Raw genomic sequence first — 144,179 nt, 5'->3', positions numbered from 1 at the left:
AAGTGACCTGAGATACCTGGAGGCTTCTACCCCATTTTTAGGGCCCCTCAAAGCTTAACTTGATCAGGATGCTCTGTCTTTCCAAATATTATGGAAACTAAAGGAGACATCCCTTCAGTACCCCTGCCACGCTACCAGCAACGGCTGTCCCACTTTTGCAAAGGCCTACAGGTATGTTTTCTCTCTCAGGCCATGGTGCTGTAACTCTCCTAATAAGGTCCACCTGAAGGGCAATTCATCTCTGCTTCCTTTCTACAAACTCCTTGCTCTTTCTCTTCTACTTTAATTTTTTTTAATTTTTATTTTATCTATTTCTAAGTGTTCTGCATGTCTGTATATGAGCCATATGCATGCAGTGCACACAGAGAGGCCAGAAGAGGGCATCACATCACCTAGAGCTGGAGTTTCAGCAAAGAGCCACCTACAGGTGTTAGGGACTGAACCTGGGTCCTCTGCAAGAGCAGCAAATGCTCTTAACTGTGGAGCCATCTCTATCCCCAGCCCCTGCTCTTTTGAGTAGTTACATGTTAGAAATAACCTAGGGAAGCTGGATATCAACTTCCATCGTGGCTGTAACACCAGCTAGCTATTCTGATTTGGATCATCTAGTATTCTATCAGGTCCTCAGGACTTTATAATGATAATTATTATTATAGCTGCCTAGTTTGAGAAAAATTTAGGTTTAACCATCACAGACTTAGAGCATTTACAATAGCCAACAATGTTCAACTGGGCTGTGGAGATTTAATCATCTGGTAAATGAACAAACAGACACCTTGGATGTGGCTGAACAGATCAGTTACTTTAACTATATTTGACTTTTGCATTGTCCCTCAATTTGACCTTCATCTTTCTTTAGCTTTTAATTTCTTACCAAAAGTTGTCAATTCTCCAAAATTAGAGTACATATTTATAATTGGCAAGTTCTCCAGTATCATTTAACTTTAAACCTATATTTTAAGTGCTGACCAGCTGCTTATTTTCTTCTTGCTCCTGCTCTCTCTCCAGGAGCTAGTGAGGAGCTCAGCACCTGTTAGATTATCAAAAATATTGAATTTAGAGGGTATCTAAAAAAAAACTTTTACTTTGTCCTTGACTCTATGTTTTCTATGACTTTATTTGCAGTCTTAAAATATAAAAGTGTAATGTGGAAAGTGATTTTTTTTCATTGTTTTGTTATATTATTTTTTTCAGGGTCTCTCCACATCATGAAGCTCATGCTGACCTAGGACTGGTGACCTGCCAGCTTTCAGTATACTAAGATTATCACACCCAATTATACGATCTTTTCATGATCTTTTCATAGTTTTCTTCAAGTCCTAATACATGGCCCTGTCTCAAATAGCTATTTCTAAACTTTTTAAGAATTTCAATTTAATTACAGAAAAATCAAATATTCTATCTGTGCATAATCCTTTTTTTCCCCTTTCTGTATCTCCAGTCTTTAGCTCTCTTGGAAGGCTATCAAAGGTTAATTCACTCCCACATCACACTGTTAACACTGCCAAAGAAGGAATAAACACCAGGACCAAAAAAGAAAAAAAAGTTGTAATTGGTTCTGGATGAGGCTCTGTTGGTAGGGTTTGCTTGGAGTCAGGGACTCCCATCCCTAGTACTAAATATGCTGGAGTGATGATATAGTGCCAGTATCAACTTTCTAAGTAGACTGTAGCAACAACAGCTTCCCTTCTCATCTCCCTACCCCTGCTTCCCCACATTCCTTTCACCTTGAGGTCAAGGCCATTTTCCTGACATGTTCTGCTGTGCCTGTTTTCCCAGTACTGGAAAAGTATGTCAAAATAATCCACTCAAAAAGATTTCGAATCACCACCTTTAGTTAAGGCAATTAAGAGGATAGTGAGACCTTGGCCAAGAGAAAAATCCTACATGGGAAAGACTCTTCATGTGGTAGCAAAGGAGTGCAGGGATTTGAAACGCAAAAAGTTCCAATCACCCCTTGGCCAGGTCAAGAGATTTTTTTTTTTTCTCAATGTAAACTTGGAGTTTGTGAAGTATCACTGGATGCCAAACCTCAAACCTTACATATCAGGAGCCTTTCTGTGAGAAAAAGAGGACCTTTTTGGTGTTGTAAAGCACTTTATGGAGAATAATGAGAGGGCTTTCTGTTTGTAGGCAAATGTGGCTCCCAAGAGGAGGAGGTGGGTGTGGAGGAGTATGGTACAGACAGCCTGGCTTTTTCTAGGTCATTTCAGTCTGCCCTTGGCAAATCCACTGTCTAGTAGGGACCGATAGCAGCACGTGCCCCTTCATGCTGACTGCCTCAAATCAGATGACAGTCACACACACTCTGAGTTTTCCTTTTACCCTTTGTTGTATGAGACATCTCCCAGAATAACAAGACACTTACATATCTACCACCCCTATATGGAGTCATGAGTGGTCAGTATTGAGATTATATCAAAGTCCAACTTGGTTTTACTTACAGGAAAATGGGTGAGGAACTATGTAAGGGAACATGGATGACCCAAAGGCAGCTGTATCACTGAAATCTCATCGCACCCTGGGTGATGCCTCCCCAAAGCTGCACCCCTGGAGCTCTCTGCATGGCTGGCATGCAGGTTACAAGTTGGAAGAACCTCTTCTTGGCAGTTCCACTGGTCACAGACCCCCGCCCCCCAGCCAACAAGTTGTTTAGTCTGCTAAAATGCTCAAGAAAGGCCCCTTGTGAATCTTACTAGTTTCACCACTCCAAGGCCTGTGAAGTTTGTTTACTTCTTCTCACAAGCCTCCAGCCCAGTACCTCCAGCCCCCTTCCTGGAGGGAAAGTATGAGCTGCCAAAATCTTCTGGACAGCACCCAAGATGAGCTTGTGGAACTTTACTGCAGTTCCCAAACCTCCATAGGCGGTTGTAGAGCTTCCCCCTATGTACTCAGAGCCTGAGGGTAACCCAACCAATGGAAGCTGAAGCCTGTGAACTATTGGTTACAGTCCGGGGATCACTCTCATTTTAACATCAGTTACAGCATGGAGCTTTGGTATTAAACTTCCAATGGAAATTTAATGGCCGGAGATAAGAGTCTTTAAGGAGTTGTGTCTCTTTGATCAACCTTAGTTTATAACAGCAGAACCATGAAGGAGTGATTTCTGTGGACATATATATATATATATATATATATATATATATATATATTTAAGAAAAAAATCACACAATTTACCTATACTCTACCTCTGAGCTGAATCATTTTGTGAAAATGACAGCAGTGGCATATGCAAAAATACTTTTTTATTGCTCTAATTCATGCACTGAGCCTTTTCATCTCAATCCTAAAGTATTTAGGTGTAGCTTGGCTTGCTAGCATGGATAAATTCATTGACTCATAACGGAGCATAGAAAAGTTAAATGATCTGAAAGACATTTTACTGGAGACTTTCATTTTTCAGTAAAGGTTCAGAAAACAATACCAGATTCTCCAGACAGAAATATATTAAAGCCATTCTGGAGATTCCAATAACTGGTGTTCACTACAGATTATTTAGATGTTTAGAGCCAAGAAGAAAGGTTTTCCATCAAAATCTGATGAATTATGTTTTCTAGAGCATTTTTTCCAATACAATCCCTATATCCTAAGCCAAAATATAAAAGCTTTCAAAAAATAATCTATCATAAAGAGGATAACAAATTGTCCTGACAGATCTTCATGTTCCTAATCCCCATATAGACAGCTTCCAGTCCTTCAAAGTGTGGCTCAACACAGCGATAGGTAAGGGCTGTTTGTTCCTCTGCACTGCTTACCTACTAAATGTTATTTTGTACTCCACACCCACATCCATATGTTGTCAGCTCCCATTTGTCAAAGTCACAAATGGCACTAGGAAGCTCTACTACTTCCCCTAACAAACGAAATGTGGTGTCTCTATAAAGCTGTTGTGAGCTTCTGGTCATGTAACTATGTTCTGGTTGCTTGTCATGCAGGAAGCATGAGACTGAACAATGGGCCTTGTTAGACCATGATGGTCCAGGATTAAAGAAGTATGGTAGAGGTAGTTTCCACCTCAGAACCTCAGAAACCTCAGGTGAGGACGGCAGGAGCTTTCTCCCTCTCCTTTCCCAACCAGGAACCAAAATATCAGCTGCCCCCTATCAGTCCCAGCAAGAATTTACTACCCTGATAGTTATCAGGCCTCACTCCTTGTTCGATCTTATAATTTTTCCCCCTTAGAAGCCCTAGCCCATGATTATGCAGATGAGGTATCTTCTAACACACCTGTCCTGGCCAATTGCACATGGCCACACAAACCTTGACCTACAGACCCTACCAACCTCCCCAGGGTCATAAATACCCCCCCCATGAAGTTAACCAGTTCCCTGAAGCTGTTTCCATGTATGTTTGTCTCTCTGTGTTCCTTACCTAAGCACTCACTGCTACTGCTGACCAAGGCCCCGCATTGCACCCACCTGCCCCTGCTGTTTCTCTCCCTCCAGCCAAGCTATCCAGACAAGGAGAATCACAGAGCAGGGGGACTTCTGGTGGCAAGTAAATTGCGATGAACAATAGTGAGGTTTTCAGGATGTGCTGCTACACCAAGAACATTTTATTCATTTCTTCATTCACCCTTCCATCCATGTCTTTGTGTATTTATGACTATTATAGTGGTTGAAATCTATTGAGTTCATGCTATGTACCACATCTGTGCTCATCATTTTCTACATAGGCAGCATCTAGTCTCAATATGAAATACAAGGGAAAACAAAGCTCTGAACCCCCTTACAGGGGAAGATGACTGTTCTCACTACTCCTTACCCAAGAGGCATCAATGTTCTGCATTTCCTGCATCAGAGGTGAATGCTCACCACAGTATCTACATGGGAGGGACCTTGCCTTAGAGTTTCATTGCTGTGAAGAGACACCATGACCAAGGAAACTCTTATAAAGAAAAACATTTGATTGAGGCTGGTCAGAGGTTTAGTCCATTATTATCATGTTGGGAAGCATGGCAGCATCCAGGCAGACATGATGCAAGAGAAGGAGCTGAGAATTCTACATCTTGATTTGAAGCCAACAGAGGGAGACAGTGTGACACTGATCTTAGCTTGAATAAATGAGACCTCAAAGTCTCTGCCCCCACAATGACATACTACCTCCAATAAAGCCACATTTCTTAATAAATACTATTCCCTATGGCCAAGCATTCAAACACATGAAGCTATGGGGGCCATTTCTATTCAAACCACCACAAGCATGCATTCAGGTTTCTCTAGGAAGAATAGCTCTGTGCTCAATGTCCCTAAACAGAAGGGCTCTGTAATCAGCATTCCATATACAGGGAGGAGCCTATTTGACATCTAATAATATATATATATATATGCACATGCAGGCATGTGCATGTGTTTGTATCCATGTTTCTTATGCATGTCAGTACCTGGAGCTAGAGCTACAGGCTTGTGAGCTACCCCAACACTGGTAGTTGCTACAAACGGCATTTTAGTCCTCTGCAAGAACAACAAGTGCTCTTAAAGGCAAAGCCATCTTTCAAGCCTGTACCTATTTTTATTGTATCCACATTGCAAAATAAACAAGTTCACATAATCTCCATGCCTCCATGTTCCCTTTGTCTTCATTCCCACCTCATCTTTTGGACAAGAACATCAAATCCTGGAAAGTGGAGATGGCTCAGAGGGTAAGATGAAGTGTTATGTAAGCAAGAAGACTTAAGTCTAAATGCCTAGCACCTACATAAATAGATGAGAGCTTTTAAAACCAGGAGTTGGAAACAGCAGGATCCCTGGGACTTGCTGATTGCCAGCCTAGGTCCAGCTTCAGGGAAAGACTCTATACTAAAGAAATAAGGTAGAGAATAATAGGCGAAGACACAGAACATCATGCTTTTATTTCCTTGCACAAGTGGTCATGTACACTTGCACTCACCTGTGCATATAGACCATATACACTATTTACATGCACACAAAAAAAGAATATTGAGTCATAAAATTAGTGGGGATAAGCAATTTCTAACTTTCTCTATAAATAAAGTCACACAATTAGAATATAAAAATACAGCATGCCCAATTACATTTGAATTTCAGATATGATTTATTTTAGTATAAGTATGCCTCATATACTATTTAGGATATATTTACACAAAAGTTATTCAGTGTTAACATCAAGTTCAACAGTAAATGGGCATCTTGTATTTTATCTGTCACTCCTATTTATAAACCCAGTAGGTCTCTAAAACTGGGTCTTGTTAGTGTTTTGTCTATGCAAGTTGTACAATATCCAATGGGTTCAAAACTATTTGCATGTTAATATTAGTTTTGATCTCATACAGACTGTATAATTTCACATCCCCATTTGATATCACCCACAATTCCTCACAGTTCTCCAAATACCTAGGTGGTTCCTAGGTATTTGACACCTTTGCTTACAGGCATCTCTACAGAGTCACCTGTCTGCTGTACTATCTGTAGATTTGGCTTCTAATCCAGATGGATCTTATTGTTGACCTTTGAGACCCTGAGGTCTCTCCACCTTGACTGCTGGTCAGCATTGCTTGCGAAACAAATGAGCAAACAAACAAACAAAAACACTTTTAAGGCTATTATCTTTCATTCTTCGATTTTGTGAGACACTATTTTCATCATTTCCCCAAAAGAGCTTCTATGACATACACAAACTCTAGGCAATGAAGAGATTAAAGTGAAGAAACTGAGGACCCAAGGAGAAGGAACAACACTAATTTAATATTAGAACAATAGCACAGAGTAAAGTGGGAGCTAGAAGGAACAGGCTTGGGCACATGCATAAATCAGGTGACTCAGGTGAGCATCAATGAGTGACAGATGAAAACACACATTATTTAATACCTCCAGTTGAATTTTGTCTGGACAAAATGCCATGCAGAACTCCAGGATTATTTTTGGCAAGTGCAGAACAAATGGATAAGTGGGGAACAATGTTTAAGATCTTGCTCTCTGCAAGTCATGGATGAGGAGGACTTTAAAAGGCTGGTATCACCTTCTTGTACCTTAGGCATCGTGACTTCCTCACCCCATCCCCAGCTCTGTGACTTCCTTCTGGCTTCATTTGTATGATGGATGGCTCACATTCTTTGTGATTCCTTAGCTTGTGAAATGAGTACACATGGAAACTCATTTAATATGATTTCTGGAAGGCTCTTCAGGTTGTTTAAAACACAGTACCATGTTTATCCATCACAGTAACACATGTGGACTTGAAGTTCCAAATGTGAGCACAATTCCATTGTTCACCTTTTCTCTCTGGCAAAATGTAAAGGTATCAATTATAGTATTCACAAACCACAGGAGACTTGGTCTCCAGCTGTTTGCCAGCTCTTCCACCTTCCCTATGATCTTCGTGGATAATTTCATCCTTTAGAATTAGGTTTTTTATATATGAACAAATATCCGTGGAAAAGAATTAAATAAACCAATGGTCTATTTTTGGCAAGAGGCAGCCAGATGTTGGTTCTCTAGCATTATCTCTTGGCAATAGCTCTTTATTGCATTTCGAGTTAATTAAAATGAATTCCATATATAAATAAAATAGCACTCAGAGAGCATTCTAAAAAAACATCTTTAACTGTGTGGCACAGTGCTAGACTTATAGTCAGGAATCTTTGTTTCTGATCTGAAACTAGTCATAATATAATATAATATAATATAATATAATATAATATAATATAATATAATATAATAATATAATATCGTAGGAAGTCATATAATAGCTGTGAGCTATGAGATCAAAAATTTGGTGTGTGGGAAGCATTTTTTCACAAACATTTCATCAGTAGTTAAGGCTACCAGTAAGAAATTTAGGTCTCATATAGCAACGCTAATGAATTGACTTAATGTCACACCTGTGACAGGAATGATGATATTTGAAATAGATCATTTATAACTAGAAACACAAGACATTACTTTCAATGTGGCTGTGAATGGAATAAATGTTTGGAAAAGTTTCTTTTTAAATAGATTTTATTTGTTATTGTGTGTGTGTCCAGGCGTGCACATGGACACTGCGGCCAGAAGAGGGCATCAGATCCCTATGGCTGGAAGTATGAGTGGTAGTGAGCCCTGTAGTGTGGGTGCTGAGACCTGAACTCAAGTCATCTGCACATGCTCTTAATCACTGAGTCTTCTCTCTATCCCCTAGCAGAGTAGTTTGCTTTTTAGAAATGCAGTCTATTAGATTCATGTAGTCTGTATTACACTGAGTTCCTAGTCATTGCAGTAGGAGGAGAGAAACTGGAGGGTGATGAATGAATTTATCTTTAAAACAACAATAAAAATGTTATTTATTGAGTACACTGGAATACAGCTGCAAGATGGACAATACTAGTACATCAATGCAGGGAAGGGAAATGGGCTAGGGAAGTTAGAGTAAGCTTCTATACCAAGTTTCCTGTGTGTAATTCAAAGTCCAATGCCTACCATACTGGTCTGGAGACACTGTGCATATTTCCAGTTGTGCAACTCTGCTGTGAAAATTAGGGGTTTTCAAACTAGGAACATGCAAGTAAGTTCAGCCATTGAGTCATAGAGTGCAGGGCTGCATCTTTGTGTTGCCAGATCACATCATTCATTGGCTAGTACTTGGAAATGCTGGACCACTCTTGTAAAGATTCCAGTGTGTTTTCCTTCACACAATCTATGCAGTTAAGCACTGCCCTTCCTAGTCTACTGAAGTGCTTTGGTTGATGGTGGCCTCCTCTCCAGGAGGCTTTACCTGGGGTCAGTTTTCCTTGTCTGCTTTCCTCATGAAAAGCAAGATCCTGAAACCAAGGATGTCATATTTAGAGAACCAGACATGTGCATAAGTTGTGTACCTAAGAAAGATGTATTCATGTAGCAAGTCACTGCTGTGAGTTTGCCTCTACCTTTGCCAAAATGATGACCTGAAATTCCGCTGCTGTCAAGAAGAATTTACTGATACTTTAAATTTCTTGTGTCAGTAATTTGTCACAGCAACAATCAAAGGAACTAACACAAAGATTGGCTGCAGAGAAGTGGAACTGTTCCTATGTTAGACCTGACCAAGTGGTCTTCAAGTCTTTGGAACTGTTTTGTCAGGTCAATGGAGAGCCGATGTGACCTGAAGAAACAATCAGTTGTTAAAAACAGAGCTTAATAGGAATTATGGTGAGTGGTCAGAAGACCCAACCACTGTTAGAAATATGGACTGTTAGGACTGTGCTCATGAGGGTTCTACAGCATGAAAGAATCTCTCAGAAGTTATACTACACATAATTTATGGCATGTTCTGGTGAAGAATTTGGCTACAATCTGCTGAAGAGCTGAAAAGTTGAGTGAGGCAGAATTGAAAAATAACTGGTCAACTAACCCAGTGGGGGAAGTTTCAAGGCATTATTGGATTCAATCCATGGCATGGTTGTTACTAGCCACTTTTAGCTTGGGTATTGTGAGAACTACGATAGAAAAAGTAGAACAGAAATATTTGAAAAACATGCAGTCTGGTAAGAAAGAAAGCTAAACACAAGGAACATGGACAAAGTGAATCCAGATACAGAGGCTTTAGCTGTAAAATTCCTAGTACTGTTAAAGGGAGGCTGACTTCTATACTAGGTACTGAAAAATGTACCTGTATTTTAAAACTCTCCACCCTCAGTGTTTATTAAAGCAGGCTGGAAGGGACATCTAGCTACCATTCCCAGATACTTCTAAAAAAGATTTGGGACCACTCTTTCCTGTTGTGTTATTTTGCAGAGTAGAGATAATATGTTTAGCTTATAAAAATGAAAAATTGCTTTCAGAATCATCTGAAATATCTACATTTGACAGAAAGTCAAGAAAATACTTAACTAATTATTGAGTCAGTGTTGGAGGTTGGTCTGATTCATGTTACTGGCCGTTAATATCTTGTTCCACCTATCTTTGTTTCCTAAACATGCCTAAGACATATCAGATTGGATGATTAAACAGCCTGTACCTGGGCAGGGAAGAATGGTGTAGGTGTGACCAAGGTTCCTATGTTTCAAAGGACAGAGAGGATCAAATGAAACACACAGACAGAAGAGGAAGGAGGATACCATGATGGGTTAGTATGTTTCTTCATGTGAGCCGAGAGGAAGGACTCCAATAATGGCAGGGAAAGGTCCAGATGAAGAAAATAAGCAACTACCATGGGATTATAGGTGGAAGGTAGTCCAGATGGGAAGGATTAAGTTGGACTGCACTGCATGGGGGCTGGAAGATGGATGGTGAGGATATTGAGATGTGAAAGTGAAATATCTACCCTGCCCAAAGTAAATAAGGCAATTTTAAGTCTAACAGGTGTCTGTGTCTTATTATTTGTGATAGTGGGTTAAATAATACCACTGTGATAATCATAGGGCTATAATAAATATTACAAAGCCCAACAGCCACTTTTTAAATATGCTACCAGTCATCAGTGCTGTATTTCTCACAAAATAATAAAAGCCCAATATTGTTTGACCAGTTGTCACACAGAGAAATAATAAAAATACCCAAATTCTTTATGTTTAAAGCATTTGTATTTTATAAAAAGAGTTAAAAGTTCAGAATATGAAATCTTATTAAAGCACATCAAATTGCATCATTATAACTAATCTTGAATAAACAATTTTAATAATTTCAGGACTATCAGTACTTTATAATTTATAAACTGGATCCTACCTCATATAAAATAAAGAAATATGCCAGTGTGTGATTTACAGCAGATCTAAACAAGGCTTCCAGTAAGTCTGCATCCTGCAGTGTGGCACTGTGGCACTGTGGCATCTACCCTTCACTCCATTTCCTGACAAGCCTCCCTTTGGCAGTGTTAACATTATCACCTGCAGGATGCCTGGGTTGGGCTAGTACTTTGCTATAAATGAATGCCTTGACCTCTCTCTCATAACATCAGACATTCCTCAATGCTCTTGACTGACATACAGCTCTCCTAGTAACTGAAGCATAACTACATCCTTTCACTGAACATCTTAACTTTGTGAACACAAACCCCATGTGAGGGGCTTTTTAGACTAAGATGTCTTGGTTGTTTCCAGTAAATGGACCCCTTCATGGTAGTCTGCAAAATGAAGTTATCCCTTTTCTTTGCCTCTAGTTATAAGTTTAAGAGGCTCTCATCAGCACTAAAAAAATTGTGAAGATCATATGTTAGAGTGGGAGAGATTTTTGTCTGTAATATAATAGTGATTATTCTCTCTTTTACTGGTATTCTCAAATGGAATATCTGTGTGTTTAAATATTGACGATCTTTACAGAATTAACATATGAAAGCTGCTCAAAGTCACATAATACAGTAAGTCTATATTATTCTAAAGTACTCTGGATAATAAAAAAAGTAGAAGAAGAAGACTATTTAGCTGTTCAGCTCTGTGACATTTTAAAGCTAATAAAATTGTGGTAGGTGGACCTGACAAAATTGCAGGTTCAAGATGGAAAATATTAGCACAGCATTAAAACCATCAATTGATCTTTCCCTTGTTTTTCTGGTGTGTGTATATATGGTGTCTATATATGTACACGTGTATATGTGTTCTGTGTATAATATCTATGTGTGTATTTATGTGCTTACCTGTGTGTGTTTGGTGAGCGTGCATGTGTGTTGTGCCTGTATATGTAATATGTGTGTGCTGTGTCTGTATATGTATGTATGTGGTGTCTGTGTGATATATGTATATGTGATGAGTGAGTGTTTTCTGTGTGTGATGGGCATCCATCATCATCCTTCCTGGGGATCCTCTATCCACTGAGCCTTTTTAATCTTTCTCCATGTCATGCCACCCATCCTTTAGTCTCCCATCTTCATGTCGCTACTGACAGAGTGGCTTCATGGTTCCCTTCTGAGAACGACTATTCAGAGATGAACATCACACATGGCCAAGAATCCCATAAGATTCTGTAAATGAATGTTTTCCTGAGGAGACTCAGACTCCCGTGTTGGGAAGCACACTGACAGAGCTACTTCAGCCAATCAGCTGAGCCTCAGTTGTCAAGAGTAGTAGGTAGATGAGACTGTGGCTATGGCCTACAGAAGATGCCAGGAGTCATTAGGAAAGAAAGCACATGGGTAAAGCATCCCTGTTTTGTTTTGTTTGTTTTGTTATTGTTGTTGAAGGGACAAAAGTGAATGACCTACAATACAGAGCTTTAGAGATTCAGCAGTGGTCTGAAGGATGAATAGGATGAAGCATTGCTCACTAAAGGCACCTTGGGGCTTGAAGGACACCTAGAAAAGTATCTTCAAAAATTAGACACCGTTGCTCTTTTTCTGGGGGTTCATGTGTCTGTGTGGGTCTGTCTGCATATTTACTTGTATTCAGGAACACATACATAGCCTGCACACACAAATGTGTAAGAAAGCTAAATGATAACCCCAGCTGTCACCTAGAAGTTATTAGCCATCTTGTTTTTAAGACAAGTTTTCTTACTAGCCTAAAACTTGGAAATTTAACTAGGCTGGACAGTGATCCTCAGAAACAGCCTATCTGTGCTTCCTCAGAATTGGAATCACAGGCACAGACCACCATGCCTGATGTTTTGTCCATGGGTTGTAGGGATCACATTTGTGCTTTCACAGCAGGTACTTTATGACTATCTCCTCAGCTCTGCTTTGATTCTTTCTCTTTTCAGTCTTTCAAATATTCACATTACTTTCAATGTCTTGTCTTCTGTTTCTCAAGTCCATTTTGAGGCTCATGACATACCCCTGTGTCATAGATTCTACTACTTATCAATGGATTAATCTATCTTGCTTTTCGCTGCCATGATAAAGTACTGCAACCAAAAGCAACTCTGGGAGAAAAAGACTTATTTAACTTACAGTTTTCAATCACTGTGGGAAGGCAGAGAAGTTCATAACACAAAGCTGGAGGCAGGAACTGAAATGGGGACCATAGAGAAACACTGCTTATTGGCTTGTTCAGCTACACTTCTAACATAGTTCAAGAACATCTGCCCAGGGGAAGAACCACCCACAGAAGGCATTTTCCTAAAAAGATGAGCAACGAAGACACTGATGAAACCTGATAAAAGGTAGGTCAGATGGAAAGGGAGATGGACCTCCCCTATCAGTGGACTTGAAGAGGGGCATGGGAGAAGATGAGGGAGGGTGGGTGGGATTGGGAAGGAATGAGGGAGGGGACTATAAAGGATGCAAAGCGAATAAAATGTAATTAGTGTAAAAAATAAAAATTTAATTAAAAAAAAAGAAAATGCTTCAAAGACAATCCCAAAGTGCAGTATGAGCCAGACAATTCTTCAGTTAAGGTTCTATCTTTTGGAGTGAGTCTAGGCTTGTGTCCTGTTGAGAGCTGAAGCTCACTAAAACAGGGTTGAATCAGACTTCCAGTATTTTTCTGATTTCCACATTTGCCCATGGAAATTGGGTAGAAGAAATGAATTAAGAAATAGATACACTGGGAGAGAATGAGAGAGGGGAATACAAAGTGAATAAACTGTAATGAATAAAAAATAAATTAATTAAAAGAAAAGAATAGGAATAGATACACAGATGTGGAATCTGGGAAAATCCATCGTATAGCCAGAGACCAGATAAAGGTCAGGCAGGGCCAAGATGGTAATAGAAAGGTACAGTCCTGGGTCTCTGAAGCCAAAATCCATGTGGCAAGACCCCATGTCTTCAGCAAACCAATATGCTGAGACAGCACAGGTGGCTGTGGGGGTCCAGCCAGGACAGGGTGGTTCCTGCATTAACTTTTTCAAGGGAGACGTGAACAAATATTTATTAATCCCAGAAATGACACCAATGACAGACTAAGTAAATGGTTCCACCCAAGTCTACCTTAGTCAACCAGTGACTTTATTGAGGCTACTTATACTGTAAATGAGAGGTTCATTAATGGTGTATGAGTGTCACTAAGAGAGCTGAATCTCCAAAAGGCTACCCTGGAATGGGTGACAGCTCATGAAAGCTGCATGCCTGGAGCTCTCTGCATACATCAAAGCAGTTTGGATGGAGAGCCTCCTCTCCCACCATCCCTAATTGTTTATAAATCTTTGCATATAGACTTGCAAATGTTCTAAGTTTCCAGAGCTTCCTGAGATGGTTCTCTACCTCCTGATCCTTGCAAGATTCGCTCACTTCCTGAGTCTTAATCAGCTTCTCTCCAGGATGCAATGTTTCAAGTCACAGGAAGTAGGTACAGAACAGGATCTGGAGCTGAGAGATTCCAGGAAGGTTACTGCAGGTCATGTGTATGGAAGACTAGACCTATGTGGAAAGGACTCAGGCTTAGGGGATGCCTGGGGGATGTTATTCTCTTGCATGATATGAACCAGTCACTGTAAACGTCAGAGTATAACTTGCAAAGTGTGGCATATACACAGTGTACACTTGACAATCCAGTCTTTCCTAACAGTTAGTTGGGTGTAGTATGAAATAAGTATTTTCTTTCCAATCACCATTGGTTATCATTAAAAGAAGGACAGGTGAACAGCAGGAAACACAGTCAACATACAAAAGACTCAGCCTGGAGCTGGCTGGCAGTGAGTTGAGAAGATGGATTAACACACATGATAAAGGTTCTTCTCCCTTGAGAAGGTACAAGGACCTATATGCACCAGGACTCCAGAGACCCCTGTGCAGCCAAAGGCAGTATCAGTGACACAGCAAGCCCCCAGCAGCAGCAATTAGACCCGCTTCACAGGGAGCACTGCTTGGGTTCTGCAGCTGTTGTGGCAATAGTGACCCTCTACTTCAGGCACCAGCTGGTCTGAGGAGACAAGGCAGCAATTAGAATAATGAGGACAAATCATCACAGAGAATTAGTAAATCACCAGCTGCCCTCCTAACACTGAGGGGATTAACGGAGAATGCGACTCTCAGCATTGTCATGGACCACAAATAGTCCTAAATTTCTCTGTCACTGCCTGTGTCCAGGGGACACTCCAGTAGAACAAAAACAAGTTCCCCAGCTCCACATGTGTCTGATCTAGTCAATCTGGACACTTGTTTAGCTGATTGTTTATTAAGATAAGAGCCTGGAGGGCAGTGTGACAGCAGGTGGCCATTACAGATGTAATCGCTGAAGCTGCACAACACATTCTCTTCCCAGAAGGAAGCAGGAACTGGCTTAGTGGGTAAGAGCCAGCAGCACTGTTTTCAGCAAGCTCCGATGTTGGTAGACTCCTCTAGACAACTGTACTTATGGAAATCATGGGAGGCTTCTGACTCAGGAGCTTTACAAGTGTGAGGAGCTGATTCTGAATCTAGAACACATAAAGTGTTGGGCTCTGCTATTCTTGTACATGACACCATAATGGCATCAGGGAGACGACAGAAAGATTTCCAGGGCTTGTTGGCTGCTTTTGCTGATGTTAATTGTGATACATGTTTGTATCTCATTCACCAGGAGTCAGTGGTTACAAAGGCCTGAGAGATGAAGCATGATTACATGCCCCAGATAATCATGCATGATAATCATGCCCTGGAGGTCATTCTTTCTGTTCAATACAGCCTTCAGGCTTAGGAGACTTGCATGTTACAGGACAGTGTTTCAGTTTGTTGCCCAAGTACAACTGTGTTGTACAAAGGGCAAAAAGATGTTTTGAGAGATCGCTAGAGGATGGCCCAGAGGATAAAAGTGTACTTGTTTACACAAGTCCAAGGACCCAAGTTTGGAACCCAGCATTCAGAGAAATGGTTAAGCATGGCTGTGCTTATACCAGCAGCCCCAGAGAGCTTTGGCAGTTGAGATAGGTAGATAGCTAGTGCTTTCTGGATGCCAGCCTCATTTCATGCTCAGTGACAGACCCTGTCCAAAATGAATAAAGCTGAGAATGACAGAGCAGTGAAGCTGATGTTTTCCTCAGGCACATACATGTACAGACATGCACAGCCCCATAAGGCCTCCATTCATACATTACACATATGTGCCACATATAAGTACATGGATACATACATGTACACACACACGTTATTTTGAGAGAAAATCACAGAACCCACTCATGTATTTTTGTATTTTATTATAGGATAGTACTTTAAAAATATGTTAGTAGTGGTTAATATTCTCTTATTGTGCCTAGTCTTATCTAGTTTGTAAATGAAAGTTTGTTATATAAGTATACATATAGGAACATATGTATAAATAAACACTCATTGTAATACACAGTTTATTACTTTCTGTGCTTTAAAAATATATGTCCTAATGATAAGAGGAAACAACTATCAACTAGGTATTGATTGTTATCTCTAGATTGTATGTTTTGTTCAGACCCTCTGTCACTATGACAGGCCCCTGAAAGATCAACTGAAAAAGTGGAAAGATCTGCTTGTTTCAAGGTTCCCATCATGTGCACATGGTTCCAATTTCTTGTTCTGTGGTGAGCCAGACCATTTAAGGCAGCAAAGGTGTGTGAGATGGAGCAGAGTTGAGTATCTCAGGAGAGCCAGGAGAAACAGGAAGGGGTCAGAGAGCTAATGTGTGGATGTGTGAAGTTTCACCAGGAGACAAATCCTGTTATTCTAGACTTCTGCATCCTAGAGAATTGAGATACTCTTAATTATAAGTATTTAATCTGGAAAATTAATTCTGAAGTGCTATAGGTTATTCACTAAAGGAGATTGCTCAGACGTAGGCTTGATCCCCCCCCCCCACCAAAAAAAAAAACACCTCTTTATTAGCCACGTAGTGACTACACTGAGTATTCAAGATCTCAGTGTACTCCCAGCCTTTCTCAGGGTGAGCTGTTAAGCACAAAACCATGTCCTGGGTTGACATACTTCAGTTAACAGGAACAGTTAGGCAGAAGCAGAACAACAGAAGCCAAAAGGCAAGGTCAGTATATTTAGAGACTTTCCCAGAATTGTGGACTTTGATGGATTAGACCTTTGTTTTAGTTTTGGCAGGTAGTGAGTTTTACAGCCTGAATTGTACTTTCACCAAGGAATTAGTTGTGCTAAAGTCTCAGAGCATACTAAAGTCTTGGGTGTTTTTACAGAAGGAAAAAATAAGAACCTTACATTTTTAGGTATTTAGCCATTATCAGTAGTATTGTAGAGTGGCATCTATAAACATTAACAAAATTGAGGATCGTTATGAAACAGGGAACCATCAAAAATCATGTCAAGGTAACCATGGATCTGTGTTTTCCAGTGATAATAAGGAGTAGACATCTGAGAGGTTGTGATAAAATATGTGGTGATCTCTTAAAAAAGGTTACAGTAATAATTTTCCTATAACAAAGAATGACTGCTCTGTGATCATCCATCACAGCTGTATAAAAGACAAGGAATACAAAATGAATAAATAGTAATTAATAGTAAAAAAATAAAAAAAATAACTTCAAATGCATCAGTAATTATATAACATACTGTTTTATTTTAAAACCTAGTGGTTTTGAGACTGGATCATGATACCTATGTGCTCTTCTTATTTTTTTTAAGCAGGAAGAACCAGAATTATCCAAGTTTTCTTATTTAAATTCCATAACAAAGTAATAAGGAAGAGAAATTTATGCTCACTTTGAAGAAATAAAGAAAAATTGAGTATTGCAGATAATAAGGCATATTCGGAGTTCTAGTCTCTGTCCATTCCACTGCTACATTCTGGGCCCCAGGATCTAGTTGCCATCTGAACCAGTGCATTCACATGCACACATATCTTTGTTGGGTAAACTTTACCTCCCAATGAACTCCAATTCATTAATAAAGAACGTTGGACAAGTTGTAACTTGGCAGGAGAGAGGTAGGCAGAGCTTTGGTTCCCAGGCTTGGGGCCTCAGATAGGGACCATGAAGCCAAGAGAGGAGGAGAAGAAAGGAAGAAGATGGAGAAAGTGGACATGGCCTGATGGAGCAGATCCAGTACAGATACTGGATGAATATTGGCAAGTGACTTGGTGAGTGTGGCTAGGACGTAGCCAGACTAGCTTAGAATATTAGTATAAATTATACCTGTTTTTATGTGCTTAAAGCTTGTTTACATAAGTCAATAGGTCTCAACTCAATTATTTGGAATCTAGCTGGGTCATAGGAAAACCCTCTAGAATTTTTTAATTTATTTTTTATCTTATTGGTGTTTGACTGCTTGTACATACATGTGGCCACACCTGGTGGCAGCCCATATACAAGATATAGAAAGAGGAATCTTTTGCTCTCTGTAAGCTTTTCTTCACTCTTCCTGACAAAATTGTCTATCCTGTTGCTGCAGATGAATTAGAATGTAGACTGAAGACCAATAGCTCCTCAGGAATCCTCCTAGACCCCAGGAGCAGATTGGTGCTGTGGAAGCATCTAGCCTTGTTCATTGAACCACAGTTAGATTTTCACCCTGTCTGTAGTGAGACAGACTACATAGACCACAGCTGTAAGTCTAACTAATCCACTTTTGGAAGGTGTGTGTGTGTGTGTGTGTGTGTGTGTGTGTGTATGTGTGTGTGCTTTCAATCTATCAGTTCTGTTTCTTTAAAGGACCCTGATTAATACACATCATCACCATCACCGATGTCTCCATTACCAGTGGTGGGAGGAGGGGCTATTTCTGTCCAGATGGTTTCATTCTATGCTTTTTCTCAGAAAGCCCGTTCTCTTAGTGTTTTCATTAGGGAAGGAAAAGACTATTGGAGCCATGATGGGGAGCACCCACTGCTCCTGTAGCTTTCAACACCACCTCTGATTTTTCTGCTCTTTTAGTATAGTGCCATAAGTTGTTTGTTAATGAAATCATTGCCTGGGTGTCTATTGTAAGCACTACTGAATGAATCCTGGCTATCACATTCAGCCTCTGAAGACAGACACAGAGCCCAGCCTAGGGACAGCAATGTAGCACAGGTGGGATGGGGCTTCACACACAGAGCTTCTACTGTGGTTGTTTGCTACAGCCCTCCGCAGGACAAAAGAAGAAATCATGAATAATTCAGGGACAATCTGACCAAATAGTAAGGCAGTCACAAACAGTAGTGCCCCATGAGCAATGAGGGGTGTGCAGTGTGTTATTCTGTGCAACATGGGTAACTTCGGTGCCCAAAACCAGAAAGAGTATGAACACCCTCTAGAACTACTAAAATTAAAAATACAGTCCACAGCATTTGTGCTTACTCCCTGCTGACTCTTACCTTGCTCAGATGTAGGAATATTTTTGCTTCCTGTTTCTGCCCTAGCTAGAAGTCAGATGCATGTTTGGCATCTGGATTTTTTTATGAGGTGAACACACAGTGATGATCCAAAAAGAGGACAATATTTGGCAGCTGCTACACCCAGGCTTTCCCAGTCAGAAGGACAGAGCTTGTTTCATAGTCAGGCTGAGATCCTTAAATTAGCTGCAAGCACCTCATCCGTCTGGGGTTAGAATGTTCCTATTTACATTCAACATTCTGTTGAAGGCCAGGGACTGTGAGGATCTGGTGGACAATTTGGGAGGCTATGATTAATGGAAGGCAGTTAGGCAACTGGGAGATTGCCTTGAAAGGAAATATTGAAACATTGGACTTTCTATCCTTTGCTATTCGCTTGGTGTCATTATAAGCCAACAGGTCTCCTGGGAGTTCACCATTGAACCATAATGTACTGTGTTCCTGCCACAAGACCATGATTTTAAACGTAGGATATATAGAGCTGCGAGAGCTTAATTTTTTTAATTTTTTATTTAACTTTTATTAATTACACTTTATTCATTTTGTATCTCCCCATAAGTCCCTCCCTCCTCCCCTCCCGGTCTCACCCTCTCCCCCTTTCTGCATGCATGCCCATCCCCAAGTCCACTGATAGGGGAGGTCCTCCTCTCCTTCTTTCTGACCTTAGTCTATCAGTTCTCATCAGAAGTGGCTGCATTGTCAGGGTTCTAGATTATCTCCATGAATAGTCTTTGCTTGGAGTATGAGTCTCTGGGAAATTCCCTGTGTTCAAATTTTCTTGTTCTGTTGCTCTCCTTGTGGAGTTCCTGTCATCTCCAGCTCTTACTATTTCCCACTTCTTACATAAAATTCCATTCACTCTGCCTGTCAGTTGGCCATCAGGTTCAGCATCTGCTTTGACAGTCTGTACAGCAGAGGCTTTCAGAGGCCCTCTGTGGCAGGTTCTGAGGTTGTTTCCTATTTTCTTCTTCTGGCTTTCAGAGGCCCTCTACCACTCTGTACGTCAATCTGGCGCTTTCTCAGACAACTACGAATAGTGCTTCCTCAAGATCCAGCCATACCATTCCTAGGCATATACCCAAAAGCGGCTCAAGTACACAAAAAGGACATTTGTTCAATCATGTTTGTAGCAGCTTTATTTGTAATAGCCAGAAGCTGGAAACAGCCCAGATGCCCCTCAACTGAAGAATGGATGCAGAAACTGTGGTACATCTATACAATGGAATATTACTCAGCAATGAAAAATAAGGAAATCATGAAATTTGCATGTAAATGGTGGGATCTGGACAGGATCATCCTGAGTGAGTTGTCCCAGAAGCAAAAAGACACACATGGTATATACTCACTCATATAGACATACAACATAGGACAAACCCACTAAAACCTGTGCATCTAAAGAAGCTAAGCAAGAGAGAGGACCCTAACTAAAATGTCCAATCCCCATCCGGAAAGGCAAAGAGGATGGACATCAGAAGAAGAAGAAAACAGGAAACAACCTAGGAACCTGCCACAGAGGGCCTCTGAAAGCCAGAAAAAGAAAACAGGAAACAACCTAGGAACCTGCCACAGAGGGCCTCTGAAAGCCAGAAGAAGAAAACAGGAAACAGCCTAGGAGAGCTTAGTTTTGATCCTCAGCCTACACATAAAAGCTGGGTACAGCAGCATGCAGATACAACATTAGTGATGCTGGTACTGGGTGGCAGGGCCAGAGAGAAAGAGCCAGATCTCTGGTGCACATTGGCAAGAAAGCTTTGCCAAATAATTGACTTCAAGGTTCAGAGACCCTTTCTCAAAACAGGAGAGAGCAATAGAAAATCACATGATATTGGGATCTGGCCTCCACATAATGGTCTGGTCTGCAGCACAGTCTGTAATAGCCATACATTTGGCTTCAGCTGGATGAGTTTTGCAGGATAATTGATCATACTGTAAACCTCAAGATTATGTTGTTTACTGGAAAAACCTGTTTCTAGCTGTGGTGTGACTGAGCCCTAGCGCATGCTTTTCCAAGAGATTTCTTCTTGAGTGTTGTAAACAGGAGTAAATAAAGTACACCATAGGCCAAGAGGCAGAACAAACAACCACTTGACAGGGAGCGAACATAGGGGGGGAAATGTAGAGAGTAACAGAAAGTCAGGAGGATGGATAGAAAGTAGAGAACAGGAAATAGAATAAAGGAATGCTTAGTTTGAGGTTTGGAAAAAAAGAGCTGTATTTCCCTTTTGGACTTTGATTGCTTAGAAAGGTTAGCTTTCTCTGCCTCTCTGAGCTACCAGGCTTTTACCCCAGCATTTTCACCCAAGACTTTACTGGTAAACTGAACATTTGAGATTTTTTTTAAAGTAACTGATGAATTTATTAAGTATATAGCAAGCAACAGTAAATGATAAACTGCAAGTGGCAGATAAAATAATGAGGCAGATAAGTAGCAAAACTTCATTAAATCAAAAGCTCATAACAATCAGCAAAGAGGTCTGGAGTAGCCTGATTGAGAAAGCTAACAAAGGTATCACCATCAATCATTACTTACAACATTCAACAGAAACTGGCTGGGGAAGCCTAGTTGATGGAGACAGCTAGAGTTCCTTGCTGGTTTTCCTCCATGATTGAGCTTCCGGTTCCTGAACTTCCAGCTTCCCTTTCTCACTTTTGTATCATAGGAGTGACAAAAGTAACTTTGTTTAGGAATGGTTTGCCTTCTAGTTGTCCTAAAGAACATGGAGATTTTACCACCCTTAGCTGTGTGCTGTTTTCCTTTATTTCATTACAAAAACTAGGAGTCAGCCTGACACAGGACATGGGGGTTCAGAGGACAATTACATAAACACTCTTGGGTTTGAAGTTGAAGGGGGAAGGCAGCAATCCAGCTTCTAAGGAAGCAGCTCAATGAACTCAGAATAGCAATTCAAATGTTTTCAATATAAAGCATATAACACACATGTGCACGCAGGTGCATGAGCATGCACACTTGCACACACACAAACATATATTAATTATACCATGATGGAAACAAATTCGCAGAAAGAAAGATTGAAAACCTCCCCAACTAAGGCAATTCTGTAAAGACAAAGCAAGGGTTTATGTCATGACTGACATAAAAAGTCAGTCATGAAATGGGCCACAAAGGTCCACAGCCCTCTAACCATCAGCAAAGCCATTCTGAATTGTTTTCCCACCTATGGCCACTCTCTGTCTTGGAAATTTTCTTTTCTAACAACTATCTGCCTCTGCCACTATTCACATGTATGCATCTATTATATTATCTGGAACATAAGAACCTAAAAATCCCTATGGATACCTGTTGGGTATTGAGACCCAGCTGCAACAGTGTCACAGTAAAAAGAAGCAGCTTCAAACAACTAGGAACTGAGCTCTCTTTTTTTTTTTCTTTACTTTTATTTTATTTTTCTAAGAGAGGAAATATTTAATGTAGCAACAGTTCAGGAGATGTAGGCTGATAGAGAGAGGATGGTGAAAGGACTAGCTCCTATCTGTGATGATGGAAACCTATTTTCTCACATATCAAGAAGCAGAGAAAGGGGAATTCTGATGCTCAGTTAACTTTACACTTTTAAAGGTTTGTCATCTGAGGCATTTGCTACAGTCATGAAAAAGTGATTTACAACAGGGCAAGTGACAGATAGTGAACACCCCATAGTCTGCAGTTTACAGGGGCACCAGGATCATAGGCTTTCTAGATCAAATTAATTCTCTCATTTGACACTTACTTTACATCTGTGTTAAATGCAATTTTTGGCCAAGGCAGTATTCTTAAGTATAAAATCTGTCACCCATTAAAATTTACAGGAAAGTTTCAACTGTAGGAGAAAAGGAATCTACTACAGCAGATGATGAGCAGGCTCTGGACACAGGGATAAATAAGTACACATGCTCTGAAGTCTGTGCAGTCATGCCAGAAATGAGGAATAGTTCAAAGAAATGAAGATAATTCCTTCTTCCTATATTTTACATGAACTTTCCATTTGACAATCAATGGTTTACCACACACATAATTAAAAATAAAAAAAATATTTTAAATAGATTTGTTTATTTTATTTGGAGTGCGACACATACATGGATTAATGGAATCTGAGGTTCTATAGTCATCTGCAGAATAGCAGCCTCACCTTCATCCTAAGAGCCTTGATTGCATCCAAAGAGCATTTATTAGTGTGAACAGTTAGATTATTAACACAATTGTTCAAAAGAGTTCAAAAGAGTTGAATGCTATTTGAAATTCTCTCCCTTGCCTTGGGATGATGTTGGCTCTTCTCTCTTAGGGGCACTGTGCAAGGTAGGGAGGCCACACTGATCTTAATTGGTGCTAAATCCTACATAAGTTCTGTTATTTACACGCTCTGTGATCTCCAGCAGAAGACTAAGCCCCATCTTTAAAAAAGCACCAGATATAGCTCTAAAGGAATTATTATTTGTGAGGAATCCAGAATGGCACAGAATACAAAAAAAAAATCTTTATTTTCCTCTACCTATTAATACATGAGATTAAAAAGTAAGATGTACAAATTAATTTCAGCAAGGCTTTCTAAACATGCATTTATATATGCAGTATTGCAGACTGAATGTAAGTGCACTTGACAGGACAGCTGTACTTATGACCTCACAGCAGCTGTGGTTGGTTCTACAAGACCTGTAGCCAGTCAACATGCTAGCAGAGTGCTCCTCAGAACCCAACTAAGGAGCTGTGGATAGGTGATGGTTTCTGGGTTAGGAAGAATTACTTTTCTGGAAAGCTGTGAGCCCTGGAAAATTGACTGCACTCCAGCAGATAACCCTACATTCATCATATACAGTCAGAAAAAAAACAGATTTAGTGGGTTTTTAAAGAGAAAAAAAAAAGACAGGAAGTTGAAGAACTATGGGAGTGAGGGGACAGATCTGGGAGGAGGTAGAGGTAACTATGATGGAAAGACATTATGTGGAATTCTCAAATAATTAATGCAAAATTATGTGGGCGCAGGAGCACACAGGCACACACACACACACACACATGATTACTTGTGTGTGACTGCATGAGTTTATGTGTACCATCTGAAGTAGGTATCCAGAGAGACCAGAAGAGGATTTTGAGTCTCTGAATCTTGAGACAAAGTAGTTGTGAGCTGCCAGATACAGATTCTGATAATTGAACCTAGGTCCACTGCAAGGTCAGCAAGTGCTTATAACCACTGAGCCATCTCTCCAGCTCCAACAAAAAGTCATTTTCTGTGACCACATTGAAGATTTATCTGAGAAGGAAGTGTGATTGCTTTAAAACCTAAATGCTGAAAAACATGACTATGGTAGATATCACTGTTTGGAAGATATGAAACAAGTAGAAAATATTTATTTACTCACTTATCACAACACTAAGAATCTATGGTCTACTAGATGGTAAGTAGGCACTCCAGCACCAAGCCCCATCCAAAGGCCAAGCAAAGCTATTTTGTTTCTTTGGTTCCATCTCATATTTTATCTCCCTTTTCAGGTTAATAGAAAAATTGTTTCCTATTTATTTCATAATCTACTTCACAAATATTAATAGTAGTAGTCTCAACAGATGATCAATAATTATTGGGGTGTTCCAAACTCTTTAAAACGTACTCCAAATATGCACAAGTGAAAGATTTTCACTTATTGTTTAATTCCAAGATGGCAGCACAAAGGACAAGATCATACTTAAAACCTATGCATAGTATTTTATTTTTTTTATAAAAGTTAGTACACTGAGCAGATGAAGATCTTTGGAGTAGACACAGGCCATGTAAATTTGGTCAGCTTTCAATAATTAGGCCTTAGTTACATTTCTATTGCTGTGATAAAGACCCTAGCCAAGGGGAGGGATAAGATGGTGGTACCAGGAGAACAATACATCTGAGAAGCAGGATAGCATTTTCCATACAGGACCAAAAAACTGAACTCCGGGCCCTAAAACAACAGCGATCCTGTTTCCCAGATGAGAGGGAACCCCCATGGAGTAGAAATCAGTCTGGTCCACTCTCAGGTCACCCAGCCAGAACCCGGAAGAGATCCCAGGTCATGCAGGCACTAGGTTGCCAGACCAGAGCCATACACTTGTGTATTCTGATCACCTTCCCAGGCTGAACAGTGGGCACAAAAACACCAGAGATTGGGAGTCCTAGTCATGAGAAAAACCCACAGGGAAGGAAGGCAACAGGACTGGCCACATGTCACCCAGTCTTTACCTGGAAAAGGCCTCACAGACCAGCTAGTACGAGCCTCCATCACTGAACTATGCTCAAACCAAAAGCACAGAGAGTTGTTGCACACCCAGCCCTCCAGCACAGACAGAGCTGTGCACCCCAGGGCAACAGAGATTGGGAGTCCCTGTCCGGAGAAAACCCCACAGGGAAGGAAGGAAACAGGGACCCAAATTAGGTCATCTAGTATATCCCTGGAAAAGGTCCCGCAGATCAGCTGGCAGTCACTCACTGCCAGCCCAGAGACCTGCTCTGTACCAACTATTCCTCACAGACAGAACTGTGTGCCCCAGGACACCAGAGACTTGGAGTCACTGTCAGGAAAATTCCTCACAGGGAACTAAGCAAAGGGGACAGACTTAGGCCACCCAGTATATCCCTGGAAAAGGTCCCGCAGACTGGCCCAACCCAGGGACCTACTGAGCACCAGATAGCTTGCTGTTACCAGGAGAGCAGTACTCACCCGCCACAGATTACCTCTTGGGTACTGGGGCACAGAGCCCCAACCTCAGACCTACAAAAACCTGGGATTCCCTAGATCAACCCCCAGATATTGCTCCAAGGAGCAACCAGTTATCCCTAACAAAATTGACCAAACCACAGGACAAACAGGTTACAGCAGCAGATCACTAAATTTACAGCAAGAAATCCAGAAGCAGGCCTGCTGTCTCCAGGACATCTCCGGGTGAGAGGAGAGCCCTCTCAATTAACAAGGATCACAGTTACCACTCAGGTCTTTATGCCTGAGGTGAGCTGTAGCAACTCCTGAAAAACACCGGCCATCCAGTGACTATACCAAAAAAATGGGGAGGCTTCCTTCAGGAAATACCATCTTCCTGCCAAGGGGATTCTCTCCTCTACAGGATTCCACAAACCACCAGAAACTAACTCCAAATAACCCCAAATACCTAAGATAGCCCAATGGGTAGAGGCCAGGGTAAAAGCTTAACCAACAAAAGACAAAGCAATATGGCATCTCCAGAACCCAGTTATCCAGGGGCAAGTAGTCCTGGACACCCCAGCATAATTGAAATTCAAGAAGATGACCTAACATCTATGCTCACGAAGAGGATAAGAGAGGAAATAAAATGAGTAAAGACCTAGAGGAAGATAAACTCAAACAGATTATGGCCATCCATAAAGAAATAGAAGATGAAGAAAAACAGATTATGGCCATCCATTAAGAAATACAGGAAGTTGCACCCAAACAGTTTGTGGCCTTTAGAGAGGAAATGCTTATATCACTAAAATAAATAAAAGAAACTGAGGATTGTTCAAACAAACAGCTGAAGGAATTGAAGGAAAACCAGGAAAATACAGTCAGACAGGTGAAGGAAACCAACAAAATAGCTCAAGACCTGACGATAGAATTGGAAAAATTAAAGAAAACACAAATGGAGGAAATTGTGGAGAGAAAGAACTTAGGGAAGAAAACGGGAACTACAGAGGTAAGCATAACCAATAGACTACAAGAGATGGAAGAAAGAATCTCAGGTGTGGAAGATACAATGGAAGAAATCGATGTATCTGTCAAAGAAAATGTTAAATCTAAAAATATTCCTGACACAGACCATCCAAGATTCAAGACAACATAAAAAGAGAAAACCTAAGAATAATAGGAACAGAGGAAAAAGAAGATTCCCTGTTCCAAGGCCCAAAAAATGTTTTCAACAAAATCATTGAAGAAAATTTCCTCAACTTAAAGGAGAGGCCAATAAGAATACAAGAGGCCTATAGAACACCCAATAAATTAGACAAGAAAAGAAAATCCTTCTTCCACATAATAATCAAAACAGTAAGTATACAGAACAAATAAAAAATACTAAAAGCTGCAAGGGAAAAAGGTCAAGTAACATATAATGGCAAATCCATTAGAATCACACCTGACTTTTCCACAGAGAATATGAAAACCAGAAGGGCCTAGATGGCTATCATGCAGACCCTAAGAGAACACAGATGTCAGCACAGGTTACTATACCCAGTAAAACTCTCAGTCCTCATAGATGGAGAAAACAAGATGTTCAACGACAAAAACAAATTTCAACAATACCTACACACAAATCCAGAATTACAGAAGACACTAGAAGGGAAAAGACACCCCAAGACAACTAGCTACTCTCAAGAAAACTTTTTAATCCTTTGAATCATATCCACAAATGCCCCCCAAAAGGCATTTTTTTATCCAACTATACCTATCACACATATACCGAGAGTCATGATATCTTGTTTTCTAATCTAGATATTGAATGAAATACATACAACACCTAAACTCTGCCCTTGAGGTGTTTGCAGTCTACAAGAACAAATAAAAAAGGGGCACATGTAGAAGAAATTTGAAGTGTAAAACTACCATGAAGGATTTTAAAACTATAGATGTTCAGAGGAGAAATAAGTTTCCTACTTTGGGCAATGTAAAAATAAACACTTAAATTATGAATTGATTTATAGATATCCTGAGGTAAAAGGAAACAATATTCAAGGAAGAGATTATATCTACTATAATCAAAGATATGAAGACTAGAAAATACATGAGATAAACAACATAGCATACAGTGAATTAGCTTGTCAATTGCTGGTAAAAACATTTTTTTAAAATCACGTGTAGTATTTAATGTTCTACATGAACATTCAAAAGCCTTTTATGCAGAAATAATTTCATTTTATCCTGAACAACCTAGGCATGGGTGTCAGTATTTCTGCTTCCTTGGGAATATAATCTAAAAGCCAGAAATTTATCTGTTATCTAACTGATTTTCTTCCCTAATATGTGCTCCATAGGTTTCTCCTAAATACAGTCTCAATCCAGCAAGATGAAGATTTGGGCAGAAAATTGGTGCCATAGTGAAATCAAGATCCAGAAATGTGATGTTTTCCTGTATATGTGATGGGGGGGGGGGGCTTGGATGTGCTTTATTGGACATTGTCCAACTTTCAAGTTTGACTGCTGTGACCAGAGTGAGGCTTTTAGCTTTAGGGTTATTAGTCTGTGTGTGTGTGCTTAGTGTATGCACTTGTGTGTGCAGGTTTATATGCATGATTAGGCTGGAGGGCGACATTTGTTTGTGTTCCTCAGTTGCTCTGCACATTACGAATCACGCATTGCTGGCCTGTAAATTTATAAATTAAAATCTGAGATTAGAGAATACATTAGCATAAAACTTGTTTAGATTTAAGGACCACAAATGGTGCTTGAGATTAGTCATCTTTTGTAAAAGATAGGTACCAATTCTCACAATAGGGTCTGCTTTAAAGATCCATTAAACAGTAAAATACTCCAAAATTTCTAGGGACTGAAAGCAGGAACACATGCATGTGACTTGTACTCATAGAATAATATTCAATGATAGATAAATGGATATAAGCATAGATATGTAGTAGGTGGATAGATAGATAGATAGATGATAGATTGATGATATAGGTAGATGTCAGAAAAGTAGATAGATGATTAGATAGATAGATAAATAGGTGATAGATTGATCGATAATGTATGATAAATGATAGGTATAAGTAGGTAAATTATAGATATATAAGTAGATAGATAGGTAGGTAGATAGATGATAGATAGATAGATAGATAGATAGATAGATAGATAGATGGTAATGGCTTTAGAGAAAGGAAGACAATAATGTTAGGTAAATTCTTTTAGACATTAATTCTCAATGAGCCACAGAAGTTGGCCACTAAACCCTAGTTTTTCCTGAGAAGGTATGAAATTAGAAGGTATTGTCGATACCATACCATGGAGGAAAACTAAGTTGAATAAGTAGCTTTAGCTGGAAACAAAAACAAGGGATTGTGGAACAGTAGGCAGCATGGAACAGAAGCACAGTGCAGAAGGCTGAAAAACAGAAAATCAGTGGTGTTTATACTGCATTACATGATATGAATGGAAATCATGTGGCTGTTAGGTTGTATTGGCCTAAAGAAAAGAGACAGTTGAACAACTACAGGCTGGCTCTCACAGAATCCAGAACTATGTAATAGAACTGTGTAACAGTATTAGAGAGACTTGAACTGTCTTAGATGCTGGCATTGGCAGCTCTCCCCTTGAAGCAATTTTCTCATCTATGCACGGTCATAGCACCCACCTTACAGCTTTCATTGGAAAGGTAGCCCACATAAGGAAATACAGGGATTACAAATTGGGTCGAACTTTCAGTTATTAGTATGTCATGCTATTTTTGTAGCAAAAGGTGAATTATACTAGCTTATTATTGGATAACATAATTCTCATTTTTTAAAAGGATAAATTGAAACCCAAATGAATTTGGAGCCATGAAGCAAATAACAATTACAGTTTAATGGCTTCCTAATGAATGTCAGACTCTATGTTCCTCTGTTCTTTGTTTAAGCTTCAAAATGACCCTGGAGGGGAGCATTATCTTATCAGCTTTACTTTACACTTAAAAAAACAAAAACTTAAAAGAATAATGTAATTTTTCTAAACAAATTGATCCACGTAGAACAAAGACGGGACTTTAAATTTACTGCATTTATTTAATGTGTTCATGTGAATGCATGCCTGTGGGTTTGAGTGTTGCATGGGTGTTACCATGAAGGTCAGAGAAAAAGTTGTAGGAAGCGATTCTCTTCTGCCATGTGGGGACTTGGGAAACGAAACTCATCAGGCTTGGTGGCAAGCACATATATATATATATATGTATTAATATATATATATTAAGCTGACTTTTTGCTTGAAGATGGAATGTCCATCCTATTGTTTGCATTGGTAGCCATTAACTTCAGTGCATTCATACTGTAGTTAAGTTCCTTATGCATAAAGGGGACTTTATACTCATGTATAAAGGGTCTGAGATGTGGATCTAGGGATGAAGATCAGAGAAGACCCACTGTCTCCATTGAGCATGTTTGCCAGAGTCCTGAAAATTTTGCTAGCAAAACTTGGTATCAGAACAAGTCTAGTAAGACTTGGGTCCTGAATTAAAAAAAAAGGGAGGGGGGCACTTAAAAGCCATGAAAGAAAAAGGTTGAAGCTAAGAATTTGACAGAAAGATACATGAACATCTTTAGAACCCCAGAGGTCAGAATCAGGAGAGAAAAATTCTATGTCAAACACAAAGAACAGATTTAGGTGATAAATATAGAAGAAATATTGTCAAGAATTATAATAATAAAATAACATTGCTAAAAATACAATGATAGCTATTGGAATACTAAGCAATAGAGGAAGAATGGGAAATGAAGAAAATGGGAAAAAAATGAAAGGACAAAGAAATAGAAATGAAAAAAAAAGTACATGAGGAATTCATTAAAAGATTTCATTAAGATGAGAAAAATTCATTGAGCTTAAAAATACTATTAATAAAAACAACTATCAAAAATGAAACATGATTCTGGGGAGATAGCTTATTGGATAAAGAGGTTACAAAACATGAATTGAACCTTAGTTTAGTACTCAGAAAATCTTAGAATGGTGGGACACATGCACTTTAACTCCAGTGCTAGGGAGAAGAAATTAGATTCCGTGGCCAGCCTAGTACAGTTGAATTCCAGGTGAGTGAAAGATCTTGTCTGAAAAAGGAACATGGGTAAATGTCTTAGCCAGAAAGGTACTTGCCTCTTTAACTTGATGCCTAGGATGCACAATGCGGAAAGAGAGGATTTCAGCTAGTTGCCCTCTGACCTTTACACATACCCAGTCGCACGTATACCTCTTGATATACACAATAAATCAAGACAATAAAAATACATAAATAAATGTCAAACAAAGGTTAATGAAAAGAATTTGGGAGGTATCCTGAGTAACAGTATTAGAGTACACACACACACACACACGGAAACACAAAGTAATGATAGGATAAAAGATGGAAAATAAAAAAATTTACCATGAAACTGTGCTACACCACTCTCTAACCTTGCTGTGCAAGAAATCCTTGGTTTTTAATAGTCGTTCCAACCAACCCATCTTAGGATAAAGTTGTCATAAGTCAAAACGTCATTTCACACGCATTAGCGAAAGAGTGCCCTACATATTTTTGTATCATGTTTTTCTTGCCAATTTTATTAATGCCTGAGAGCTGTTGCTGGACCACTGTGGGTTCGGCACCATAAGGCAGACAGCTGGCCTGGGAAAGGTTCTGAGGAACCATAGAAGTCTGGTTCCTACTTAGTGATTCTTCTTTTTTCACCATGTTCAAGGTGAAGATCATAACAAGAACTGTCATAAGCTAGGAACTGTCTTAATACAAGTGTCAAAGAGAAAGAATGAGACAGAGGAAAGGCTTGAAGATAACAAAGAATTTTCAGATGTACAAAATGTGAGAGTGGGCAGATACCACCTTTGACCTCCCCACAGCAACACTGAGAAGTAAGCACAGTTGTCAGAACCTGAAAAAATGACAGAAAGGTTACAGCAACTGGAATTTGTAAAATAGAAGACACTCAAAATGGTAGGAAGGAGTATATAAAAATAATAAAAATAATTCAGCAAGGGATTTTGGGATGGGTGTATGAGAGGAGTTAGAAGGGGAAGGGGCAGAAGATATGGAGATGCAGAGCTTATATATGTAGTTTCAAAATTATTAAATTAAAAATATTCCATATTGATGCAAATGGCCTGTATTATCACTAGAGATCATTGAGATGTCTATGTCCATACTGCCAATGAAGAATATGTCTTTGTCTGAGACTCTACTGCAGCTATGATCTGTGTTTATGTATGTGGCCATGCTACCACCAAAGTCCATGCAGATGTATGTGGTGTGTTTTTGAGCCTGAAGCTATGTTAATGTCCATTGGCCGTACTGCCACTGGGAGCCATATTGATAAGAGTAGTCTGTGCTGCCACCTGAGTCCATGGTGATATCTGTGTTCCAGGCTGCCGCCAACAGCCATGTTTGAGTATGTAATTCCAATGACTATTATTTGAGCAAATTCAAAGCAGACATTTTAAGTCTTTCAATAAGAGACATACTCAGACTCCCATGCTCTGAAGGCAGTCCCAACATATTAAAAAAGTTAAGACACTGAGCAGGCTGACCAAATTAGTTTCAAAGTATCTGAGACATACCTAGTAATATAGTGTGATTTGTTCCTGGTGAAAAGAAAATTCTACTCCTGTCTCTCAGATTATTTTGCTGCTGCTTTAACTAATGACGTAGGAGAGGTAAGACACAAAGAAATAAAAAATATCTCTCAATTCAGGATCCACATACATCCTACCTGGAATTAAATGAAGATGTGTTTGGCTTGCTTTCTATCATCTAGAAATTGAAAAGGCATATTGTATGGGTTTTAATTTTTAAATTAAACTATAGAGTAATGACTTTCATAACGCTATTTTCATACATCATCAATAGTATCATTACATTTCATTCTCTTTCATTTATTTCTCCTTGACTTCCTCCATACTCACTGCTCATTCCTGGCTAGCTCACTTTCTTCACCTAGCATTAGCCCATTCTGCTTTGTTATCACATGTATTTTATTATCCTCTTTTATGTGTGTGCTTTCCCGTTAGACCTCTTTTTCCTATTTTTGATCTTCTAGTTCTAAGACATAAACAAACACACAAACTGAGAAAGAAAGAGATAGATAACAGACAAACAGTGATACACACACACATGCACACACACACAGAGAGAGAGAGAGATAGAATGAATTGAAACATCTTACCCATCAATCTGTTTTTTAATCCATTTTTTTTTTTCTGGTGACAAAGGTTGTACAGGTTTTCATAAGGAGAATCACAATTGTTCTGTGGACTAGTTCATGGAAACAACCAGAAACCAGGGCTTTGCACTGCTGCCAGCTAGAGAAGTCGAAAAATTTGTTCTGTGACAAAGTGAGCAGAGGAGACAACACTGTGACTTTCATGCTTGGGACACAGATTGAAATCTCTTATCAAGCTTTTGTTTTGTGACAAACTATCTCTCCTTGTGTCACAACTCTCAATAGAAATAAAACAATGTTCTCTTTGAGAATGACTCAGGATTTCAGAAACGCATCATGGGAGCAATGTAGCATCATTAATTAGCAGAAGACAACACACATTTCAGACTCATTGCACAAGCCCTAGAATGTGGGCTTATGGTACATTTTGCTTGACCTGTGGTTATAGCAGTGACTCAACAAAGGAAACATCATGCATTGATAAACATGGTTTTCAATTAGTGAGCTCCTCAAGCAAATATAAAGAGGGTGAGCTGCTATTTGGTGGTTGTCATGGCTTACTTTACTGGTACTGTGATGAAAAGCCCCAGCAGAAGCTACTACAGAAAGAAAAGGCTCACTTCAGTTAGCAGTTCAAAGGTAAAGCCTTTCGTGGAAAGGAAGTCAAGGAAGCTAAGGAAGCTGCTCACACACTATCTACAGTTAAGTATAGAGAGATGACTGCATGCTAATGCTCAGTTCACTTTCCTTATGGTAGTACAGTCTGGGTTTGGTACAGGAATAGCCTTTCCCTGGAAAGATGGCTCTTCATGCTGATTTAGCCTGCTCAGGATACGTACAGACATTTTGTAGGCTACCCTTAGTCTAGATAATTTCTATAGATGACTGAAGACTTATCTGCTGGGCGATTCCTCATGCTATCAAACTGATAATTAACATTAAGCATTCAGTGATGCAATGGAAAATAATGTGTCAGACATACATAATTAAGGGAAGATATACACTAAAATCTTTGAATGATACAGATTGCTACAGCCTTCAAACTACAATTTAGTGTGTAATGAATCTTATGTCTACACATAGATATGACCTTGGCAAAGCTATATCTGAAAATGCCTATTTACAGTAGGAGGTCACAATGGTTCAACTACTTAAATATAGTGAGACAAGGTAACCTTGAGGTTATTATTACTGGAAATTATTGCCAGAGCCACAGCATTCGTGACGTGGTTGCACCAAGTAGAATTTTTCTATCTAGGCAGTGGTCAGGATGGAAGTTAGCTCAAATAAGTAGGATTTTTCATTTCCACACAACCAATAGGCATTTGTGGAATGGATGTCATGAGTGAGTGAGTAGTAGCAGGGTGACACTGGAATGAGTTGCTGTATACTATGGAAGAATGTCATACACTTATGTATAACTTGAGTTACGAACATGCATACTGCAGAGAGATATGATCCCCAGTGGCATCTATGAGCATCAACAGAGGTACAGTGGGAATCTATTTCCTTGGCAAAAAGAAACAACCAGACAGAAAAAAAAAACAAAAAACAAAACCTATAAACTATTGGGCTATATATGCTACTTATTCACCCACAGCACAATGGCACCTTTCAATACAGACAAATGAGTGAACCCATATTGCTATAGTATGGCTAAGAGTTGAGATTGTATTTGTGGTTATAAAATTATAATTTAGGAGTCTATTTTCTGAATGAAAATGTTTTATTTCTTCATTCATTTAGTACAATGATTTGAGTGTTCGTGGGCAGATTTTTCAGTAAATGTGAAATGTTACCTTCCTGTGCCTCTCAAAGTGAAGATGTTTGTCTTAGTTTCTTTTCCTGATGATTTGACATAATATTCTGGCAAAAACAACTTAAAGGAGAAAGGGATTATTTTGGATAATAGATCCAGAGGAATGGAGTCCACCATCGTATGGAAGGCACAGCAGCAGGAAAAGGAGGTTGCCTGATTACGCTGCACCCTCAGTCAGAAGGCACAGTCAGAAAATGACACTGAAAACTTTCCTTACTACCATAAGGAAAGTGAACTGAGCATTAGCATGCAGTCATCTCTCTATACTTAACTGTAGATAGTGTGTGAGCAGCTGCCTTAGCTTCCTTGACTTCCTTTCCATGAAAGTAAACAGAGAGTAGGACTGGGCTATAAATCCTCAAGGGCCACCCCACATGTCTTACTTTCTTTAGCAAGACTCCCCTTCCTGAAGAGCCTCTAAGCACTGTATATAGCACCAGCAGCAGGGGATCAAGTGCTCAAATACCTGAACATAACGGGTGGGAATTTCACATTCAAACCACATCGAAACCAGAGATGAAGTTGCAGCTGAAATAGGATTCAAACTTTCTTTGAAAAATCACAGATCTAGCTGATGAGCTGCAAACATATGTTTCTCATACAAAACATGCAAGTAAAAACGCTTGATACAATCTAGAGCTGACTAGGAATGTTAATTATTAATATTTAAACATAATTTTCACATTACCCAGATTTATTTTATTATTATAAAAACTTATCTAATAAGTTCTAAAATACAATTTTTTATGTTCATAACACAATAGTTGCAGCACTTTTGTTTGCATAATCTTAAGCACTATTTTAGTGACATATTAAAGAGCAGGCTGTTCAGTTCACCCAGAAACAGATATACTGCTTATTAAAGTGATAAAATTATAATGACTAGGGCTGGAAGATGGCTCAACAAATAAAGGACTATGAGGAAAAGTCTGACAACCTGAATCTGATTGCCTAGATCAACATGATGGAAGGAGAAAACTGACTCCCTAAAATTATTTAATTATTTTCTGACCTCCACATATTCTATGGTATGCACACACATAAACACACACACACACACACACGCAGAGAGAGAGAGAGAGAGAGAGAGAGAGAGAGAGAGAGAGAAGTGTAAATTAAAAGATACAATAACCAAATAAAAACTTGTTCTTGTCCTTGAAGATAGTTAAATTGTGTACAAAAAAGCTACAAAAATTAATAAGTGAATTTCTCAAAGTAACTGCACACATGGAATCTTTAAAAGAATAAAATTTATGTGTCCTTACTTGCATGAAGTAATAAAAACAGTAGAAAATATTTAACACACCCAATAAATTGTAAAACTTTAAGACTATTTGGTAAAATATGTGGAAAATATAGTCAGATAAATAAACTAAAATAATAACTGGAGGAAAATGAGGAACTAAGTAAATGAAGAAATAACACACAGTTGTCATGAACTGTATCTCATAATATTAAAATACAGGTTCTCCTAACTTTCATTTACACATTTGAAAAATACACGTTAAAATAATAGAGGCTTTTACTGTTGGAATTAACAAGCAATTATAAAATTTATATAGAAAGTCTAAGGAACTCTGCACACACCATTTCACATTGTATAATATTCTACTTAAATGGCCCTGTAGACAAGGGAAAAACAGAATTTGTGGCAGAAATTGACACTGAAAACTAATGTATTTGAGGATGAAAACATTCGAGGTTCTTCTTTAGGTGGTATTAATGGATATTTCTGATACAACTTCATTAATACAAATACTTAAAATAATTTTTCTAATTTATGATTTAAGTATCACTTTAAAATATTTTGTATTCTTCATTAATTACACTTTATCCCCCCTGTGATTCCTTCCCTCCTCCTGTCACAATCCCTCCCTTCTTCCACCCTCTGCATGCATGCCCCTATCCAAGTCCACTGATAGGGGAGGTCTTCTTTTCCTTCCTTCTGATCCTAGTCAATTACGTCTCTTCAGGAGTGGCTAGATTGTCTTCTTCTGTGGCCTGGTAATGCTGCTTCCCCCCAGGGGGAGGTAATTAAAGAGCAGGCCAATCAGTTCATGTCAGAGACAGTCCCTGTTCCTATTACAATGGAACCCACTTGGATACTGAACTGCCATGGGCTACATCTGTGCAAGGAGCTTAGGTTATCTCCATGCATGGTCCTTGGTTGGAGTATCAGTCTCAGGAAAGAACCCTGTGCTCAGATTTTTTTTTGTTCTGTTGCTCTCCTTGTGGAGTTTCCATCCTCTCCAGATCTTACTGTTTCCCACTTCTTTCCTAAGAGTCCCTGCACTCTGCCCAAAGGTTACCCATAAGTCTCAGCATCTGCATTAATAGTCTGCAGGGCAGAGGCTTTCAGAGGTCCTCTGTGTCAAGCTACTGACTTGTTCCCTATTTTCTCCTTCTTCTGATGTCCATCCTCTTTGCCTTTCTGGATAGGAATTGAGCATTTTAGCAAGAGTCCTCCTTCTTGATTAGTTTCTTTAGGTGTACAGATTCTAGTAGGTTTTCCCTATATTTTATGTCTATATGAGTGAGTATATACAGTGTGCATCTTTCTGCTTCTGGGATAGCTCACTCAGGATGATCTTTTTCAGATGCCACCATTTACCTGCAAATTGTTTTTTATTGCTGAGTAATATTCCATGGTGTAGATATACCACAATTTGTGCATCCATTCCTCCACTGAGGGGCATCTGGGATGTTTCCAGCTCCTGGCTATTACAAATAAGGATGCCACAAAGACACAACAAAGAAAGAGAATTTCAGGCCAATCTCCTTCATGAACATTGATGCAAAAATACTCAACAAAATATTTGCAAAACAAATCCAAGAACACATCAAAGATATCATCCCCTACAACCAAGTAGGCTTCATCCCAGGCATGCAGGGGTGATTCAATCTATGGAAATCCATCAATGTGATCCACCACATGAACAAACTGAAGGATTAAAACCACATGGTCTTCTCCTTAGATGCTGAAAAAGCATTTGACAAAATCCAACATCCATTCATGTTTAAAGTCTTGGAGAGATCAGGGATACATGGCACATACCTGAACATAGTAAAGGCAATATATAGCAAGCCTATAACCAATATCAAACTCAATGGAGAGAAAGTTAAATCATTCCCACTGAAATCAGGGACAAGGCAAGGCTGCCCACTCTCTCCATATCTCTTCAACATTGTTCTTGAAGTCCTTGCTAGAGCAATAAGACAATTGAAGGAGATCAAGGGGATGCAAATTGGAAAGGAAGAAGTCAAAGTATCATTGTTTGCAGATGATATGATAGTATACCTGAGTGACCCCAAAATATTTTTTAAAGTTGAAGAAAAGATGTTAGTAGGTCAAATTTCTTGCCATCACCAACAGGTGAATGATAAACTTGAGAAGTATATGAGCAAGACATTAGCACATGTTGCTACAAGCCTCTGGGACTTTGGAACTGTTTATTATTGAGACATAGCTAATTGATAGATGATTAATGACAAGATAAAGTTTTGTTCCCAGATGAACCACCTGTTTCTTTATGCTTATCTCCATTTTGAATATTTAGAGCAAAATGTTTCAATTTCCTGTGTTATTTTTCTATCATTGCTTATTGTAATGTTTTGTATTATTCTTTCTTATAAGATCATGAAATTCTATAGGGCATGGTCAAGTGATAAGGATAAAGAAATTGATATCAAAGGCTGAAAGTATAACAATTCCCATGGCTTATGATTTTTAATAATAGTAGCCTATTGTGGTGACCATGGCAGCAAATGTGGGTATTTTGGCATTAGAGGTAAGTTTTTTTTTTTTTTCTAGAATATCAGCAAAATAAAAGACTAAACAAGTCCCACCACCTTTGAATATTTTCAAACTCTAAAAATTGTTAAGTTCTAAGGCTTGTTGAAGCATGGGGATTTGATGATAACACAGAGTGATTGAACAGTATGTGCTTGGCATTTTGTAAGATGTTTTGTGTGAATTGTATTTTTTATTTTTCATTTAACCCCATAAATTATTCATTGCCATTGCTGTTTGGAGGATGATGGGTCTGAGGCTCATGATTTAAGTAACTTGCCTATTTTTCAAATGTGACACCATGCTATCTCAATCCAGATGGCACAGGCACTGTAAAAGCTCCTGCAATTATGTTGGCAATTGATTCTTCCAGAACTTTTGTGTAAAGGAATGTTAATTCAGAACATGGATGTTCTGGCAAGAGATCACATCCAAAGACCTTCTAGGTCTGTGTGATACAGCTGGCCTTAAATCACATCTGAAGACTTTCTAGGTCTGTGTGATTTCCTTGGAATACAAACGTGCATTAAATCTGAGGTGATAGAGGCAAGCAGACCTCTGAGCACCTTTCCAGTCTGGTATAGAGCAAGTATCTGGTAAAGAAAAGCTTCGGTCCAGGCATGGCGTACAGGCCTTTAACCCCAAACAATGAAGGTAAAGTTAGTTTGTAGAATGAAGCACCCATGTTTCAAAGTGGAGTCTAATTGAGTGACAGAAACAGTGACAAATCAGAGGAAGACTGACAAAATGGGATATGCCCAACTCTCACGAGAAGAGATAGGAAAGAAGCTACTTAAGAGGCAATGATAGAGCGGAGAGGCAGCTTTACTGGCACAGTAATAGAGAGATGAGTTGCAGATAGAGAACTCAGGTGAAGACAGAATGAGACAAAAACTGAGAAGGAACCAAGAGATTAGAAGACATTATTGGAGTTAGTTTGAGGCCAAGCAGAGCAATTCAGAGGCTGAGAGAAAAGCCAGATTGAATAAGACAGCTGGGAAAGGAGTTTGAGCCAGAACAGCTGAGTTGAACCAGCCAGCCCAGAGCTCAATAAGAGCAAGAAAGGGTGAGCTTCTTAATCAGTAAATCTCAGAGGATGAAAGCATTCTAGGCCTAGATTAGAGTGAATGGAGGCTAGAAACTTTCAGGAGTAAGCATAGGTTAGCACACAGAGAAAGTAAACTTCTGAGACAACAGATGAACCAGGCAAATAAAGGTTCCACATAGGGAGCCCAATGTGGAGCTTGAACCCACAACCCTGAAATTAAGAATCTCATGCTCTATTGATTGAGCCAGCCTCAGATTCAACATTTGAACCAGGCAAATAAAGCTTCCTTTTACACTGTGACAAGGCCTTTGGTCTCTAAGTGGCAATAACTGTCTAACTTGCAAAGCACAGCACTTGTGCAGCTGTTTCCTCCTAATAAAACTTTCTTCTCTGTAAGGAGGAGGAAAGGTACTAAACACATAAGCCACACATACATGAGGAAACATGTTGAACACAGAAGACTGCCTGGGCAGATAAACTTTATCCAAGGAAACTCCTAAGTCTTACAAGTTACAAGACCATTTTCAAGATTATAAAAAAGTAGAGGCTTCTGGAAAAAGGAGATTTGCTAACCAGTAGAACCTGATGGTTGTACAGAGGTGTCCAACTTTCATGAGTTGTGCCCTATTGGAAGGCTGAATTTTCACTGTTGGGCTTTCCGTTTACCCAAAAATATTTTTTGTAAGTAATCCCTCAACCATTGTTTTATTACAAACTGCAAAATACTCGCTGGTTTACTAAGCATCATTTTTTTTTTTTTTTTTTTTTTTTTTAGGCACTGGTGTCTCATCTGGGGCAAATAGATGTTTATATCTTACCATAAAAAGACACAGGAACATGTCCATTGGAAATGCTATTTGGTTTGTGGTAAAGACAACAGACCAGATTTGTTTAATTGACTCTTCACTATTTAATTCTCAGAATTGCCATCTATTAATCACCTGAGAGTTTATCATTCTGAATCCCACCCGTTAAAAGCAGAAGCCATTGTTCAGAGAGCCGCTAGCAATGAGCACATGCAAAAAGCAATCATCATCTTGGATGTGGGCCAACATTTACCCATCTGCCTGTTAAGTAATGACAGAAAACATAGCACATTGGAATAAATGAGATGACTAAAAGGAGCCAGGAGTTTTATTTGCTTTCCAAAGAAAATAATGAGTAATATAGAAAGAATGGTACTTTTGTGAAGTTCAGGGAAAAAAAAAATGTTCTTTTGGAATTTCTCATCACCTCTGTTTACTGTGGCCCTGGAAAGATTAAAAATGCATCAGATGGAGTCATAAAGCTATAAAGAGAGGCATTATCATGAAGACACTATGAGGCATGTAGAAAAAAACTTGAAAACTCTTCAGTTGAAATTCTACCCAATTATCCTTTTAATCTAAGGCACTGTGAAAACAATATTATATTTCAAAGATAATATATGTTGGTCTCTTAAAAAGACATACACAATTTCATATGATTTATTACATCATGAAATATATTATTTTCCCTTCCTTCTATAATTTGATTTTGAAAAAGTCACAAATATTCTTCAGAATGATATTGATGATGCTATTTCAGCAATTTTTAACTGTAGTTCTACTCACACAACAGCAAATATCAGTTTTTTTTCTTTACACTTAGCATGAGGGTCTTCAGAAAACCTTTGATACACAGGTAATCGCTTTGCCAATATGTTTTTGTGGTGATTAATCTTCATTGTCAGCTTGATTGGATTAAGAATTACATTAAAGCATATTTATAAGGGTATTCTCAGATATATTTAAGTGAGAAAGATAGATCTTCCCTGAATATGGGTTGTACCATCCAATGGGCTGGGGTTCTGAACAGAATAAAACAGAGAAAATGAGCTGAGTATGTCATTCACCCTCTCTGCTTCCTGCCTATAGATGCAACATAACCAACTGCCTCGTGCTCCTGGCACCATGTAATTTTAAATTGTGAGCCAATAGTTTTGGTTTGATTTGGTTTTGTTGTTGTTATTTTGTCACATCAACAAGAAAAATAATGAATACAATTCCAAAATGGATATTGCAACACCATAGTGGCTGCCTTCAAAGGTATCACTTTTTTACTTGTTAATGTTACAGTGATATAACTTCATTTCCCATGGTTTTGGGACCCATTGATACAGTAGAATACAGAAACTGCAGTATTGACTTAGTCCATGAGAGTACTTAGAATGTGTTCAGCTAGTTAAAGCTTAGACAAAAGCACATATTACTCTCAGTTCTGAAGGTTTAGAAAGTCTCAGATCAAGTCATGGTGCCCAAAGACTTACTCTTAAAAGTGTCCATCACAGGCTCCTGTTTGGAGGTCTTGGTTGACAGAAAACAAACTCCAGAGAATTTATTGTATCATGATGCCATTGCTTGGAAAGTCCTGGAACTGATTGTAGATGCCATTGCTTGGAAAGTCCTGAAATTGGAGAGGTAAGGAGTACTGGCATGTTACCAGGTGCATGTTATTGTTACTGTATCTTGCTCCAGTTCATTCCTATATCTGTCTGCTTTGTGTCCACCATGAGTAGGCAACAAACTCCACTCTTTCAAAACTTTCCTACTATCAAGCTCATTATCATGTGGCCTGGAAACAGCTGCTAGTTTCAATGGACTGCATCCTCTGAAGCTATGCATAAAATGGATCCTTTCTCTCTTCAGTTGTTTATGTTAAGCATTATGTCACATGGGTAAAAGTCTGACCAATCAGAATCTTCTGGTTCTACATGGTGATAGAGAACAGGCTGCCCCAGAGAACTTTTATAAGAATATAAATCCCAGTCACAGGGCAGCTTTCAAGATTGAATCATCTCTTCAGGGACCCATTTGTTAACATATCACCTTGGCGTGAGAGGGAAGCATCTGAACTTAGTGAGACACACAGAACCTATTAATTCTATAAAATCACTACAAACTTCACATATGCATTGAAGTCAGAGGGTAAGCCCTTATTTATTTGACAGTTCCATTTTTATAAGTCACTTGTAACCTAATTTATGCAGTTTTTCTCAAAGTTTCTTATAATATTATCTAGATGATGTGGTTCCACAATATTACAATAATTCCAGTAAAGAAACAGAAGGAAATCTGTAAGGAATTCTTACCCAAACTCCAACTTTCCAAGTTATTTCAATGTTGTGCAAAAGAGGAAGGTGTTCTGACTTAGCCATATCATTGTTCTCATAATAAAATAGAATGAAAGCTTTGAGGAAGTGAAATACTTGTCAAATGTTCTGTGTGTAACATGTAAGAAGTCACATACTATTCTACTCAATCTTCATAACAGGGCCTGTTTTTTGTCTATCATATAGATGTCAGGCGTAAACTAAACAGAATATTTGTTTGGACTATTGCTATGGGACTTTAAAATACTGTGAAATTTTATTTGTGTGTGTGTGTGTGTGTGTGTGTGTGTGTGTGTTTGCTTAGTGGTGGGTATGATATGTGCGACAATGTAGAACTCAGAGGATTTCTTGCAGGTCTTATCTCTCCTTCCACTGTGCATGTCTCAGGAGTAAAAATCACCTTGTCAGACTTTGTGGCAGCTATTTTTTTTTTTAACCCACTGAGCCAAGACATCAGCATTCATAGAGAACTTTAGCTATTATAGTTTCTATTTTTTATTCGATTACTAAAAATAAGGAAATACTTACTTAAAAAATTAATTAATTAATAGAGCCTCCTTTTTGCAAATATAATACTGTAGTTCATGCTGACTGTCAACACATTGGTGAGCAGGCAAAGGAACTGAATATTCAAGATGATTTTCATTCAGGGCAGGACTCTGAGCAGGCAGAAGATAAACACTCCTAGAAAATTCAGCTTTTTGTCCCTTTTCTAGACTCTGCAGGGAACAGGCTGTCTGAAGCAGGTGCGACAAAGGCAATCAGTCATTCCAGTGCTCAGCTGTGTTTCTCTGGTCAGGTGATCAGCTTTGGGTTTACTTCCATGATGCTGGTGCCTCTTTCCTTATCATCCACTGCACTCTTCCTTAATTCTCTCGGCATCATCTGGTCGGAATCTCTTCAGGAAACACTAAATCTAATTGATGTCTCCCAATATCAACTTTGCTCTATTCCAAGGCCCTTTGGACTAGAAGAGATTAACCAGTGCAAGTAGACAATTATCAGTGTGTATACACCAAGCTGATAATAACAAGTGCACACAGATTCTTTTCTACACTGAGGAGTGAAGATTTATTCTTATAGAATAAAAGAGTACCTCTGTCTCCCTTCTTAGCTCACCATCTCCTCATTATCCTATAAAGACAAAAAATGTGCCCCTGAGGAGGTTTGGAGTTGCTCAGAATAGGCATTGGTAACATCTTCATACATCCTGTTCAGGAGACACACAAAAGCTAACAGAGTTGTGGAGTTTGACATTTGAAATTGTGCGGCCTATTACTAATTGAACATTTAACTGAAATTCACCAGGAAAATGGAATTGGTCAACACAGTGGGTACAAACACTAGGGTTACCTGAACTTGGTGGTGGGAAGCAGGACTGTTGTTCTCATGACTCAGAATTCATTCTTACCTAAAAATCTTAAATTATACCACAACACCTCCCAGATCTTCCTGACTTTTCCACCCACCCAAATCCATACCTTACCTTTCTCTTTTTTATTAGAATACAAACAGGGATCTAAAAAATAATAGCAATAAAATAAAATTAGATAACATAAAAACCGAATAATCCAGATTATGACAAAACAAATAGAAGAAAAAGTGCCAAAGAAGGGGGGAGACCCAAGAAGCACAAATAGATGCAGAGACAGATGTTTGCAGACACAAATTTTGTAAAAACATTTGCTTGTTTATGTACAGAGAGAGAGACTTCACCAGCGTTTTGCCACTGGAAGGTAGCCAATACAAAGCCCCATTTTTTTTTCAAACAAGGATAAATAACACATGCTTGTGAGTGTTTGTTTGAAATATTGGCTCCACAAGAATAACTATGCTGTAGCTGTAAACTAATGTCTTCCTCTATCTGCAAAGTAGAGAGTCTCCTTATAGGTCCATCCCAACCTTCTTAGGGACAGTGTTCAAGCATCAGCAAAGGCAATTTCTCAGAGCTGGAATTCCATTTTAGAGTACAGTTATATAATCAGTAAGTTTGCCAAACATTCCATAAGCACATTCATGAGACTATTTCCCAAGTTTTTGCCTCTGCTAGACCTGATATTTTCCACTCTCAGATGGTAAACTTCTGCTTTTGACTTCTTCTTTTTTTTTTTTTTTCAATGCAGTTTATTCAGGAACCTTGAACAATCATCTGACCCTGGGAAAAGCCAGTCCACAGCTTAAATAGCCTCTGGGTAGCCAAACCCAGTGTGCCACGTGGGCAATGCAGATAGGTCCACATACATGGAAGCAAGCCAGATCCTCAGCCTTAGCCAAATATGGAGTTGTTTGTGACAGAGAGCACTCACCATCGGTAAGGTGGAAGGCGGAAACCAGCTCCATCTTTAAGGAGCGGCATTACGCAGCTCTCTGCAGTTCCCCCTTTTTGTTTTAGATGCATCAGGCAAGAGTAGAGGTCTGATCTCTGATATTAGAAATAAATTGGGACTTTGTACCAATGTTCATTTAGGTGTCATCCACCCTTTTGACTTCTTAAAGACAATATTATAAGACCTACAATCATTTCAGGTAGCAGCTCTCCTCAATGACATCCTTTTTCCATCTGCCAGTCAACAGATGCAATCTATCTCTGTTCAAAGTCTTGGTGGTGTCTCAAATTCCACAGTCTTTGACCATTATCCAAAGAAAGACTAAAAAAGGATCAGAAATGAAAGAGTAGTGATAAGAATGGACATTTCACTTTGATCTGCCCATTTGAATATTTAGTGGGCACCAACAGAACAGTAGTAAAAGGAGTGACTCATCTTCAAAGTGACATCTAAATAGTGTATGACAGCCAATTATTGCATCCAGCCAGGTTCTTCACACTTTCTGTGTCAGATGAGAAGGAAAAGGGAGCAGCGCTTCTCTCCACGAAAAGCTCCTTTTGATGAGAATATTTATACCTGAGAAAGGAAAGTATAGAAATACAGTGGATTCACATCAACCATGGTATGCTTTTGCAGGAATTATTTTTTTCCAGATGTTAGTATGTACTCAAACTGTGCCAATAAGAACTAATCCATTTAATTAAAATGTGAAAATCATGGGTTCAATGTGGTAAATATATTCAGAAAAATAATGCATAAGCAAATACTGGAAGAGATCCATTACGTTGAAAACAGAGTTAAATAACATAATTACAGCAAACCCTATCTTAGCTCTTTCATTATGAAAACACAGATAACTGCCCTGCATCAGTAGCTCAAAACCTTAAGACAGAAAACACAGACCATGGATACAGACTTCTGTATGAGAAAAGGAGTAGAAGAGAATGAATAGAGGAAGATTAAAAGAAAAAGAATGAAAGGAGCTAAGAAGGCTGAGAATTGCCATGAAATGTTCCCAATTCCAAAGGAAGGGACAATGGATCTTTAAAAAGCAGGGTCCTCTTAATTCTTAAGAACATTTTGGTTCTCTTTGTATTGGGCACCAACCTTCCCTTGTGCCTTTTCGTCATATGTTTAGTTTGAATGACAAAATCTGGATGCTTCCCAATCAACTCTTCAAAAGTTCACATGTCACCTTAACCAAAGTAAGACTCCAAGGAGCCTTACTCAGCAGCAGGACATGCTTGGGATCACCACTTCTTTGATATTTCCATTTTAAAACCTTTTTATTAAATGTATGTGCATGCATTAGTATATATGTGTGTCACAGGTATGAGTCCTAGCAGAGGCTGGGAGAGGGCATCAGACCGGACACCTTGGAGATGAGGTTACAGACTGTCAGCCAGTCAAAGGTATGGTGGAAACCACTTCTGGGTCCTCCTGACTGCAGCACTCCCACTCTGGCCATCAGCATTTGTACTTGTAACTCCTTTGGTCCAAGAAAGTTTTATGTGACCCAGGGTAAGCATAAGGCAAATGTACCAATATCAAACATTTACTGATTTAAAAAGTCATAAGGAATTTTAGTTTGAAGTAGTTCATTGATATACATATAACTTTGTCCTGTAGTAAGATGAAAACAAATTTTGCATACTAATGAGATGGATATATTTACTACTTTTTACATAAATAATTAAATCTTGTCTGAATATTTAACTCACACACCTGAGATAGTCCTTAGTGTTTTTCAGAGTTTTATCAGTATTTCAATTTCATAGTTGTCAATGCTGGGAATACCTCTCTACATAAATACAATATGACAGTACATTTAGGGTTATTTCAGAAAGTGCTGAAAATTCTGTCCTGAATCGCAAGACAAATTTATTGAAAGGATTTGTAATGAAACTAAATTTACAATTCAACAATTAAAACAATTTATTTTACTAATTGTGTGAATAAATGTGTGTGTGAAAGAGAGAGAGAGATGGAGATAAGAGGACAACAAAATCATAGAAGAAAACTTTCTCAAGCTCAGCCTTTTCTTTAATAGCTGTAAAATAACCTCACCCATTGCTACATGTGCATACAGTCCCCAACATAGTGGGGGTCACAAATTAAGCTTAGAGTTTGTATCTGTGTAAGAGCAACAGACTTTCAGGAGGCACTGTTGATTGAACTTTGCATATTTTTCAGGTCTGGTGGCACTCAGGGTGAACCCTTCTAGTGATGGTGAACAGCAGTGGCAGCTACTGCTCTGAAACCATAGTCTTCCACAACCCCATTTCATAAAGTGTGTTTGCAGCCCCATATGGATTGTCAAAATGATATGTGCTGTTGAAAAAAAAATGGCACCAGTAAAATTTTCTGAACCTTAATTACCAAAATTCAATTCAAAATTCAATCTCTAATGAATCTGAGTTCTTCCAGGCCTCACCCTGAAGCCACACTGTTCTGCAAGTCTACTGTGGTATTTGTCCTGAGCACACAGCACACATTCTGTACTGTACATGCCCACACATAGGTCTCTGACCTGTACTATGGAGAACTGTGGGTAGGGGCCACCCTGGGAAAGAGGGGCACGATTATTTAAAAGGAATTCTGTGTGAGCCATGGAAAGTAAGTCAGAAAGCAGTTTCATTTGTGGTCATTGTTTCTCTTCAGACCTCCGGTTCATGCCTTGAGTTCCTGCTCTAACTTCTGTTAATGATGGACTGTGATCTTGGAGCTGAGAAACAAATCATTTATTCTCCTAGGTGGTTTATGCTAAGTGTTATATCACAGAAAATGAAATCAAACTAGAACAGAGACCCTGGCTACTTTTTAAGTGGGTGGCAATCTAAAGCAGAAAAACATAGGTGTCTGCTTTTGAATACTTTCCTTTTGCCATGAGATGGCCTGCTGTTGCTCTCTTAAAGTGTCAACCCCTCTGATTACTCCAAGACCACCTGCAAAATGTTGAGGCTCCACACCTTTTTAAGGATATATAGACAACAGATATTTGTATGAGAGAAATACTTTAATAGTGTTCATGCACTCACTGGGTTAGATCACTTTTTGTCTGCTATTGATTGCCTACCACGGGTAAGCAGACCCTCTGTGAGCCCCAGAAAGTTTACACAGCAGTATCATCTGTCTTAGAAGTGCCTGGGTTATCTGCCTAAGGTTCCAGTGATAAACTGACAGGCCAGTGCTCCTCTAACCAGAACCACATGCTCTCTCATGAGTTAACATCTGTCATTTTTCACATATAGCCTACACAATATACTGGATTGTTTAAAAATGTGAAACTATCAGTATATTATATCAGGAGCTGATATGGATCAGCACTCATTGTCCTTGCTGGAGCTATTAGGGTGAGAACCTGGGCCCTTGAAATCTTAACAAATCATGTTTTGGCTGCCTGTGCTCAATAAGCTAATTAAAAAGACAGCAGTAGTGTAAAACAGACAAAATTTTATTCCATGTAACCCAGTAGGAAAGAGGAACAACAGAGATCAAAGCCTGCTAGTTCTATCTTGCTTTGGGGCACAGACATGAGGTTCAGGTTTGAGTGCAAGGCAAGGGGTATGCATAACTAAGCAGTCTTGGACAAGGTGTGGTCTTGCCTATCACTGACACCTCATTATCTCAGCTCCAGTCTGTCCTTCAGCATAGAATCATAAGTTGTTAGAAATGTCTAAAATCCCTTCCTGAAAGTCAAGTTCCACTTCTGGTTGGCTACAGATCTTCAACATCTTCTTTCTTCCTGCACTGAGATTCCTTGGGAAATAACGATTATTTGGAATCTGTGTTTCCATAGAGTAACAGCCAAAACAGAAAGGCACATGCATCTCTTCAGAATGTCTTTGTTCCTTAATGAAAGTTTATATCATGTCAGTATAGAATGAGGCAATTCATGAAGAGATGTTTCAAAGCAACATGACAGAAAAGAACAATGTGGTCCATCAGTTAAATAACAGTTGACTTTATGTTCATGTTCTGGCACATTAATACAAAAATAAAAAGGTGTGGAAACGCCTAACTTCTTTTTAAAAACTACTTCCCCAGGTGAAAACATAACAAGCAACTCTCCACACCACAGTGTGAGTCCTAGTGATCCATCTCAGCTCATCAAGCTTGGTCGCAGGTGTGTTGCTTTAGCAAGAGGCCGTTTGAGTCCAGGTGCTGGAGGCTTCCAGGTTATCTGGAGCATCCAGGATGGTCTCTCAGGCTGGCTTTGTCTGTAGCTGCATCCCAAGGCTATCCACAAGTAAGAAGCAGAACTAGAGAAGCCAAAAAGCAATATTAGTACATTTAGGGATTAAATGGATGGGATATGTAAATGGATGCTGGAGCATGGACCAGATCATTGATGTATTAGGTCTTTGTTTCCATTTTCAAAGGCTTTGGGGCCTATGTACAGGGTTTTAACATGAGCATGGTGCCTCTAACATAGTATCAGTTGTGCTTAGGTTTGGGGGCCTGTTACACAGGTAGACATTCACAATAGAGAGACCATTATTTATTCTCAGCATTGTGATGAAGCTGTTTTTATGCCAGGTGGTTAACACAAAATGGAGTTGACACAAAATGGAACACTGTATAGACAACTAGTTTTCCAGAGAAACTTCTCAACTCTGTGCACCAGTGTGATTGGTAACAGCCTTTTACTTCCTGTGATGTAGATATCATAATGCTTCCATCCTGTTCCCACCATCTAAGATGTACAGTTCTTCTTTCACAGGCACTACTGAGCTGCTCAGAATTCAGCACATTTTTGCTATTAATTGCCATCGAAATGCCTGTTCTCCTCCATGATTCTCCAGGTTTGGTACTTTCATCTGTACTGCCACGGAAAACCAGCCTTAGCTATGTGGCTTAACTCTTTTTGAAATACTACTATTGTGCAACTTACATTGTTCAGTCTTTATATTTCATAGGATTGATATTCAACAGTTTTTCTGGTTTCTCCACCGTATTTTCAAAATTAACTTTCCCAGTATGTACATATGTGTTCGTGTTTGTGTTTGTATGTGTGAGTGTGTGTATGTGAGTGGTGGTGTATTGGGGAGCAAGAGACAAAGTCATCTATCTTTTTTCCTTACGCTCTATCTGATGTACTGAGACAAGATCTCTCATTGAACCTGGGCCTTGATGACTTGCCTAGGCTGCTGACTGGTCAGCAATCCCTAAAGACCCCTGAAGACCCCTTCATTTGCCTCCTGGTGGGACTTACTGACATTTTCTTCTATGTTTGGCTTTCCTCACCATGGATATAAGAATCAATATCTGGCCTTCATGACTCTGGACAAATGCTTTGCCTACTAAACTAGCTCACATCTTGTTAGGATTGCTAAGTAGTAACACCTCTCTCTCTCTCTCTCTCTCTCTCTCTCTCTCTCTCTCTCTCTCTCTCTCTCTTTCTCTCTCTGCCTCAATCACTAAACTGTGAGCAGTCTGGCCCATTAGTCTTTGGGAACATCCAGGCTGTATTTCTAGGTTTTGTTAGTTAACATTTAATCAGTAGTGTTAAAAACTTTGACCAAGAACTAAATGTCTCATATTGTCTAATGATTGGTTAATACACTATTTGAAATAAACAATTTTAAGAATCGTATTTTCCTTACAGTGCCATTTCGATATATTTGCTTACTCAACAGTCTGATAGGTATAAACAGGTATAAAGATTTTTATTTCATTTTTTTTTCTTTCCTAGTCTAACACAAATGAAAGCCTAACATTTAAGCAATTTAGCTCTGTATTTACAATTATCCTCATGGCTGGCATTTTATGGAACAAACATCCTGATATGTCACTGAAGAGTCCGTTTCTAAACAGATGTTTCAGTATCTACTGCACACTTTTCAAATGAAAAAAAAAAGATATGTTTTGTAACAATATTAATAGAGCAATACTTTTACAGCCTTTACATTCAAAATGTTCTGTTCCTTTCTCAAGAGAAAAATCCATGAACCTGAACTAAAAAAAAAAAAAAAAAAATCTCATATTTTTCTTGCTTTTTATGTCCAAGGTAAGCAATTTTACAAACTGCTGTAATAGAACAGTCTCCTTTCTTACATGTCACAGAGAAATTGCCTTGGTAACTGGGCTGCTGCTGCAAAACAAGCTTAGTCTGTATCATTGCACATCATGTTTTACTTCCATAATGAAGATACAAATCAAATATTTATTGGGAGTCTGTTCATGGGTCTATGTCAAAGAAGGAAAAGCTGGGATTGAACATAACCTTTCTCTTCATTTCTGATTCAAATAGCAACCATGTCACTGACTGACCAGTGAAATACTTTCTGGTTGCTCTATTTGTTTACTATTATAAAGTGCTGATTTAAGCTAACCCAGAGATAAAAATTGCATAGAAAATATACTGAAATGGTAAGATACAGTAGATATTTTGGCCATGTCTAGTCAGAAAAGTCCTTTCTAAAATGCTTGTTAGTTTTAATATCAACTTTTATTATCTACAATTTTTCAATTGTTTGAGAAGACTGTCTTATGAGGAACTATTTACATCATGGTGGCTGGGTTGAAAGGGCATATCTCTGGGGGACTGTATTAATGGATAGTGGAAAAACACAGCCCATATATGGGATTCTTGCTCTAGGCAGGAGTTCTGAACTATATAAAACAGGAGAAAGCATCAAGTATGCATCCACTTCTCTCTGCTCTTGACTATGAATTTAATAAGATCAACAGTCCTCAGCTACTGCCACTGTGACTAGCTGCTTGAGTTTTCATCTTAAGTTGTCATCAATGACAGACTGTAAACCCGAAACTGTGAGCTGAGTAAACTACCACAGGCTTGTAACAAATTTGTGAAATCAAAGAAACTTCAAAGACGGGAATGTGGTTGTTTAGCCAGTGGCATTTACTTTTCACTCCCCTTAAAGACAGATTAATGCAGAAACTTCAAACCAACCTTAAAGTTGGGTAAATGGATCAGTGGGCAAGAGTGCTTACTGTGAAAACATGAGAACCTGGGCCTAGTTCCCCAGTGTCTACATGGTCACATGTGCAGCTGTGACCTCAGTGATGTTACAGGCGAAGATGGGGATTGCTAGAAGTATGTACTCTGCATACACACACATATGCAGACACACACAAACACAAACACATGCATGCATACACTTGTATTAGCGAACCACTATTACAATGTCATTAACATAGTCACACATTTCATGTTAAAATCCAAACACATTCAATTAGACTGCTTTCATCTTATTTTTTTTTTTTAATTTAAAGAGGGGTTATTCTACCAGTCCTTAAATTTTATAAGGAAAGAGTGATTTAAAGTAGAATTTATTACTATTTTACTTGGTATTTGTTACCAGGTAAGTAAATAAAGTATCATATATATTAATTACAATATATTAACAGTAACATATGAGAAATGAATAGAATAAGAGATGTCATTATGTTCACCCAGATTGGTTTTCTGGTTCATTTTTCTATTTGTAAAGATTACTATTAGTTGTGGTAATAGAAAACAGCTATACCACTAAAGTGATCAAACAGCCAACTGTAACTAACACCTGATATTCTCTAAGACTCTATACTATTGTGGATATAACCTATATTAGACATGCCTTAGGTTAAGGGAAGAAATACTAGCTCAGAATTCACAGTTTGACTTCACCTCTGCCCTAGCTGATGTGAAACTTGAGCATGTTAGGGCCATTTTAATTACCTTACCCATCAAGGTTAATATCTAATGACTTACACATTTCCACACCATTAAAATGTCTTTCACTGATAGTCCAGTCCTTAAACTATTTGCACTCATGAGTGAGGACATCAGTATAACCCTTAGCAGTCATATTTTAGAAATCAAGGGCTTAAGAGAAGGCTCAACAATGTAGAGAAGTTGTTGATTTCTCATAGGAAATAGGACCATTTCTAAGCAGCCAATGAATGCTGCTTAAAATGAAACACATGAATGTATCTTTAAGAACTTATTGAAGCTTGGTGATCTGCATTTATAATCCCAATGGTTGGAAGGTAAACACAGGTTGATACTGTTTTCTTTAGACTAACTAGACAACCAGTGCAGCTTAGTTGCAAAGTTCCAGCCCTGTGAGAGATGTAAGTTAGTGAAATAATACCTTAGCCATTTCTAAATCAAAAGAATAAGTAGAATATCAAGTGAGATTTATCAACAAAGAGTTCATAGCCAGAAGTCAATATGCTTTTTAATGTTCTTTTAATCTACTTACGATAAGACTAGTAAACTAATATATAAACATTTGTTAAACAAAAATGATTACAACTTTGGAAGGTAAGTACTTTTCTTAATTTCATTCTGTTATTCTGACAAAACACTCTGAACACAGCATCTTGGAGAAGGCTGTATTTACTTCATCTTACTTTCTGGGTCACAGCTTATCATTGAAAGAAGTTAGAGTAAGAACTAAAGCAGAAACTCAAAGCAGGATCCACAGGGCAGGCTTGCTGGTTTGCTGACACAGTTTAATGCTTATGCTTATATAGATTTCTTATGCTGCCCAGGCCCACCAGCCTAGGAATTGTGCTGCCCACAGTGGGCTGGGCCCTCCAGCACCAGTTAATAATCAAGAACCCACTCCCAAACACAGACATACACATACACACACACACACACACACACACACACACAAACACACGCGCGCGCACGCGCGTGCACTTGCGCACAGAGAGAGAGATAGAGAGAGAGAGAGAAGAAAGAGAAAGAGGGAAACCCACAGGCCAATATGATCCAGGCAAATTCTTTATCAAACTTTTCATCTTAGATTACTCTAGTCTGCATCAAGTTGACAATTAAAACTAAGAAAACCAATGATATCATAGTGTATCACTCACATACAGTCAAAGCAACTAGGTTGGGGAATCATATAGTATTCACTATGACTAGCTGAGGACACTTTTCAGCAGCCATGCAGGGTTGGTATTAGTCATTTCAGAGTTAGGAAATGCAATACAGAAAATGTCCAAATTAAAAAGGGAATACATCCTTGGGATACAAATATAACATTTTAATTATAGCAATCACACCTTTTTAATCATAAAACTTATTCATTGTGATAGTCATATACATGCATACATCACATCGATATATGTATCACATCAGCATGTGACATATTCATATATATGATTATCACAACGAATACTTTTTTTGCCTTGTTAAAATACCATTGTTCTGTGTAAAATCTTTCTTTGACTTCAAATAGTGAGTTGCTTTAATAAAAATCTCAAACCAAGTCCACGTGGTGAAGGTTCTGTGGCTATTGGAAGACATTTTGATTGCTTCTCTGCTTGTTTCATCTTTTTGGTATCCTGATATTGTCTTCCCTTATAGCACAGATGAGCCTCAAACTCAATGATCTGCCTCTCTCCATTTCCCATGTGCTGGGACTGCTGCCCTGTCCCATCATACCTGACTCAATTTCTTGCTTCTTAAAGTGCATTGTCTAGCTGAAAACTTCAAATTTCATTCCTAGTTAAAACTCCTCCATGTATATTCATGGCATTCTCAGAGAATTGCAAAGAATTAAATAAATACACAAACCTTTAAACTTTTAGCATCTATACAAAATGAAGCAAATAAAATTTGAATTAAATGATGAGGATGTTGTGTGTTGAACACTTTAAAAAGGAACTCACTAAATCAAATTAATACATTGAAAACATATATGTTTATCAAGTTAAACAATAAAAAATGTATAATAAATAAAATAAAACACACTTCAAGTATCATTACCTTTATAAATTTTAGACTCTTCACATAGAAAGAGCTTCTTACTCTCCAACCAACCATAGCGTCCCTGCCAAAATACACTGCATCTCCCAGAACTTGGATCCAAACAAAATTTTCCCTCCTTTAGTTTTTTTGTCAGGTACTTTGTCATAGCAACATGACATGTAACCTCCAAATACCCTTTTTAAAAAATTCTTTATTAATTACACTTTATTCACATTGTATCCCCCCTCTGGTTCCCTCCCTCCTCCCGTCCCAATCCCTCCCTTCCTCCACCCCTGCATGCATGCCCCTCCCCAAGTCCACTGATAAGGGAGGACTTCTTTTCCTTCCTTCTGACCCTAGTCAATTAGGTCTCATCAGGGGTGGCCTCAGTGTCTTCTTCTGCCCTGGTAATGCTTCTTTCCCCTCAGGGGGAGGTAATAAAAGAGCAGGCCAATCAGTTCATGGCAGAGACAGTCCCTGTTCCTATTACAATGGAACCCACTTGGATACTGAACTGCCATGGGCTATATCTGTGCAGAGGTCTTAGGTTATCTCCATGCATGGTCTTTGGTTGGAGTATCAGTCTCAGGAAAGACACCTGTGCTCAGAATTTTTGGTTGCTCTCCTAGTGGAGTTTCTGTCCTCTCCAGATCTTACTGTTTCCCACTTCTTTCCTAAGATTCTCTGCACTCTGCCCAAAGCTTACCCATAAGTCTCAGCATCTGCATTGATAGTCTGCAGGGCAGAGCCTTTCAGGGGTCCTCTGTTTCAGGCTCCTGACTTGTTTCCTCTTTTCTCCTCCTTCTGATGCCCATCCTCTTTGCCTTTCTGGATAGGAATTGAGCATTTTAGCAAGAGTCTTCCCTCTTGATTAGTTTCTTTAGTTGTACAGATTTCAGTAGTTTTATCCTATATTGTATGCCTATATCAGTGAATCTATACCATGTGCATCTTTCTGCTTCTGGGATAGCTTACTCAGGATGATCTTTTCTAGATCCCACCATTTACCTGCAAATTTCATGATTTTCTAGTTTTTTATTGATGAGTAATATTCCACTGTGTAGATGTAACACAATTTCTGTATCCATTCCTCCACTGAGGGGCATCTGGGCTGTTTCCAGCTTCTGGTTAGTACAAATAAGGCTGCTACAAACATGGTTAAACAAATGTCCTTGTTGTGTACTTGAGACTCTTCTGGGTATATGCCTAGGAGTGGTATAGCTGGATCTTGAGGAAGCACTATTCCTAGTTGTCTGAGAAAGCACCAGATTGCTTTCCAGAGTGGTTGTACAAGTTTACATTCCCACCAACAGTGGAGGAGGGTTCCCCTTTCTCCACAACTTCTCCAGCATGTGCTGTCACTTGAGTTTTTTATCTTAGCCATTCTGATGAGTGTAAGGTGAAATCTTAGGTTCGTTTTGATTTGCATTCCCCTTATGACTAAAGACGTTGAACATTTCTTTAAGTGTTTCTCTGCCATTTGCTATTTCTCTATTGAGAATTCTCTGTTTAGCTCTGTACTCCATTTTTTAATTGGATTACTTGATTTGTTGCTGTTTAACTGCTTGAGTTCTTTATATATACTGGATATATATACTGGATATTAGTCCTCTGTCAGATATAGGGTTGGTGAAGATTCTTTCCCAATCTGTAGGCAGTCATTTTGTTCTGACGACAGTGTCGTTTGCTTTACAGAAGCTTTTCAGTTTCACGAGGTCCCATTTATTGATTGTTGCTCTTAGAGCCTGTGGTGTTGGTGTTCTGTTCAGGAAGCTGTCTCCTGTGCCAATGAGTTCAAGGCTCTTCCCCACTTTTTCTTCTAAGTGGTTTAGTGTGTCTGGTTTTATATTGAGGTCTTTGATCCACTTGTACTTTAGTTTTGTGCAGGGTGATAAGTATGGATCTATTTGCATTTTTCTACATGTAGACATCCAGGTAGACCGGCACCATTTGCCGAAGATGCTCTCTTTTCCATTGAATGGTTTTGGCATCTTTGTCAAAGATCAGGTGTCCATAAGTGTTTGGATTTATGTCAGGGTTTTCTATTCAATTCCATTGATCCACCAGTCTGTTTCTACGCCAGTACCATGCAGTTTTTAGTATTGTTGCTCTGTCGTATAGATTGAGATCAGGGATGGAAATACCTCCTGAAGATCTTTTACTGTAGAGAATTGTTTTAGCAATTCTCCGTTTCTTTTTGTTCCATATGTAGTTCAGATTTTTTCTTTCCAGGTCTGTAAAGAATTGTGTTGGTAATTTGATGGGAATTGCATTGAATCTATAGATTGCTTTTGGTGAGATGGCTATTTTTGCTATATTAATCCTGCCAAGCCATGAGCATGGGAGATCTTTCCATCTTCTGATATCTTCTTCTAATTCTTTATTCAGAAAAATTAGAGACTGGATTTTTTTTTTCATACAACTCTTTGACTTGCTTGGTTAGGTTCACACCAAGGTACTTTATGTCCTTCATGGCTATTGTGAAGGGTGTTGTTTCCCTTATTTCTTTCTCAGCCCTTTTGTCTTTTGTATACAGGAGGGCTACTGATTTTTTTGAGTTAATAATCCCTTGTATCCTATCTGATCACTGGACTAATGCTGGACCTCAAAGACAAAAAATATCAAAAGGCCTACACTCACATGGAGACTGAACAACTTGCTACTAAATGACTGCTGGGTCAGAGAAGAAATAAAGAAAGAAATTAAAGACTTCCTAGAATTCAATGAAAATGAAGGCACGACATACCCAAACTTATGGGACACAATGAAAGCAGTGCTAAGAGGAAAGTTCATATAACTAAGTGCCTACAAGAAGAAAATCGAAACATCTCATGCCAGCAAACTAATGGCTCACCTAAAAGCCCTAGAAAAAGAAAGAAGCAGACACACCAAAGAGGAGTAGACGGCTGGAAATAATCAAACTCAGGGCTAAAATCAATAAATTAGAAACAAATCAAACAATTCAAAGAATCAATGAAACCAAGAGCTGGTTCTTTGAGAAAATCAAGAAGATAGACAAACTGTTAGCCAAGCTAACTAAAAGTCATAGAGACACCATCCAAATCAACAAAATCAGAAATGAAAAGGGGAACACAACCACAGAAACTGAAGTAATCCAAACAATAATTAGGACTTACTTCAAAAGCCTATATGCCACAAAATTTGAAAATCTAAATGAAATGGACAATTTTCTTGACTGATTCCACATGCCAAAGTTGAATCAAGACCAAGTGAATCAATTAAATAGTCCTATATCCCCTAAGGAAATAGAAGCTGTCATCAAAAGTCTACTATGCAAAAACAAAATAAATAAATAAATAAATGATAAAATAAAATAAAAAGCCAGAGGCCAGATGGTTTCAGGGCAGAGTTCTACCAGACCTTCAAAGAAAAGCTAACTCCAATTATCTTCAAACTATTCCACAAAATAGTAACAGAAGGAACACCATCAAACTCATTCTATGAAGCCACAGTCACCTTGGTACATAAACCCCACAAAGACCCAACAAAGAAAGAGAATTTCAGGCCAATCTTCCTCATGAACATCGATGCAAAAATACTCAACAAAATACTTGCAAAACAAATGCAAGAACACATCAAAGATATCATCCAACATGACCAAGTAGGCTTCATCCCAGGCATGCAGGGGTGGTTTGATATAAGGAAATCCATGAATGTGATCCACCACATAAACAAACTGAAGGAGGAAATCCACATGATCACCTCCTTAGATGCTGAAAAGGCATTTGACAAAATCCAACATCTATTCATGCTTAAAGTCTTGGAGAGATCAGGGATACAAGGCACATACCTGAACATAGTAAAAGCAATATACAGGAAGCCTACAGCCAACATCAAACTCAATGGAGAGAAACGTAAATCAATCCCACTGAAATCAGGGACAAGGCAACTCTGCCCACTCTCTCCATATCCCTTCAACATTGTCCTTGCTAGAGCAATAAGACAATTGAAGGAGATCAAGGGGATACAAATTGGAAAGGAAGAAGTCAAAGCCTCATTATTTCCAGATGATATGATAGTATACCTGAGTGACCCCCAAAATTATACCAAATATCCTTTTTCAGGGACAAAGGCTTGTGAAGATGACTGGTGGATCCTTCATGGATCACAGCACATCACCAAGCTATTTCACCTCTGCAATGTGACAGTCTTCTCCATGAGTCAGTGTATTTGTGTTCATTACCTTCTGTGTACTAATTCATGAGCAAGAAAGATCCAGTTTGGCCTCAACATTACCCTGTCTATACCCCAGTCCCCTATTGTCTATCACACAGTAAGTGATGCCAAGCATTCCAGCCAGAGGAAAGCTCAAGCCTTATTCCCTGCACTCATTTCCAGTAATTCAGAACCATTCAACAGAAAAGAATCTTGGGTAACCTCAGGATGCTCACACTGTCCTTTCCAGCTGTATCTTCCCCATGCACAGCAGGATCAAGTGTTTTCATGTTCCAGTAAGAGACTGAGTAGTACTAAGTATCATAAATTCTCCCTGTTTCCACTTTAAAATATTAAGATATCGATTGCTTGATTTAATGTATGTACATGTGCACACACACACACACACACACACACACACCCAAACACAACTTAGCGCTCATGTGGAGATAAGAGGAAAATCTTTAGGAGTCGATTTTCTCCTTTTATCAGTGTTGGGGCTCAAACTCAGGTAATCAGGTTTGCTGTAGGTGCCTTTACCCACTCAGCCATCTGACCAGCTCCATGTTGCCAATTGTATGGGTTAATTCAAAGAAACACTCCAAAGAAACCTTACAAAGAAAAAAAAAATAGGCAAAACAATTTGGATAGCTGTATTCTTAGAATGGTTACTTACAAATTGCCTTTTAAAAAAGTATGTTGCTTCCATGTGTGAGGATTATGCTTTACATATGTGTGTGATATTGAAGTAATTGTGGTTGACATGGGCAGGTCACTCAATGTAGAAAGAAGGATTTATCCTGACCATTGGTTGACAGGATGACATAAAGGCTGTAAGAGCAAATGAACAGAGAACTGGTTTCTAGAACCTGGGTTTTGCAGGTAAGAAAGAACACATTGTGATTTTACTGGATGAAATGGAAAACATTAGCCAGAGAGTTACTTGAAGGTTATAATTATGCCCTTATCCTCACTCTAAAAATAAAGGTAATGACATGTATAGGACATAGCTGTTTTTTATTTTCAGTAAAGATTTCAAAACTGGTATTTAAGCATTTGCTCTATCAAGGGCAATTGTCATCTCTTACTCTGGAAGTTAATTAAAAATAAAATTGAACTGTTTTTACAATCTCATTTTAATGGCATGCCATTGGTTAAATTAACTTAAAAGTGGTTTCCATGAATTATTTATTTCTAGGATTCTTCATGCTTTTAAATTCAAAGTACATCAAAGGTCATTGTGGACCTAGCCACGGCTGATAGGATGCAGTGGTTTGATTTTAGTAGAAAACTTAAATGAAATTTGACATTGTTAGTGACACTATATTGTATGTGTGTGTGAGAGTGTGTGTGTACAGGATCCCAGAAAGGCTAGAAGATGAAGCCAGGTCCCCTGAAGTTAGAGTTATAAATGGGTATGAGCCTCCCAGTATCAGTGCTGTGAACAGAACTCAAATTTTCTGCAAGAGGATTAAGTGTTTTTAATCTCTCAAGCCTGTTGGTTTGTTTACTTATTTACTTGCTTACACAGAGTATTTTGGTGATCCTGGATGTTGTTGATTTGGCAAGACCATCTGACTGGCAATGCTACCTCCACTCCCCAGCACTATGGTTACAGGCTGTGTGCCACACCCAGGTTTTACCTGGATGCTAGGTATCTGGATGTAGCTTCTCATGTTTGCTGTTACTTCATTCATTGAACCATTTCTGTCATAAAACTCCTCCTGAATTCTTACTCAACTCACCTCCAAAAGTTTCTGCTCAAATCATGTGCTATGAGGTAATTTATCAGACCCCTAAAATACAATGTAATGCTCCTTCCCCTGATGCTCCTCCTGCCCCTCCCCATATAGAGCACTGCATGGAGTATTCAGTTTTTAGAGATTTCCCTTAATAGACTAATTTGCCTGTACCTTTGCCTTCTGACCGTGGTGTCACCTCCTTAGGGAACCTATCATATCCCCAGTGATCCTGGTCTTTATGTATAGCATCAGTAAGAGAACACCGATGACAGTTATATAAACTCCTTCTTCTGAGACATTAAGTAGCAGCAGAAGCTTCTCATTCTCCAGCATACCTGTTCCTCTCCAGAGGAGGGGTACATTTAGGCTGCTAACTGAAGGCGTGAGACAAGCACGAACCCCATCTCAGATTGGAAGCAGTTTGAAGTAGCCCACTTCAGCAAACTACAGCCACTAAGCACAGGAAATCAATGTTTGGCATTGTAAGCTTCTAAAAGATGAATATATTCTGCAACCCTCCATCCTACAGAACTATATAATAACCAAAACTATTCATGATGGTTTGTGTTTGGGGGCGTATTGAACAATTTGTGATTATCATTTTTGTTCCAAAATTTTAAGACATTACCTAGACTATAGCATGCAGTAAGTTAATGTTTGTTTAAACAAATAAATGATTAAGTGAATAGAGAATAAGAATGTACCTTCTGAAGAAAACCAGGGGTTTTTCAACACCATGATTTTAAGGCTCTGAAAAGAACTACCATTCACATAAGATATTTTTAAACTATGAAATCATACAGGAAGCCTCTCGCCCATATCCTTTGGGTATCTGTGTTTTCATGGCCACACAGGGAACACTGAAGATGGGCAGACAGGGAGCACTGAAAGTGAACAGGCAGGGCAAAGAAGGCAGACACACAGGGTGCAACTGAAGGTGGGTAGGCAGGGAGCACTGCTTTGCCCTAAGGTTTCTTTATATCTCTGCTGCTGCCAGAAGATCTCACCAATTCTTGGGGTCTTGTCCTTTAGTTGCTCCTTCTCTGAAATCCTCACAGAGAAGCAAACGTGAGTGTCTTTCATTTGATTCCAGATTTACTCAAGGTCATTATCAAGACTAATGATTATGTTGCTAAGCTTCCCCTGGGTGGCAGTACCTGGGTTTCCTGCTTTTAGGGTCTACTTGGAGTTCCTTCTCAGAAGAAACTTTGGTTCACAATGACAGATTCTATAACCCCGAGTTCTGACCACCCAGCCAATACCTAGCTGGGTTAGTTCTGAAGCATCTATAAGGGATATGACTTTCTCTTGCCCTTTCTTATTTTCTATGATCTATAACCAGCCAGATTGCTTCCTCATTCCTATGATAGCAGGCACCTCAACTTCTTCTAGACACAGTTCCCCACCAGCTGTTTTATATTCATTCTCATAATTTTTATCAATACACATTTCCAAATTCTTCAAGTAAGCCTGGATATGTATACTGCTCAGCTTTGTCTTTTCAATGAATTATACACACTTAAAATCTCTGCTTAGTCTGATAATATTTTATATAGGAAAATATCTTTTCCCTAATAGCTACCAGAATAGTTGTAGAAAAGGTACCATTGAAAGAAAGCATATATTTATCTTTCTGAAACTGGTCAAATTTGCTTAATATGATTATCTCCAGTTACATCTGTCTTACTACAAGCATCATAACCTCATTCTTCTTTATGAATGAAAAAAATCCATTGTGTAAATAAACCACATTCTCCTCATCCATTCCTTTGTTGTTGAGTAAGCAGGTTGGTCATTTAATTTAGCTATTTATACTGTAATAAACATTGATGTTCAAGTATCTCTGTGGTTCCAGATTTATATAGCTTTGTATATATTACATTATATCATATTATATTTATAATATCCTATAATATATAGATTATATATATAATAATTCATGAACATATCTGAATTTAGAAGTAAAATTGTATATTTATATTTATAATATTCTATAATATACAGATTATATATATATAATCATTCATGAACATATATGAATGTAGAAGTAAAATTGTCTAGGGAAACATAAAGGACAAATGAGAAGGGTGGGGAGGGAAAGGGAAATTTTCAGATAAAGAGGAAATATGATCAACACACAGTGAATACTGTATGAACAAATAAGAAAAAATAACAAAATTTTACTGGCAAAAGTAGGCTAAAGGGTAAAGTGATTCTCATATGCAGACAATAGGCTACATTCTCTGTAAGAAATTTTTGAATAACAATGATGATGATGATTGTGAAGGTTAAGCTCAGTGGTCAACTTGAGATCTAGAATGACTTATTAGGTTTGTCACTGGTCACAGTCATGTGGCATTATCTAATCATTCTTCCCTTTCTGCTTCTTAGATGCAGACACAATGAAATCAGCTGCCTGTCTGTCCTCCTACCAGGACTTTTCTATCATGACGGCATGAGTTCTTGAACTGTGAGCCAAAATAAACTCTTTCTCACTTATATTGTTTTTGCCAGTAAATTTTATTACAGCAACAGGAAAATATACCTAGACACTGACACACACACACAAACACAGCCTTATATTTACATGCATATATGTATATGTGTATGTAAATATATGACTTTGTATTACTTTATCACCAAGTTTTATCAACAATAAAGAATGTCAAAGACAACACATTCCTTCTAAAACAATCATTTTCCTTAATTCTAATAATTTGTTGCTATTGAATGCTGATATTACATAAATATGTCAAAAAAGCATATTTATATTATTCTTTGATTAGTCAGCAATGTGTTATACATGAAATTATTTTAAGAATGTCAGTTATCCATGTGGTCCCTGCATATTTTGGATGGGAAATGATCCCCACAAACTTGGGTATTTGAACACTTGGCTCTCAGTTCATGGCACTGTTTGAGGGAAGTTATGGTACCTTTAGGAGGTGAAGACTTGGTAGAAAAAGGAGGTCACTGTGGTGGCTTTCAAGCTTTTATAGCCTGGCTCAACCTTCTAATGAATCTTGCTGAGCCCTGTGTGAGGTTGAAATAGAACATCTCTGATTCCAGATTACCATGTTGGTCTCATACTCCTAGTGTAATGTTTTTTACTTGATAGTAAACACTATCTCTCTGAAACTACAAGACAAAATAGATCCTGTCTTACCTAAGTTGCTTTTGTTCATCATATTTTCACAGTAATAAAAAGTCACTAATACTACCACATTAGAAACAGAATGCCAGGAATGATGTTTTGAGTCAGTGGAACTCATCACACAGTTTACCGTATTGTAGTTTCTACTTCTAAAACCTAAGAGATTGTGTATGAATGTATTTAAAATGAAGAGTCAAAATAGTGGCTATAGTTCAGTGATAGAACAGTAACCTACAATGTCTAAAGTGCTGGGTTCCATCCCCAGCAGAGACAAAAACAAAACAAAACAAAACAAACAAACAAAAAAAAAACAAACAATGTTAATAGTGAAGGGATTGTGAAGAGAGAAGCAAAGAATGCAAAACTCTTTCATCATGTCATTCCTCATCACTATTTCAAATTTCGCTTTATGCTTAAAATCTAAAATAAAGAGAACAGAAGTCATAAGAGGAAATACCTGGGCTGAGATGTAAGTCTGTAGGTAGAGTGATTATTTTCCATTCACAAAGATTGATCTGCAAGAACACATAAACCCAGTATGGAAGTACACTGTATAGTTTTTGCACCAGGGTGGCAGAGGCATGAAAATAAGAAACTCAAGATCATCCTTGACTGCATTATTAGTTCCCAGTCAGTCTGAAATAAGTGAGATTCTGTCTTGAAAACAGTAACTAAAACAAAACTACACAACATTTTTAGTTTGTGGAACCTTTAATTCTCTATGCAGTCTTTTACATCAATTCACTTATTTTTATTTTCTTCAGTTTAGTTTTTTAAAAAGCTAATTAATGAATCTTAAATAATTACTGACAACTCATGTTTTCAATAATTACTGAACAACAAATGTTCCAGGGGGCTTGTTCAAAACAGTTGCTGTTGGAGTAAGATGTATTTGATGAACCTCTGGTCAGGGGAACAATCATGTTCATTTAGTCATAGATTTAACTAACTGGCCAATGCTTTCATTCCTTGGCCATCACTATTCATTTTATTTGTGTCTGTTCTACAACAAAAAGCCAATACTTACTCATCAAAAAAGGATTTCTTATCTAGGTGTTCTACAAAGGAGTCAAAGCATCTAGACAGCTAACAGCACCATCATCATGTGGACAATGAAAAGCAAAGAGAGCAAAGAAGCTGTGGGAAGAGAGCACCTGTTAATGATGATGGCAATGATACCTATAGTACTTTAAAGTATTAAATGAGACATAACATTCCAGCAAAGGGGTCAGAAATGATTACTCACTGCTGCACAGAACAATGAAGTGATTCTCTGAGGTCACAGATCCATTAGCAGTGCAACTGGTGGAATGACAGTGATATGAAGGCCACTCACTGTGACCAAAATCAAGATACAAACCAAACTGAAGCTCTAATCATTCAACAACATGACTTTTTAATTTAACTTTACTTAGTTCTATATCATTTGTAAATTGGAAAGGCTGCTTAACCCATAGGCATAACAATCCTTTAATTGTAAAATGTAGTATATTATTTTCTTCCTGTTTCTGTGACAAAAACAAAACAAAAAATCCCACTATCAAAACAACTTGGAGAGGAAAGAAATCATTTGCTTTACACTTGCCAATCATAATCCATCCTGAGGGAAGTCAGACTAGAAACTCAAGCAGTGATAGAGCCACTCCCACAGAAAAACACTTCTTGCTGGCTTGCCTCAAAGGCTTGTTCATCTTGCTTTCTTATACAACCCAGGACTACCTGCAAAGGGTGGCAATCCCCTACACTTGGTATGATAAGCCTTCCCACATCAGTCACCACAAATCAAGAAAATTCTCCTACAGATATGTGTACAGGCTAATCTTATGCAAACAATTCCTCAATTGAGGTTACCTCACCCTGGATGAATCTAGCAGATGTCAAGTTGACAACAATTAAACAGCACAGCATTTTATGAATCATAGGCCATAAATATTGTTTAAAACTGTCTCTTTTGGGCTTTAAGAGTAAAGTATAAGACATAAATTCAGATCTAAAAATCCAGAACCCACATAAAGTCAGATTTAGAAGCAGGAGTTCATAATCTCAGTGTCCTAAGAGACTGAGACAGGAGACTCCTCCAAACCTCACAGGCTGTTCAGCCTTGTATATATAGTGATGACCAATTAAACTGAGACCCTGTATCAAACAAGGTGGAAAGTGAAGACAAATACCCAAGGTTGTGCTCGGACCCCAGCACATGTGCCATGCATGTGAGCATCCCCACTCACGTACACAAACACACAGAACACAGATGCATGAATGCACACACGTACACACACACACACACACACATACATACACACACACACACACATATATATATACAAACATTTTTTAAAAATTCTTCTTTGGACAGACTTTTCCTTCTGTGAATATGTCTGCAGATAACACAGGACAAAAACAAAGCTTTTGCCTGTACTGAAAATCTGCAGGCTACTGAATATACTTCCTTCTCACCTCTGACTTAGAGTAGCATACTTCTGTGTGTTTGCTCAGTGAAAACAGACACATGTCTAGGAAGTGTTCACTGAGCACTGAATTTATTGGTGACGATTACAGCTATGTAAACAAGAAAAGGAAACAGAATGTGCGCAAAGAGACCAGGGTCCAACAGTGAGCCTCCTTTGAGGGCATGTTGTGCATGAACAAAAAGTATACTGCCAAGGGCTACCTCTTAAAGCTTTCACTACTGCCCAATGCACAATGGGAGTCAAGCCTTTAACACACATGCTTTTAGGGAGTCTTTAAGATCCAAATTGTAGCAACCATTAAATTTCCTTGCTTAAGTTAAATCTCAGGTGCAGCAAATTAGGATCTAGGCTGTCCATTCTCTGGAAATAAAAGCAGAACTGAGTAGCTGATTCTGTTGGCAAAGAGCTTGCCAGGCCAGCATGAAAACCCAAGTTTGATCCCAGCACACACTTAAAAAGCTGGATGTAGTGAGACCCATCCTTAAAGCCAGTGCTGTGAAAGGAGAGGCTGGAGAAAAATCATCACATTCACCAGCAAGCCACTCTGGCTGAATAGGTGAGCTCCAGGTTTAGTGAGAGACTTTTTCTCTAAAATTAATCACTCAACACAAAGTCCCCATTGTGAACATAATATGCATAACCAAAAAGTATCCCCTTAAGTGCTACCCCTAAAAGGATTTCACTCCAGCCCATTATCACAATGGGAATCAAGCCTTTAACACACAGGCTCTTATATAGCATTATATAATTATAGAGAGTGATTAAAAAAGACTTGTGATGGCAAACTTGGACCTCCACAGGCATGCATAATTGTGTGCACACCTACTTGCATATGTGCACACATCTATGAACACATGCAATTTCATATGATTCTCCAAAATCATATTAATATGAGTATTAATGCTGTAACATGGTACATGGATGGAGAAATTTACCTCATACCTTCTGGATCTGATTCTAATTGTATGGTTGTCTTATTTCAAACTAAATATAATGCATAGCAGCTCTAAAGAATCATAAGAGAAAGCATGTTCATATCAAAAGCATTTTTCAGAGCCTGTTAGAATAAAATGCAAAGAGGTAAATGAAAATTCCAAACTACTAAAAACAAAATTAGGTTTAATTTATATGTTTGTATGTAAACTGTGAATGTGATCAACAAGTAGTAAAGCAGAGACTTAAAAAAAATCCAAAATACTGTTGAAGAAAACCAAGTGAGTAGGACTTAATCTGCGGGCTTTGGATTTAGGATTTAAGACCAGTGTCTGAGTTTGGCTGTCAGTTGCTGTGATAAAATTTCCTGACAAAAGCAAATAAGGAGAGAATTGTTGTGGCTTATAATTCCTGGTGCAGTGTATCAGGTGAGGAAGTCAAGAAGTGACTCACTGGTCACATTCACAGGCAAGAGCACAGAGCAATTAGTGTACGAAATTGCTCAGCTCCCTTGCTCCACTCATGTAGTCCAAGATCCCAGGCAAGGACTGGTGCCGCACACACAATTAGATCTTCCTACTTAATTAATGTAATAAAAAATCTAACCCCCAGGCATATGCAGAGGACCATCTGCCAGATGACAGCAAAATCATGCAGCCCTATTTTACGTTTTATGAATTATTTGACAGGAAATGGAAGAGATTATGTTCTTACTACAGAACATGAAAATGGTAGCTCTTTGACCTAAGGGAAGTGTGGGTAAATGTTCATAGCTTCCTTGACTGAAGTGTCAGATAACGGTACCTATCAACATTAGAATAAACATAGTAGTGCTCTATAATCACATATTAATTATTACAAACCCTTCTGTGAAGGGATAGATAACACTCTTTAGGCTTTCTGATTTGTCTCTGTCACAAGCCAACTGTACAAGTATAAAGCAGCTATAAGCAATTTCTAAGTTTTACGGAAGAGAGGATGCTAAGAGACAATCTTTTGCCAACATGGCACTGCTGTGAATATCTGACATGAGCCAAGATGGATAGTATTGGCGTCGTAAGAACCATGAATAAGCTCAAAATGGCTGACACCCTATACCCATGAGCTCCCAAAGTAAGCAGTGATGGAATATGTTGATTATATTCCTGTGTGGGTTCCTTATAAATGGGACTATAAGGTCAGAAAGCTTTAGCCTTATTTCTTGGCCACACAAGGCTGCCCGTGTGTACCTACCTATACAACTGTGTACCTCCTTAATGATCCTTTATACCCCCCGCATGTGTGGCTATGCCCACCCATATGTGGCCCAGGTGTGCCAGCTAGGGTCCAGGTGCCTCACATCATTTGCCTGCCAGAAGTCTGTGTGAAAATCTAAACTGGAAGTGAATAACGTGTTTCATACCTCTCTGTTTAAAAGCCTAGATAGCCCAAGATTCCACCTTTCCTGACTTCAGGGAATAGACCTCACATGTGTTTTGAACCATAGCTATTTTACATAGAGGCTTTCCTTTTTCATTTTGAGAGAAGAATTCTTTATGTAAGTTAGCTTGGCTTCAACTCAAATATAGCCTCAGATAGTCTCCAAATTGAGATCCTCCTGCTTCATCTTCTTGAGAGCTGAGATCTTAGATGTGAACCATTACAACTGGCTATTCTAGTAAAATTTTATTTACAAAGCAGATGGTGGACCAGACAATCCATCAGCTTGAATTTACTCTAAATAGAATGTAACAGTTTATAGTAAATAAATCAAACTGCAAACAAGTTAGAGGTGGAAGGAGGAAGGACACAAAAAGAGGTACTGACAGTATTTGTTTGGTTTGTATGTTCAGTTCTACTGGTATTTGAACTCCAGATCTTATGACTAGTAGGAGGGATTCTTTAGAGTACAGAGGAAGAAAAAGATCTTTGACTTACATAAGAGGTAATGTCTCCCTTAAAAACAAGAAGATAGGCATTCAGATAGAATTCTAGAGTCTAGGGATATAGCTTAGTAGGCAGAGTTCTTGCATAGCATGAACAAAACCCTATGTTTAATGACAAGCATAGCATAAATGGGGTATGTGGCCCACTCCTGTTATCCCCAGAGGCAGAGGTAGGAGTATTAGGAGTTCAAAGTCATTATGTAGTTCATAATAAGTTCTGGGCGACTCTGTGCCACATGAGAATGTGCTCAAGAAATATCAACAAATAGTAGAAACATGTAAAAGAAACATAATCATTGCATCTAAAATTCTCAAAACTACTATAAACAAATTAAGCTTAGAATACAGAACAAAATAATACTATATATAAGCTTAAGAACATGAGTAAAATGTGAAAGAACTTAAAATCATGCAATGTTGCTTGAGAGTTCTGACATATGCCTAATATGAATTATAGGGGACGAGGAAAAAAACAGTTTTTTTATTATTATTATTAACTACACTTTATTCATTTTGTATCCCCCATAAGCCCCTCCCTCCTCCCCTCCCGATCCCACCCTACCTCCCCTTTTTAAATCAATATTAAAACAGTGATTTTGATCAAGTTTTTCTATAATTTACAAGAATCACGAGTTCCAAATTGCAGGAAAATTGAAGATTAAAGAGGATGAATTATGAAGTAGTACACTGTACTACATAAACACCAAGATTACCCTATATTGATATTTTGAAACTGTATTTATGCTCTAGTTCTCAACCTGACATCTGTTCTCTCTTGTGTTTTCTGAATTGTATGACAGTGCATGGAGGACATGATGTCCCTGTACTACAAAATATTTCAATATATACTTTCTAAAGCCAGAATTATGCTATTTATTTTAGATATCAAAAACATTAATAGTGTTTAAAAGTACTTGAATTTGTGTCTTTTACCCAAATATTAATTAATTATATTAAAATTATGTCAGTTGTCAAAGTAATAGAAATAAAAATTTGGATCCCTTTCCTATTCTTTTTCTACATTCTCTTCCATTTTTCTGTTTGTTTGTTTGTTTTTTCTTTCTTCTGCATGCAGAAGGACCAGTTAGCTGCTCCTGACTTGTTCTCTATTTATCACAGGTAGATCACATGACCAGACATTTTCTTTGAGTCATGATCCAATATACCAGGATGTTCTTGCCTCTACTTTTATGGTGCTGGAATTCTAGATTTGAGCCAACAAACCCAATTGATAAAACACAAAAAAACTCCATTAATAATAGTTTTCCAAAAAATATAGCTTCATGGTGAGATAGTTCATCTCTCCCACTGATCTGAATTGACAGCTCTTTAGAGTATTGCAGTTTTACCCAGTCAAGAATCTTTATCTAGAATCATTATCATGATGTAGGGTTGTTTTTTTTTTTTTTTTTTTCTTTTGTACCTCTTCACTGGTTTGTTGATGAAATAACACATTTGATATTCCATTGTTTATTTTACCTTAATCTACAACTTCAGAAGTGTTTAGACTCCATACAAAACTTTACCAATGTTGTTCACGATCAAATACGTCAGACACCCTTTAATGTCTTCTTCAGGTGAACATCAACAAGATTCTAAGCTTGCTATAAATTCCAACTCTAAGGACTGAAAAAGATCTATCAATGTGGAAATTCAGGGATAGAGTCATGAATACCTGATTAAACAAACTGTAAAGTTGTGTCTAAATAATGCAAAAGTTTGGAACTGAATAAACTGCTCAGTCTTATGTGATTGCTACTATTCCAGGAGACACAAGCTGTGTTCTCAGCAGCCAACTTAGATGTGTTGCTAAAACTTCAGCTCCAGTGTATATCCAATGCCCTCTGCTCATCTCTGTGAACACATGCCCTTATGTACACACACACACACACACACACACACACACACACAAACAAACACACATACACTTAAAAATTGAAATAAACCTGTAAAAATAATGTTCGGATTTGGGAGTGAAGTGCTGAAGCCAGTCAATCCTTATTTTCTACTGAGTGTTGTATCTAACTGTTCCCTAACTGATGTATCTAAGTGTTCACTAACTGGCATAGCTGAGATAAGAGAAAAGAGCCGACAACATTATAGTAGTTTTGTAGCCACTCATCAAGCCAGAACAGAACTGGGCTTCCTAATCATGCATTGCATTACACAGTAGGAAATTCCTGTTCTTCATACCTCATTAGCAAAGATTTCTCAGTTGGAGATACAAGCATGAAATTCATTCTCCTTAAGGTATCATAACTGTGAAGGACAATTCATTTCATAGTCTTTTATCTCTGTGGGCATTTACAAAGAGCACTGTTCATCCGTTTTCATCACTACCCTATTCACAATAGCAAGGAAGTAGAAACAACTTAAATTTCCTTCAATGTATTATGAAAATGTGGTCCATATACACAGTGGAATTCTTTTCACTTGTAAAGAAGAATGAAATAAAGAAATGCAGGTAAATTTTGCGATCAGAGCATATTATACTGAGTGAAGTAACTTAGACCCAGAAAGAAAAATGCCATGTGTTCTTTATTTGCCGATCCTAGCTTTGAGACTTTGGATATAAGTACATAATCTGGAATAATTGAAATAAACTCAGGAAGGTAAAGAAGGGCCATGGGGAGAGGGGAGAGAAAGGAGAGGAGAAGGGCCTCTAAAGAGGAAGATACTAGAACACAGATGATGTGGAAGGGGAAATGTGAAAACGGGAGATCAATTCGAAGGGGAAAGAGAGATCAATATAGACAGTGAAGGAAGAAGGAAGGTTAAATAACACAAATGATATTTGGAAATCCATATGTAAACATCAATTCATCTTTATTCAATAATATGTATTCAGATTGTTCCTTAGGGAAAGTCAAAGAGAGTCCCAAAATAATATCTGCTATTACCATTTTCCCTGCTTGCTTCCCAGTACTTGGAGGTGAGAACCTATTGCTGAAGACATATGCTTTAGACACCAGTACATGGATGGATAGAGCAGAACTGATCTGGAAGCCTTCCATATGAGTACTCGCTCTCATAGTATCCAAAGGTGTTATGCAATCTGCCAAGGTAGGAAGCAATTAGTAGTACACATTAATTAAAATAGTAACCAGCTGTAGAACTCGTGAATAACAATAATTACCAGCATGGAGAGCTACCTTCAAGGATGTAATAGTGGGATTTATAACTTGAGTCTAGCCAAAAGCCATATAATTGGATTTAAAGCCTGCTCAATAGGAGGGTATTTGCGTCTCCTACTGGAAACCTAGCCAAACTATGCATGGTGAGAGAAGGCAAGTCTTCTCCAGAAAGGAGCCATCTACTAAGTGATACACTGATAGATGACCATCCTTTAATACATAAAAGCAGCACCAAATGTACACACACACACACACACACACACACACACACACACAGCCTGAATGTTGGCCTCTGATCTCCACTTGCACACCATGGTATATGTGTGTGCATATCCACACACCATTCACAGATAAATGTCAGAAGATATTTAAAACAAATGCTTCATTTTGTCTATGGTTTGTTCAATTTGGCCATTTGTATTTGAAAGATAATTGAATATTTCTTGGTGCTAAAATTTCAGTTTTTAAAGCGTGTGTGTGTGTGTTAAGAATTTTGAAGTGGCAAAATGCTGATGATTAAAACTAAAGTTACTGTGCTTGGTAGGTAGCACTCTGCCATGGAACTATACAGTTTCTACCATAGAAAATTTAGTACACTCCTAATAATTTCATTTATTCAAAGGATTTTCCCCCAACATGTTTGAGATTTAAATATATCCAATTGTGTCATTGGTTAATGATAAATTTAAGTTTTTCTTTCTGTTATTTATACACTTCACTTGCTTTATTCTCACTTAAGAGAATAGGCAAGAAAAAATACTACTTACTAAAAATAATTTCTGATTTTGAATTATTGCTATAAATGCTGTGTGTGTGTATGATATGTATGTGAGTATAAAAGCACATATGCCACAGCACACGTGTGGATTTCAGAAGGATGACTTCTTTCCCTTTGTATGTTCTGGGATTCAGACTTAGATCATTAAGCTTGCACAACAAGCAATTTTACCCATTGAGTCATTGTACCAGTCCATAATATCTCATAATCAAAAACAGTAATATTTACTGTGTGTTGGATAGATATATTTTATAAAATCAGGGAAGTAGAGGCTAGTATATTTCTAATTAACTAAGGTATTGTGAATAATCTTAAACATCAAGTAAGTTTTTGCATTTTAAATGTGTTGTGTTTGAAGTTGAAGCTGTGTCACCTTTCTGTCACTGATGAAATATTGCTATAAATCAACTTGGGAGAGAAAAATATTTGCTTTGGATCATGGTTTCATTCTATGGTCATTTGGAGCCCTGGACTAAGCTGAACATTAGGGAAGGACAGTACTGCTCACATCATGGCTTCTGAGAACCAAAAAGAGAGAAAGGAACAGGTAAAGCTCCTAGCATCACATTCCAGGGCATGCACCTTAACAAGCAAACTTTTTTTTAACTAAGTTTGATCTTTTAAAGGTTAAACCATCTCCCAGTAGCATTAACAAAAGAATACTCTTGGTTTCCCTGCTATCAATCACCCTTCAGTGCATGAGCCTTAGGGGAGGACTCATCTGAACCATAACAGAAGGTGTGCTCATTTCTAGAACATCTTTCAGCACTGATTCATTTTTGAGTTCCTGAAATAAAACCACATTTCTTATCATAAATCATTTTTAATTTTATTTTTTCATAAATGTGTGTAACAAGTTGTATGTGTGTGTTGCATAGTTAGGTTCAGCTGTGAACTTGACATAGCATAGTCACCTGAGGCAGTTTCAACTCGGAGACTGCCCAAGTCAGATTAGCCTGTGGCTATGTCTGTGAGAGATTGCCTAGCTTGATGAATGATGTAGGAAGACTTCGTCCACTGCAGGTGGCACCGAATCTGTAAAATATAAGAAAGTTAGTTGAGCTAAAGGAGCTAGTGACTGAACCAGTAAGGAGCCTACCTCAATGTTTGCTGCTCCAGCTTCCTGCTTTATGCCCTCGCCTTGCCTTTCCAGAGTAATGAAAAATTGCTTAAAAGTGTAATCAGAAACACAGTCTTTCATCAGTAAGTTGCTTTTGGTCAGAATATTTTATAACAGCAACAGAAACACAAACTACAACTGTGTGCATACCCACATGCATGCAGCTGGTGGTGGAGGACAGAAGAGGGGAGCCGCTGGAGAAGGTATCAGAATCCCTGGAGAAGGAGTTATTAGGAATTATGAACAAGCTAACCTGGGTACTGGGAACTCAACTCAACTCCTCTGAAGGAGGAACAGACACTCTTAGTAGCTGAGTCATCTTTTCAGCCACTTACCATGAATTGTTATGTACAAAAAATAGATTTGCTTGGCTAACATCTTTGAGTTTCTCTAAGTTTATGGATGAAATTGTCTAATTGTTTCATGTATCCCCTTGTCCATTTCTCTTGCCAGACCTACTATCTTGTAAAACATCTTGAAGAACATTTCTTATGTTTTTATATAATATCTGAAATCTTGTATTCCTAAAGTTTAGGTATGACTCGCCTGACTACTTAAGAGAAGTACTGTCTAATTTGTGCTCCATATTTTTTGATGTATTTTCTTTATTAATAACTCTGAAACTCATTTTCTAATAGAGTCATTCAGCTTTCACGGCTTTAATGTCTTTAAATATTTCCCATATGGACATTTCACATTCTGCTTTGGACAGCTCCAGTGCTCATATGTGGGGAATGATTTACAGAAGCAGTGTGTGCAGTCAGTTGATGTGACTCCTGGGGAGCTGATTGAGTGTGATCTCTACACAGTGAACTTTGTTCTATATAATCTTGGTTGTAACTCTGGATACTGTATCCCAGCAAAGGAACTTACTTGTTTATTCCTGGTCCTGTACTTTATCTATATTTTAATGATAATTTAGTGGATCTTGGCTAGGTTGCTCAGTGGAAGTTTGGGCTTCTACGTTTTTGAAAGATTACCTCTTACTTCTTGATTCCTGTAAAAATATCATTATGTCTTCAGGTCAATCACAGCTTTAGTCCTGACTTTCTGCTCATTACACGCTACTTCCGTTTCAGTTAAGTATGTTTTTAAAGGTTTAATTGGAAACATTTCCAACAATATCCTTTAAAAGTGTATTTTTATGAAGACTCCAATGGTTTTCTTGGCAAAAGAAGTCTTCAAACTGTACAGGTAGGCAACCAATAAAAGCGTAAGTTATTTTTACTTTTTAAATACCTTTTTATGTGAATATAGGCTTTTATCTCATAGGGGCATTTATGCTAATTGAACAGCATGGATAGAACAAGAACAGAAATAAGAAGGACATGTGTTGTAATGCTGAAGTACTACTAATATAAGACTGTGTTTATATAAAATTTTTTATTGATATTACCAGTTCTTTATGAAAAAAAAGGATAGAAGTCTTTAACCTTGGCTGACCTCAAATTTAGTATGCCTTAACACTCAAAGGACTGGCATTACTGGCATGAACCCCCAAGAACAGTTTGCAGGCACTTAGAATCAATCAGTGTCAGAGCTCAGAGCTTTACCAACTGAGCTACACCCTCTGCCTTGTCACTGTTTCATATGCTTCTGTTCTGAAATTCCTCTACAGGACATGTCAGTGGCCTAATCCGCGCTCTCACTTGAAAGTCTGACAAACCAAACTTGATATGCAAGAAGACAATATTGGCTTCCCTGCTTCTAGTTGTACCGCTTACATTTGCCATATTAATATTTGTAAAAACCACAGTCAAGTCTAATTTTAATTGTCAGCATGACATGACTTAAAATCTTGTAGAAAAAGAATATCAATGAGTGATTAACCAGACCAGGCTGGGCAATGAGCATGCCTTATGTGGGGCTTTCTTAATTGGTTAAATATGGTGGGAGCCCCAGGTGTAGGCTGTATCTGCTCTCAGGCTGTGCCCTGAACTGTATATGAGTAGAGAAAGACAGCTCAGACTATACATGACACATCCCTCTCTCTCTGATCTTGACTCTGGATGTGATGTTACAAGCTCCTACCACAGAGGTTACCTGCAGTGATGGACTGTAACTGGAATTATTAGCTAAAATAAAAACTGTCTCTGATAAAGAGGTTTGTTTCCCCCCCCAGGACATTTTATTACAGTAACCAAAATGAAATTTAGACACACAAACATATATACATGCACACACACACACACACACACACACACAAACATACCATTCACAAATTTCCATAGGAGAAACATTTAGTTTCATCTCTGAAGTTTCTTTTTTCTTTAGTCCCCATTCTTTTCCATAGATTTCATCATTCACTTTTCCAAAAAATCTCTTTAATTCCATTCTTAAAATTTTCCAGTGGCTTCTCATTCCTAGAACTAACATATAACTAACATACAACTAACTACAACCATTATTGTTGCTCTTGAAATTAGGCAAAGTTCTTTAAGCATAAGATAGAAATATCCAATAATTAAACACAAATATTAATAATCAGTATCAAAATAGTAAATCTGAAATACTAGTGAGAGCAAATCATGGAGAAAACAAAGAACTGGCCTCCCCCTTTTTTGAGTTTTTTATTATTTTTTTTCTTTATTAATTACATTTTATTCACTTTGTATCTCCCCTGTGGTTCCCTCCCTCCTCTTGTCTCAATCCCTCCATTCCTCCACCCTCTGCATGCATATGCCCCTCCCCAAGTCCACTGACAAGGGAGTTCTTCTTTCCCTTCCTTCTGATTCTAGTCAATTAGGTCTTATCAGGAGTGGCTGCATTGTCTTCTTCTGTGGCTGGCAACCTTTGGGTAGAGTGCAGGGTCTCCCCGTTTTGACTTTGCATGATCTTGCCAACATGGCAATATTATTGACTGTCATGAACATCATATTACAGAGAAGACTAAGTCTTATTGAGATCACTTAAGGGAAGGAAGCAATGGAAGCTTTGAATCCAAAAGACTAGCTTTTGATGTAAGTGAACGGGAACCCGGGTCCTCATGCTTTTGTGGTATCCTGGGTAGCTTTGTCACCTTGACACAGCCTAGGCAAGACTTTGTCTTTGATGACACATCTAAGGAGGAAGATTTGAATGAGGGATTTCTAGGATCAGATTGGCCTGTGGGCTTCTCTGTGGTAGATTGTCTTGATTGTTAATTGAAGTAGTTGGACCCAGCCCACTCTATGTGGTACCATCCCACAAAAGATGGTCTTAGATATATTCTAAGCATGGACCTCTGAACCAGTTTGCAAGAAGTATTCTTGAGTTTTCTGGTTGGAGGTAATTCTCCATGGAATAGCAAGCAGGCTTGCTTTTGAGTTTCTTCTTGGGTTGCTACACTGACTTCCCTCAATAATGCACATGGATTTTTAAGCTATAATAAAGCATCTCCTCTCCCATGCTGTTTGGTTAGAATACTTTATCACAGCAGCGGGAAGGAAACCAGAACATCTAACAGAATGTTACTGACTGAACTCTCTGCCCAGCTTTGACCAATTTAAAATTTAGTTCTGCCCCTGGCTAAATGCATTAGATAGATGATAGATAGATAGATAGATAGATAGATAGATAGATAGATAGATATAGATATAGATAGATACACGTATATAATATTAAATAAAAATGTAAATATATATTCTATTTTTATTAATTATAGTTTATTCACTTTGTATCCCAACTATAGCCCCCCATGTCCCCTCCCAATCCCACCCTCCTTCTCTGGGAAAAAAACAGGAAACAGGACAGGAGCCTACAGCAGAGGGACTCTGAAAGACTCCACCTGCAGGGTTTCACAGCAGAGGCTGAGGTTCATAGCCAAACTTTGGGCAGAGTGCAGGAAATCTTATAAAAGAAGGGAGAGATAGAAAGATATGGAAGGGACAGGAGCTCCACAAGGAGAGCAACAGAACCAAGAAATCTGGGCCCAGAGGTCTTTTCTGAGATTGATACTCCAACTAAGGACCATGTATGGAGATAACCTGGAACCCCTGCATAGATGTAGCCCATAGTACCTCAGTGTCCAAGTGGGTTCGCTAGTGAGGGGATCAGAGACTGTCTTGAACATGAACCCTGTGGTGCTCTTTAATCACCTCCCCGGAAGGGGGTGCAGCCTTACCAGGCCACAGAGGAAGACAATGCAGGTCTCCTGGGGAGACCTGATAGACTAAGATCATATGGAAGGGGTGGAGGACCTCCCCTATCTGCATTTTCTTGAGAAGCCTATAATGCTTGCTTTAGTTTGAGGCACACTATTTATAAAATAATAATAGCATAATGGTTATTTTATATCTCTGTCACCATTTCTGTGGTGAATAAATAAGAAGCACGGAAAGCACCTTCTTCTTGGTCTGCTCTTGAAAGCAATAGGTTTCTGTGCACACTCCTCCTTCCTTTTTCTCCAAGCATGTAGACTTATGCTGTAATGGTTAATACTGATTGTCACTTTGCCAGATCTAGAATAACCTTGGAGACAAGCCTCTAATCATATCTGTAAGGGATAATCTAGACTGCTAATTGAAGTAGAAGGATACAGTAGAACTGTGGACAGCACCATCCAAGTGTAATCAGCCTGGAATAAGTAAATATATTTTAATAAAACATTTTTAACTATGAGATTATCAAAACCATGAACACCAAGAAATTAGAATTCCACATATCCTCACTGCCCTGATATCTCATTCAGGGAAAAGAAATGTCTGGACCAGATAGAGTAGAAACTCTTCTCCCTGGGAAAGGGATTTACAGCCTTAGAGAGACAACAGTGCATCTGTGGTAGGCAAGACAGCACCTACTTACTGGGATTGTTAAGAAGGGCATTACCTGATCATCTATCTAAATTTCAGTTTCACTTCAGATCCGTGAATACTAACTGAAAATGGTCATTGGTTATGTTTGTTCCCCTTTCCAATGTTTCCAGTTTGAATACAATACGCTTTCTTTTTTTTTCCATTTTTTTCCTAGTTGTTTGGCTTATTGGGGATGGGTGGCTGGAACTGGTTTTATAGGGTACATACTGTTTGTGATCCCAAGTTGGCATATCTGGAATGAATTTAAAGAAGAGAAAGTAAGCTGTGCACAGGCAGGCCTTTATCAACCTCTGCTTTCTGACTCTGAACGCAGTGTGACTGACTCCATGCCTCCCCGCTGTGAGGATCAGTAGACTCAGCTGTGAGACAGGATAAACTTTTGCTTCCTTAAACTGTTTCCTCTCAGGAATTTTGTCACAGCAAGAAGAAATTAACTAAGCCAGCAGGTACCCATGTCTGTATTTTTCTATATACCCACTGTAAAGTGTTTTGTTGTCTTTGAATAGCAGGAATGAGGACGGTTTCACAAAAAGACATTGTTTTTGTTGTTGAGAAATGCTGACAATGTTAGCTTTATCTTCAGATGGTTTTGGTGTCTGATCTTGATTTGTTGGTGTCTTCTGGGTTTTTCATATGATTATCTCTCTTAAAGGTTCATGGCATTTTTCTAGTTGCAAAGAGAGAGAAATGTCTCCAAAAAATATCTTGACAAATTTAATATGCAGCAAGTCCCATCTCTTTTCCACTTTCTAAGATTTATGGCACATGTGAAATTAACTTGAGAAGTAGCCGAGTGTCTCTGTCAGGCTCTTCTCAAGGACTCTGACCTCAACACTCAACTCTGTGTGATTAAATGTCCACTCTGAATAATGAGCCTTCCAAGAAGCCTTCAGAAGGGTCGGACACTAACATCCCACCACTTTCAACTTCCCTGCATGACACTCTGAATATCAAGGTGACACCTTTAGGGCAGCACAAGCCATTGTTACTAAACAGTTACGGGGAAGATACACCTGCAAATCTGTCGCCTGGTCAGAAAAGAGTCAAAGGGTTTCTTTGGTGCTCTGTCACCAAACTTTTGCATGCTTTTTTTTTTTTTTTCAATGCAGTTTATTCAGGAACCTTGAACAATCTTCTGACCCTGGGGAAAGCCAGCCCACAGCTTAAATAGCCTCTGGGTAGCCAACCCAGGCGTGCCACGTGGGCAATGCAGATAGGTCCACATACATGGAAGCAAGCCAGATCTTCAGCCTTAGCCAAATGTGGAATTGTTCGTGACAGAGAGCACTCACCATCGGGAAGGTGGAAGGCGGAAACCAGCTCCATCTTTAAGGCATAGCATTCCGCAGCTCTCTACAGTTCCCCCTTTTTGTTTTAGATGCATCAGGCAAGAGTAGAGGTCTGATCTCTGATATTAGAAATAAATTGGACTTTGTACCGATGTTCATTTAGGTGTCATCCACCCAAAGAGCATCAGACCCATCCGATACCTTTTTCTCAGAGGCGGGACCTGGGGCATCAACCCGCATGCAATCAGACATGCTCTTCTCTGGGTCGAAAGCGGCTGACCCTGAGTGCAGTGCTTAGCCTCGCATCCTGAGCGTATCATTTTAGCTTTTTATGGTATCCAACCGTGCTTGGGAAGAATGTCCTGCTTCAATGGCTGTAAAGGCCTGAATGATCATGGCTGCATCACACTGTTGTGAGACTCTAATCTTGCATATATACCACAGGCAAACCAAGGAGACCAACACCAGAAGGCCTGCTAACGCTCCGGTCCCACCTCCCCTGTGAGCCTTTTTGCCTGAGGTAAAAGTTGGGTTCACTTGACAATTATCCTTCAGAAGCTGTGTGGATCTCATGAAGAGCCTTAAGAGAGCAATCATTCAGCCTAGTGTATTGGCCTTGAGGCACTGGCCTAACAGTACATTGGCATCTGATTCTAGCCTGAGAGAGAATGAAAAGATTGCATGTGTGGAGCATAAATCCCAGTCACCATATCTAATGAATGACTCCATTCCTTTCAGTGGTGAGAGGACAGAGTCACAGCTCCATAACCAGCCTCCAAAATTTCAGAATTCTTGTAGTTTTGTAGAGAACTCAACTCAGAGCAAACTGGAATTAATGCTTATGTTCCAGAAACAGATTTCAGGACTTCCTAGAATGATGAAGCAGAGCCAGATTGGAGATTTTATTAAAAGGTGCTAAGAAAGGCACTAATGAGAACAACGAGCACACTTGAGAGTAAAGAGTGAAGCAACATGCTCATGTCCTTGAGGTGACTCTGGAGAGCCTTTTTAGATTTCCAGGGCCCTACCTCTCATCTACCTTTTCACATCTTCAATAACTGAGATTACAGCGTGGCTGAAGAAGTGACGTGGATTGGATTACAATTCGATAAACACCCAGAGCCACTACGGTTGTGTAAGAGGTTTAAGACATACTTTTCATTGTAAAGCAAGTTTCTCCTGAGAGATCTAGAAAACTGTGGGTGTATAGCTGGAAAAGAACAGTCTTAAAAATTGGGTTTCTTTTACAATTTATTATTTTTTTCCTTGTAAATTGTGTGGAGGGTGAAAATCTTCTGGAGCTGTAGTTAGCAGCATGTGTGAGCTGCCCAAGGTCGATGTTGGAAATTCACCTCTGCTGAGCCCTCTCTCAAGCCCACCATCAACCATCACGTGTGCTGGAATTCTTGTTTCACTTCTGCTGCAAGGCTTTGATCTCACTCTAGGAAGGAGACTCATCTCCCTTCATGTGTCCCAACATTTTCCTTGTCTCTTGTATTCCTGAGTTTACTGAGTTCCTGTCTTATCTAGAAAAAGTGATGGCTGAAGTAACATTGGAGGAATCTGCCCTTACAAAGCTGTAATTAAACAGGGTCAGGGAAGAGGCTGCCATCTTCTTTAGAGCTGTTGACATTTAAACATGATCAGTGTGTCTTTCCCTAGGACTCAATTTCTCTTTTACCTTGACTAGCTGAGGTACTTTAGCATGCATTCCGTGATTGGATTAATTTTCTGAGATCAAAACAAGTGTAACAACATTGAAGGGAATAGATTGGCAGACCAGAGTGGAGCTAAAGTTTTCAATGTTATCACCAAGACTCCCTTGAGTCCTAACATCATCCACTGATTTACTGGACTGCCTTCCTGCTGTTACCAGAAAAGGTAACAGGCTCTGTTAGGGACAGAGCTTGGGCCCTTATATGTCCTTAAAAAGCTCTATACATTAAAAATGTTAAATAAACAAGTATCAGTGAAAACTACTGTGACTATGCTAGAAAGAAACAAATGCTAGTTCAAATTGGCCTTTTCTTTGCCAAGTCTCCTCTGGATCTTAGCAAGACATTTAGGCTTAAATAGAAGGACTAGAAATATGAATAGCAAGCAGTTCTGCTTAAGATGTGGTCCCACCCATCAGTATCTTTGTAGCTCCAGTTTCGACCCATCTGCTCTCCTAAACTCACAGCAAGCTCCCCAAAATTTCCTTCTCTCAGCCTGAGATTCCTGGGGAAATTCCAGCTTCAGGGGCCCACTGTTTCCATAGTCTAATTAGCCAATGGGAAGAGCACTAGTGTCTTTCAGAATACCTCCATTCCAGCAAGAGTGGTCCCACTCTGGTGCTTCTGTGGTACTCAATGTCCATGTTTTGGAGGCTTTGGGCTTTGCTCTGTTTTTTTTTTTTTTTTTTTTTTTTTTTTTGTCTTTGTTATTTGTATGTTTTCCAGCTTTGGATATAAGTGTCATTCTCTAGTATTTTCTGAAAATTGATGTGCTATTTTATGCCCCCCCCCGAATTTGTTTGCAGTTTAAACTGCTTCTTTTATTGCTTCATATTTCTATTATTTTCTGCTTTAAGAAAACTGTTTAATGAATGCATTCTGCATGTGTGGACACATGGACATGTATCTGTTTATATGTGTATACAATTCAGTATGAACTGATAAATTTATAAAGATTCAGACTGAATGTATAGCTCATTGCTAGCATAATTTTCTAGTAGGCACAATGTCCTGTGTTTGATCTCCAGTAGCACATGGTAGTGTGTACCTGTAATTTCATCATCAGAAATTGAAGGCTAGCCCAGGCTACTCAAGACATTGTCTCAAAAATGTATAGAAAGTGATTATATAAAGCTAAAAATGGAAGATCTATTTTGAATATAAACAATACATGTATAACTTTGAGCTTAAATTTCTCTGCCATGCTAAATGTTCAAATGATGTTTGAACAGCAAGAGAATGAATGAGTAAATGAATGAGCCTTTGTAAATTGTGTTTCTCAAAGTTTGCAGCTTATATTAACCTTTTCACCAATTAATTGAAGCTGACTCAACGCAAATCTTTACAAGAAGTTGTTTTTTAAAGAGCTTTATGTGTGTCTGTTTGCGGATCCACCACCCCCCTTATTAAAATCATTGGCTTTGCTGAATCTGACTTGTGAAGGCATTTAGAGGACACAGGATTTCTGGGGTAAGTGGGAAAGGGAAGCTAAGGCTATTCTTCTTGACACCAAAATCTTTTAAAGAGTGTTCTTCCTATCACTGTGGAGCAACACCAATCTTTGATAAATCTCCTGTCTCTGAGATGGGATATTGCAAGTGTGGCAGCAAGGGAAGAAAGGGCAGAGCTTTGTCCAGTACTTCACGATGGCCTTCATGTAGATTTTGGGTGCCTTGGTGGTCCTAGTGGAGGGATCCAGGGTCCCACAGGAATGCTGAGCAGCTCAGGTGCTTTTTTTTGTATACATTAGGTCTGCAAAGCATGGTAAACGTAAGCTTGACTATCATTGAAGTCTATTGGCAAGCAGTGTGACAGTACCCATGTCTAGTTGTCCCAATCCCAAACACAGGTGCTGAGTGAGCCTTGCCTGCATATCGTCCTTCAGAAGACATCTCTCCGCTGGCTCTCCAGTCACTTGGTATCAGCTCATGAGTACATTGTGCTACTTCTAAAGAGTAAAAGCAGAACAAGCTGTTAAGGATGAACTGTCAAGAAAAAGTCATAGATTAATTTAAATATAAAAGGAATCGAGCTGGAGAGATAGCTAAGAGGGTAAAGTACTTGTCATACAGACATGAAAGCCTCTGTTCAAGTCCCTGACTTGTACATTTAAATCTGGGCATGGCAGCAAGTACCTGTACCCCTAACACTGGGGAATAGTGGAGTGAGACAGATCCTTGTGGTTCATTGGCCATCCATCCAAGAGCAGCCCCTGTGATTCAAGATCAGTGAGTGATTCTGTCTCAAAGTATGTGTTGGGAGATAGGGAGAAAGATAATTTTGTTGGCGTAACAGGTGACTCAGTTCCCTGCCTTCAAGGAGCCTTTCAGTGCCCTAGCAACCTCTGATACTATCATCCACTGAAGCCAGGCTTGTGCCTGGTAAGAGGACTCCACCAGCCTCCTTAGCACTTTCTTTTACACTATCTCTCTGTTTCACCTACTCTCTCTGTCTCTCATTCTCTCTCTGTCATGGGCACCCTCCTCTCTTCCCCTCTTTGTATTCTCCCCCATTCCTCCTTCATACAAGATCTGTTGTATAGCATATTAATCCTTATTACAACTTTATGTCCCTTTATTTTTTCCTCTGCCATCACAGTGATGTACACATACATACATGTGCACACAAGCATGAAACAAAATGAAAAAAAAAATAGCTGCCCCATATCAGTACTAATAGGAGGAGTATACCTAAAGATGTTACTTTTGACAATCAGAGCTGTTGCGCCACCATGTGCCATGCCTCAGATCTAACCCAATGACAGGCACAATGGCTGGATCTCTCTTTCCTTCTCACTGGCCATTACTTTAGCATTGAGGAGCAGTTTAATTTTTGTATGTAAATTTTAATACATTTGAGAAAATTCTCTTCAACAATAGAAGAACTCATTCTGCAAAAATAATTTCCCAAAGTCAGTTATCCTGAAAAGGGAGTAATTCAATACACATATACACATCTATACTTTGCCTATTTATTATACCCTATAATTAAGTTTGGAGATGATTGCTTGTGTATTTTCTTAGTTTAAAATGTAAATTAAAGTCTTTTGGCTGGGAATGATTAAATTTGCCCAAGGAAAGGAACCCTCACCCACTTCTACCACAGATAGTTTGTTATGGTTTGAGATTGCTCAGTTTATAAAATTATAGAATGTTGGGACTACTTGTTTATATTCAGGGATTATTTCAGAGCTGTGTGTATGTGTGTGTGTATTAATGTAGGCATATGTATGTGTATGTATATGTATGTGTGTGTGTTCATGTAGGTGTATGTATGTGTATGTACCTGAGTGTGGAGGCCTGAGGACCTATCCATGTTTCATTTTTGTTGTTGTTATTTTTTGTTTTGAAACAAGGACTTCACTGGTTAGCTGGAACTTTTTGTTTAGGCAAGCTGGATGGCTAGTGAAATTCAAAGATCCTTTCTGTCTCTGACTCCCCAGAACCGGGATTATAAGGGCAAACCCCACTGTTTAGAACAGTAGCATTTGTATAAAGAGATCATTATAACATTGTGGGAATCATTTGAACATTGAAACCACCAGCACTGTCAGACCCTGTACCTTGCATTGATCTCAAAGTGGCTGGAAGTACAAAGGGCTTTATCTGTCAAACAAACTATGCACTTCTAGGATCTCAGTATCTTACTCAAGAAATTGAAGTAAGAAAAAAATCAGATTTAAGAATAGTAAGGAAACCTCATTCAAAACCAGATAGATCAGAAATATTATACAAAGAGTATCTATAAGCCACATGACTTAGGGTACTCAACAGTTCTGGTTATTTGGGGCAGGGAGGGCTCTTTTTATTGGTTTCAAGAGAAAGGTGAGTTTGGTTACTATGGAACTTATTATTGCTGGTGCTCAATTTTGATTGATGGGCTTATTTAAGACTTTGCTTCATCTGTTTTTAATCATATGCATCATACATAATATGGTAAATGGAGGGCTTTCCTTGAAAGTTCACTCAGAGGATATGTTCACTTCAAACCAATCAAGAACAGATCGGTTAATTACCTCTATTTGCCAGTTACATTCCAGAATGTGTTTAAATTAAAACAGAGCATCACCATAGAGCTGCCAAGAAGAAACAATGCCCTCCATTGTTTGAAGTGGAATATATATGCATCCTGATGCAGGTAGGGTCTTTGGTTGCCAATCACAGTGTTAGGAAAAGAGTATGTGTGTAAAGTATGCATACACAGGGTTATAGCTTGCCAAGTACATTGACAGAGGACTATGAATTTAGCTCAAACTTTGAGGTGCCACGTTATTAAGCTATTCTTACATTTGCTTTGAAAGCAAAAGGTAAGTGATATATGTCTATACCTTTACAAATTTTTTTAATAAAAATGTTCCATAAAGCTTAACTAAGTGAATGATGAAGTTACATATGATTGTGGTCTTCTATTCTACTAGATTAGCTCAAATGTGAGTTTATATTTAATTTTTGTTGCCCAAGTCCTAGCACAAGCACCTCTATTTGGGGTGCAAGACCAAATTCAGCCACCTGGTACCTTGAGAGTCACTGGGAGGGATGTGTGATGGGAACAGCAAGAAGGAATTCAATCAGTGTAGCCGTGTAGGACAAGAACAGAGAAATTAGTATCCCGCACCCTGTCTTTACAATAGTAACAGAAGCTTCAGTAATACACAGGAGGAAGACAACAGCAGAAAGTAAGGAATCAGCACTGTCAGGTTGTCTTGGCCTAATTCTAACTAGGTTGATCGGGAAAATAAACTGTGCTGATGGCCAAACTCACAGAAACCCTTACTGTTTAAGCTTCTTCTTCTTCTTCTTCCTCTTCTTCTTCTTCTTCTTCTTCTTCTTCTTCTTCTTCTTCTTCTTCTTCTTCTTCTTCTTCTTCTTCTTCCTCTTCTTCTTCTTCTTCTTCTTCTTCTTCTTCTTCTTCTTCTTCTTCTTCTTCTTTCTCTCTTCCCCCCTCTCTCTCCCTCTTTCTCTCTTCCACTCTTCCTCTTTCTGTCAGTGCCTGTGTGCTTGCCTCTGTGTGTGTGTGTGTGTGTGTGTGTGTGAGAGAGAGAGAGAGAGAGAGAGAGAGAGAGAGATTGTGTATGTTGTAGTACAATGCTAGCAAAGGCCAGAGGAGGGTGTGATAGTCCCTAGAGCTGCAGTTACAGTCTGCCATCTCTGTAGCCCAAGGGGCTTTGCATTTTGAGCTGCTTGTTCTCACCTGGGAGTAATTTTAATTCCTTCAATAAACATAAGTCTGCAGTACTTCCTGGTTCCAGAATCTGATAAACTGGGAAGGACTAGGGAGGGAACATTCTGGAGGATCAAAGTAGAATAAATCAAAATTGGAATAAGGTAAGAGAAAAGAACAGCATTACAGCAGCTTTTGCTGTGAGTTCTACAACATCTCTGCAGTAATCTCCATTGTCAGCACCTTCTTTTCTAGTCAACACTCATCGTCTCAGCTGGACTTTGATCAATTCTTTCAACCATTAAGAACCTTTTAAATGAAGGCTTCTGAGTCTACTCAGTACGCTCCAAACTGCACACTGCAGGCCGCTCTGCCGAGACCGCATTCAACACCTCCAAATATTACTTTTCTGTGCGCACTCTCTGACGAAGTCTGCTTCTTCTCCAGCTGTTCCCTAAGATCACAGGTCCCTTCAGCTGAGACAGCAAAGCTCCTGTAAGAAGCTTACACTGCACAGTAATTGATCACTGATGTTTAATATTCACAACTCACAACAGCTAGAAAATTCCAGGAGCTAAGCGTTCCCGCATGTCTAAATTAGGCTAGCATCTAGGCAAAACTGTGAGGGATTATGTAGAATAAGTTGAACTCTGGTCAGTTGGGCAACACATTTCTCTCAGCTTTGGTCCCAGACTTGGGGGGAAAAAAGACAATGAACCAATCATAGAATTCACCTCACTCCTTTCTGACCATGGATGCAACACAACCAGCTTTCTCAGGCCCTGCCACCGTGCCTCCTTGACGAAGATGAGAAGTACCTTTGAACTGTGTGCTATGGTAAACCTTTCCGCTCTGTTACTTTTCCAGATATTTTGTCAAAGCAACAGGACATGGAATTACTACTATCTTAATATGAAGGAGCAGTGTATTCTGGGAAATAGTTCCAAGGTACAGTATTGTTGACCAGAATGAACAGCAGTGAAGTGGGACCTCAATATCCCAGTAAATGGCATTCTTTATTTGCTCAAATTATGAGGAATGGTCAAGTCTGTGGGGCTGAGAAAGGACACACTCTTCAAGACATTTTCACCACTTTTCATTTCTTGTCCTTTATTAATTTTTTTCTTCAAAATACTGCAAAAAAGCATTTTTCATTTTCATATTTGTAGCTCCACTTCCTCCATCTGAAAGAGCAGAAGCAGCATGAAAACACAAATATAATAGAGTAACAATGTGTCAACTGCTTTCAAGAATGCCAGAAATCATTGGAATTGAAATCAGGACTTCAGTGTTAATAGCTTTGATGATTTGTTCTGTCTAAGCTTCTGTTTTATTGCTTTGCTCCCAACAATCTTTCCATCCCTTCCCCTGTGCCTTCACCTTTAAAACCACAGGCAACTGTGTGACTGCAGAAAGTTATTTGCAAAAACCTCTTTTTTTAAACAGTGTGGTAGTGTGTGTGTGTGTGTGTGTGTGTGTGTGTGTGTGTGTGTTGTAATGTGATGTGTGGGAGGGTGGTCGTATGTGAGAGTGTATGTGATCTGTTTATGGGGCTTAGAGAAAATGTTATAGAAGTTAGTTCTATCCTTCCAGCATGCTGGTTCTAAGCGTTGAACTCAGCTCATCATGCTTGATGGCAAACACCTTTATTGATGAGCCATCTTGCCAGCCTTAAATATCAGTCTATAATTCAGACCTTCCCTGTATTTCCATAATGCAATTATGATGTAATCCGAGATCTATACTTTCTTTTTATTTTTTTTTTTCAATGCAGTTTATTCAGGAACCTTGAACAATCATCTGACCCTGGGGAAAGCCAGCCCACAGCTTAAATAGCCTCTGGGTAGCCAAACCCAGCGTGCCACGTGGGCAATGCAGATAGGTCCACATACATGGAAGCAAGCCAGATCTTCGGCCTTAGCCAAATGTGGAATTTTTCGTGACAGAGAGCACTCACCATCGGGAAGGTGGAAGGCAGAAACCAGCTCCATCTTTAAGGCACAGCATTCCGCAGCTCTCTACAGTTCCCCCTTTTTGTTTTAGATGCATCAGGCAAGAGTAGAGGTCTGATCTCTGATATTAGAAATAAATTGGGACTTTGTACTGATGTTCATTTAGGTGTCATCCACCCAAAGAGCATCAGACCAGTCCGATACCTTTTTCTCAGAGGCGGGACCTGGGGCATCAACCCGCATGCAGTCAGACATGCTCTTCTCTGGGTCCAAAGCGGCTGACCCTGAGTGCAGTGCTTAGCCTCGCATCCTGAGTGTAACATTTTAGCTTTTTATGGTAGCCAACTATGCTTGGGGAGACTGTCCTGCTTCAATGGCTGTAAAGGCCTGAATGGTCATGGCTGCATTACTCTGTTGTGAGACTCTAATCTTGCATATATACCACAGGCAAACCAAGGAGACCAACACCAGAAGGCCTGCTAACGCTCCCATGCCCGCCCATTCCTTCAGATGATTCATGGCTGCAGCAATCCATGATGATAATCCTGTGGCTAGTCCTGCGTCCACTCTGGTAGAATTTACCGTGACAATGGCCACTCACAGCTGCTCGATGGTAGTATCGAATTCTCCAGTCCAATTACCTAAAATATAGCTCAACAATTGTTTAGACAGATTTGCAGCACAGGAAAAATTCTCATGTTGTATGCTAGTGACTCAAAGTCCAGATATTACAATTTATTTACATTTTAGAGATATATATTTTTACTCTCAGTATAGTCCAAACCTATTGCAGTTGTTGGGGAGGTAGTTAGCATATATTTTACAGATTCATGTATTCAATTAAGGCTTATAAAATATATGCACATGTGTGCATACTTACCCTAAATAAATGTCTTTCTAGAGATAATTTTTCAGCAAACTATTACAGAGTAGGGTCATGTGCAACATTAAAATTAACTTTATATACCTATCTCTTAACTCTTCAAACATACCTTTTTATCATAAGGCATATTTTAAGCAGATTTTTTTTTGGGGGGAAAGTAGACTTTTGAGAGTAACTCTGGAAACAGAGGCAACCATCCTCTGTAGAAGAAATTTAAACTTATACTAGAAGTTGTCTTCTTCTCAAAGCCAAGGTAAAGGGTAAGAATCCAAAGTACTAGACACTCAGCAATAAAAAATCCAAGGGAAAAGGCCACCTGCAGAAAAAAATCTCATGTGTGTTCCATATTAATGGTTGCCATCCTTGTCCCTTCTCTTGGTTGAGAGCTTTTATGAGGCTGGATATACATATTGTGTTTATTACTCCAAGTCCCAGCTGATTATGACTTGGCACTATTGGAATGAATGAGTGTCTTCATCCTTGGAAGGTTTTGGTAATTAGGTTAGTTGAAATAAACGTATAATAACAACTTTAAAGAATGGAGTCTATTTCTGCATGTCCTTGCCTCATTTTTAAGGCTTAATCTAGAGAACAGAACAATGGCATATGTAAAGGACAAATCCTAGCAGGTAGGCTCACCTGAAGATCAGAATCCATCATCTACAGCAGTTCCTATAAACGGCCATGAGGTTCAATTGCATCTGCCTACTTTTTCTGGGACCTAACAGAAAGGCATATGTTTTAGTTAGGGTTTTATTGCTGTGAAGAGACTCCATGACAGCTGCAGCTCTTACAAAGTAAAGCATTCAGTTGAGGCTAGCTTACAGGTTCAGAGGATTAGTCCAGTTTCGTGGCAGCACGGCAGCTTGAATGGCAGACCAAAGGCAGACATGATGCTGGAGAAGAAAGCAAAAGTTCCACATCTGGATCAGCAGACAACGGGAAGAAAAAGAGTGAGCCACTGGGCTTGGCTTGGGCTTCTGAAACCTCAAAGCCCACCACTATGGACACACCCACTCCAACAATGCCACATCACTTAAGGCCTCTCACTAAGCATTAAATATGCGAGCCTATGGGGGCAAATCTTATTCAAGTCACCACATAGCTATTTCTTCTGTCTTTTTCTTTTAGACGCCTGTCAGAACCAAACTATACTTTTAAATTCTCTGACTAACTGTAATGGCTAATCTAGGTTGTCAACTCTACTGTATCTGGAATCACATACACAGCTTCTGGGTATACCTGTGAGGGATTTTATTGACTAGATTATTTGAATCTGGGAGATACACTCTAAATTTGGGCCATATCTTCTGGTGGCAGCCCAGATAAAATGACAGGGAAGAGGAAACTCTTTGCCTGTTTGCCCTTATTCTTATTTACCTATCCTCTTGATGCACCATCCCGTGCTGATATCAGAACCAACATATCTTGTGTTGCATCACAGAGAGAGTCAGTAGTTCTCCCAGACTCCAGTGCCAGACTAGGGCAGCTGAGACATCCATCATACGGACTGAACAACTACAAGATTCCTGGCTTCTCAAGCATGAGATAGCTTTAATCCTATAAATCAATGTTGTAAATCCCAAATATAAAGTCACTTTATCAGTTCTGCTTGCTTAAAAAAACCATGACTCACAAACTAATGTTCTGAGATTTCTTTCTTCTTCTAAGGTTGACCCCCTTGCACTGGCACGTTCTGCTGCTGGCTTCAAGTCTTCTTTTTCCCATTTTCCTCCTCTAGGCATCTTTAAGATTTGCAGCTCACTGTCTTGTTTTTTTAATTTTTAAACTCTACTAAGTTGCCTTCAAGCTTCTGCTTGAGCCCATTCTTTGCCCTCAAGTTTCCTTTTCTGTCCATTCTTAAATTCTTGTGTTAATGAAACTAAGGGTCTCAAGAGAAATCACTTGCTTCCCAGGAATCATATGATGGCTCTACTGGGACTCCCCAAGATCTCCTGTAATATTTCTTTCTTGTCTTTAAATTTTTAATTAGCTGAAAAAATTCACCTACTTCTGCACCCCTAGATGACACCAAGGTTAGCAGGAAAGAAAAAAAAAAAGGCACCTGTTGGATTATGACAACCATGAAGGTGTCCTCACAGATACAATGAAACTTAATTTCTGTACCTTCTGCATGAGACAGTGAAGGTGGGGCTGCCAGTAATCACAGAGAGAAATACTCTTGTTACTTGAGTTTTTGGCCAGAGGCATGACTGGGAGCACCAACAGATTAGAGCCAGCAACACTTCCCCAAAGAAAACCAATGAGAGAAATCTATGATAAAACTGAAAGGAGTTTATTGTGCTGAATCACACAGGGAAGACACATCTAATGGCTGCCTTGCAGTTTGAAAAGTGAAAAAATAAAAATTCTGTTAACTAGAGTTGTGAGGGTCAGAGCCTCAGCTAGAGCAGTGATATCAAGCCAGGTTTGACAACCCCGTCCTCAGTGGACTAACTACAAAGTGAAAAGCAGAAAAAAAAAGAAGGAAATTTATTCCATGCGTGAGAAAGTTTAGCTCCAGAAGGAACTGATAAACAGGCCCCCAAAATAGGACTTAAAGGACAATAGGTGGCAGTCAGTAGTTTGACCACAAAGTGCTGTATGTCTGCAAAATAGGATGTAAGGAAACATAGATGCTAATGGTCTCTGTGTCTGTTCAAAGCAACTCTAAAATCCAGGTTAGGAGAATATGCACAATACTGCTACCCTTTCCCCATGAAACTTTTCAACTTTACAGACAATTAAACCATTATACATGTTTTTGTGTCTTACACATCTATTTATAATAGGAAGAATAATGGGTAAAACGGGCTTCCAAAAGGAAAAAAAGGGTACCCCTTTTCTAGAAATGTCCACCTTGTGGGAAGCAAAAAGGAGTGGGTGTTGGAGAGAAAACTATAAGCTCCAAGCATGCCAGGGTTGAAGCTGTTGGTGTTTTGCTTGGGACTCTCTTTGTTTACATGGATCATCATCCTTTATTATCTGTTCTACCTAAGCTGACTGTTTGAATTATTATTGTGTCCAGAATTAATCCTGTTCTTTTTTGAGAAGAAAAAACAAACAAAAAAAACAAAACAAAAAACAAAAAAAAAAAAAAAAAAAAAAAAAAAAAACAAGACTGCTGATGAGGTAGAGACCAGAGTGGTCACATTGAGAAGAGGATCAAAGATGTTCAGTTAGTCTCCAAGTCTATCTTCAAGGGCCTACAAAAAGGTTGAGGTTTAAATAGAGAACAAAACTAAAGTGTCCTCTAGGGATGTCTGGACCTTCCCATCACTATTCTCATCAAAAGTCTATCCAGCAGCATGATCTGACAATCTGTAAATCTTTCTGTATTAGATGTGTTTCTCCCTCTATCTACATCCTTAGGGACTTAGTCTTTCTGCCTTCTAGCATAAGATTTCTGAGGAAATTCTAACTTCTTGGGGTACATTGTTCGATAGCCTGGTAGCTCAAGGGAGTGGTGTATCTATCTCCTTAAAATAGTATCCTACCTGCCAGGACAGCTACAATTTGAAAATCATCCTAGAACTAGTCACAGAGTGTAATTGGGGCCAAGAAACCCAGCATGTTTGGGTGGAGGTTAGTTCAGTATGCTATAGGATATTTATCTATGAGATCTACAACTGGAATTTGAGATAATAGTGAGAAATCTATGGAGTTAGATAGACAACTACTGTCTTTTAGGAACGGTAAGTGAGCCCAAAGAACAGATAATTGTTGGCACATGTCATCTGCACTATGGTGAGACATAAAATTTAATCCTTCCTGAGAATTAATCTTCCCTGCAAATAGCAGAGAAGCCTCAAAGGCACCTTTCCTACAGAGATGCGGTGAGGGGTATGTAGTTAGAGACCTTGTTTCCAAGACTACTTTATTCATATCAAATTGCTCAGCATAACCAAGTACCACACTCTGGGACACTGTTTTCTAGGCTCTATAATCACATATATTTCATCACTGTCATCTGGACTAGACAACGTCTTAATCAGTGTTCTATTACTGTAAAGAAACACCATGACCAAGGAAACTCTCATAAAAGAAAACATCTATTTAAGAGTTTGCTATCATTTTCAGAGGTGCTCCATTATCATCATGATGAGGAACATTGCCACAGGCAGGCAGAATTGATGCTAGAGAAGTAGCTGAGAGCTACATCCTTATCCACAGGCAGCGGGAAGAGAAAAAGTCTCTGAGCTTCGCATTGGCTTTTGAGCCTTCAAAGCTCACCCTCAGTGACGTGCTTCCTCCAATAAGACAACACTTCCTAATCCTTTCAGATAGTGCCACTCCCTGGTGACTAAGAATTCCAATACACGAGTCTGTGTGGGCCTTTCATCTTCAATTACCACAGTCTTAGTTCTCTCATACAGTTGAGAAACTAAAAACATTTTATGTTTGAAACTAAAGTAGAAATACCTTAGGCTTGTTGTGGTTATTTTTCTGTTTTTTTTTCTGTATATTCTTTCCATAATCTTAAATTTATTTTGAGAAACTCTGTATCAGAAATTAAAGAAAAGTCACTCCATTGTTAATGATTCTACAAAGTTTAAAGGCTGATTAGAACTTCATGGTTGTGGAGATTTGGACTGTCAGAGATCCAGAGCCAAATTATCTTGGGTTATCTGTAGTCCTCTTAGTAAGTAGACATTCATTGTCCATTCTTGTGTATGACCTAACAGCTTTTTAATTATCAAGTAAAACCTTCTAATATTTAGCTGCATTGCAGACCACTAGCTTCCACCAACCCCAGAACTCGGGACATCATCAGAGAAAATTCATATCTTATATCAAAGATTTGCCATTTTTTTTTCTAGCCTGCCATCCTTATTGAACCAAACAGTATATTTGAAATAAGCCTTAATTTATGGATTACTTTTGTACAATGACTTTCAAAGTTCATGCAAACATTTCTACACTGATGGGATTATTCATGACAACTTGAATCCATGGTCTTAGGCTATGGTCAAGCATCCTTTAGTCAGAGTAAATGATCTCTTGTTCTGTTTGATGGGAGAGTTCAATTTAGCATTAAAAATTTTGACACTTGAATGCAGAATACTAAGAATGAGCCCTTTTTTGCAAGAAGATGTTAGGTCTATCCCTTCAAGATGTTGTGGAGTTGGAATCCACTGGGAGAAACCAGAGTCTTAGGCTCAATTCAAGTTTAGATTAGATGAATGTATTCTACTGCTAGCAGAAGGATGGCAGCCTTAGAAGCAAACAGAAAGACATGCCTTGTGGAAGAAGATTAAGGAGGGGTTTATGGCAGACATCAGAAAGGTGTGTTTTATAGCTATACATGGAATCCAAAGCTGAGCAGGACAATTGTTTTACTTCCCTTAGTTGTTTTATTTACTTTCCTGAAATATAGTAATAAAAACACTATTCCATCCCTTTCCCATAGTGATAAGCAGGTTGTACAAAATCAAAGGCATCTGTTACTATCTCACAACCCATTATTCTGGTCTTATCTCACCTTCAGGCTACTAGGATTTCCCAGTCCACAGAAAAAGCTAAACAGCCATTAAGGAATACCTGTTTCCATATTAAGTTTCTTCTGTCATCACAGGGGACCTGTGTAAATTATTACTGAGATCTGAGCACTCTAATGATTGGGATAGAGCAGTTCATTTCGGGCAGGCAAAAGCAGAGCCATCAGGTTAGAACTAGTTGTCATGTCCACTCAAAGACACTAGTCTCTCTAAGGGACCATATATCCTTGTTTGAAGAAAGCAGCCCTCAGCCCTCTACAGCTAATTCTTTTCCCTGGAACAGAAAATTGAGTCACTTCCTGTGCTGTGGGTTTTATAGTTCTATACAGTATCTGGCTCCTTTATAGTCCTAAATTCATGGGCTATCACAGACTAAATCACATGCTGTGGAACTTTCTGACATGACTGAAAAGATTAAAAATAGCTAGGCATTTCCATTGTTCAGGAGATTTCCCTGCAATGTCCTCTCGGCCTTCCCACAACATCTTGTTCTTGCTGTTTCTCTCTTATTTTCAGCTTCTCTCTCTCTCTCTTAATGAAGGACCCCTCCTCCCAGATTCTAAAGGGAAGCCTCTTCTTCCTTTTATGGTATGCAATTTCTGACCTCCTGCACTGTTATTTTTTTTTTTTTGGTTGTTGTTGTTTTAATGCTTTTCCACTTCAAGGACCAGTTGTGGTATGGAGTCCTTTCTTCCTAATATAGTTAATGCCTAAACCTGCATGATATGCTCTCACTGCTATTATTCTGTTTCACAAAAGAGTTAACAGATCTCTTCCTTGCCTTCCTTGCCCTCACTTTGGTTTAGCCAATGTGTCTGAATCATGTCGTTGCTTTTTGTACAGAGCACTCACCTGCTCGCATTTCTATTTAGGACATTTGATCAGTTCATTTATTTGTTAGCATCCAGCCTTTGTCCTCTCCCATATCTAATTCTGTATTTTCCTATGTCCTCTCTCACTTCTCACCACTTTGTGTCATTGAGAAATTCTATGAATGCATAAACATAAAAACACCAAAGAGAAAAGATACTATCCCAGATTAGTAAGAAGGCTCAGTGTGTAAAGTGATGATGACCAGAAGTCAATTCCCAGAACCCATGTGGTGTAAAGGAGAGAACAGAACAGAATCTAGCAAGTTGCCCTCACACTTTCTCTATAAAAACATAATAAATGGAGTTTTGTTTTATTTAAAGAAGGATTATTCCCTCCACAAATTAGGCTGATCTCTTGATGTTATTCAATAGCCCCTCAAGTTACATTACATCAAATATGCTCCATTTATGGGTGGTGAGGGTATAAATTACCTCAGCCTAGAGACAGATATAAAGGAAATCACTTAGTGTCTCACAGTCTTTAATGTTCCTGTAAGTGTACAAGATAAACTTTGAATACGTGAAAAGACCCTAGAGTAAAACCTGAGAGCTACTCCCATAAACAGTGTGAGAATTTGATCATGAAGTGCGAATCCCAGCTAGTATTAAAGGTTTAGGGTTCTCAAGAACAAAGGTATCCCACCAAAATGGAAAGCAGAAATTCAAGGAAGGAAGTTGAGTTTAAAGAAAAGTAATCACTACCTGGTAGCCCAGGCTGGCATTATATTTGATAATTATGGTATTATAACTCACAAGCATTAAAAGCAAAAGAGTAATGATTGATGTTCCCAAGTTGTGTTTTTTGCTATTGTAATTTTGCATGAAAAACGATAATCCCAGGGCAATGCAAACAGAGATAATAAATGGGCCTGTCTTTACTGGTGGTCCAATGCACAGATAATATAAATTTATTTCAAACAACAATCCAAAGTTTGGCTTCTGTAACCAAAGACACTCCCATTCCTTATTAAGTGTCAACAGTTATGGTCCAAAACAATTACTGGATATCCTATGACAAAGTAGGTAGAAGATTTTATGCACTATTTTCACTAAAAGGAGACATTAAACACTGTTACAGAGACTTTTATGTTGGTAACTAAATGCTCCTTACTGGTCACAGAGCCTTACTATGGAGAGCTGTTACTGCAGGAATAACTAAAGCAACAAGGCTTGAAATGCAGTGATATTTGTCAATTAACAAAGAAACAAGCAAACAACAAAACAACTTATGTTCAAACTCCACTGCACCGACTGTTTAAAATCCCATTAGTGCATGCCCTACCTTCTCAAACTTCTACTAGATTTTGCTCTCTTATGACCTAGTTTAAATTTGGACCATAATTTAATATAGAACATAGCCTTAGATTTATTAAAAAGAATCTGAGATGTTGTCTTTCACATATTTTCATCAATGATAAAAAGTTGCTGATCTTGATTTTAAGAGGACCACATAGAGAACAGAGATGGTATTTCTCCCATTGTTTAGGTTTTTGTTCCTTCTGTAGCTTACTGTTTCACTTGACTCCATTCATTGTTAATTTTGTTCTCATAAAATCTCTTATTGTTTTTTATAGTTTTTATTTCAAATATCCACTTTTTATTGAACAAAAAATTATTCAATTCTTCCAAAATTAACAATAATTAAAGAACAATAATTGCTAAAATCAGAAATAGCTGTTCACATGTTGCAGCTATAAAAATCAAACTAAGCATAAGAAAATTTAAATTCAATCAGTAATAAAGTATTTTAAAAGCTTTTTTCATTAAAATGTTTGATCACAAATGTGGTCTATTTTAATGGGTTCGCCCGACCCTCTACAGCTTCTCTGGCACTCTAGGCCTGAGAGAAGTGAATTTGGCATCATATCTTATCTGGTACCTTCTGTAAGTTCACCTCCTAGCTTAGGGACATCGCAAGGTAGAGGGAAAAAATAGGATTAGCTCCAACAGCCGCCAATGAGATGGCAGTAACAGTGGCGGCTGTAGTTCCAAGATCCCTTTTCTGTCTGAAGAGAGTCATAGCGTGAGGGGCATCAACGGGCACAGGCACCCAGCGAGGCATGGGAGTAACCAGGGCATACCTAAATTCACTAGCATTCCAGCATTGGGCAAAAAAGCAAGTATCATCACCACAATTACTTGGCTCTATCTGGCTAATAATGAATAAAAATGGGGGATATAAACAAACAGGTGTGGGCTTATAGGAAATATTATGAGAAGCCTTAACCCCCTCGTTGGAACATCTTGCATCAGTTCTAGAAATAGCAGTGGTGGTGTCCGAGGTCTGAGTAGGTTCAGGAGACCATTGCCCCCAGGGGCGAGTCATGCTCCATGTAAATTGACTAACTCCATGTTTTGCTCCACTTTTGAAAGTCATTTAAGGTTCTTAAATTATTCCCCCCCCCTTTTTTTTAATTTTTCCTCAATTACACTTTATTCATTCTGCATCCCTCTATATATAAGCCCCTCCCTCCTCCCCTCCCAATCCCACCCTCCCTCCTCCCTCTGCATGCATGCCACTCAGACGTCCACTGATAGGGGAGGTTCGCCTCTCCTTTCTGATCTTAGTCCATCAGTTCACATCAAAAGTGGCTGCATTGTCCTCTACTATGGCCTGGTAAGGCTGCTCCCCCCCCCCCGTGGGGGAGGTGATCAAAGAGCAGGCCAATCAGATTATGTCAGAGGCAGTCCCTCTTCACATTACTATGTAACCCAAATGGACTCTGAACTGCCCTGGGCTACATCTGTGCAGGGGTTCTGGGTTATCTCCAAGAATAGACCTTGGTTGGAGTATGAGTCTCTGGGAAGTTCCCTGTGTTCAAATTTTCTTGTTCTGTTGCTCTCCTTGTGGAGACCCTGTCCTCTCCAGCTCTTACTATTTCCCACTTCTTACATAAAATTCCATTCACTCTGCCCAACACTTGCCCATCAGGATCAGCATCTGCTTTGATCGTCTGTAGGGTAGAGGGTTTCAGAGGCCCTCTGTGGTAGGTTCCTAGGTTGTTTCCTGTTTTCTTCTTCTTCTGATGTCCATCCTCTTTGCCTTTCCAGATGGGGACTGGACATTTTAGTTAGGGTCCTCTCTCTTGCTTAGTTTCTTTAGATGCACAGGTTATAGTGGGTTTGTCTTATGTTGTATGTGTATATGAGTGAGTATATACCATGTGTGTCTTTTTGCTTCTGGGACAACTCACTCAGGATGATCCTTTCCAGATCCCACCATTTACCTGCAAATTTCATGATTTCCTTATTTTTCATTGCTGAGTAATATTCCATTGTGTAGATGTATCACAATTTCTGCATCCATTCTTTGGTTGAGGGGCATCTGGGTTGTTTCCAGCTTCTGGCTATTACAAATAAAGCTGCTACAAACATGGTTGAGCAAATGTCCTTTTTGTGTACTTGAGCCTCTTTTGGATATATGCCTAGCAGTGGTATGGCTGGATCATGGGGAAGCACTATGTCTGATTGCATGCGGGTTGATGCCCCAGGTCCTGCCTCTGAGAAAAAGGTATCGGACCGGTCTGATGCTCTTTGGGTGGATGACACCTAAATGAATATCGGTACAAAGTCCCAGTTTATTTCTAATATCAGAGATCAGACCTCTACTCTTGCCTGATGCATCTAAAACAAAAAGGGGGAACTGTAGAGAGCTGCGTAATGCAGTGCCTTAAAGATGGAGCTGGTTTCTGCCTTCCACCTTCCCGATGGTGAGTGCTCTCTGTCACAAACAACTCCACATTTGGCTAAGGCTGAGGATCTGGCTTGCTTCCATGTATGTGGACCTATATGCATTGCCCACGTGGCACACTGGGGTTGGCTACCCAGAGGCTATTTAAGCTGTGGGCTGGCTTTCCCCAGGGTCAGATGATTGTTCAAGGTTCCTGAATAAACTGCATTGAAAAAAAATAGGATTAGCTTCCTTCCCAAGGAAACTTGAGTTATTGCCCTATGTAGCCTCCCATTCTAGGACCTTCACTAAACTCCTAGATCCTGAAAACCCCAAGCCACACTTATAGTAAGGATTTATCTCTATTCAGAGAGCACTAGCATTTAAAAGTCTACAAAATTAAGGGGTTCCATTTTGTATTCATTACTTTTCTGTTGTTGTGATAAAATAGCATGACCTTATGGAAGAAAGAGTTTATTTTGGTTTATGGCTTCACAGGGACGAGAGGCCATCATGGCAGCAAACAGCAAGAACAGGAAGCTAAGAGTTCACAGTTTCAACTGCAAACACAAAGCCAAGAGTAACCTAGAAATGCAGTGAGGCTATGTACTCTCAAATCCTGCCTCTGGTGATATACTATTTCCCCAGAGATTTTACCACCTCCCCAAACAATACCACCAACTAGAGAACAAAAGTTCAAATACCAGAGCCAAATGCAGTGGCACATGCCTTTAATCCTATCATTCAGGGAGGCAGAGTCAGGCGGATTGCTCTGAGTTTGAGGCCAAAGCAAGTCCAGGAGAGCGATAACTACACAGTGAAACCCTGTCTAAAAACAAAACAAAACAACAATACCACCAACAGCAAAAAGAATTTCAAATATCTGGGTCTATGAGGGCCATTTCACATTTAAACCACTTTAATCTGCTCTCTGGCCCTATAGGCTGATGGCCATGTAATACAATATGCCAACTTCAACATCCCTGATTCCGATGCAAATGCAATAGGGTCTTTATAACAAGCTGGAGGTTGGGGCCACACCATCACCTGGTTCTCGAGTATAGAGCCCCAAGCTCAGGCAGAGATGGGTTTTTATTTAGTGTTACAGCTAGGTTCGGGAAATTCCAGCTTAGCAGTTCTATGATTGACATTTAGCAAAAATCCGGTGTCTGGAGGGCCAAACCATTACTGTTTGTCTGGAGGAAATTGTTTGTAGGAAGGGCCATACCATATTGTTTTACTCATCCTATTGTAAAGAACACCTAGCTAAACTCCAGGTATTTCCTGATTAGCCTTTGCTTGTTAAATTTTACCAGAGGTGAGTGGTCAAAGCACATTTTGTGGAGTGCTTTGTGAAACTTTGTGAAACTGGAGTTTATGCCTAGGTTATTTACCCTTAAGACCGAGTTTCTTTTTTTCAGAAATGAGGTTACACAAGCCTCACAATACCCCACAATCAGTAGCACAGATATGATAGTCAAGTTTAGCAGCCAACTTGGGATGAACCTTAAAACCCCTGATTTATATTGTAGCAGCTTTTGTATGTTACTGTTTTCTTATAGCAGAAAATTTCTTAGGCCTTTTTCTTTCACAGACTGGAAGATTAGGTGGGTTGGGTCTTGCCCTGAGGGTATCCTCCATACTGTTCCAGTGCTTAATGGTATAATCCAAACAATCACAGCCTCTCTTTTAGCACACATCTTTGCTATAACATAAATGTACTTTTATTTTCCAAACTATTCATGTTGTATTCCTTTATGCTCGACTTGCTTTTTTCATTATAATCTTGGATAAGAGAAATCAGTAAGAACTATCACAAAGATTCAATAGCATGCAGCTTTGAAAATTCCTACACCAAAATATGTAAGTTTGGTCAACAATTTTCAATTTAGCCTCAAGCAAGCTCTTAAGACAAGGAAAAAACAAAACAAAACAAAACAAAAAACCAACCAGATTATTTAGTATGACAGTCATAGTCGAGATGCCAATATGTTCCCACCTGAAACATTCTGAGCCACGCTTCTATAGTCCACATTACTCTTAGTCTCCCATGCTCCTATAGAAAATCTCACTAACATCTGCTTATAGCATTCAACCACTTTTCTAATCCACATCTTCAGCTCTTTAACTGCCAGTAGAAACCAAAGAACAAACTGGAAGTGAGGTGAAGCTATGAACTCTAAAAGCCCACTCCTAGTGAATTCCTTCAACAAGGCCATACCATCTCCAGAAACAGTAATACCAAATGGGAACCAAAGAGTCAAAGGCCCAAGCCAGTAAAGAATATTTCTCATCAAACCATCACATCCTTTTAGCTATGAAGCTAAAACTGAAATTTGGTAAGATAGCATTAGCATCCATCAGCCCTGAAGTAAATAATATTACCAGATAATATCTAAAACCTAGAGTTGGCACCAGTATACTATAACTAACCCAACTGATGTTTCTATCAAGATACTAAAAATGCCTTGAATTATGACTTTCTTTTTTTTCTATGCCTATAAAATTAATGTATAAATTTGAACATTGGAACATGAGATTTAGAGTAGCCTGAATATATGTGAGCCAAAGTTACTCATTTTCCACTCAAAATAAATGACCTAAATCCCTTTCAATAAATAAGAAAAAAGAGAGAGAAGCATAAAGAAAGAGAAAAAAATTATCGAAGACCTAAATCTGCAACATTTGGTAAGCAAAGCTTTACATTTGTGCAGTGGATATCCAAGGTCCAGATCAGGAGTGCAATCACATGCCCTTGATAGTCAGAAGTAGATATTACCTACATGTTCTCACATATTCACAAATATCTCCAGAGCTTGTAAGAATGAGAGGGTACAGACAGATTCATATACTTGTTGGCAAGAATATACTTCTGGGAGGCAGTTTGTACTCAACCTTTAATCACATTGGTATTTATCAGAGAATTTATGTAGATGCATTAAAATATATGTACGTAGATATCCATCTAGGGTAGCTGGACTTACCCAAATAACCAATACTACTAAACCTGAATGTGCCTCAGTGAAATCATTATTAAATAATTGAGACTGCCTTTGCCTTGCTCTGTATTGTATTGTTTTTATGAAATGCACAGTCTACATAATTCATAGAGAACAGAACTGGGTTGTCTCACAGTTAGATAGATTGAAAATTCAATGACAAAGACCTTGACATCTGGCATTATGTGAGGTCCTTCTTGTTGTCTTCTTAGAAAAAATAAAGCAGTGGTCAAAACAGGGAGTTTGAGAGTGGAGGAGAGAGAAAAAGAACCCATACCATAACCATGGCCCTCTCTTGAGAGGCATTGTTTTTCCTATCCATGAGGATAGATGGAGTTGTGTACTGAAGGCTATTTTTTTCCTTTTCTTATAATTTTAATTTTTTATATTAATCACAGGTTATTAACTTTGTATTCCAGCCATAGCCCCCTTTCTAATTTGCTCCCAATCCCACCCTTCCTCATCTCCTCCCTGCCCCTTTCCAAGTCCACTGATAGGGGAGGTCTTCCTCCTTTTAACAGCAACTTAGGAAGAAATGCTCTAAACAAGTACCCTGTACTATCTGGTCATTACACAATAGTTGTTAAGATTTCATTCATATCTCACAAATGCTCAGAAAGAAAAATGACAATCCAATCACCAAGGCTGTGTTACACTCATTAGAGAGGCAGGGGCAGGAGCATGACCCAGACTTTTGTGTGTGTTGAGGGTTGCATGTCAGTGTTCAGGGGTACACTGCTGCAAGTGTGTGTGAATATGCATGTTAAGGCCATAGGACAACGTTGAGTGTCATTCCTCAATTGCCTTCTACCTTTCAGACCGGCTCTGTCATGAGCCTAGAGTTTCACCAAACAGGATAAACCAGCATTGCAGTGAGCTCCCAGATATTCTGCTTCCACCTCCCCTACTTCCATTGCTGGAGTTATGAGTATGAAGCCTTATGCCCAGATATTTAAAAAGGTTCTGGGGATGCACCTCAGGTCCTCCCACTCACATGGCAAGCACACCTCCAGATAAACTACCTCTCTATCTATTGATCAAGTGTTTTAATAAGAATTTTAAGACTATTATTTTCAAAGTGTCTTAAAATTGTTTTAAAAATTGTGCTCCCCATCCTCAGCAAAATGTTGAGTTTCTATTCTTAACTGAAAATTAGAGCTACATGTCTTCTACATTAAACAAGCTCAGTGTTTGCAATATTCTTTTGTCTGCGGTGGATTTATATAAAAAGTAACCAAGATATTTTATGGCCCATCTTTACTGATGTACCTACACAATCAGAGACTTTTAGGAATCAACTTCATTATGCATTTAAGCAGCTCATAAAAGTAAGGTGTCCAATGTATTTACCCTTCTTTGTTGTTCTAAGCCTTTAAGTACAATGGCACTGTGAACAAAGAAATCACAATGTGAGTATTCCAGAGGCTTCACACCAGCCCCCCAGTTCAATTATACATGAATTAGCAGAAATGAATTTGTAGTTTTATTCCATGATGCAGTAGAGCTCAAGTATTTCATAAAGTGTAGCCATGTAACAAATTCTGTGCTCATTTAAAAATAATTAGCACATTGATGCTACTTGTGGTTGTTAAAAGAAAATGTGGAAATTTCCCCATTGTAAGCACTTTTGTAGGCCCACTCTGTTCTCTACAGTAGACAATCTTTCATTCCAAAGGAAGCTGTTTCCTTCATTGTCTCTGCATTTTTATCTTTCTCCTCTTCTACCTCAGTGAAAAACACTAATGCTTATGCAGACAAGTCTTAATTACAGGCCTGAAGCAAGCAAAGGAGCCTCCATGAATTTCCCAAGTAATTTATTTAAATGATGCATTTACTCTTTTAGGTTACTCTTTCTAGATCCTTTGAACAATTAAGGCTGGGCAAAAGGAGACTTAAAACCTGTCTCTTAAATGTCTTAATTTAACATGCTTACCCAATTTTGACATTCTCACATCTCTTTTCCCAACCTCTCTCATAAAAGAGATGCATGTGGAAGGGGGATGAATTAACATTTGTAGTTTCTGGTACCAAACAGACTTTCAGTTTTATTTTAGAAAATATATTTTAACACTATTATTATTATAGGTATGTCTGTCTACATGAGTGCAGGCACCCACATAGGCCAGAAGAGAGCATTGGAACACCTGGAGTTAGAGCTACAGGATGCTACCATCTGTCTGAGCTACAGTTTTGGGAAATGAACTCAGATTAATCTCTCTGCAAGAGCAACAGGTGCTCTTAACTACTAAGCCGTTGTCCAAGGCCAGTTCAGATAAACTGCTTTGAAGAATGCATTGTGTTCCTATTTCCTTAGTTAATCACGGGATTCTGAGGTCATTACTAGTTACCTCCATGTGGAAAGTAAGACTAGCAAGAAGAATCTTAAGCAAGCCAACTGAAGTCATCACCGAGTTATGCAGAAGTGGGGCCTTTAGTTCTAGCCTGTCAGAGTCAGCATCCTGACTATGTTATAGTCAAAGATGACTGAAGTCTTGGCATAGGTCAAGCTCTTTGATCAAAAAGCTCTTTGCTAGAGTGCAGGGAATCTTATGAAAGAAGGGAGAAGTAGAAAGATCTGGAAGGGACAGGAGCTCCACATGATACTCCAACCAAGGACCATTCATGGAGATAACCTAGAAACCCTGCACAGATATAGCACGTGGCAGCTCAGTGCCCAAGTAGGTTTCCTAGTAATGGGAACAGAGACTGTCTCTGACATGAACTGATTGGCCTGCTCTTTGCCTCTCCCTGAGGGAGGAGCAGCCTTACCAGGCCACAGAGGAAGACAATGCAGCCAGTCCTGATGAGAAGGGATAGACTAGAATCAGAAGGAAGGGGAGAAGAACCTATCAGTGGACTTGGGGGGTGGGGGAATGAGAGGAGAAGGGGGAGGGAGAGTGGGATTGGGAGGGGACTAGGAAAGGGGTTATAACTGGGATACAAAGTGAATAAACTGTAATTAATAAAACTATATATATATATGTATATTAAAAAGCTCTTTGCTCAAAACAGCTGAACAAGAAAATCACAGTTCAACTCACAAAAATTACAGGGTGTGTAGAAAAGTGATAGATGGTTTTCCCACAACAAAATTAAAAAAACAACAAAATAACCCCTAAACAGAGGGCTGACTAGTGGGAAGCTGGTCAACCCCCAAGCATTTCCTTCTGTTTTGCTAAAATCTGACAAAGAGATTTCTGCTATAAATTATTTTGACCTGTGAGACACAGCTTCACAAAGAACATTTTATATATGAGACTATATCAAAAAGAAAAAAAAAAGAAGCGGAAATGCATGTTATTGTTTTAGAACAATCATTTACTGATAGACAGAACAGGTACAAATTTATGTTGGACCTTGAGAATGAAATCTGGGTATAACTGGGAGATTTCTGCCTTTATACTATCTGGTCAGTAAATAAGTCATGGAAAATTGGCATGTCCTTCACAACGAATGATACTGTCACATCCACATCTAGTGAGGAGCGTGCTAAAGCCTGAAATTTGTTTCTTCAATTATGTAACCTAACAGCCTATTGCCCAACACAAAATAGGCCTTTTTATTAAAGAAAGGGGAACCGGGTTGTGTTTAAGGAGGAAACAGCACATATTTGTGGGAAGTAATAGCAGATGACAACATCAAAGCAGTCTTTCTTTTCATTTTCTTCCTCCATCTTAGTCCTTGCGCTTGGCTCCTGTTACTATGTTCGATGGACATGCTATTTGGCCTGTTCTGTTCCAAATAGCAAACTATGTGCAGGTTTCTAGAGGGGAGTAGTATCTATAAAGAAAACTCAGAAACAGAGGTAGGGTTGGTTAAATGGTAAAGGATGGCTGTGAGGTGCCATCAGTAAATAGTCTAGGAATCTTTAGTGGAACAGAATCAGCCTCCCTGATCCTGAGGCACAGTAACAGGGGCAAGTGCAAGGACTAAAAGAAAGGATAAAAATGCATAGAAAGACTATTTTGATATTGTGGTGTAATAAGATGCTTTTGTTTGTTTCTGTCTCTGCTTCCTGGTGCAGAACTTCAAGTGTCTTTGGAATTATCTGGGTGATAGGGCTTGAGGAGAAGTTTCTGGAATTTTTGTAAAAATCTCCTTTCAACCACATCTAAGTTTAGGTCAACAAAAAAGACTGCTGGTGTGCTCTGGATAGCTTTAAGATGGACTGGTAATCAGAAGAAAGGACAGTATTAAATGGTGGGTTTATTCTACTCTACCTGTCACCCTGTGACTACAAAACTGATAATTTTGCACTGTCAGCAACTGACTCAGCCGTGCTCCTGTAATGGAATAACTGTAAAACAACAAAAGAGCAGAGTGTAGAGTACTTCCCTTGGTAAAAGCATTACAATGTTGTAAGCACAGAATATTTAGCAGTGTTTGAAGACATTGTCTTACCTCACTAATTTCTCTAGCTGTTTTAGTTTTTATCTTTTATAATGAACAGAATACGAAGCTGTCTCTGTTAATTTTATGGGATATTGTGGAGCAAATTATAACACTTAAGGTGTAGCTCATGGAATCCTCTCATTTATAGCCAGCCAATCAACTTATGGAAAAACTAGAAGTTGTAAGTGGAACCTAAAATGAGGTTAGGTCTTAGGAGATTGAGATCTTAATCTCTGGGATTTAAAGATAAGAGTAAACCGCTGTTGTCAGAATTAAATAGATAACCACTTAATGTGGACTACTTAGAGAATTAGTTGTTATTCTAGATAAAACCTACATATTTGTTTCAGAGGTATCCAGTGAGTAGAAACAAAACACTATATTTTAAAACGAATATTGGATAGCATCGTTCATAAATATATCCAGATGCAAATACCACATAAAGCCAAAAGAAAGGATTGGAAAGATGACTCAGAAATTACAAGTGACTGATACTCTTGCAGAAGATCCTAGTTCAATTCCTAAGACCTCAAAACAACCCATGACTCCAGAGCTAGGGAACCTGATGCTCTTTTCTAAGGGTACCACCATGCAGACTGTATGTACTCATGCATACATGTGGGCATCCACACAAACAAACACATACACAAATAATACAAGTAAATCTTGATAAATAAAGCTAAAAGAAGTAACTTATGAAAGAAATCTGAGACATATAAGATCCACTACAACTATCAAATTTCACACCAATTATAGTCTAATTCTGGAATTTTGTAAGTAGCTATGGAGAAGAAAGACTATCTGCTTTTTTCAGGAAACTCTCTGAACATACACCTATCCATATTGTAGTACTTTTATACACACCATGCTATGTTAGCTAAATCTCTAAACCACAATTCAAGATTTGCATTTCTATTTTTTTTTATTTTCACAGGAAACTGTCTAATATATCTTATGGAAAATGGACATTTAGCCAGTGCTACTTGCTGAAATCTTATCACTGTACCTAGTCAAGACTTACTTCAATGTTTTTTAAGATTTTCTTATCACCAGAGATCTCTACTTTTGACTTCCATGAAATGTTATACCACTGGATAGAAATTCCTTATACATTGAATAATATAAGTGACTTATGTCACAAGTAAACTAACCTTTTACATTTGAATTAAACTTTTTTACAAAACTACCAACCATTTACCAGGAAGGCCAATCCTTTCATGAGATTAATTAGTCTAGCAACAGGCTTTCTGGTTTCTTCCATGTTATTCTAAGTTTTCATAAATTTAAATTAAAACAAATTAGTCATTTTAACAGATAGAACAAACAAAGTCTCTAAGTCAAGACTTATTTTACACACCCCTTTAGATTCGGACTTATTTGTCCAATCTAGATCATTGCAACTAAGAACTAACATGAAGCAATGACAACTATATTGCTTTAGTATCAAAGTGTTCCTCCCTTTAGCTCATGTCACTATCCGTGTTTCTTCCACAGTAGCCGCCTTTGCTGTCTTAAGTCACAGATGGTGAGCTTCACAGTCTTATCTACAGGACTGAAAGCTCTTTATTCTTATTCAAGAGATTTTTGTACTCGCTAAGATAAGCTTCAAGGCCACATTCTGGACATCTGATAAGATAGACCTCAATGGCTGTTAATTTCTGCTAAATTCCTATTAAATATCTTGTAAATATTGAGGATGTTTCTAGAATGTTGGTTTATTTGCCCATACATTTAAACTTTACAGAGACACACTCATCTTATTCATACCCACATAGTTCCTTGGGTCAAAGACAGGCTCCATAGTCATTTGCTTTCAATAAAGCTGATGATACCTATACTCCTAGGAAAAATAGTTAATGTATCCCAGGAGCAGAAAGACACACATGTTATATACTCACTTATAAAGACCTATAAGATAGGATAAACATACTAAAATATGTGCACCTAAAGAAGATAAACAAGAAAGAGGACCCAGAGTAAGATGATCAACCTTCACTTAGAAAGAGAAATGGGATGGACAGGAGAAGTAGGAGAAAACAAGTAACAGGACAGAAGCCTACCACAGAGGGCCTCTGAAAGACTCTACCTAGCAGTGTATCAAAGCAGATGCTGAGACTCATAACCAAACCTTCAGCAGAGTGCAGGGAATCATATGATAAAAGGAGGAGTTACCTGAAAAAGCGCCACTTTGATTTTCAGAGTGGTTGTACAAGTTTACATTCCCACCAGCAGTGGAGGAGGGTTCCCCTTTCTCCACAGCCTCTCCAGCATGTGTTGTTACTTGAGTTTTTCATCTTGGCCATTCTGATGGGTGTAAGGTGAAACCTCAGGGTTGTTTTGATTTGCATTTCCCTGATGGTTAATGATGTTGAGCATTTCTTTAAGTGTTTCTCTGCCATTCTATATTCCTCTACAGAGAATTCTCTGTTTAGCTCTGTTCCCCCCCCCTTTTTTTTTAAATTGGATTACTTGGTTTGCTGCTTTTCAGCTTCTTTAGTTCTTTATATATACTGGATATTAGCCCTCTGTCAGAAAAAGGGTTGGTGAAGATTCTTTCCCAATCTGTAGGCAGTCATTTTCTTTTGATGAAGGTGTCCTTTGCTTTCCAGAAGCTTTTCAGTTTCATGACATCCCATTTATTGATTGTTGCTCTTAGAGCCTGTGCTGTTGCTGTTCAGGAAGTTTTCTCCTGTACCAATGAGTTCTAGGGACTACCCCACTTTTTCTTCTAACCAATTTATTGTGTCTGAGGAAGAACTCCCCTATCATTGGACTTGGGGAGGGGCATGTGTGAAGAAGCGGGTGGTAGGGTGGGACCAGGAGGGGAGAAGGGAGGGACTTATGGGGAGATACAAAGTGAATAAAGTGTAATTAATAAAAATAAAAAATAAATAAATAATTAAAGGGGGGTGTTTAGTATGACCTAGAGAGGAGAAGAACTCCACAAGGACAAAATATATCAGGGCATGGGGGCCCTCTATGAGACTGTTTCTCCAACCAAGGACCATGTGTGGATATAACCTAGAACTCCTGCTCGGATGTAGCCCATGGTAGCTCAGTAACCAAGTGGGTGTTCCTAGTAAGGGGAACAGGAACTATTTCTGACTTGAATTCAATGACTGGCTCTTTTACCTCCCTCCCCCCCTCCTAGAGAGGAACAGTCTTGCTAGGCCACAGAGGAGGACATGGCAGCCAGTCCTGAAGATACCTGGTAAGCTAGAATGGAAAGGGAGGAGGACCTCACCTAGTAGTAGACTTAGAAAGGGAGGAGATGAGGGAGGGAGGGTGGGATTGGGAGAGAATGATGGAGGGGGCTATGGCTGGGATACAAATTAAATAACCTGTGATTAATATAAGTGAATAAATAAAAAAGAAAGTATCTTCTAATTCTTATCTTCCTGTAAGGAAGAAAATATAAAGCCTGGGCTGAATTTTTCTTATCTTCCTGTAAGGAAGAAAATATAAAGCCTGGGCTGAAAAATTCTGGCATATCAGATATTCATTCCAGGGCTTCAAACTTTATTAAGAAAATATTCCAGATCCTGGAATACCAGAATTCCCTCCATTTCTTTGGACTTTTTATGTATCAAAGCAGCAACAATTGTTTATCGTACACAGTATGCACAAACAAAAAAAAAATGTGTAAAATGAAAAATGAGAAGCAATATAAACTACAGATGGAGAGTTATGCATAAAAATGTTTAAGCGGAATTAAATTCTCTGAACATCATTAGAAACCAATGTCTTCAAAACACAACATTAGTCATGTAAGTTTTCTGAGTATCTCACTATACAGTAAAGTATGCAGCTGAAAATTTACATTTATGGAAATTTAATAACATCAGAAAATGGAATAGATACAATATAACCATACAGAATGAGATATGAACTTACTTTATTTGCATTTTAATCCTCTGTAAATCAAAATTATGAAAATTATAAATATATTTGGATGAACTGACAGAAGATGGAAATCTAAGTTCATGTCTTTTCCTTTTTATAATTTAAATTTAGTTTTCATAATTTATTCATATTATATCCCAATTTTAGCCCTTTTCCTTCATCTCCCTCCAGTCCCACCCTCCCTCTCTCTCCCCTAATACTCACAGCCAAACTTTGGGCTGGGTACAGGGAAAGAGTAGGGGAACAGAAGGACCCAGAGTGGACAAGAGCTTCATAAGAAAACCAACATTCTTATGATGTTGGTCCCCTGACTTCCATTTCCCCCTAATTCCCCTCCTGTAGTCCTCAAAAAGCAGGTGCTTTCCTCGATTTACTAACTGGCCACAGACTATCAAGGCTCATCAGAACCACTTGAATCCTCTTTCTCTGAGGCCTGGCAAGCCTCTCTCCCCACACCTTAAACGGGAAAGTGACCAAAGAGTGGGTAACTCAGTCCATATAAGAGAGAGCCCCTGTTCCCCAGATGGAGACTGAGCTGCCTATTGGTTATATCTGAGTAGGTGGCTAGGTCCTCTTCATGCATAGTCCTTCGTTGGTACATCAGTCTCTTCATGCCCGCATGGGCTCAGATAGTTTGGCTTTGTTGGTCTTCCTATGAACGGGGTCCTTCTATTCCCCTACTCATTCTTATGTCTCCCTGCACTCAGCCCAACCTGTGGCTGTGAGTCTTTTTTCTTTTAATTTAAAATTTTTATATTACAGTTTATTTACTTTGTGTCCCAGCTGTAGTTCCCTCTCTCATCCCTTCCCAATCCCACCCTTTCTCCTTCTCTGCTCCTCCCCCAGTCCACTCATAGCAGAGGTCCTCTTCCCCTTCCATCTGACCCTAGTCTATCAGGTCTCATCAAGAATGGCTGCAATGTCTTCCTGTGTGATCTGGTAAGGCTGTTTCTCCCTCAGAGGGAGGTGATCAAAGAGCCAGCCACTGAGTTTGTGTCAGAGACAGTCCCTTTTCCTATTAGTAGGGAAACCACTTTTGTTGAGACTCATAGCCAAACTTTGGGCATAGTGCAGGGAATCTTATGAAAAAATGGGGAGATAGAATGACCGGGAGGAGACAGGAGGTCTCCAAGGAGAGCAACAGAACCAAAAATTTTGGGCCCAGGTGTCTTTTCTAAGACTGATACTCCAATCAGGACCATTCATAGAGATAACCTCGAACCCCTGCACAGATGGCTGAGAGTCTTAGCATCTGCTTTGATATCCTGCTGGATGGAATCTTTCTGAGGACAGGCTCCCATCCTGCTCTCTCTCTTCAACCACTTCCGGTGTTTGTTTTAGTTGCACTTCTGAATGAGAATTAAGCATCCTCCCTAGGGTCCTCCTTGTTATTTAGCTTCTTTATATCTGTGGATTGTAATATGGTTATCCTGTATTATATGCCTATATCTACATATAAGTTGACTATATTCCAAGTGAGTCTTTTTGGCTATGGGTTTTCTGACTCAGTATGATCTTTTCTAGTTCCATCAATGTGCCTGAAAATTTCATAATTTCCTTGTTTTTAATAGCTGAGTCATATTTCATTGTGTAAATATACTACAACTTTTGTATCCATTCTTTGGTTGAGGGACAACTAGGCTGTTTCCAGATTCTGGCTATTATGAATAAAGCTGCTAAGTGTATAGCTGAGCAAATGTGCTTGTTGTATGGTAGAACATCTTTTGGGTATATGCCCAGGAGTGATATTGCTTGGTCTTGAGGTTTCACTATTCCCAATTTTCTAAGAAAGCACCAGATTGATTTCCAAAGTGATTATACAAGTTTGCCCTCCCACCAGCAATGGAGGAGTGTTCCTCTTTTTCCACATCCTCATCAGCAGGTCATGTCTTTTTCTACTCCCTCCAAAATTCCCTTAGGAATAACACTAACCATAAGAAAAGGACAGCACACAATAGCAGCTCATGGCCAGATAAGGTGCTTATTGTTATCTAAAATCCCAACCTAGACTGTTTGCACTCTTAAATATACATCAACAGGTGCTGCATTCACATAGGGACTTCTTGTATGCATGTACATGTGGATGTGTGGTGTCCGTAGTTACTTTTTTATGGCTAAGATGCCAAGACCAAGACAGCATATAGAAAGAGGGGGGAGCAGCCTTACCAGGCCAGGGAGGAAGACAATGCAGCCACTCCTGATGAGACCTGATAGACTTGGATCAGAGGGAAAGGGAGGAGGACCTCCTCCAGCAGTGGACTTTGACAGGGGCATGGGTGGAGAAGGGGGAGGAAGAGTGAGATTGGGAGGGGACTAGGCAGGGGGCTATAGCTCCGATACAAAGTGAATAAACTGTAATTAATAAAAATAAAAAAAAATTAAAAATGGAAAAAAAGAATATGGAATTATAATGTTTGAATATAAATTATCTTAATAAAATAAAAATATTTTTGGAGAAAAAAGAAAAAGAAAAAATAGTTCATTTTAAACTCATATTTTCAGAGGATTAGAGTCTAAAACCATCATGATGGAAAGCATGGCAGAAGGCAGGTAGGCAAAATGCTGAAGCAGTAACTAAGTGCTTACATCTTGATCCACTGTCAGTGTCTCAGCTTTTGGTAAGATCAAGGGTAGAATCTGGAATGGGAATCAGAATACCCATTCACTTTATCTCTTAGATTTCCCTTTATCTCTTGCGTTGGTGAGCTCAGGCAAGTGATCACAAGGAACAATTTAAAGAAGAAAGAGGAGGGAGCCCAGGATCTTCTCCAGTGACTCAGGACTGGTTGCACTGCTGCTAAGAAGGAAAACTTAAGCTGGTCACTTTTTTTTTTTCCTGCAGCCAGTTGAAATGCAGCTTCTAGCTGCAAACTGCAGGAGTTGTAAAAGAAGGCTGTTTGATCTGTAGATAAGGCTCTTTGTGGAGATGACCCTTAGGATAGAGTGTGCCTGCAGATGCCAAAGAGTCTGTTAACTTATTAGTGAATCTATAGAGAAACAAGAAATATGAGAGAGATAATAAACAGATCACTCAGACACACAATCTTTCAAGAGGAAAAGGTAGATGAGGTTAAAACCTCTAACTTCAAGCAAACCTCAAGCAAACATATGATAATGATGTTGATTTCAGCTGGCATTTTCTCTGCAGAAACTGCTGCAAGTTCAGGCTGTGGCTTCCATAGTAGCAGCCCATACATACATATAGACAAACAATCAGACATATAAACCTGTACATATTTATACACATATTCAATGGGTGATACAAAATGAGCTCCTTACATGCAGACAATTGATATACAGTCATGTAACTTACATACAAAAGACAGACAAACACATTTACACACATATTTTCATATATATGGCTCATCGATAAAGTGAATTCCAGTGGGCTTCGATCCATATTTATTGTCTGATCTCAGCTTTTATATTTCTGAGACAAAGGAATTACCTCATGGTCAAAAATGCAATTAATCACAAAAGCAGATAAATTTAAAAAAATGAAACCATTTACATGTATTTGAGTTAAGAGTAAGCATTTCTTATCTTTGTATCCATTACATAAGATCATAGTGAGTTCAAAATGACAAAGGTTGACAAGGCCTAAAGCTTAACAGGGTCCAAGTGGTTACAACCAGGTATATATCTATTCAATTAGGACTGCCCTGGCTATAATTTTTCCAGTTATATCTCAGTTTATAGTGAGTTCGGGACAATAATTTTATACCTTTTATTCCAAGATACAACGTAAATTTAAAATGCAGTATTTGATGCCTTAAGGTGTCAAGGTATTAGGAATTACAATGAAACAGCTATTATTTAATGACACCAAGATTTGTACTTAATTTAGACATTTCTTGATAGACTCATTATATTTTGTATTCATGGCAAGTTTAAACCACTTTGCCTGTGTTTATTGTGTATACCAGGATTTATGGTGCAATCCCTACAGGGAGAACTTATCTGAAACAACAAATGTGTCTCAAGCCTATCTTCGAGTGAGGCATCTGCAAGTCAAGAATGGTATTTCTTGCAGCCATAAACTTTCTAAAATTGTTTGAAGTTCTAAAACAATTTAATTTTTAAAATTGTTTGAATCAAATCAGGAATTCAATAATAAAAAATATTAATACATCTGAACAGCACTGGCACCTTCATAAAGATCCCATAGGGAGTTTGTTCAACCAGAGTGGGTAAATTCTCAAACCCCTGCACAGATGTAGCCCATGGCAGTTCAGTGTCCAAGTGGGTTACATAGTAATGGGAAGAGGGACTGCCTCTGACATAATCTGATTGGCCTGCTCTTTGATCACCTCTCCCTGAGGGGGGAGCAGCCTTACCAGGCCACAGTAGAGGACAATGCAGCCACTTTTGATGTGAACTGATAGACTAAGATCAGAAAGGAGAGGAGAACCTCCCCTATCAGTGGACTTGGGGAGTGGCATGCATGCAGAAAGGGGAGGGAGGGTGGGATCGGGAGGGGAGGAGGGACGGGCTTATGGGGGATACAAAATGAATAAAGTGTAATTAATAAAATAAAATTAAAAAACAAAACAAAAAAAGAGTTCACACCATGCCAGATTTTGTAAGAGATACAGCAGTAATGCAGAAATGACAGGGCTGTCAGATGTTGGAAGCAATGTTGGGGTACATTACGGGACAAACCTTGTAAAATTCCAGATCTCTTTCAGAAAGTCCACACACCTATTGAACTTCCCCAAATCAATGGCTCTTAACATTGTGTCAGAGACAGGAAGCATTTCTGGGAGTACATCATAGTACAGATCTTGCAGAATCCTGGTTTACCTCCCAAACGGCCCACATTGTTACTGAATTCCTTTAACAGAATGGCTCTTGTCAATCCACAAGCATAAGCATAAGGCGAAATTGAAATCGTGTGTGCTATTGAAACCTCAAAGCCCACCCTCAATGACATACCTACTTTAACAAGGCTCACACCCTACTCCTTCACAGATAGATCTATCAACTGGAGACCAAATATTTGCATCTGTTCTGGCTGTTGTCGTTCAAACCACTACATATGGTATTTGCAAGTGTGTATGTGCATATATATGTGCAGGTGAGATATATGTACTCACATGCATATGTGCATATGGAGGCCCCATGTGATGTTTAGGTTTTTTTTATTATTATCATAGACATTGATTTATTTTGTCAACACTACAAGCCTGTTATTTGTACATCTATAGTTGTTAAGCCACAAATAAAATGCTATGAAATCCCATGGTTAGTGGTCCTTGCCATGGATTTCATAAATCATTGTGCACACGGCACCAGCCAGAATCCTCCCTTCTCATGGAGCCCATGTTAAAATTCTCATCTGATACTTTGAAAATCTCCCCTGCCTGTTCTGTGATGTACCAACACCCACCTTACCTGCTCATTCTCTTTCTGTTCTTTTTTTTTTTTTTCTTCTAAGCAGGCCCTATTTAAACTGTTTATGAGTTTTCTCTCAGTTACATAAATTCCAGGAAATGGAAGGTTTCATTTTATTTTCTTCAGTCTTATGATGTTTAGTTTTAACTGTCAATTGATATAATCCATAGTCATTCAGAAAAAGAGTTTCAGAAGGGATTGTTTCAGTAATGTTGGCCTGTGGTCATGTCTGAAAAAGAATGTCTAGATTACATTAATTAATATGGGAAGATTTAATAACTGAGTGGCACTATTTTGGGGCTTGGGTCATGGACTGCAGATAAAGGGTAGATGCATGTGAGTATTCTATACATGTGGCATGCATGCATTTATTCTTCCTGGTCTTTACTATGCATATGATGTGCTAAGAAGTTTAAAAGTAACTACTGCCTTGACATTCTTGTTATGATGGAAAGGAACCTGGCACAGTGAGTTAAAATGAACCCAATTGCTTTTCAACAGGGTATTTAATTACAACTAAATAGAAGTAGGACACCAAAAGTCAATATTTTGTCTTTTCTCAATTATTCACGTCCTTACTCATTTGAACATGGAGTTCAATGATCTGTCTTCACTGACTTGTGAGTAGGGTCCAGAGATCCCCCTGTTTTCTACAGGGCTCAAGTAGATATATGTCGTACTTCTGGCCATGTCATTTTTTGAGTTGACTCTAAAGATTTTGTTTATCAGTCTTTCATTGCACATGTGACCAAATGAAAGTTGATGGGTTAGATTGAAGAAGGCTAGCTTTCCCTGAGCAGTGTGGCTGACACCAAAAGACAAAAAGTTCATTTATGTTTTTTGACGTAAAATAGCATCACCAAGAAGAAAAGCAAAAATCAAGAAAGAATCTGACCTGACCATTTTGGGGATAGTAGTGCAATCAAGTATCTGTCCTATGTGACACACAAAAGATGCAAATATTTTTGAGAACCTTAAAGACTAACTGTATGATATACAAGTCTTATACCACAGTAATTTAATTATTAAGAAAATTCCCAGGTCTGGAGAGATGGCTCAGAGTTCAAGAGCACTGGCTGCTCTTCCAGAGGTCCTGAGTTCAATAGCCAGCAACCACATGGTGGCCCACAACCATTTATAATGAGATCTTATGCCTTCTTCTGGTGTACAGGTGTATATGTAGATAGAGCACTCATGTTTTTTAAAACAAAAAGGAGTTTAAACAAATAAAAAGAAGAGAAACAAAACCCAAAAAACCAAACCAAAGAAAATTCCTCAGAGAAATTCTCAATTACTTGAAGAAGGAAGTAAACAATGCAATACTCTTGAGAATTTTGCTGCTAATGGAGGGGAAAAGGTTATATTTTCAGTTCATTGATTTAAAACAGTAGATAACTGAGTTATAACTACATGGATTAACTTTGATACATTATATATACATATGTTGTAAAGAATAAAGTATTTAGAGAAAGCTACGTATACATGAATGTAACTAAAATAATTACTTCAAAGTGAAAAAATTTTAAGAAAAAATAAAAATGATCTTTAAGCACACCCCAAACTTTTTCCTGTAACTAGAAATATCCTGAAACAGATACAACAAAATGTTCACTTTTTTCTCATCTCCCCTTGACTTTCTATCACCCTTCTTTTTTCTCTTTCTTCTTACCTTTTTCTTTACTCTTTTCTTCCTCTCTTTTCTCTTCTTTCTTCCATTCTCTCTCCTTTGTCTATCTTACTGTCTCTCTTATCTCTGCATTTCTCTAGCCTGTCTTCTTTCATCTTTTTTGAAGTACTGAAAAAAGAGCCTAGACCCTGGTACGTGGAAGGTGAGTGCTCTAGCACTGAGTTATATGGTACTGAATCTTTGGGATAATTTTATATAAATAATTTCATTATATTGAATATTTACATTTATTATATAGAAATTATTCACAATAATGATAAATTTAAATATAGAAAAAAGCTAGCCCAGACCAAAATTATCATTAGCTTATCATTAAGTCACCATACAAAAGACTGGCTTTGAAAGATTTCTTCTACAATGTAGAGAACCTGAGTCTCTCCATTGCTCAAAACCTTGGAAGGCAATGGACTGTGGTAGAGGTTATATGGGTGTCAGTGTCCATCCTACTTCACAATTCATTAGATTGCCTTAAACTATAAACAAAGAAATGTAGTTCAAGAGTCTTTCTCCTATTGGTTAATAATTTTTGACCATTCCCAGTATGCTTGTTTTAGATGTCTCAAGCACAGTTGGGGTGAGAGCAATCTGTTCATTATCAGTGTGTCTAGAAGTTCAGAATACTGTCCTTATTCTGTTCTGTACTATGAAAATTTAAGTACTGTGAAATGCTAAAAGCCTTTCACTGGCACTAATTTATTGCATCACTGCCATTTTACAGGTTTACCTACAGCAGTCATTTCATCACGTAATACCTCATTTCCTTGTTATTACTCTATAAGTATTTCATGCCCAGCCAGTATATGGCATGGGAAAATCAATGCAACTCACTAACATTCAGTTTTGAATTGAGATGTTATAAAAGATCCTTGAGTTCCTAATGGGATTTTAGTACTAATATTTTACAACTGTAATATCTCATGTGTATTTGATATGTCTTCTGAAATAGATCAGGAAGGGCTCTCAAAATATTATTCTCACATTCTGGGAAATTTCAAGTTGTCTAAAGTAGCTGTGAGAATGAATATCAGGAGCATTAGAATCCCCTAACAAAATTTATCTAAATATTTTTTTTTTCAATGCAGTTTATTCAGAAACCTTGAACAATCCTCGGACCCTGGGGAAAGCCAGCCCACAGCTTAAATAGCCTCTGGGTAGCCAACCCAGGCGTGCCACGTGGGCAATGCAGATAGGTCCACATACATGGAAGCAAGCCAGATCCTCAGCCTTAGCCAAATGTGGAATTGTTCGTGACAGAGAGCACTCACCATCGGGAAGGTGGAAGGCGGAAACCAGCTCCATCTTTAAGGCACAGTATTCCGCAGCTCTCTAAGAACTAAAGAAGCTGAAAAGCAGCAAACCAAGTAATCCACTTAAAAAATGGGGAACAGAGCTAAACAGAGAATTCTCTGTAGAGGAATACCGAATGGCAGAGAAGCACTTAAAGAAATGCTCAACCTCACTAGCCATTAGGGAAATGCAAATCAAAACAACCCTGAGATTTCACCTTACACCCATGAGAATGGCCAAGATCAAAAACTCAAGTGACAACACATGCTGGAGAGGTTGTGGAGAAAGGGGAACCCTTCTCCACTGCTGGTGGGAATGTAAACTTGTACAACCACTCTGGAAATCAATCTGGCGCTTTCTCAGACAACTAGGAATAGCGCTTCCTCAAGATCCAGCCATACCACTACTGGGCATATATCCAAAAGAGGCTCAAGTACACAAAAAGGACATTTGCTCAACCATGTTTGTAGCAGCTTTATTTGTAATAGCCAGAAGCTGGAAACAACCCAGATGCCCCTCAACTGAAGAATGGATGCAGAAATTGTGGTACATCTACACAATGGAATATTACTCAGCAATGAAAAATAAGGAAATCATGAAATTTGCAGGTAAATGGTGGGATCTGGACAGGATCATCCTGAGTGAGTTGTCCCAGAAGCAAAAAGACACACATGGTATATACTCACTCATATAGACATACAACATAGGACAAACCCACTAAAACCTGTGCATCTAAAGAAACTAAGCAAGAGAGAGGACCCTAACTAAAATTATCTAAATATTTTTAATGAGAAGGTTGTTCTCCAGTTCAACAAGGTTGGATTATAACATAAATCGTAATTCATTTGGAAATAAATGTGCTCATGTGAAAATAACTTTAGCATTCAAAGATCAGATATTACAGACATGCCTTTGATAGTGATAAAGAGAAGATGCATGATTGGGGCCAAATCAGACCAGTAAAAGTCTGCTCTTAAGAGACTGTGTGTGTGACTTATGGACAATGGCCTTCTTTGGTATTGGTCAAATTATAAATGCTCTTATGTTAGAATGAATTTTGGATTTGATTTCAAAGTTTTTTTAATTTTTTCTGAGTATGTACTAATTATGCATAATAATGGGTTTCATTATATACATTGTTATTTACAAATAACTTTATCACAGGTTGAGCTTCCCAGACATGTCTAGAGGACACTGTCTCAAAGCAGAGATCCTGATCTGGGACTTGCAATCTTACTCCCACCTTTTATTTGATTTTCCTTGGAGCCTAGATATAAAGATTGCATTGTGGATATGTCATATTTGAGGTGTGACCAAACAATTACTTTCTCTGTTATTTTGACCACTGTAGATCTCTGTACTAGCCTCATTTACTGCAAAAGAAGCTTCTTTTATAATGGCTTAAGGGATGAGAACTACATTACTTACAGGATAATAATTTAGAATACAGTTAAACGTTATATTAATTTAGGAAAACAATAGTATTAGATTTTCCTCTAGAGTCTATGACCTCTGTAGTTATGAATAATTAGCTAGGTTTACAGTACCAGGCATGAATTCCTTGCTTTTGAATGGTTCTAATGTCCAATTAAGCAGCTATGATTTCCCCCAAAGATAAAAATACCACTACTGTGCCCTTGGATATTTCTTTTCACTTGGTTATTGCTGTGGATCATAAGTTTTACAGCTGGGTAGAACTTGTGGTTTCTTTTCTTTCTTGGCAGCTTTCATAGCTCCTTCCAGTACTGTGAGAATGTACATTTCTAATGTGTGTTATGGAAATAGTACTGGAGTCCCTATGCTAACAGGGCAAGCATATTCTGATTGAGTCATTACTAAAGTCCTAAATTTTTTAACAATGAAAATGTGCTGAATTCTGTCATATGCTTTTCATGTATCTTATTTAGATGATTTTAACCCAACTTCTCGTAAAATGATAAAATATGTTAACTGTTTGCCCACACTGAACAATCATTGTTACTTCCTAGTAAAGATCTTCTTAATCATCTGATGTGCTATAAAATTAGTTTTGCTAATATTTAATTAGAAATGTTTGTATCTAAGTTTACCAATGATATTGGCCTTTGGATTTTCTCTGCTTCTATTGATTTTTGTTTGTTTGTTGGTTTTAATCTGTCTTTGATATTAGCATAATCTTGGTTTAATTGAGAGTGTGGTTTTTTTCTTCAACTTTTTGGAAGAATATTAGAAACTGATTAATCCTGATTCTTTATGAACATCTATAAGTCATATAGATGTACTAGACATAAAGAGAAGTATCTTATTATCTGAGTACCAACAGAATATAATCTTATTACTGCATATGGACACAAACAGAATATATTCTTATTACTGCATATGGAAAGCTTTTCAAGATCACCTATGATGTCACAAAATATAATAAGGTCAACTAGAATTGCTAAAAAAATCCTCTACAATAAAAGATCTTCTGGAGGTATCTCCATCCCTGATCTTAAGTTGTACTATAGGGCAACTGTTTTAAAAACTGCATGGCACTGGCATAATAAAAGAATAGTGGATCAATGGAACCGAACAGAGGACCCAGAAATAAACCCACACACTTATGGACACCTGATCTTTGACAAAGACGCCAAAACCATACAATGGAAAAAAGATAGCATCTTCAACAAATGGTGCTGGTACAAGTGGATGTCTACATGTAGAAAAATGCAAATAGATCCATACTAATCACCCTGCACAAAACTGAAGTCCAAGTGGATCAAAGACCTCAACATAAAACCTGACACATTAAATCAGCTAGAAAAAAAGTGGGGAATACCCTAGAACTCATTGGTACAGGAGAAAACTTCCTGAACAGAACACCAACAGCACAGGCTCTAAGAGCAACAGTCAATAAATGGGACCTCATGAAACTGAAAAGCTTCTGGAAAGCAAAGGACACCTTCATCAAAAGAAAATGACTGCCTACAGATTGGGAAAGAATCTTCACCAACCCTTTTTCTGACAGAGGGCTAATATCCAGTATATATAAAGAACTAAAGAAGCTGAAAAGCAGCAAACCAAGTAATCCAATTTAAAAAAAAAAGGGGGGGGGGGGAACAGAGCTAAACAGAGGATTCTCTGTAGAGGAATACCGAATGGCAGAGAAGCACTTAAAGAAATGCTCAACCTCACTACGCATTAGGGAAATGCAAATCAAAACAACCCTGAGGTTTCATCTTACACCCATGAGAATGGCCAAGATCAAAAACTCAAGTGACAACACATGCTGGAGAGGTTGTGGAGAAAGGGGAACCCTTCTCCACTGCTGGTGGGAATGTAAACTTGTACAACCACTCTGGAAATCAATCTGGCGCTTTCTCAGACAACTAGGAGTAGTGCTTCCCCAAGATGCAGCCATACCACTCCTAGACATATATCCAAAAGAGGCTCAAGTACACAAAAAGGACCATGCTCAACCATGCTCAACCATGTTTGTAGCAGCTTTATTTGTAATAGCCAGAAGCTGGAAACAACCCAGATGCCCCTCAACTGAAGAATAGATGCAGAAATTGTGGTACATCTACACAATGGAATATTACTCAGCAATGAAAAATAAGGAAATCATGAAATTTGCAGGTAAATGGTGGGATCTGGAAAGGATCATCCTGAGTGAGTTGTCCCAGAAACAAAAAGACACACCTGGTATATACTCACTCATATAGACATACAACATAGGACAAACCCACTAAAACCTGTGCATCTAAAGAAACTAAGCAAGAGAGAGGACCCTAACTAAAACGTCCAATCCCCATCCAGAAAGGCATAGAGGATGGACATCAGAAGAAGAAGAAAACAGGAAACAACCTAGGAACCTACCACAGAAGGCCTCTGAAACCCTCTACCCTACAGACTATCAAAGCAGATGCAGATCCTGATGGGCAAGTGTTGGGCAGAGTGAATGGAATTTTATGCAAGAACTGGGAAATAGTAAGAGCTGGAGAGGACAGGGTCTCCACAAGGAGAGCAACAGAACAAGAAAATTTGAACACAGGGAACTTCCCAGAGACTCATACTCCAACCAAGGACTATTCTTGAAGATAACCCAGAACCCCTGCACAGATGTACCCCAGGGCAGTTCAGAGTCCAATTGGGTTACATAGTAGTGAGAAGAGAGACTGCCTCTGACATAATCTGATTGGCCTGCTCTTTGATCACCTCCCCCTGTGGAAGAGCAGCCTTACCAGGCCATAGTAGAGGATAGTACAGCCACTTTTGATGTGAACTGATGGACTAAGATCAGAAAGGAGAGGAGAACCTCCCCTATCAGTGGACTTGGGGAGTGGCATGCATGCAGAGGGAGGAGGGAGGGTGGGACTGGAAGGGAAGGAGGGAGGGGCTTACGGGGGGATGCAGAATGAATAAAGCGTAATTGAGGAAAAATTAAAAAAAAGGGGGGAAAATAATTTAAGAACCTTAAATGACTTTCAAAAGTGGAGCAAAACATGGAGTTAGTCAATTTACATGGAGCATGACTCGCCCCTGGGGGCAATGGTCTCCTGAACCTACTCAGACCTCGGACACCACCACTGCTATTTCTAGAACTGATGCAAGATGTTCCAACGAGGGGGTTAAGGCTTCTCATAATATTTCCTATAAGCCCACACCTGTTTGTTTATATCCCCCATTTTTATTCATTATTAGCCAGATAGAGCCAAGTAATTGTGGTGATGATACTTGCTTTTTTGCCCAATGCTGGAATGCTAGTGAATTTAGGTATGCCCTGGTTACTCCCATGCCTCGCTGGGTGCCTGTGCCCATTGATGCCCCTCACCCTATGACTCTCTTCAGACAGAAAAGGGATCTTGGAACTACAGCCTCCATTGTTACTGCCATCTCGTTGGCGGCTGTTGGAGCTACCACCGTGGCATTAGCCATGAGTTATACTGTGTAGACTGCTCAGGCCCTGAATAATATTTTAGCCAACGTAGCTTATGCCTTAGATGTACAAAAAGGAATTAATGCTCAACTAAAAGGAGGCTTGATGGTGTTCAATCAGAGGATTGACCTCTTGCAGGAGCAAATTGATACCCTATGGCAAATCGCTCAACCTGGCTGTCAATGAAAGTATGCTGGACTTTGTGTCACTAGCATACAACATGAGAATTTTTCCTGCGCTGCAAATCTGTCTAAACAATTGTCTAGCTATATTTTAGGTAATTGGACTGGAGAATTCGATACTACGATGGAGCAGCTGAGAGTGGCCATTATCACAGTAAATCCTACCAGAGTGGACGCAGGACTAGCCACAGGATTATCACCATGGATTGTTGCAGCCATGAATCATCTGAAGGAATGGGCGGACATGGGAGTGTTAGCAGGCCTTCTGGTGTTGGTCTCCTTGGTTTGCCTGTGGTGTATATGCAAGATTAGAGTCTCATAACAGCTTAATGCAGCCATGATCATTCAGGCCTTTACAGCCATTGAAGCAGGACAGTCTCCCCAAGCATGGTTGGCTACCATAAAAAGCTAAAATGTTATGCTCAGGATGCAAGGCTAAGCACTGCACTCAGGGTCAGCCGCTTTCGACCCAGAGAAGAGCATGTCTGATTGCATGCGGGTTGATGCCCCAGGTCCCGCCTCTGAGAAAAAGGTATCAGAGGGGTCTGATGCTCTTTGGGTGGATGACACCTAAATGAACATTGGAACAAAGTCCCAATTTATTTCTAATATCAGAGATCAGACCTCTACTCTTGCCTGATGCGTCTAAAACAAAAAGGGGGAACTGTAGAGAGCTGCGGAATGCTATGCCTTAAAGATGGAGCTGGTTTCTGCCTTCCACCTTCCCGATGGTGAGTGCTCTCTGTCACGAACAATTCCACATTTGGCTAAGGCTGAGGATCTGGCTTGCTTCCATGTATGTGGACCTATCTGCATTGCCCACGTGGCACACTGGGGTTGGCTACCCAGAGGCTATTTAAGCTGGGGGTGGCTTTCCCCAGGGTCAGATGATTGTTCAAGGTTCCTGAATAAACTGCATTGAGAAAAAAAAAAAAAGTTGAAGCCATACAGCTCTCATTTTCAACTGGTGGAATAAAACTGGACATCTATTTCACACAAAAACAGAAATATTTACAAATATATTAAAATTCAGCAACATATTCTTGAAGGAAGAAATTGAGAAAATACATCAAAAAAAAGGGTATGGGATTTAGCTTAGTTAGTAAAATATTCATTAGCCATGGAAAACCAGAGATTGGTTCTCAGTGCCCACAATGCAAGCCAGGTGCTGTAATCTATGCATGTACTTCCAGATCTAGGAAGGAAAAGAAAAGATGCTTGGGGCTTGATGGACAATTAGTTTAACTGAAGCAATGATATTTAGTTTTAGTGAGAAATCTTGTCTCAGAAACAAAGTGGACAAGTGATTGTAAAAATGCCTAACATCCACTTGGCCTAGGATTATCTTGGTTTCCTTGGTATAATGCCATGGCAAATGCAGCTGAAGGGAGGGAGACTTGCTTTTGACTGACAATTCAAGTACATGGTCCATAATGGTGGTAAAGTTAAAGTGGCAGGAGAGTGATAGGCAAGTCACATTGCATCCACAATCAGGAAGCCTGAAGTGACAAGACCTAATGATCAGCTTATTTCTTCTTATTATTCAGTCTGTGACCAAAGCTCAGGGACCAGTGTTACCCACTATCAGAATAGATCTTTTCCTCTCAATTGCCTAGTAAACATCTCTCAGGCATGACCAAAGATACATCTTCTAAGACATTTTAGATTTTTCCAAGTTGACAACCACTATCCATCACATTTTCTAGCTGTCCATGACAACACCCTTATATGAATAGTACATTTGCTATGACATTCTTGAATAATGATTTTGAAGGCAAGTACATAAAAGACAAAAATACTGACTTCTTCAGTTCAGATTTGAAGAAAAATCACAAGGTTCTATAGGGTGACAAGTAGACAATGAGAAATATACTACTGTTAGCTAACAATTAAAACGATTGTCCCCAATTATATTAGAGAAGTTAGTTTCAATTTTTATTTACACATATTAAACAGGTTTATCTTGAGCTATTGGCAGTTGGTGGATTCTTGGGGAGGGAGAGTCAGGTTTGTTTTGTTTTGTTTTGATTTTCTTTTTCTGGGATGTGACCAGGAATAGATATTTCTTTTTTTTTTTCTTTTTTTATTGTTTATTATTATTAGTTACATTGTATTAACTCTGTATCCTAGCTGTATCCTGCTCCCTTATTCCCTCCCAATCCCACCCTCCTTCTCTCAGCTTCTTTCTGCCCTTTTCCAAGTCCACGGATTGGGGAGGACCTCCTATCCTTTCGTCTGGCTCTGTTTTATCAGGTATCTTCAGGGCTGGCTGCAAAGTCCTCCTCTGTGGCCTAGCAGGAGGGCTCCTTTCTTGAGGGGTGGGGAGGTCAAAGAATCTGCCATTGAGTTCCTGTCAGATTAGTCCCTGTTCCCCTTACTATAGGAAACCATTGGTTATTGAGCTACCACGAGCTTCGTCCGAGCAAAGGTTATAGGTTATATCCATACATGGTCCTTGGTTTTAGAAACAGTTTCAGAAAAATCCCCTGTGCCCAGATTTATTTGGTCCTTGTGAGGCTCCTATCCTTTCCCCATCATACTAACTCCCCTTCTGCCGAAGGCTACAAGATAAGATAAACATAATGAAGTCTATATACCTAAAGAAGATAAACAAGAAAGCAGACATGAGGTAAGATGATCAATCCTCACTTAGAAAGACAAATGAGATGTGCATTGGACGTATGACAGGAGTCTACCGCAGAAGGCATCTGAAAGACCCTACCAAGGAGCATTTCAAAACAGATACTAAGACTCATAATGAATAGATATTTCATGCCCTGCTGCATGTACATACTATCACCTATAATTGTATTCAGTAGGTTAAAAAAAAAAGTATATTTGGAGGGAGAAATGATGGAGTGGTTCTTCTGGGTACAGGGGTCTTTTCTGAAGCTGATTCTCCAGCCAAGAACCACTCATGGAGATGGCCTGAAAACCCTGCACAAAGGTAGCCTATGGCAGTTCAGTATCCAAGTGGGCTCCATAGTAATGGGGACAGGAACTATCTCTGACAGGAATTGATTGCCCTGCGCTTTGATCACCTCCCCCTGAGGTGGGGAGCAGCCTTGCTAGGCCACAGAGGAAGACAATGCAACCACTCCTGAAGAGACCTGATAGGATCAGAGGGAAGGGGAGGAGGACCTCCTTTATCAGTGGACTGGGAGAGGGACACTGGTGGGGAAGAGGGAGGGTGGGACTGAGAGGGGAGGAGAGAGGTACAGGGGGATACAAAGTGAATAAACTGTAATTAATAAAAATATAAATAAAGGAAAAAATTTCCTCCCTTATGTTGTTTTAGTGAAGTTATTTAATTACAGAAATAGAAATGAGACTACAATTGCACCCAAACTCCCTCTTTCCACCTTACCAACCTTTTAAAAAACATTTTTATTAAATTTTTATTTTTTTATATTAATTACAGTTTATTCACTTTGTATTCCATCTGTTGGCCTCTCCCTCATTCCCTCTCAACTTCACCCTTCCTCTCTCCCTCCCTCATCTTCTCCCATGCCCCTCTCCAAATCCCAACTTTTCTGGTGCTCTCCTCTTCCACTCCAGCTTGGCTAATTCTGCCAGCTGGGCCAGCTCTTCTTTGACTAGGCTTGCAGGTATTTTACTCTTCCTCAGCTTATCAGGCTCTAGTTATCTGTCTGATGTCCCTACCTCTCTTAGTATCCATTGAGATAGTTGTGATTATCAACTTGGTTGAGTTTGGAGAAAACTAAGGGACATGTACATGGATGGGTCTGAAAGTGCTCTTCCAGGGAGGGTTAAGTGGAGAGACACTAGATGCTGCTTGGATGCTTTCCTTTGCTTGTTGCTGGTCAGTGTAACTATTCAGGTTTTGCTGCTGCTGCTGCTGCTGCCACTAATACCAGCCTCTGCTGCCATTAGAATCCAGTTTCTTCAGCCTTCTAATATGGTTTGAAGACTATCAACCCTTCAGGAATACTTCAGACCTCCATGGCTATATTGGAACTACTAAGGTGTCCAGTCTCCTGAACTGAGTAGCTCCTGTGTTCTGAGCCTTCCTATTGACTAGACATCTATTTGTGGATTATTTAGCTTGTTTTATTAATAGGCAATAGACCCCTTCTTGAAAAAAAATTCGTTTTATTAATCCCACATGTCTATCTTCCTGATCCTTTTCAAACTGTTGTTCAAATACTACCAGCTAAGTAAACACATTTAAAATTGTAATTCAGCCCATTTCAATTTTTCTGTCCTCCTTAATATTTTTTTATATTTTTCCTATTACACCTCTAACCCTATAATCTTTTATGTATTTACTCCTTTTATTATTTGTGAGGATCACTTGTTTTGCTTCTTGCTGTCAGTGCATCTAATCAGTTGCTACCAGAATATCTGAAGACATGACCTATGTTACAGAGTATTCATTTTATTTCATAATTTGCTGATACCCCTAACTGTGAATAGTGCTCAGGTCACAAATTATGAGCAACATCAATAAAAAATGTGTGTGTGTGCATGTGTTTGTGTGTGTGTGTGCGTGCGTGTGTGTGTGTGTGTGTGTATGTGTGTACCTGTGTGTGTGTATACCTGCCACAGTGGTCAGTTTCCCTTTCATGTTATGCTCATATAAGCAAAGAAAGGCCTATGAGCGTCTCTATATCAAAGATAATTGTATCTACAAGTACAAATTGTTCTAAGTTGACTAATTTTTTCATTTTGTTTTGTTACTAACGTAAAGGTTGACATTAAAGTTGAATCAAATGATTCAACTTTTATAGCCAAAAGATATGCGGATGTAAAAGTTGAGGGAGAAAAAAAAAAAAAAACTGCTCTAAGACACCTGGCAGAGTTCCAGACTTGTCACAAATGTTCCATGAATTTTGGTTGAGTGAATGCTCGTTAAAGTCTACAGGGGACAGAGGGGAGGGGATGCCACGTGTTGAATAGTAATCACTGACAAAATTCACATTAAATGTCATGTAGGGATATTGTGTTTGTTGGAGCAAGTCATAAATAAGTTAAGCTAAGTCTCTGAAGTGAGTAAAGACAGCCATTTGGGATCCAGATGTGGTGAAGCAGAACTCCAGCCTGCTAGTGGGCTTATAGGGACTGTTAATAAAGATAATGTTATTGGAAGGTATTTCAGGAACTATGACACTGTACAAATGTTACAAAGTGACACATTTCTGGAGTATCGAAAGGCATTATTTTCTAAATGAAATTGACTCTGTCCTCATTTCATTTCTGTGGCTATGATAAAACATGTTGAGCAAGAGCAATTTTTGGGAAAAGGTGTTTATTGTGCAGACAGTTGCAGGCTTCAGTCTATAATTGAGAGAAAGTCAGGCAGTCACTCACTTTATCTCACAGCAGTTGAGAGAAAAACTGGTCGTTCCTACCCCTGCTTCTTCTATTCAGCTGACTTTAGTTCAGAGACCAACCCAAGAAAAGATGGCACCCACATTCAGGATTAATGTCCTGGCTAGTTTTACGTCAATTTGACAGAAACTAGAATCATGTGAAAGGAAGGAACCTCAACTGAGAAAAATGCCTCCATAATATCTGACTGGAGGGCATTTTTTTTAAACTAGTGATTGATGGAGCATGGTGAGTGCTGCCATCTCTAAGCTGGTGAGTTCTATCAGAAAGCAGGCTGCCTCAGCTATGATGAGCAAACCAGTAAGTACAACCACTTCATGGCCTCTACATCAGCTTCTGCTTCTGAGTTTCTGACTTGCTTGTGTTCCTGTCCTGACTTCCTTCTGGGATGGACTATGATATGGAAATGTTAGCCAAATAAAACCTATCCTCCACAACTTGTTTTGGTCATGGTGGTTCATCATAGCAATAGTAACTCTAAGAAAACTGGTCCTGCTTCTTTAATAAAGGACCAGAACAATCATCCACTGACATGCCCACGGGCCAATATGGTCTACATGATCCCTCATATAAGACTCCCTTCTGGGTGATGCTAGGTTGTGTCAAGGTGACTGTTAAATTAGCAGCCCAGTCTCCCTAGCCTTGCACATCCTAGTTCTCACATTTATACCTTACTTTGCAGACAATTATTAAAATTCCTCACTTGTTACTTGCTCTTTCTGATCTCTCGATTAACCCGTTGTAGTACCTTTTTACTTTTCTGAAGTAACACCACCTATAACTTCCTAGATGGAGTCTCCTGAAAATATGATCTGCATTTGCCTGCTCTTCACTTTCAGTGACCTGGCTTTTGCTCCAAATTATCCCACAGTACAGTGGCATAGCATTTAGCACAGAAAAGTAGAATCATCTGTTTGTATGAATGTGTAAATACTAGTAGTTAATGTACCTCTCTGCTGGTTAGTATTGAATGTCAACTTGATAAGATCTAGCAACAGAGATGAGCCCAGCCCCTAGACATGTCTGTGAAGGATTATCTAAATTAGGTAATTGAGGTGGGGAAACCTACTCGATATATGGATACTATACCTGGGCAAGCTCCTAGACTGATTGAAATGAGAAAGGGAGCAGAACACCAGCATCCATCTCTTTCTGCTTCCTGACTGCGGATACCATATGCCCAGATGCTTTATGCTCCTCCTGTGAAAGACTTTTCCTTGAATTTTGCACTCCAGATAATGTATTTTCTCTTTAAGGTGATTTGTTCAGGTATTTTGTCACATATATGAAGGAATTAATATTATAACTATCCAAGTATTCCCTTGTAACTTTTTTCTCTCCATAGAGTTCATGTTACATGATGAGATATAAAGCTCGCCTCTCTAAATTCAATTTGATTTTTTTCTCTATCTACAAAGATTGTTTAAAGAAATTGAGGACAAAATAGTACCTCTGAAATTTTGTTTCTGTCATATTACTTCTCATGGGATATGGTACACATTCAAGACACTGTGTCATTACTATCGCTAGTTCTGATGTCAGCGTTTCTAAGTGAGAATAGATAGTATTTATTCATGAGAGAAAATCACATACCATAATGTTAGTAGGTATTCATTAAGGATATATAGAATATAGATCACTGCAAAAATCTTTACCTAAGGATATGGACAGACAGACAGTTGGCCTCAGCAAATATAGGGACCTGAGTTCAATCACAAGCATTCATGCATGCCAAAAAGCATAGTTGCAAGTAGTATGTACCTATGAATGATCTTAGCAATTATTGGGAACAAAAAGAAAGAAATCCCTGGGGCTTGCTTGGTGGACAGCCAGTCTACCTAAATCAGTTATCCAAGTTAAGTAAGAAACCATGTTCCAAATTAAATAAATAAAGTAGAGATAAATTGAGGCAGGCACCCAGTATTAACCTCTGTCTTCTATATTATGTACACAGTGTGCACACAAGCACAAACACAAATATACAAACAAATACATGCACACACACACACACACATGCACACACACACACACACACACACACACAGTTCAAGCTACCAAATGTTACTAACTTTGTCCTGCACCCTAATGTGACTGGAATAAAAGAAAAATAGAATTTTAATTTTGTAGTGATTGTTTTCTTGATTTTCTTATATTTGTGTGTGTACATTCAAGTATGTTTGCATGCTACAATGTATAAGTGAAGGTCAGAGAACCATGATCACAAATACAGGCTACAGCATCTGAACTTTTTTGCATGAGTTTGAGAGATCTGAACTCAGTTCTTAGTGCTTTCATGGAAAGCATTTTACCCACTGAACCAACCCACAATGCCTTTCCAATAATCCCATAGACCCTTTTACACAGTGAAATATTTTGATGTGAAACAGCACAATTTTATTACTTCTTCTGTGGATTTGTTATCTTCCTTCCACACTGTTTTCTGGAGGAGACCATCCTTTCCATGATTTTCAACACCATAATTTTAACTGCAGTCATAGTCTCACAGGTTACCCCAACATGAGTTTATGAGTCTTCTTCCACCTTCCTTATCTCAAAAAATATCATCAATTTTGCACCATGTTTTAGTCAAAACTAAGATTTTCTTTCCCATTTGATATTGTTGATCACTAACTCTTTCTGTTTCCTGGGAAATAATCTTTGGGCCAATTCATCTTTCAGTACTTTTGAGTGCTCTTATCTCAGGTGCTTTCATCTTTCATTTCAATTACTGGGATGAAAGCTTCTTAAATTAGTCCCAGTGTCCACTCTTGGTGCCTTTTCACCTCTTCTTTACTTTGAAGGCAGTCTGGTAAGATGAAAATACAGGTCAGTTTATCCTCCTTCTACTCTTTTTTTAAACTAATAGCTCTTAGAATGTTTGCAGATGCCCAGAGTTCAAGATTTTGAAGGGGCAAAAGTACAAGGATCAATCAGGTCCTTAACAATCAGGTCCTCAATTTCAATGCCAGATTTGGCAACATAGTGAAGCCATGTGTTTTGTTTGTTTGTTTGTTTTATATCAATACAATACCAGCACTTAGAACCAAGCTGAATCTCTCTGGCTCCTTTATGCTTCTGATTCAGTCGAAAGCATCCATGCTAACCATTTGGTTTCAACTCAGATTCATTAAGTTAATTCTATTGTAGGACATTGAAGTTCTTCACTCAATCTGGAATTAGTGCCCTTATATGTAATAAGGCACATCTATTCTTTATTGTCAACTCCATACGGTTTATTCCTAGATTAGTTATTACATATTATATATTCTTTCTACCCGCATTGTATTCTATAAACCAACCTTTCCTCTATGGTCCTGTTTCTCTGCATCCCTTTCTAGAGGAGTATTTTGATGAATATTGATTATCAGTTTCACAGGATCTAAAATCACTTAAGAGACAAACCTCTGAGAATGTTTGTGAGTAAATTGACCTACCCTAAGTTTGAACAGTGCTGTTCCATAGCTGGGTTCTGCATGAGACAAGCTGAGCATGAGCATTTGTCCTTCTCTGATATCTGACTGTAGATCAGTATTGACAAGCTGCCACACTTTCCTATTGCTTTTATCCCAGTATGATAGACTTCAAACCATGAGCCAACAATATAAACCCTTCATTCTGAGGGTTATATTGACAGGTATTTTGTCTTGGAAAACAATAGAAGTGGCTAGTAAAATTCTTTTATTTCTAGGCCTAGACTGAGTACTTCTGGACCTCTTATTCCAGTTAGAAAACCACGCCTCTTTCTTCTTTGTCATTCATTGCTTCTGAGGCACATATTCTAAACTATAGCATCCATTATTTCTCTTTGAAGAAGTCTCCTATCTTTCTATACAATTTTTGCATGTGTATGTGCATGATTTATATGTAGGAGTATGTGTGCCACAGTACTGATGTAGAGGACAGAGGGCAACTTTGTGGATTTGATTCATTCTTCACATCTTTATGTGAATTATAGGGATGGAACTCAAGTTACCAGGCTAGTGTAGTAGCACGTACTTTTTCCTGCTAAGCCATCTTTCTAACAACTGGCATAGAGTCACTCTTGCCTTTAGTTCTCCATTTGTGACATTCTCTTCTTTCTTACCACTGAAGCGTGGAGCTGCACAAGGCTCAAATTTGAAAGGCTTCTAATCCACAACCACTACCAATGTGATTTCTCTATTCATTCTTTGTGTGTGCAAGTGCTTCTGTGTCCACATGTGCAGGTGCATTCACCTGTGGAGAACAAAGCATTGGTTCAGTTCTCATTATTCAGTTTCTATCCACTGTGTTTTTATTATTCAAGGTTTCTCATGAGCCTGGAATTCACCAACTAGGCTAGGCTGGCTGGCTAGTGGACCCAAAGATCTACAAGTTTCTCCATATCCAAGGCTAGGATTACAAAACATGCCAAAAGTTTACTGTGTTAAAGGAGTCCTGGGGATCAAACTAGGGTGCTATTTCTTGCAAGAAAATCATTAACAGGTGATCCAACTGCTTATTCTTTCCTTCCAATACAGAAACACAATTGAAGACTAAGCACCTACTGTGCTATTATTTCATCCTTGCTCTCAAAAAATATCATTAACTCAGTTGTTTGATCATCTAATTGCACATCAAAAGTGTATGTGTCTCAATTTCAATTCTAGGCTTATCTCTCATATGACATATATTTTTTCAATTTAGTTTCTAGTACCATCATCTATTTGGTTTCCTATATAATTTAAAGGTCTGTGTATTCATTCATTTCCCCTTGTTTTTTTTTTTTTTTTTCTAATCTATTTGTACATCATATCTTTTAAAAGTCAATCCAAAACACTTTCTACTTCTCACTAAGGCCACAATAAGCCATTGTTGACTGTAACCATCACCCTTCATCTATTCAACTAAAATAATTTTCTGTATGTTTCCATTTCTACTTTGTTGAACAGAGTGTATTCATTAGCCATGGAAGTATGTATGAATAAAGCACGTCATACAACACTGTGGTATCTCACTCACAGCAAAATCCAAATGTTCTACTGATCCCCAAGTTGTATGTCTCTATTCATACCTTCCTCACCATGATGTACAGTATTTCCACAGCTGACTGTACTTTATCCAAATCTGGCTCTAGAATTTCTCGTAAGGTCTGTATTGTCAAATGCTTGTTTACTAACCCATAATGTTTTCAGGACATAGTGAAGCCTTCAGGAGATGAACCCTCTATCACTGAAGATGTTCTCTCTCTTTTTTTTTTATGCAGTTTATTCAGGAACCTTGAACAATCATCGGACCCTGGGGAAAGCCAGCCGACAGTTTAAATAGCCTCTGGGTAGCCAACACCAGTATGCCACGTGGGCAATGCAGATAGGTCCACATACATGGAAGCAAGCCAGATCTTCAGCCTTAGCCAAATGTGGAATTGTTCGTGACAGAGAGCACTCACCATCGGGAAGGTGGAAGGCGGAAACCAGCTCCATCTTTTTTTTTTTTTCTTTTGTTTTTTTTTTTCAATGCAGTTTATTCAGGAACATTGAACAATCCTCGGACCCCGGGGAAAGCCAGCCCACAGCTTAAATAGCCTCTGGGTAGCCAACCCAGGCGTGCCACGGGGGCAATGCAGATAGGTCCACATACATGGAAGCAAGCCAGATCCTCGGACTTAGCCAAATGTGGAGTTGTTCCTGACAGAGAGCACTCACCATCGGGAAGGTGGAGCATAGAATTCCGCAGCTCTCTACAGTTCCCCCTTTTTGTTTTAGACGCATCAGGCAAGAGTAGAGGTCTGATCTCTGATATTAGAAATAAATTGAGACTTTGTACCGATGTTCATTTAGGTGTCATCCACCCAAAGAGCATCAGACCCCTCTGATACCTTTTTCTCAGAGGCGGGACCTGGGGCATCAACCCGCATGCAACCAGACATGCTCTTCTCTGGGTCGAAAGCGGCTGACCCTGAGTGCAGTGCTTAGCCTTGCATCCTGAGCATAACATTTTAGCTTTTTATGGTAGCCAACCATGCTTGGGGAGACTGTCCTGCTTCAATGGCTGTAAAGGCCTGAATGATCATGGCTGCATTACGCTGTTATGAGACTCTAATCTTGCATACACACCACAGGCAAACCAAGGAGACCAACACCAGAAGGCCTGCTAACGCTCCCATGTCCGCCCATTCCTTCAGATGATTCATGGCTGCAACAATCCATGGTGATAATCCTGTGGCTAGTCCTGCGTCCACTCTGGTAGGATTTACTGTGATAATGGCCACTCTCAGCTGCTCCATCGTAGTAACGAATTCTCCAGTCCAATTACCTAAAATATAGCTAGACAATTGTTTAGACAGATTTGCAGCACAGGAAAAATTCTCATGTTGTATGCTAGTGACACAAAGTCCAGCATACTTTCATTGACAGCCAGGTTGAGCCATTTGCCATAGGGTATCAATTTGCTCCTGCACGAGGTCAATCCTCTGATTGAACACCATCAAGCCTCCTTTTAGTTCAGCATTAATTCCTTTTTGTACATCTAAGGCATAAGCTACGTTGGCTAAAATATTATTCAGGGCCTGAGCAGTCTGCACAGTATGACTTATGGCTAATGCCACGATGGTAGCTCCAACAGCCGCCAATGAGATGGCAGTAACAGTGGAGGCTGTAGTTCCAAGATCCCTTTTCTGTCTGAAGAGAGTCATAGGGTGAGGGGCATCAATGGGCACAGGCACCCAGCAAGGCATGGGAGTAACCAGGGCATACCTAAATTCACTAGCATTCCAGCATTGGGCAAAAAAGCAAGTATCATCACCACAATTACTTGGCTCTATCTGGCTAATAATGAATAAAAATGGGGGATATAAACAAACAGGTGTGGGCTTATAGGAAATATTATGAGAAGCCTTAACCCCCTCGTTGGAACATCTTTCATCAGTTCTAGAACTAGCAGTGGTGGTGTCCGAGGTCTGAGTAGATTCAGGAGACCATTGCCCCCAGGGTCAAGACATGCTCCATGTAAATTGACTAACTCCATGTTTTGCTCCACTTTTGAAAGTCATTTAAGGTTCTTAAATTATTCCCCCCTTTTTTTTAATTTTTCCTCAATTACACTTTATTCATTCTGCATCCCCCTATAAGCCCCTCCTTCCTCCCCTCCCACTCCCACTCTCCCTCCTCCCTCTGCATGCATGCCACCCCCAAGTCCACTGATAGGGGAGGTTCTCCTCTCCTTTCTGATCTTAGTCCATCAGTTCACATCAAAAGTGGCTGCATTGGCCTGGTAAGGCTGCTCCCCCACAGGGGGAGGTGATCAAAGAGCAGGCCAATCAGATTATGTCAGAGGCAGTTCCTCTTCACATTATTATGTAACCCAATTGGACTCTGAACTGCCCTGAGCTACATTTGTGCAGGGGTTCTGGGTTATCTCCAAGAATAGTCCTTGGTTGGAGTATGAGTTTCTGGGAAGTTCCCTGTGTTCAAATTTTCTTGTTCTGTTGCTCTCCTTGTGGAGACCCTGTCCTCTCCAGCTCTTACTATTTCCCACTTCTTACATAAAATTCCATTCACTCTGCCCAACACTTGCCCATCAGGATCTGCATCTGCTTTGATAGTCTGTAGGGCAGAGGGTTTCAGAGGCCCTCTGTGGTAGGTTCCTAGGTTGTTTCCTGTTTTCTTCTTCTTCTGATGTCCATCCTCTTTGCCTTTCCGGATGGGGATTGGACATTTTAGTTAGGGTCCTCTCTCTTGCTTAGTTTCTTTAGATGCACAGGTTTTAGTGGGTTTGTCCTATGTTGTATGTCTATATGAGTGAGTATATACCATGTGTGTCTTTTTGCTTCTGGGACAACTCACTCAGGATGCTCCTGTCCAGATCCCACCATTTACCTGCAAATTTCATGATTTCCTTATTTTTCATTGCTGAGTAATATTCCATTGTTTAGATGTACCACAATTTCTGCATCCATTCTTCAGTTGAGGGGCATGTGGGTTGTTTCCAGCTTCTGGCTATTCCAAATAAAGCTGCTACAAACATGGTTGAGCAAATGTCCTTTTTGTGTATTTGAGCCTCTTTTGAATATATTCCCAGGAGTGGTATGGCTGGATCTTGAGGAAGCGCTATTCCTAGTTGTCTGAGAAAGTGCCAGATTGTTTTCCAGAGTGGTTGTACAAGTTTACTTTCCCACCAGCAGTGGAGGAGGGTTCCCCTTTCTCCACAACCTCTCCAGCATGTGTTGTCACTTGAGTTTTTGATCTTGGCCATTCTCATGGGTGTAAGGTGAAATCTCAGGGTTGTTTTGATTTGCATTTCCCTAATGGCTAGTGAGGTTGAGCATTTCTTTAAGTTCTTCTCTGCCATTCAGTATTCCTCTACAGAGAATTCTCTGTTTAGCTCTGTTCCCCATTTTTTAAGTGGATTACTTGGTTTGCTGCTTTTCAGCTTCTTTAGTTCTTTATATATACTGGATATGAGTCCTCTGTCAGATAAAGGGTTGGTGAAGATTCTTTCCCAATCTGTAGGCAGTCGCTTTGTTTTGGTGATGGTCTCCTTTGTTTTGCAGAAGCTTTTCAGTTTCATGAGATCCCATTTATTGATTGTTGCTCTTAGAGCCTGTGCTGTTGGTGTTCTGTTCAGGAAGTTTTCTCCTGTACCAATGAGTTCTAGGGTATTCCCCACTTTTTTTCTAGCCGATTTAATGTGTCAGGTTTTATGTTGAGGTCTTTGATCCACTTGGACTTCAGTTTTGTGCAGGGTGATAAGTATGGATCTATTTTCATTTTTCTACGTGTAGACATCCAGTTGCACCAGCACCATTTGTTGAAGATGCTATCTTTTTTTCCATTGTATGGTTTTGGCGCCTTTGTCAAAGATCAGGTGTCCATAAGTGTGTGGGTTTATTTCTGGGTCCTCTGTTCGGTTCCATTGATCCACCATTCTGTTTCTATGCCAGTACCATGCAGTTTTTAAAACTGTTGCTCTATAGTACAACTCAAGATCAGGGATGGAGATGCCTCCAGAAGATCTTTTATTGTAGAGGATTGTTTTAGCAATTCTGGGTTTCTTGTTATTCCATATGAAGTTGAGAATTTTTCTTTCCAGGTCTGTAAAGAATTGTGTTTGTAATTTGATGGGAATTGTATTGAATCTGTAGATTGGTTTTGGTAAAATAGCCATTTATACTATGTTAATCCTGCCAAGCCATGAACATGGGAGATCTTTCCATCTTCTCATATCTTCTTCTAATTCTTTCTTCAGAGACTTGAAATTTTTTTCATACAGGTCTTTGACTTCCTTGGTTAGGGTTACCCCGAGGTACCTTATGTCATTTGTGGCTATTGTGAAGGGTGTTGTTTCCCTAATTTCTTTCTCAGCCCTTTTGTCTTTTGTATACAGGAGGGCTACTGATTTTTTTGAGTTAATTTTGTATCCAGCCACTTTGCTGAAGGTGTTTATCAGTTGTAGGAGTTCCCTGGTAGAGTTTTTGGGGTCACTCACGTATACTATCATATCATCTGCAAATAGTGATAATTTAACTTCTTCCTTTCCAAGTTGTATCCCCTTGATCTCCTTCAACTGTCTTATTGCTCTAGCAAGGACTTCCAGCACTATGTTGAAGAGATATGGAGAGAGTGGGCAGCCTTGTTTTGTCCCTGATTTCAGTGTGATTGCTTTAAATTTCTCTCCATTCAGTTTGATGTTGGCTATAGGTTTGCTGTATATCGCCTTTACTATGTTTAGATATGTGCCTTGTATCCCTGATCTCTCCAATACTTTAAACATGAATGGATGTTGGATTTTGTCAAATGCTTTTTCAGCATCTAGGGAGATTATCATGTGGTTTTTTTTCTTTCAGTTTGTTAATATGGTGGATCACATTGATGGATTTCCGTATATTGAACCACCCCTGCATACCTGGGATGAAGCCACTTGGTCATGGTGGATGATATCTTTGATGTGTTCTTGTATTCAGTTTGCGAGTATTTTGTTGAGTATTTTTGCATCAATGTTCATAAGGGAGATTGGCCTGAAGTTCTCGTTTTTTGTTGGGTCTTTGTGAGGTTTAGGTACCAAGATGACTGTGGCTTCATAGAATGAGTTTGGTAATGTTGCTTCTGTTTCTATTTTGTGGAATAGTTTGAAGAGAACTGGAGTTAGCTCTTTTTTGAATGTTTGGTAGAATTCTGCACTGAAACCATCAGGTCCTGGGTTTTTTTTGGATGGGAGACTTTCGATGACTGCTTCTATTTCCTTGGGAGATATAGGACTATTTAATTTATTTACCTGGTCCTGATTTAGCTTTGGTAAGTGGAATTCATCAAGAAAATTGTCCATTTCATTTAAATTTTCAAATTTTGTTGCATATACACTTTTGAAGTAAGTCTAATGATTGCTTGGATTTCCTCAGTGTCTGTAGTTATGTCCCCCTTTTCATTTCTGATTTTGTTGATTTGGATGGTGTCTCGCTGCCTTTTAGTTAGCTTGGCTAAGGGTTTGTCTATCTTGTTGATTTTCTCAAAGAACCAGCTCTTGGTTTCATTGATTCTTTGAATTGTTTTATTTGTTTCTAATTGATTGATTTCGGCCCTGAGTTTGATTATTTCCAGCTGTCTGCTCCTTCTTGGTGTGTCTGCTTCTTCCTTTTTCTAGGGTTTTTAAATGAGCCATTAAGTTGCTTGAATGCGCTGTCTCAAATTTCTTCTTGAAGGCACTTAGTGCTATGAACTTTCCTCTTAGCACTGCTTTCATTGTGTCCCACAAGTTTGGGTATGTTGTGTCTTCATTTTCATTGAGTTCTAGGAAGATTTTAATTTCTTTTTTTATTTCTTCCCTGATCCAGCTGTCATTTATTAACAAGTTGTTCAGTTTCCATGTATGTGTAGGCTTTTTGCTATTTTTGTTGTTACTGAGGTCCAGCTTTATTCCATGGTGATCAGACAGGATACAAGGGATTATTTCATTCTTCTTGTATCTGTTGATGCTTGCTTTGTGACTAACTATGTGGTCTATTTTGGAGAAGGTTCCATGAGGTGCTGAGAAGAAGGTAAATTCTTTTGTGTTTGGGTGTAAGGTTCTGTAAATGTCTGTTAGGTCCATTTGATTCATGACCTCTGTTAGAGATATTGTTTCTTTGTTTAATTTCTGTTTAGTTGACCTGTCCTTTGTTGAGAGTGGGGTGTTGAAGTCTCCCACTATTAGTGTGTGTGGATCTATTTGTGGTTTAAGTTTTATCAATGTTTCTTTCGCAAATATGTGTGCCCTTGTATTTGGGGCATAGATGTTCAGGATTGTGATGTCTTCTTGGTGGAATTTTCCCTTGATGAGTATGAAGTGTCCTTCCCCATCTCTTTTGATTAATTTTGGTTGAAAGACTATTTTATCAGATATTAGAATGGCTACTCCTGCTTGCTTCTTGCGTCCATTTGCTTGAAAAGCCGTCTTCCATCCCTTTACCCTCAGGTAATGTCTATCTTTGTGACTTAGGTGTGTTTCTTGTATAGAAAAGATTGCTGGGTTTTGTTTATGCATCCATTCTGTTAGTCCGTGTCTTTTTATTGGAGAATTAAGACCATTGATATTGAGAGAGATTAATGACCAGTGGCTGTTAGATCCTTTGAATTTGATGTTGGCTGTGGTCATAAGGTTGTGTGCTTGGTTGCTTTTTGTTTTACTGTAGTGGGGTTATTTATTTTCTGTGTTTTCTTGAATGTAGCTAGCTTTCTTGGGTTGTATTTTCCCTTCCAGTGTCTTCTGTAGTGCTGGATTTGTTTGTAGGTATTGTTGAAATTTGTTTTTCCTGAAGGAAGCCTTTCCAGCTTTTTGGGTATAGTCACTGGATGTCTGGTGTTTTTCAGGAGTTGCTACAGCTCACCTCAGGCATAGAGACCTGGGTAGTAACTGTGGTCCTGATCAGTCGAGAGGGCTCTCCTCTCACTGGGAGAAGTCCTGGAGACATTTTCCCTCCTTCTGGGTTTCTTGCTGTAAATTTAGTGATCAACTGCTGTAACCTGTGTGTCCCGTGGTTTGGTCGGTTTTGTTAGGGATAACTGGTTGCCCCTTGGAGCAGTATCTGGGGGGTTGATCTCAGGGTTTCCGGTCCTTTGTAGGTCTGAGGTTGGGGCTCTGTGCCCCAGAACCCAAGAGGTAATTTGTGGCGGGTGAGTACTGCTCTGGTGTCTTGGGGCGCACAGTTCTGCCTGTAAGGTGTATTTGGTACAATGCAGGCCTCTGGGCTGGTGGAGCATGCGCCCGCCTGCTAGTCTGCAGAAGCTGAGTTTCCGATCACTCTGTGCTCTCTGTTTGGGCCCAGATCTGTGATGACTGGGCGTACTCACCTGTCTGCGATCTGCAGGCTGCTAGACTTTCGCTAGGTGACCCCAGCAGCACGTTTTTTTCCTTCCCTGTGGGGTTCTCTCTGGACAGGGGTTCCCAGTCCCTGTTGTACTGGGGCGCACAGCTTGTCTGTACAGCTGAGCTGAGCATGCAGATCTCTGCGCGGCAGGAGCTCAGTTGTGTTGGCGGTGGGTACCCGCCGTCCTAGCGACCTTTAGGGGATAGACTGGGTGACCCGTGATCAGTCTGGCAACTTTGCTTCCCAGTGGGGTTCCCCCGCGGCTGGGACTCCCAGCCTCAGGCACCCTTGTGCTCATGGATCAGCCTGGGAAAGTGATTGGGACAAGGACGCTTGCGGCTCCAGCCCGGAGACACAAAGCCCGCGTTACCCAGGATTTCTTCTGGGTTCTGGCTGGGTAGCTGAGAGTGGACCCAACCGATTCCCACACCGTGGGAGCCTCCCCTCACCTGGGAAACACGATTGATGTAGTTTCAGGGCCCAGAGTTCAGTCTCCTGGTCTCTGCAAGGCGAGTGCTGTCCTGCTTCTCAAACGCGTTGCTCTCCTGGTGCCGCCATCTTGGCTCCACCTCTGAAGATGTTCTCTTAAAGGTAATGAGTCTGTGCCCCCCTTCCCTCTTTGCTTCCTACCCACTGCAAGGTAGATATGTCTCCTTATCCATATGCTCCTTACTCATATGTTCCTACAATGATGCAATAGCAAAGTAACATGGTCCAATTCTTCTAAAACTATAAACCTCCTAAAACCATAAACCAAAATAAATCTTTCCTCTTTGATACTCTGTGACATGGTAAGAAGCTGAAAAGCACAAGAACAAATACTCCCATTTTGAGGCCTCTGGATCTGCTGTTTTACCTGTTGGATGTTCATTCCCTTTTCACTGAAACATCTTTTCAGTTATGTAGTTTACAGAGAACTTTCTTCTCTTCAAAGTAAATCTCTCTTCTCCATATCACCCTTACCACAGTATTTATTGTACTATGTTTCACGACATTTATCAATTGACCTTTTATTATGTAACTTTTTAAACTTATAGATTTACAGAAAATAAAGATGCTTTTGAGCAGAAGTGTCACATATACAACCTGTAGATCACATGCATGTGTAGAGGGATATGAATGAAGCCCAACACATTTGTACATGACAGACTTATGTTGCTATGTCAAAAGATCGAACAACATGGAAGAGGGGGTAAAAAGAATGTAAGAATATTTTCTAAATGTTCTTACAATTTCTATATTTACAAAAGACACAAATGACTGGTTTCCTGTCTGTTGGACATGGAATAATTGTTGTACACATGTATACATAACAGCTGTGGTTACCTTCCCAAGTCCTACATAAGACTGATCTAGTTAAATTTCCTAGCACAAAAGGAAGAGGGACAACTAAAGTCAAACCCCTAGTTGAGGAATTATTGGTAGTTGATGGTTGCTGGGGGGAAAGTCACTTTTATATGGTGTTATAGCTATGGGTCTATGGCTCATACTCCAGTGGATGGTTCCATGCCCATGTTCATATAAGCTGTGATGACTGGACTTTGTGAATTATAAACTTGGAAAGAATATGAAATTGGAAGGGAGATGTGTTTGGAGGAGTGTTTACCACTCCCGTTAGTGTAGTGAACCTGAGAAAGTCTGGCTTAAAAATATAAGGCAGAATAAAGTCTCATGCAATAGCCAGCTTTATTTAGATCATCAGACGATTTATATTCTGGGTATTAATAAGAATAAAGGATACAGTTACAAGGACACGCTGCACATGACAACAACATGTTTCT

This window comes from Meriones unguiculatus, chromosome 18 (assembly GCF_030254825.1).
Source record: "Meriones unguiculatus strain TT.TT164.6M chromosome 18, Bangor_MerUng_6.1, whole genome shotgun sequence".
In the NCBI taxonomy this organism is placed as follows: domain Eukaryota; kingdom Metazoa; phylum Chordata; class Mammalia; order Rodentia; family Muridae; genus Meriones; species Meriones unguiculatus.
Note: the sequence above shows the minus strand (reverse complement) of the source record.